Raw genomic sequence first — 141,557 nt, 5'->3', positions numbered from 1 at the left:
GGTGTGTCTCCACCCCATGTCAGCTCCTCCCTCCAGCTTCTTTCCTCAGAGATTCCGCCTTCCCTGGGGTTCCCTCCCCCTCTGCACTCTGGTGCCCCTGCCCCTCAACTCCCTGACCTTCACGGGGAATGGCCATTTTGTTCTTTGCTGAATCCTGGACACCTAGAGCAGCACCTGGCACAGCTGATAAGTGAGTGAATGAATGAGAGAAGCCAGAGCTCAGCGTGGGGCAGGGGGACTGAGAGGGTCCAAACAGGACTGTGTGGGAAAGGCCACTGTGCCCAGAAGAGTGGGCATCCTTTGCCAACAGGGACCCCAGTGAAGCTGGGGAAGTTGGTGATTGAGGGTAAGGATCACAGAGTCAAACAGTGCTGATTCCAACCTTGACCCTGCCTCCTGGGCCTCTGTTTTCTCATCTGTAAAGTGGGTCTAATACCCCCCTGGGAAGGTATTTGTGGGGATTAAGTGAACACAGGACACCACTTGCCTATGTCTGGGGCTTGCTGTAAGGGGCCTGGGTTTAGCTTCTTTTCACCACAAGCCTGGAATTAGTCAAGACTATTGTCCCCATTTTTAAAAAATATTTATTTATTTATTTGAATGGGTCTTAGTTGCCGTGCACCAGCTTTGTTGCCCCACAGAATGTGGGATCTTATTTTTTCTGGTCAGGGATCGAACCCATGTCCCCTGCATTGGAAGGTAGATTCTTAACCACTGAACCACCAGGGAAGTCCCTACTGTCCCCATTTTTCAGATGAGGAAGCCAAGGCTAGACGGGTTAAATGGTTTGCCCAGGGCAGCAAGGCTCAAAGGCAAGGGGCTTCAGATTTGAACCCAACAGTGTGACCCCAGAGCCAATATTCCAAGCAGAGCAAAGCAGCCAAGCACACAGAAGGTGCTCCAGCAACAAGGGGGACCACACAGCATGGGGCTTACTCTCTGGGGTTGCCCAGAGATGGAGGCCCAAGGAGACAGTAAGGAAGCCCATGACACTGAAGGCTTTTAGCTAAAAAGTAAGGATGCGCCAGGCTAGAGGAGAAACAACAGGGAATCATACACTTCAGGTTGGGAGTTGGAATGCGAGCCACAGGGAGCCAGAGCACGTTCTTGAGTGAGGGGAACACTGCAGCAGCAGTAGGCAGGGTGGATTGAAGGCAGTGTGTCCCTAGAGCCGAAGTTTACACTCTAAGACAAAGATCAAGCTTGGCTCATTTGCCACTTGGCCCTCTGTGCCCTGCTTAGTGGCTGGCCCTTAGTAGGCAAACTATGGTATAGAATAGTAGGCAAACTGTTGATAGATGGATGAATGGATGGATGGATGGATGGGTGAATGGATGAATGGATGAATGGATGGATGGGTGGGTGGATGGATGGATGGATGGATGGATGGATGGATGGATGGATGGGTGGGTGAATGGATGAATGGATGGATGGATGGATGAATGGATGGATGCATGCATGGATGGATGGGTGAATGGATGGATGGATGGGTGAACAGATGGATAGATGGATGGGTGAATGGATGGATAGATGGGTGAATGGATGGGTAGATGGGTGAATGGAAGAATGGATGGGTGGATGGATGGGTGATTGGATGGATGGATGAATGGATGGATGGATGGATGGATGGATGGATGGATGCATGGATGGATGGATGAATGGATGGATGGGTGGATGGATAGATGGATGGATGGATGGATGCATGGATGGATGGGTGGATGGATGGATGGATGGGTGAATGGATGGATGGCTGGATGGTTGAAGGGATGGATGGATGGGTGAATGGGTGGATGGATGGGTGGATGGATGAACAAGGTTACTATATTAAGAGAGATTCTACCCTTCAACCCAACAAGTTCTATTCTGGGAATTGTCCTACAGACAAACAACCCGATGATGTATGTATAAGGTTCTTCCACACATCTTTGTTAAAAATAACAAAAGACAGGCCACAATCAAAACATCTGTCACAGGGGTCTGGTTAAATCAACCCAGGCACCTGCACAATGGAATACTAAGCAGCTGGAAAAAGGAGAGGACCCTTCACATCAACATAGAAAGGTCTCCAGGACGTAGCATTAATAAGTGAAAGAGCAAGGTAGAGATCTTGATGCACAGCATTTTGTTTTGTTTTGTTTGTACCTTGTAATCATACCTAAACATACATGTGCATAAAGAAACTCCAGAAGAGTACCCGAGAAGCCGACAGTGGTGGTGCCCTGTGGGGGTGGACGTGATGACTTCACTATTCTGTCTATAAATAACTTTGAACCATGTGAACTGTGATGTGTTATATATGCAGGGATCTCCCTGTCGGTCCAGGGTTAAGACTCCATGCTTCCAGTTCAGGGGCTATGGGTCTGATCCCTGGTTGGGGAACGAAGATTCTGTATGTCTCAAGGTGCAGCCAAAAGAAAAAAAGTAACAAATAGGTATATATTTTGGCCACATTGTAGGGCATGTAGGATCTCAGCTCCCTGACCAGGGATTGAACCTATGCCCCCTGCATTGGAAGAATGGCGTCTTAACCACTGAACCACCAGGGAAGTCCCATGTATTTTAACTAATTAAATTTAAAATATTTTTTTGTGGATTCCAGGGAGAGGCAGGGTCTGGGAGAAGACTAGCTGAGCCCCGAGTCTGGCCCTGGGGAGCCGAAGCCGGGGCCGTGCATTGCTGGATGTACCATGGGTGCCCCTCGGGCCCCTACTGGGGGGTGGCAGGGACCATACCCCTTCCCCGGGCAGAGTCATGGGTGCTCCTGACGTGTAGCTGAGGAAACTGAGGCACAGAGAAAGTGGATCATCTGCTTGCTTGGTTCCTAGCCTGGTAGGAAGTAAAACCGGTAGAGGAGCCTCTGTTCCAAACTCAGGGTTGCTCATCTGCTTCGCTCATTCATTCATCCATTCATTAGATACAGTAAATTCCTTACATGCAAACGAGCTCCATTCTGACAGCATGTTCATAAGTCCAACAAAGTCAGCCTAGGTCCCCAGGTAACACAATAGGCTTTATAGTACTGTACTATAATAGGCCTATAATACTTTTCATACAAATACTACATTAAAAAAATAATAAAGAAAAAAATGTTAATCTTACAGTACGGTACCTTGAAAAGTACAGGGTACAGAACAACAGCTGGCATACAGGGGCTGGCATTGAGTGAACAGGCAAGAGTTACTGCCGACTGGAGCAGGGAGAGGAGGTGGGAGACGGTAGAACTGAAGGATCGTCAGCAGTAGGAGACAGAGGGCCAGCTGCAGTGTCACTCTGTCCATGGGATCCTCCAGGCAAGAATACTGGAGTGGGTTGCTAGGCCCTCCTCCAGGGGATCTTCCCTGGGTCGCAACGGGTAGGACATGACTGAAGCGATTTAGCATGCAGGCACTGACGCAGATGACACAGGTTCTTGTTCCTGGTTGGAACCAGATGCACAGTTGCATCTTTGAAAGTTCACAACTTAAAGGTTCATATGTAGCGGACTTCCTGTATTCCCTGAGTCACTGCTGTCTTGTCAGGCTCTGGACCAGGTGCCAGGGGATTCATATGTCATCAGAGGAGGCCAGGGAAGGACACGATGGGCTGGGACATGAAGGACAAAACGGAATCCACAAACAGAAGGCTAGACAGAAGGACCCGAACAGGTGAAGGCAGGGAGGTGGGAGGGGAGAGGCTGCTGGGAGTGCAACACTTGGCCTCAGCCCCGTTCTCCTCCAGATGCAGCCTCCAAGCAGAGCTGGAGATCTGCCCGGACCAGGGGGCAGGGGGCAGGGACGTGGCAGGAGAAAGGGAAGAGCTGGGCGACAGGAGGTTGGAGCGGGGAGGGGGCAGCAGCTGCCGCCTCTGGCTGGGCGATGGGCAGGCTGATAGCAGCGGTGTCGGGCCAGCCGCGGGGCTCACTGCATCTTCCTCGCGAAGTTCCTTATCGGCAGGATGCGCCGTTGCCAGGGAGCCCGCTTCAGGCCCTGCTCCAGCCGTTGCTGGGAGGATTATCAGCAAGATTTGAGTCTTTTTAATTAAATCTGAGCTGAATGCAATTCTGCTCCCACCTGCCCGGAGAAGCCCATTCAGTATCTTGTTGACGACTCCGATAGCTTTGTCTCGGGAGCTCTGCTATCAGGGTACCTATCTGGTCGCAAGGCACGGGCGCCCCTGTCCCCAGCCTGACAACTGCTGGCACCTGTGGGGATGGCTTTTAAAGCTGAGAGGAGGGTTGGCCCAGGCCTGGTTTTCTGGCATGGCTCTGGTCTCTGCAGAGACTCCCAGGCCAGCACCCACCAGGTTCACGCCCCAGGGGCCTGCACCTTTCACTCGGTGACAGATGTTGTACCTGACTGTGGATTTCTCGGTCTGCAACTATTAAAGGAAGGTTCTAGGATCATTCCCATTTTACAGATGAGAAAACGGAGCCCCAAGGGGAGTTACTTACCCAGGTCCACATAGCTAGGAAGTGGCAGAAGCAGGATTTGAACCTAGATCCTTCTGACTCTCAAATCTCCACTCCTAACTGTTGCATGTAGGAGCCTGAACAGCCAGCCTGTGCTTCCCCAGCCACCCCAGCCTCCCTCCCGCCAAGCCCTCCTGGGCTCCACGCAGAAGCCACCAGGGTTCAGGACGTCGACAATGTTCACAGCCCACACTGGCTGAGTGGTCACTGAGTGCCCAGCACCCTTCCTCACTGTCTCATGGGCGGGGGGTGGGGATGGCAGCTTCAGCTTCTATCCCACTTCTCAATGCAGAAACAGACCATCTGGGCAGAGTGAGTCACTTGCCCGACATCACAAAGCCAGGGGGGTCCTGCCCGCTCTTCCGCATCTCTAGCCGGCTTTCCCGGTTTCGCTCCTCCCCCAAGGAGGCAAGCGTGTGCCTGGCATAGCCTGGGAGCTGCAGGCAAGTCAGGGTCGGGGCTCAGAGGTTTGGAGTTGGTTCATGCTGTGGCCAGAGGATAAAATTAACTCGATAAATAACATGGGCACGCGGGGAGGGGAGTGTTCTTTTTAGAAAACCCAGCAGCTCCCGGCACCCACGTCTGTGTGCTGAGTTTATAGAGCTAAGTTTTAATTGCAGGTCCCACACCCTGGCTGCAGCCGCCCTGCAGAGGAGGATGTGTGTTCTTTTTAATTAAATCTGTCTGTTATCAGGGCAGATTGTGATGAAAGGAGGCCCATTAGTGGTGCATCGGCTGCCGGGAAACCTCTTGCTGCACTGGACTCATGGCCCTGAGAAATCCCCGATGGGGCCAGATTCCCTGACCTTTCCCCCGTCCACACTGTGCCACCAGGGAGAAGCTCTGGACAAGCCGCCTGACACTCAGCCCTACTACCCTCCAGGAGGCAACTGCCATCCAGAGCTCTTGCCAACAAGCCTCAAGCCCCTCACGCCATAAACTGGAAGGACCTGGGCTCTGGGGTCAGAGACACCTGGGCCACTGCTTTGCTGCGTGCCCCTAGGAGGGCAACTTCACCCCTTTGGTCTTGGGGGTGACAGGCAGTTCACATAAGCTAGCCCATCCTAGAGGGGAAACTACGGGCTCTTAGCACAATCCTGGACTTCCCTTTGGCTCAATGGTAAAGAACCCACCTGCCAACGCAAGGGACACAGGTTCGATCCCTGGTCCAGGAAGATTCCAAACGCTGCAGAGCAAGTAAGTTCGCATGCCATGACTACTAGGCCCACGTGCTGCAGCCACTGAAACCCTTACACCCTAGAGCCCACACTCCACGACAAGAGAAGCCCCCGAAATGAGAAGCCCAGGCACTGCATGGAAGAGTAGCCTCCACTTGCCACAACCGGAGAAAAGCCCAAGTGCAACAGCCCAGTACAGCCAAACACAAACAAACTAAGTAATTTTTTTTAACGGGCAGAATCCTATCGACCACACACAGCACCTCAAGAAGTAGTAGTTGTTGTTCAGTCACTCAGTCGTGTTTGACTCTGCGACCCCGTGGGCGGCAGCACACCAGGCCTCCCTATCCCTCACCATCTCCCAGAGTTTGCTCAGACTCATGTCCATTGAGTCGGTGACGCCATCCAACCACCCACCCTTCACTATCCCCTTCTGCTTTCAACCTTTACCGGCATCAGGGTCTTTTCTAATGAGTCGGCTCTTCGCATCAGGTGGCCAAAGTATTGAAGCTTCAGCTTCAGCATCAGTCCTTTCAGTGAATATTTGATTTCCTTTAGGATTGTCTGGTTTAATCTCCTTGCAGTCCAAGGGACACTCAAAAGTCTTCTCCAGCACCACAGTTTGAAAGGATCAGTTCTTCAACACTCAGCCTTCTTTATGGTCCAACTCTCACATCCATTCATGACTACTGGAAAAACCATAGCTTTGGCTATATGGACCTTTGTTGGCAAAGTAATGTCTCTGCTTTTTAGGTTATCATTATTCCTCTCATACAGACTGGGAAACTGAGGCTCAGAAACAACTTACTGAGGGTCACCATGACTGAGCTAGGATTTGGATGGATCACTGAGAGTTTTCCCACCTAGAAAGTGAAGCCAGTGATCCTTAACTAGGAATGAGGGCTTTAGACAGGACAGTGAAGGGCATGAAGTGTTAGTGAATGATGGCTGTTTTTATTTGAACTTTGTATTTTAAGTACCAGAGTGGCTATTAGCTTGATTATCCACATGAGAAAACAGGCTTTGGCCCCCATCACCCATTGTATACCCACCCCAAGATCATTGCACACCTGGACATCCCAATGGCCTCCTTATCAGGGTTCCTGCTCTGATTTCATGCCTTTCAAATCCTGTCCCCTTGGGTACCCAGAGCAATCTCTCATTCTATCATTAGAATAATGTATATTTGATTTTCCTTACTTGAGTATAAAATCAGGATAAACATGTGTTCAAAAGAGTATAAAAAGAAAATTAAAATCCCCTGTAATTCAATACTGTTATCTATTTGGGGTAATTTCTTTCCGACATTTTCCTGTTTGCTTATTCACTCGTTGAGTAAGTATTTGGTGCACTGCTACTCTGTGCCAGGCCCTGTGCACAGTGATGGAGAAACAGACTAACCCGGTCCCTGCCTTCAGTGAGTTCAACATAATGGGAGGAGGCCTATATTAGATAGGGAAACACACCTATGAGAGTGAACCTCAGGTGCAAAATGTGCTGTACCATAATGTTAGAAGGATTATATTCCATGACCAACTGGGATTTATTCCTGGAATGCAAGGATAGTTCAACATATGAAAATTGATCTGTGTAATATATCACATTAACAGAAGCAAGGGGAAAAAAACCCCACGTGATTAAAAAAAGAAAAAGCCATGATCATCTCAGCCAATGCAGAAAAAGCACTTGACAAAATTCAATACTCTGTGATTTTTCAGAAGAAAACGCACACAACAAACTGGGAACAGAAGGTAACCTCCTAAACAAAATAAAAGCCATATATGAAAACCCTACAGAAACGTCATACTTAATGGTGCACGATTAAAAGACTTTTTCTCCAAAATCAGGAAAAAGGCACAGAAGTCTGCTTTTCCACTTCCGTGTAACATAGTCCTGAAAGTCCTAACCAGGGAAATTAGGGAAGAAAGGGAAACTGAAGGCATCCCATTGGAAATAAAGGAGTAAAATTATATCTGCCCACAGACAACATAAGCTTATATGTAGAAAACTCTAAAATTCCACAAAAATCACGGGTAGAACTAACAAATTCAACTAAGTAGGAGGATACAAAGTAAACACACAAAAATTCGTTGCAATTCTGTTCACTAACAACGAACAACCTAAAAGGAAAATTAAGAAAACAGTTCCATGTATAATAGCATCCAAAAACATAAATAACATACCTAGAAAGTAACTTAACCAAGGAGGTGAATGATTTGTACAATAAAAACTATAAAACATTTCTGAAAAGAAATTTAGACAAATAACTGAAGAGACACAGTATGTTCATGGGTTGGAAGAATGAACATTTCTGAGATAGCAATGCTACCCAAGATAATCTATAACACTTAATGCAATCCCTACCAAAATTATTATCTCAGTATTTTTTTTCAAAAGTAAAAATTTAAAAAACCTCATCCCTCAATTTATACAGAATCTCAAGGGACCCCAAATAGCCAAAACAATTCTGACAAAGAGGAACAAAATTCAGGTCACACTTCCTGATTTCAAAAACTTACTATTATACAAAGTTACATGAATAAAAACAGTGTGGTACTGGCATAAATACAGCCATACAGACAAGTACAACAGAATATAGAGTCCAGAAATAAATCTTCACAGGTAGAGTCAAACAATTTTTTATAAGAATGTCAAGACTAATCAATGGAGAAGAGATAATCTTTTCAACAAATGGTTCTGGAAAAATTAGATATCCACATGCAAAAGAATGAAGTTGGACCTTTACCTAAAACCATGTACAAAAATTAACTCAAAATAGATCCATGACCTAAACGTACAGCCTAAAATTATAAAACTCTTAGAAGAAAACACAGGACAAAAGCTTCACAACATCGCCAGTGATATCTTGGATATGACACCGAAGGCAAAGGCAAAAAAAGGAAAAGGACAGACAAGCTGGACTCCAACAAAACTATACATTTTTTATGCATCAAAAGAAACCATAAAGAAAGTAAAAATGCAATGCACTTAATGGGAAGAAATATTTGCAAATCAAATATCCAATAAAGTATTTATACCAGAACACATAGAAAACTCCTAAAACTTAACAATGACAAAATTCAACAACCCAATTCAAAATTGTGCAAAAGACTTAAATAGAAATTTCTCCAAAGAAGATATATACATGGTCAATAAGCACATGAAAAGATGCTCAGCATCATTGATCATTCAGTTCAGTTCAGTCGCTCAGTCGTGTCCGACTCTTTGCGACCCCATGAATCGCAGCACACCAGGCCTCCCTGTCCATCACCATCTCCCGAGTTCACTCAGACTCACGTCCATCGAGTCCGTGATGCCATCCAGCCATCTCATCCTCGGTCGTCCCCTTCTCCTCCTGCCCCCAATTCCTCCCAGCATCAGAGTCTTTTCCAATAAGTCAACTCTTCTCATGAGGTGGCCAAAGTACTGGCGTTTCAGCTTTAGCATCATTCCTTCCAAAGAAATCCCAGGGCTGATCTCCTTCAGAATGGACTGGTTGGATCTCCTTGCAGTCCAAGGGACTCTCAAGAGTCTTCTCCAACACCACGGTTCAAACGCATCAATTCTTCGGCGCTCAGCCTTCTTCACAGTCCAACGCTCACATCCATACATGACCACAGGAAAAACCATAGCCTTGACTAGATGGACATTAGTCGGCAAAGTAATGTCTCTGCTTTTGAATATACTATCTAGGTTGGTCATAACGTTTCTTCCAAGGAGTAAGCGTCTTGTAATTTCATGGCTGCAATCACCATTGATCATTAGGGAAATGCAAATCAAAACTACAGTGAGATATCATTTCGTATCATTAAGATGACTATTATGAAAATAAATAATGGGTGTTGGTGAGTATGTGACTAAATTGGGACCCATATGCACTGTTGCTGGGAACGCAAAACAGTTCAGCCACAGTGGAAAATATTATGGTAGTTCCTCAAAAAATTAAAAGTAGAATTACCAAATGATTCAGCAATTCCACTTTTGGGTAAATACTCAAAGGAGTTTTAAAGCGAGGTGGCTATGGAGGGGAGACAAAGGCTTGATCCTATTTCATACAACGTTTGGATTTTGTTCTATGTGCCTTTCATAACTGAAAAATAGATAACATTCAAGAAATAAATAATATGCCTTTCAAATATTACAGTTTTTAAATTTCTCTTTGGGCTAGAGATTTCTTATCTATTTACCTGGGTTCAAATCCTAACCCCATCACTTCCTGGCTGTGTGACCTTAGCAAGCGAGCTCATCCCTTGGCACCTCGGGCTCCTCATTCACACTGTTCAAAGGAGAGCAACTCTGTGAGACGTGAGAACAACATGTGTCAACGTGCCCAGTGTAGAGTGGGTGCTCAGCTCTTCCCAACAGAGCTCAGCCTGGGTTCCCTGACTCCCCGCCTCACCTTACCGCCTTAACTGCAGCTTTAGCCAGGGTCCTCTCTTCCCCTGGGGTGGCCTGACCAGCTCTGGCCCCAGGCATGGCTGGGAATGGTGGCCTCTGGGGCTCCAGTCCCACAGCCCCTATCCATCTCCTGCCAGCCAGCCGGCGCATCTGAGACCCATGTGTGTGCTCTCCCAGTCAGGGGTTTGGGTTCCTTGTTTATGGCTTCCTAATCCGCACTTGGCAGAAAGGAAGTCGTGGGTTCACCCAGCCGTGCGGAGAGTGGCCAGAGGATCCACACAGGAAAGATTCATGGACCATCAAACGGGTCTTGTGCCTCCCAGGCTGCCCCAGCCCTTCCCATGGAGATAAATCACAGCCAGGAGAGGAAGATAAAAGGTACAGGATAGCAGGGTCCCGTCTGATGAGAAAAAACACGCAGAGGGGGACTATTCCCTGGACTCCTGCAGAGCTGGGCTGGTGACATCTCAGGGGCTCCTGAGACATGTCCCCCATAGGCCTTCCCCAGACCCAAAGGGTTGGGCTTCCTGGGCGTTCAATTTGTGCAGTGACACAGAACCTCGCACTTAGAAGGGCCCTGTACTTGGCTTGCTGATCTGCTTTATCTTGAAATTCTTAATTTTTGTGCAAAGGGTTCTACATTTTCATTTTGCAGTGGGCCATGAAAATGATATAGCTGGTCCTGCCTGTCCAGGAGCAGCTTTGGGCACCGGGTGCCCCACACCCTCTCTGGTGGGTGCTTACCCAGCACAACTTGCACATCTCCAGGGATGGGGGACTCACTTCCTCCTGATGGGATGGCCCACTGAGTCTGCTGAGGGGCAGCTAAAATTCAGAGGTCTTATATCACTGTTGTTGAGGAAAGGCTCCTAGTCTCCAGGTCCTGGAAACCCCTGCCTGTGACCTGGGGCATGTTATTGAGCCTCAGTTTCTTTGTCTGAGAATGAAGTTAATAATAAGACTATAGTTAGAAAAAATGAGAATTCAACGAGATCTTGCATAGTCAGCACCTGGCACAAACTGCTTTTCACACACACATGTATACACATGTGGACACACACACACACGTGGACACACACACACACGTGGACACACACACACACGTGGACACACACACAAAGAGCCAGAGGCTCCCCTCTAAGGTCAAACCGAGTTTCACCTGGGCTCCACCCATCAGGTACCTTGTTCTCTGCTGCCATCTGCTGGCTTGAATAGGGCACTGCATCACAGGTGGGGCCGCTGGACTCCAAGCTTCATTTGATTAATAATTGGAAGATAATCGAATCCTTCCCTCGCTCTTTACTGAAGACCTGCTTTAAATTTTCTGATGAACATAAACGACAAGGACCTTGTCCTCCTGGAACTGATATTCTTGTAGGAGAGATGGATAACAAGCAAGAAAAACAATCATTTGATTTCCACCAGTGAGAATTACAACGAAAAGGAAGAACAAAAACGAGAGGATGCGGAATGGAGCCGGTGCGCTCTCACGGAGCCAGGAGAACAAAGTCTCCATTTGGAGGCAGGGTCAGAAGGGCCGCAGGCTGAAAAACTGTCGGGTCCGTCACGAGGGCTTCCCAGGCCCACTCCCCCCACTTCCTGTATAACTTTGGGCAACTTCCGCCCTTGACCCAGGCCGTAGTTTACCGATCTGGAAAATGGGGAGAATTACAGGCGCACCTCAGAATAGTGCTGTTGTGAGGAGTCAGTGGGATCCTGGAGGGGAAATACAGTTTGAACTGTTTTATTTTGTTTCATTATAATCTTATTGTTAGTTAATATTTGCTCAACATTTTTCCGAGCCCTTTCATAAATTGCCGCTTTGAATCCTTAGAAAAACCCTGCTTGGTAGATACTGTGATTACTCCCCACTTACAGATGAGAAAATCGCGGCCCAGGAGATAAAGTGGCTTGTCCAAAGACAGAGTACGGTGGCAGCTGAGGGGCTTGGATGAGTGAAAGTTTGGGGACCAGCACGTATCAGCAGGAAGGCTAAGGGTCTTGCTCTTTTCCAGACTCACAGCTCCCTCCCACTCCAAGTCACCTCTATCCGTCCTTCCAGTTCTCACCTCCCTGTGGAGAGATGGTAAGAGTCGAGGGAAGGGCTTCTTTCACTACCACGGCCACGGCCGTGGCCAGCAGACCCTGGGCCCCCGACTCCACTGTCCAGGAAAACATTATCTGTTGAGCACAAGTCTCCCATGCCATGCAGACACAGGCGTTCGTATAACCATGGGACTTAGTCGTTCACCCTCAGCAGGTCCTGTCTGCACCCTGTGTGATCCCAGAGATGCTGCCTATTTCTCTCTGGCCTCAGTTTTCTCACCCTTATAGTGGGAAGAATAAGTAGGATCATTGGGAGGTTCATGAAACAACAGAGTGGAAGTGTGTAAACTGTGACGTGCTGTGCACACAGGGCCCCAGCCATCACTGCTCTTCTCCAGGCCCCCATATTCAGCTCTTTTCATGCATTTTTCTCTTTTCATTCCCACGACAACCCTGTAAGTGACCAACTCGTCATCCCGGTTTGCCTGGAATTTTCCAGGCTCGAGCATTGAATGTCCTGCATCCCAAGAAACACTCAGTTTTGAGCAAACCTGTAAGGCAGAGAAAAATTGCCTCTGTTTTCCAGGGGAGGAAACTGAAATTCAGAGTCCTGGGCCCTGGGGCTTCCCTGTAGCTCAGCTGGTAAAGAATCCACCTGCAATGCAAGGGACCCCGGTTCAGTCCCTGGGTCAGGAAGATCCCCTGAAGAAGGGATAGGCTTACCCACTCCAGTATTCTTAGGCTTCCCTTGTGGCTCAGACAGTAAAGAATCTCCTCGTTATGTAGGAGACTTGGGTACGATCCCTGGGTTGGGAAGATCCCTTGGAGGAGGGCTTGGCACAACCCGTTCCAGAATTCTGGCCTGGAGAATCGTCCTGGACAGAGGAGCCTGGTGGGCTTCAGTCCATGGGGTCACAAAGAGTCGGATACGACTAAGCACAGCACAGCAGCCTGGGGTCCCACAACCAGAAAGGGTCCTGGGTCTGTGGGCCCCAGAGCTGTCCTCTGGCTGGTCCTCGTGGACAGTGGGAGCCATGGAAGGTTCAGGGCAGTGGCAGACACATGCTTGCGAGCTCACAGCCCACCCAGACAGGCCTGGGCCATGCAGCCATTGAAATGTCAGCCAGCGATACGCTTCAGAGGAGGACAATCTGAATGAACAGCAAAACACCCTGTTACCCTCCCTTCCATGTTTAGATTTCAACTTTGAAGACACAAATGCCTCAAATAAGTTCAACATGGACTCCAAGCCCAAGAGACTCGGGCCCCAATTGCTTCCAAATGGGCCTGAAGATTCATCTCCCAGAACCCGTTGTCATGCACACATGGTTTCAGACGCCTGAGGATCCCGGGCAGGGCAGAAGGGGCTGCGTGCATTCCTGGAAGGCCAGGCCTTGGAGTGGGAAAGCTTGGGCCCAGGGTTGACAGCCGGGCAAACCCCAGGTCTAAGTTCTATTGTCAGTTGCCGTTTACTGAGCAATTACTGAGTAAGCCTGTAGAAGTCTCTGAACTCTAGCTGTGTTATTATCCCCATTTTACAGATGGACAAGTGAAGGCTGAAAGGGACCATGCCTTGCCCCAGGTCACCCAGTGGGAAGTGCTGGAGCCAGATCACACCCAGGATTCGACAGCCCCCCATGGCCCACAGTTGGCCTGCATGTCCCACCTCCTGTATGCCCCAGGTATCTCTGCCCTCTGTGTCCTGGTTGGCTCACCTGGAAGCTGAGAGTAAGAATCCATACCTCTTAGTGTGTTGAGAAGACTCAGAAAGATTTGGTTTGCAGGGCACTCGGGAAGGACTGAGATCATGGTAGTGAAATGATTGATAGTCGTGGTTATCACTGATCTCCAATGAAGGGGCTCTTTGGGTTCAAATACACAATTTTCTCCTGTGTCCACAACACCTGGAAAGGGGGCTAATCCTTATATCCAACAATCCTGAGATAGGCACGTCCTCCTCCTCGGCTGCTTACAGGTACGGAAACACAGACCAGAGCAAAGGACCTTCAGCTGCTAGGTGCTGGGGCTGGGCTTTGAATCTGCTGGGCTGGGCAGACTGGGTCTACACTCTGAGTTTGATTGCACAGGATGGAGGCTCCCTGAGGTAGCTGGGACCACAGGACAGGGCCAGGGCCAGGGATGCCTGGCTTTGGTGGGGAGCAGGAAGCCGGAGAGCTCTGCTGGGGCCCCTGGGGCACCATGGGCACCCAGGTTGGCCCACTGTTATGTGCCCTCGTTCCAATCTGTCTCCTCTGTAAAATAGGAGGTGAAGCCCCAGAGGAAATGAAATCAGGGTGCAGGGATGGAGTATGGGTGGGTGGGAATGGGGAAGGAACCAGGGAAGATCGAGTCGCCAGGGCAACCTTGCTGAAGAGATGATGCTGGCACAGAGTCCTGGAGGTTGGAACAGGCTAGTCTGGCGAAGGACTTCCGGAGACAGCGCACCTGCTTGCCAAGCCAGCCTCAGTTTCCCCATCTGTAGAGGACGAGGGGTGGAGCTGCTGCTGCCCTTGCAGAAACTAGAGTGAAGCAGAACCCCAGGCAGCTCTGACCCGTGGGATCCAGGCAAAGCTCAGAGGAGGGACTTCCTTGGTGGTCCAGTGGCTAAGACTCCAAGCTCCCAATACAGGGGCCTGGGGTTCGATCCGGTCAGGAAACTAGATCCCGAATGCCAAAACAATGATCGAAGGTCCCCAGTGCAGCCAAATAAATATTAAAAAAAAAAAAAACTCAGAGGAGTGAGGGGACCCTGGGAGCTGGGGAACAGGAAGCTGAAAGGGTTGACCAGAAAGCCTGAGGGGCCCGCCCCACAATACTGAAATTCCCCTTCTGGGGGTGCAGAGATGGGCTGTCAGGATAGGACGGAGGCGGGCTGGGAGTGGGGAGGGACCACAGATGGGAAGGAGGTGGGGGGCGGCGGGTGGGAGGCAAGAGACAGATGAGGCCTGGACAGGGAGGAAGCGGAGAACAAGATGAGAGATAAGATTTCAAAGGCGCGTCAGACAGTGGCAGGGGCGGAATATAAGCAGCAGTGCCTGGACCTGGAGGGCTGGGGTGGGGCGGGTGGGGAGGGCTGAGGGACCCAAGGAGGGGAGCGGAGGACCAGGCTCCTCGGAGCCCTGTCCGCATGGCTGTGTCTCCCAGAACCATCCCCTGTGTCTCCACCACTACCCGCTGTGTCCCGGACTGTCTACGTGACGCACACACTGTTCAGGGGTGAGTTGGTACCCACTGTTGCCAGCATCTCCAGCCACAGTGTGATCCCAACCCCGTCCCTGTCTGAGTCCCTGTGGCTCTGGCCATGCCCTTGCCTGGGGACAGCACCCAAGCTTGAGGTGGGTCCCTGTGTGGTGGGAGGACAAATCCAGGCCCCAGACTCACTGGGCAGCCCATGGTGTGGGGACTCCTGCAGCCCCCACATTTCAGAATCAGATGGACCCCAAAGTGGGGGCTGAAAGAGCACCGGAGAAACCCGTACAGAGCTGTGTCCCTGGAGCATCTAGAAGAACCTGGATGAGCTGAACATATCTCCACCCCCTGCCCCCTCTCCTGCCTCCTGTTTACACCTCGGCCTAGGTGCCCTGCAGGTGGCTCTGGGGACACAGAGGCATGAGATCCTGCAGTAGCCCCTGACCTGCAGACATCAGCCCAAAGTGTCCCCCCAACCACTCTGCACCATGGGTGTTGGCACCAGGCAGCTGGGTCCACACCCAGCTCCACCTGGCCCTGCTGGGGGCCCTTGGCAAACCGTTCGGCTCTCAGGTGTGGATGGGTTAGTGGAGGGACCTCCATCCCACGGTCAGCGTTAGGAGCCAGGGAGGGCGTGGCACACAGTAGGACCTCGTTGCATTGGCATATGATGCCCTGCCATCTCCATGTCTCTAAGGGGGAGTGATGGCGTCTGAAGGACCCAACTGGAGGGTAAGACCTGGAGGCATCCCAGAGGCATTGCCCAGGGGCAGGAGGCAGTGTCGGAACCCAGGGTGGAAGGGGGAGCCAAGAAGATTTCCTGATGGAGTGGATTGGGAGGCGGTGAGAAAGCAAGAGGCAGGAGGGAATCCCCTGTGCAAAGATGGGACTGGGTGGGTGGAGGCTGGCCTTTAGCTTCTTGCACTGAGGGCAGCAGGCAGGTGCAGTGGAGGATGGGCTGTGCGGTGGACAGTGGCTGCAGAAATGAGGGAGGACAGCTCGGGGGTCTCACCGCAGAGGGGCTGTCCCCCCCTCCACTCCTGCACAGGTTGGGGAGAACAGCCCTGCACCGCAGTGGTTGGGATCTGATCGCTGAGAGGGGCAGGAGTGAGAGGTGCAAAGCCAAGGCTGGGCCAGGTGGGCAGAGCCAGCAGGTAGGCGTGGGGGTGGGGAGGAACCAAGGAATGGGTTCCGAGTGCTTCCTTAAAAGTCCTGGGACCCCTCAGGCCAGTGCGGGTGGTCTGTCTGCAGCCTCTGACATCAGGGTACATGGAGCAACACCAGGAACTTGGAATCAAACAGGTCCAAGTTTGAATCCAGCCCCTCAACTTCCCAGTGGACAACCCAGTTGGAGACATCTCTGAGTAAAAATCTCTCAGTGATATTGAATTTGGAGGTTTACAGCCTCCCCTTTCTGTGCATTAGAGCAAAACCAAATTCACGTTTGTAAATAACTTTATCTTGGCTAACGTCTGTCAGGCACATATTCCTCGTCAGCCATTCTGCTAAACACGTTCCATGAATTATCTGGTTTAATTTAATCTCTCTCCTAACCTTAACCTTTGCCAGTTGACTCCTGGGCCAGTGACTGCCAATGGGCCATTTGGCCACTCAGACTCTTCTAGTTTGTGATAATAAAAACATCATCAGAATACACACAAAAACTATACTTCTAACCTCCAGAGCTATGCTGCGCAGCACTAGCCAATCGCCGCGTGTAGCCACTGAGCACTTGACGTCCAGCCAGGACCAATGACCCAAGTGACCAGCATAAAATACACACCAGATTGCAAACACATATATGAATGAAATACATAAACTAGCTCATTAATTTTTATATTGATTGTATGTTGAAATAACATTTTGGATACATCAGATTAAATAATTTCTTGAATATTTGTTTATTTTTTGCTCCATCAGGTCCCCTCTGTGGCACACAGGCTTTGTTGCTGTGGGTGGGCTTCTCTCTCTCTAGTTGTGGTACCCAGGCTCCAGGGCGCATGGGCTCAGAAATTGCAGCACTCAGGTTCAGTTGCCCTATAGCATGTGGGATCTTAGTTCCCCAACCAGGGATCAAACCCGTGTCTCCTGCATTGGAAGGTGGCCTCTTAACTACTGGACCACCAAGGAAGTACCTAAATAATATTTTATTAAAATTAATTTCACCTATTTCTGTTTTAATACAACTCCTAGAAAAGTTTGTTGCATGTATTTTATTTATTTTTACTGGACAGCACTGCTCCAGACCAACCAAAGTATCCACAATTATCAAATCACGAAAGTTCCAAGCCCCGGTTTACATCTCCGGAAGTCTTTTCTAACTTCCCAGGGGGCACTCCTCACTGGCTCTAACTGTGTAGGACCCAGAGTTGGTTCTGTGTAGGCATCAGAAACCAGCTAGGCTTTGAGGCTTGACCCAAGGTCTCCCCAAAGGTCAAGAACACGACCCATAAAAGCGACAACCACACATTCTTTCTGCAAGGTTCCATCACAAGAAACCCAGAGGGTCAGGCTCAAGGCTGATTCATTCTCATCCCGGGCCATAGCCCCAATGTCAGCTCCTTGGAGATGCTGTCTGGACACCCTTGAGCACTTTGGATGCCCAGGGCCAGTAGAACAACACCTCACTGAGGTTGGGCAAACCTCTGCTCACCTGCAGTGGGGTTTCTCTCTGCACACTGCACAGTGGAAATCCACTCAGAGCCCACATATTTGCAACCCAAACATTCAGGAAGAGATAATGCCCGGTGGGGTGAACCAGTAACCAGTGAATGGGGTAAACCTTTGAGCAACAGGGGGCTGGTGTAGTGGACAAGCCTTTCCTCTTCTTGCCACCGGTCCTGCAGGACTGAGCAGACATTCTCCCCAGATGGCAGAGGTCAGCCTGATGACAGACCTTCACACTGGCTCTCCCTCCTCCCTGATTCACTTTGCAACCCTCACCCCTCCCTGGGATCTCACTCCCCGTAAAATATTGGGTTGGCCAAAACTTTGTTTGGGTTTTTCCAAAGGAGCTTAAAACCCCAAAAGAACTTTTTGGCCAACACAGTACTTGCACTGATGACTTTGTCTCAGTCCCAGCTTGCTGGGGAGCCTAGGCTAAGACACAGGCCCTTGCCCCGGCTGCCTGTTCCCAGCCCCCGGTACCCCCAAATCACATCCTTTATGCTCCTGATGATCGTAACCATTTCATTTGCTTGACTTGTGTTTTCCTCTCTGCCCAACTAGACTGCAGGCTCCATGGGGGTTCCATCCCCAACACCTGAAACTGGACCGAGGGCATACTTGGTGCTTAATTGAAAGGAATGGCCCCGACCGAGCCTGACTGTCCTCTTTGAGCTCGTTAGACTGTGAAGCCCAGACTCTGCATGTATCCGATGGGTCAGGCATGTTGAGAACAGACCACCTAGAAAGCTGGTAGGTCCTCGTCCTGGGGACAGATGATGCTGCTCCTCTGAGAAACAGGATCTTACCTTCTGGATCCACCCAGAGGGGCCCTTGCCCTTGAAGGTGATGGCAGTCAACAAAGAAGCACATGTTGAAATCCACCAGTCAGACAGCATTTGGAACAGTTCTGGGGACACATAATCCTCCCCTGGAGACTTGATGGCCTTGAGCTTTTAAGTCACCTGGGATATTAGGAAGTTTCTCCAAGGTCCAGAGAGCAGCCCGGGGGAGCTGATGTCAAGGACTTCCTTTGGCAAAGTGGCAAAGGTCCTGTCTCACTCACCAACCTTGCAGGGAGTGGGGTGGGAAGGGGCTTCCTCAGGGGTTGGGATGGGGAACAAGTGAGGAGCGCCTGACATATGCATTGTCTTCATGTTCTTTATTCTTTCTGCTTATGATACTGAACCCTCGTGGTCAGACCTAAGACACAAGCCCTGTTCCTCTCACACAGACCATGTCCATTCCAAGGAAGTATGTCTAGAGCAGGGGTCCTCTACAAGGGCAATGTGAGCCCCCCAACCCCCAGGGCATGTTTGGCCATGTCCAGAGGCATTCTGGGTGGTCAGAGCTGGAGGGAGGATGCGACTGGCAGCTAGTGGGAAGAAGCCAGGAAGCTTGATCCTCCAGAGCATGGACAGCCCCTCGCATGAAGAATTAATCTGTCCCAAATGTCAGTAGAGCTCAGTTGAGAAACCCTGAGTTGGAGGATGCAAGGTGCGTGTGGAATGTGCCCTGAGCCTCCTGCTGCATGGCACAGTATGGCAACAGGACCCCAGCCGACTAGGTCTGAGGCCTGGATCCTCTCTGAGTGGCTGTGCATCCTCGGGCAAGAACCTCCCCCTCTGAGCCTCAGCCACCTCGACTATGAAGTGGGAAAGTCTATACCCATTGCTTTAAGTTGCAGGAGGGATTAAATGAGATAATATTTAGAAGGGGTCAACTCAGTTCTTTGCAGAAAGAGCTCATGGAATGGGGTCTGTGCTGGGTTGAATAGTCCCCACCTCACCCCCATTCATGTCCAACCAGAATCTCAACCCGTGACTTTATTTGGAAATAAGGGTTCCCAAGTGGCACAGTAGTAAAGAACCTGCCTGCCAATGCAGGAGACTCAAGAGAGTCAGGTTCGATCCCTGAATCAGGAAGATTCCCCTGGAGAAGGAAATGGCAACCCACTCCAGTATTCTAGCCTGGGAAATCCCAAGGACAGAGGAGCCTCTCGGATTATAGTCTGTGGGCTCACAAAGAGTTCCACACGACTGAGCAGTGACTGCAAAGGCTTTTGCAGATGTAATTAGTTAAACTATGATGAGGTCACGCTGAATTAGGGTGGGGCCAGAATCCAATGACTGGTGTCCTTGCAGAAGAACAGAGGACACATTCAGACAGGCGGGCACCAGGGAGACCCCTTCGGGGAGAGACCAGATGGAGACAGAGGCAGAGACCGGAACGATGCAGTTACAAGCCACGGAGCACCAAGAGTCGTGGCCGCCCCTCACTCCAGGAGAGGGCGTGGAGCAGGTCTCCCAGGGGCTGTGGGAGGAACCAGCCCCACTGGCACCTTGACTTCAGACCTCGGGCTTCCTGAAACTGTGAGAGGATAAATTTTGGCTCTCTTAAGCCCCTAAGTGTGTGGCTCTATTTTACAGCAGCTCCAGAAAGCTAATCCGGGGCTGCAGCCATCCTGCGGCTGTGACCGACATTACCTGGAGGGGACAGCTCCAGGGCACACAGACGTCTCACCCCCCTGAGGGCACCGGCATGTGACTGGAAGGCCCAGGCTGAGTCTGGAGTAGGAAGGTTTTCTCCACGGATGGGGAGAGTGTATCTCCAGACATCCAGTCATGTCTGGGAGTCACTGGCGGTCCGCACCGTATACCATCGGTGCCACCTGTGTGCACCAACCTGAGGGGAGGGGAGGGGTAGGTCCAAGGTGGTGATGGCTGGCGCCTGGGGTGATATGTGTATCAACACAGCTCACCACGTGTGTCCAAGGTAAGGCGGACAAATTTGGAGGATGCAGACAGAACCCGTGGCACACTCGTGTGCGCACACGGCGGGAACACCAGGTGCGGCCCACCCGCTGCGTCCCCCGCCCACCGACCCTCTCAAGGACACAGGGCGGGTCTGCGGCACCTGGGCGCATGCGCAGCCCGCCGTGGCTACCCGCGGCCTGGGAGGATGTCTGCCTGCGGAGATGGCTCCGAGAAACTCGGAGTAGCTGTGCCACATGGAAAGCAGAGAAGGAGGAAAATCCATTTGGGGCCAAGAGCTCTGTCTGAACTTTGTCCTTTTCTCAAGCAAAAGAAAATATTATTTCACCCTCTAAAGAACCACACATAATAACAGGCGAAATGTCAAGACCAATGTTGATATAAACCCCCAAGGAAAACAAACATCTCTGTACCTTCTCCGCGGCCTCCCCACCTCACCCTGCTCAGCTAGTTTAAACAGATCTAGCGGTGGGCAGAGGGGAGGTGGGGGAGAGCCTGCCTGGCTGGGAGCTGCGAGGGAAACAGGGTCTCTCCCGGACCAGGAGCCGCCTGGCCTGAGGGGACACACAGACCAGACCAGCCATTAAGAAGTCATCCTGATTCCAAGTCCCGGTATCCCTCGCCGGCTGTGTGATCTTGGGCAAGTAGCCTGACCTCTCTGAACCTGAGGTTCCTCTTTGGCAAATGGAGAGGATGGCATGGGATTGTGCAGTAGGCCACCAAGCTTGGCACTTTATGATCATTACCCTCTAGCAGGCCAGGTGTCCCCTGGGATTGTCACCGGGGAGAACCCCAAGGGGGCATGAAAAACCATGTCCTGACTACCTGCTAGGTGCCAGCACTATGAAGCAGCCCTATGGCAATTACTCACCGAATCCACGCAGTAATCTCCACGTGGAGATGACCATCGAGTTGCAAGAGGCAGAACAGGCAGAACAGGTAAAGGGACTTAACCAAGGTCACACAGCTGGGAAGAGGTATTGAAATTTCAGGCCGAATCCGCTTGGCTCCAAGAACCCAGGCAGGGCTCAACCATGAAGCTGAAAGGCCCAGTTCTAGCCCCAGAGTTTGTGGAACCCTCTGCACCCCAGGATGTATGTTGTGAGGTGTTGGATTATACTGCCCAAGAGACCCTCCCCTGCTAAGTTTGGCTCTGGATTGAAACCTCAATTCACCAGCCTGCACCTATTGGTCCTCCAAGCCCCACCCAGGTGATCTTCTAAACTTCAGTCTAGCTTTTCTTTTTATTTGCTTTTCTGAATTGGAAGCAATCTGACAAATATTCATTGAGCTCCTTCTCTATGCCAGACCCTGGGCTGAGCACTAAGGACCCAGAGTTAAATTCTCCCTGAGCCCAACTCTTGAGAAACTCCCCATCCAGTAGGGGTGGGGTGGGGTGAGGAAGACAGACAGATGTAACAAGGCTATTACAGTATATACTAAGTACTCACTTTCATGGTGACTGTATAACCCTTAATAGGACCGTAGCGAAGGGGCACCTGAGACATCTAGGGGAGTCAAAGGGAAGTGGCATCTGAGAGAAGACTTGAAAAGGAACAGCAGTTTGCCTGGAGGATCAGAGAGGAAGGGTGTTCAAGACAGAGAGAATAGCACATGTAAAATTGTGGGGACAGCAAAGCCTCAAGTGATGGGGATTGGCACGCAGTCTGTGTTGATACCGAGCATGGAGACTGGCAAGAAAGGGTAGCGAGCTGACCCGAGATGCCCCAACAAGAAAGCAGGGTGGAGAGGCTCTCAGGGGCCAGGTCATGGGAAGTTTTATTGAGGTAGGTTTTATTTCAGGAACAGCAGGGAGCCATTGAAGGGACGTAACCAGATCAAATTTGCATTGGAGAAAAATGACTCTGTGTACAGTGGGGAGAGGGCTTCCCTGGTGGCTCAGTGGTAAAGAATCTACCTGCCAATGCAGAACATGCAGGTTCGATCCCTGGGTCAGGAAGATCCCCTAGAGAAGGAAATGGCAACCCACTTTAGTATGCTTGCCTGGGAAATCCCATGGATAGAGGAGCCTGATGGGCTATGGGGTCTCAGAGTCGGACGCAACTCAGTGACTAAACAACAACAGTGGGGAAATGAGTTCGGAGGAGCAGGGCTGGAGATAGGAGAGCAGTGAGGAGGTAAGAAAAGACGGCAACCTGAATGAGGGCGAAGGGCCGGGGGATGTGAGGGAAGAAGGGGAATAGAGGACGTACAGGAGATAGAAATGACAGGACCTGGTACCCGACCCAGAGCAGGAGTGACTAGAAGGGAACACAGAAGGATCCAGAGGATGCCCCGATTTCACACCTGGGTGGAGGTTGACGGTGATGCCCCCTGGTGAAATGGGTAGCCCAGGGGGAAAGCCCACTAGGTGTTCCAGTGGGGATGTGCTGAGTCTGCAGGGCCAGCGGGATGTCCCAGTGAAGACAGCAGGGCACCAGGAGGCAGCTGGCTCTGTGGGTAGGAGCGAAGCCAGAACTAGGGGTGCAGGTTTGGTCTATCTCAGTGGTCCTAGGGGCTGAGGTCCCCCAGTGAGGGTGGGCCATGCCAGGAAAGCTGTGGGTGCACCAACATGCAGGAGAGGGAGCAAAGGGAGAGATGCCAAGAAGCAGCTGGAGAAGAGGCAGTGGTGAACCAGAGGGTAGAGAGGCCAAGGGTGTAAGATGAAGACGAAAACCTGGACGAGTGGACCGAAAGACCCAGGGGTCAGAGGAGGTCGCAGCAAGAGCCATTTCAGGGGAGACGTGGGAGCAGAGTGCCAAGAGCTGAGGGGTGGTTGGGGCTGAAGAGGCGGACATGCAGGAGGCCATACACTGGTCCTGCAAAAGCTTGGCTGGAGATGGAAACTGAGACCAAAGGTGGTCTAGCTAGCAGGAGCCTCCAGGTCAAGGGAAGGTTTTTATTTCAAAATGGGCCAGCTGAAGAGCTGCTGGAGTTTGAGTCACGGGACCTGATGGGTTACTGGAGGCAAGGGGGTCCTGCGGAGAAGACCAGGGTTGAGGTCTGGAGGCCATGGTAGGGGAGAGGGGTCCTGCCTTGAGACTGAGGGACAGAAGTGATGGACTGGAGGGTCAACCTGAAGCAGGCAGAGGGAGAACTCTGGGGGCGCTCATCAAGGGCAGGCCGAGGACTCCAGCAGGGCTGGAGAGGCAGGGGCTTCTGGACGCAGCCTGATCTGGGTTTGCATCCCAGCCCTGTCACCCACCAGCAATGCAACCCCATGGCACCCCCCACCCCCAGCACACACTGCTGCTCCTTCTTCCCTGAGACCCGGGTAGCAGCAGTCCCTGCCCCACGGGAACACATGCACAAAAGGCATTCAGCCACGGGACCCGGAGAGCAGAGGACCTGGATAAGTGTGAGCGAATAAGAATAATAAATAACGCGGAGCCATCGAGGGGTTTTGAAGCCGGGAAGTGACAAGGTCAAATCTGTATTTTAGAAAGACCCCGCTGGAGGAGGAGGTAGCCTTGGAGAGAAACTAAAAGGTCGTGCACTTCTCGAGGTATTTCTCTGAAGTCTGTGGGAAGTTTGTAGTGTCAGGTTAAGGATTTTATTGGTTCCATGTTTGGTTTTTGATTCGGCTGCTTCCTCGGGTCCTCACACGTCGGATGCCGGTCTTACTGGCGGGGCTGCTGAGTTGGGTCTATCTGGGGCTCTGAGGTGTATTTCAGGGATGAAATGAAGGGGCGGGAAAAGAAAATACAGAAAAATAAATAAATAACGGGGAGGATGGGTTTGGGGGACGGGGTGGGATGGCCTGGTGGTTCCCCCTGCCCCACCCCATTCAGAAGATGCTGTGGCAGGGCAAGGTGTACTGGCCGAACCGGGAAGGGGCCGGGGAGGTAACTCCTCATGAAATTCCTGGTTGGCATCCAGGGATGACCTGCCGCCAGGATTCACATGGGTCAGGCACCCTCACACCCCTCACGGCCTCGTCAGGAAAAGCTTCCATTTAGGAACAGCATGGACCCATCTTGTAGGAGACTCCTGGGCCCACGCTGAGCCCCGGGGGGTTAGAACTGGGTGAGACGTAGCAGTAATAATAGCACTCACGGTGGCTGTTGCTGCGTTCTCACTTGTCATGTGGCTGCATGGCTCTCTGATGAGACGGACGCTGTTATCTGTCCCATGACACCGAGGAGACGGGGGCTCGGGGAATGCTGTTTGCCAGAGGCCTGGGCCTGGATTTGAGCCCCTTGGAGGAGACGCCCACCTGCTTTTCCATCCTACTCCAGGGACCCCGGCCTGTGTGGAGCCCTTCGCAGGGCCTCCCCCATGAAGCCCCAGGGAGGCTGTTTTTTCTCTGCCAGTCACTCAGGCACAAAGTAGAGAGGGTCCAGGGGAGCAGGTGGCCTCCCCTTCCAGCACTCTGCTAGCCTGCTGAGTGACCTTGGGCAAGTGCCTTCCCTCTCTGAACCTTGACGGCCTCCTCCTCAGTCCAGTGTGACTCGGCGTCCAGCCTTAGTGGGGGCGTGGGGGGTTGGAGGTCTCACTGGCTCCCGCCTGCCTTGGGCCTAGCACACAGTAGGCGCTCCACAGAGGCCCAAGTCCTCTTCCAGGGCTTCCCTGTCGGGGCCGGTTGTGTCCATGGAATCCGCACTGTGAAAATAAACATGAACCCAAGTGGCCCCGGTCTCCGTGGCAGCCAAGGCGAAGCTCGGTCCCCAGCCTGTGTCTGTTCTGGGCAAGAACAAAAGTTTCCCTGTGAAGTTGCCCCCATCCCCCCGCTTCCCTTCTGGAGCCAGCTGGGATGGGAGGACGGGCGGGGGGAGGGGGCCCGGCCAAGAGCAGCCCAAGAGCCCAGCTGCCTGTCAAAATCCAGTCTCCCTCCCCCGCCCAAGCCCATCCCAACACACACCCCCATCCCCCCGGGGGCTCAGGTAGGTGAAGGGCCCCCAAACTCAGGAGCCCTAGGGGCAGAAAGCTGAGCCTGGTTAAGGATTTGAGGAAGAGAAGTTTCCCGGGGTGGTCCTGGGGACAGAATGTATGACACTATAGAGTCCAGGGATGCAGGTGGGAGAAGCTGCCCGGTTACTCTTGCACCGAGCACCATCTGGTCCATGCCTCTTAAAGCCCCTCACCCCCTACCCCAGCCTCTCAGCTCAGAGCCTCTCCCAACCGGGGGAAATGGCCAGTTCTGGAGGACTTGGCCGAACCAGCACAGAACTTGGCATCAGAGAGAAATGGCAGATTCTGGCTCCATCATAACCTGCAGTGAGACCTTGGGCTGGGAACGTGCTCTCTGAACCACCGTCTCTGCCTCTGCATCACAGAAGGGACTGGAGCTGAGCGGCAGCCGCATGCAAGTTCAGCGACACGCCTCTGCTCAGCAGCTGCTGTGCCCACCGGGGACCAGGCAGCGTCGTGGGGTGGACCTGGAGCTCACCCACTGGGGGTTCAGACGTGTGACATGCAACAGCCTGGGGGAACATGGGAGCGAGGTGCTGGGAGGAGCAGAGGGCCCCGGAGAGAGGGAAAAGAGCCAGACTCAACCCAGGGCCAGAGGAGCAGAGGGCGACTTGGACAGGACATGGCTGCTGTCAGTGTCTGTGTGGCAGTCCTAACACCCACGTGGATACATCTCTCCTAACAATGGGATTGCTCCCTGAGGCGGGGGAAGAGCTTCACTTCACTCACTCTGCTCCTTCCTGGGCCCAGGCAGCGCTGCTGCAGGGGCCCCTAGCCAAACAAAAGCCGGAGGAACAACCTCCCCTTCCCTTCCAAGGTCATCAGGGCGCGAGAAGTCCACAGGGAGCAGCATCTCTGCGTGGTCAGGGGCCATGGGGGTGAACTTTGCTCAGCAGGGCTATGACATAGGTGAGGGAGGGGGAGGAGATGTCAAATGACAAGCAGGACTTGGATGAATTGTATCTCAATAATGCTGTTGAAGAAAACATAATCGTGATTGCTCATTCCTAGTTTATAGAAAGACAAGGGGTTTGGGTTTTTTAAAATATTTATTTATTTATTTTTGACTGCACTGGGTCTTCGTTGCTCCGAGTGGGCTCTCTTTAGCTGCAGTGCATGTCCTTCAGTTGTTGCAGAGCGTGGGCTCAGTAGTCGTAGCTCATGGTCTTAGTTGCCCCTTGGCGTGTGGGATCTTCTGGGACCAGGGATCGAACCCATGTACCCTGCACTGGCAGGTGGATTCTTAACCACTGGCCCCCCAGGGAAATCCTGACTTTTGTGTTTTGATGTAGTATCTTGCAGCCTTACTAAACTCACTTATTAGTTTTAGCAGCATTTTTTGTAGATGACACTGGATTTTTCTACATAGATGATCATGTCATCTGCAAATAACTCAATGCTATGTTTTCTTTTCAAAATAAAATGACAACCGGGACTTACCTGTGGGTGCACTTTCCACACCCCTCACGGTCTCCCTGAAACACCTCGAAGGATAGGGCCCTGCAAGGTGCAAGGTCTCCTGAGTGAAGAGACTGATGCTGACAACTAGCAAGATCCTGGTTAGTGTCATCCTAGGCTGATGAAATCAGTTTCCGAGATCACGGTCTCTGCCCTCTAGGGGTATCATGAGAACTCATGATGTCAGAGCTGTAAAAGTGTCTGATGCAGAGAAGACTGGGAGCCCATAGAACTGGGATCCTTGCCATCTGGAAAAGAAAGTCATGTGTTTGATACCATTACTGTGGGCTCAGTGTTTGTATCCCCACCCACAGTCTATGTTAAAGCCCAATCCCCAACATGATGGTATTTGGAGTTGGGACTTTGTGGGGAGGTGATTAGATCATGAGGATTCCACCCTTCCAAATGGGACTAGTGTCCACAAAAGAGAGGCCCCAGAGAGGTCCTTCACCCCTGCCCCCACGTGAGGACACAGGTGGCTATAAATCAGGAAGAGAATCCCATCCCCAGACACCAAATCCACTGATCTTGGACTTCTCAGCCTCCAGAACGGTAAGAAATAAATTTCTGTTGTTTATAAGACACCCAGACTCTGTTATAGCAGCCCCAAAACATTAAGACATGTTTTAATCAAAAACTAAACATTCCAATAAAAATTACAAGGTAGGTTTTTAAATTTGTAAAACTTTTGATTGTGCGATCTTAGTCTTATAAACTGATTATAAGAAAATTATGAAACGCACAAAAATACAGGTTAATTAATTGACAGATGATGAAAAATGCTATCACAGCATCAATTTCTACAAAAATAACTTGGAGTTAATCTGAATATTCAACAACAATATAGAATGCTATTCAGCTATGCTGCTCAGATATACTTTTGTGATTTCTGAGTGCAATAGGTTACAATACGGTATTAGAGGAAAATCTCATTTTGTTTTATATATGTGCATGCTAAGTCACTTCAATTGTGTCCAACTCTTTGTGACACTATGGACCATAGCCTGCCAGGCTACTTTGTCCACGGGATTCTCCAGGCAGGGAATCTAGAGTGCATAGTCATTCCCTTCTCCAGGGGATCTTCCTGACTCAGGGATCAAACCCGTGTCTCTTCCATCTCCTGCACTGGCAGGCGGATTCTTTACCACTAGTGCCACCAGGGAAGACTTTATATATGTCGCGAAGAGTCAGACACGACTGAACGACCTCACTTCACTTTTCACTTTCACGCATTGGAGAAGGAAATGACAATTCACTCCAGTGTTCTTGCCTGGAGAATCCCAGGGACTGGGGAGCTTGGTGGGCTGCCCTCTATGGGGTCGCACAGAGTCGGACACGACTGACGCAACTTAGCAGCAGCAGCAGCAGCAGTCTCAGTTCAGTCACTGAGTCGTATCCAACTCTTTGCAACCCCATGTACTTTATATATGTATATGCATATACATATATATATATATATATGAAATGTCCAGAAGAAAAATATTTAGCTGATTATTCTTAAGAGATTAAATTAGGAGTAATGGAATATTGTATGGGCTTCCCTGGTGGCGCAGAGGTTAAAGCATCTGCCTCCAACGCGGGAGACCCGGGTTCGATCCCTGGGTCAGGAAGATCCCCTGGAGAAGGAAATCGCAATCCACTCCAGTATTCTTGCCTGGAGAATCCCATGGACGGAGGAGCTTGGTGGGCTACAGTCCACGGGTCGCAAAGAGTTGGACACGACTGAGCGACTTCACTTTCACTTTCACTAATGGAATAATGTACACTTTTTTCTCTCTGATATTTTTTGCTTTTTCTGAATTTTCTTGCTTTTCTACAAAATTATAATGGCAACAATATAAACAACTTCCATTTATTAAGCATGTACTTTGTTCCACACTGCATTGAGGGCTTTCTATATGTTTCCTTACTTAATCCTTACAACAGTTCTGAGAGACAGGTACTAATCTTTACTAGGAAGGGTTCTTTCAACTGAAAGTGACAAAATACCCAACTCAAAAGGGCTTCCCAGGTGGCTCAGTGGGTGAAGAGTCCGCCTGCCCACGCAGGAGACACAGGAGATATGGGTTCAATCCCTGGGTTGGGAAGATCCCCTAGAGCAGGAAATGGCAACCCACTCCAGTATTCCTGCCTGGAAAATCCCATGGACAGAGGAGCCTGGCAAGCTACAGTCCATGGGGTCAAAAAAAGTAGGACACAGCTGAGTAGCTGAGCACATACGCACACGCAGCTCAAACTGGTTTAAGGCAAGAAAGAGAATCAATTCACTTGGAAGTGTCAAGTGTCAATGGAAAAATCATGATTGACTTCAAGTAGGGACTCTAAAGTTTCCCACAACTGGTTTCTCTTGGCTCTGCTCCCCTGAAGCATACTCCCATTTGGGAGCAAGATGGCTTTGTAGCAGGGATCAGTCACACCCTCACAACTGCAAGGCTTTATGGAAAAGTGGTTGACCAAAGCCCTAAGGAACACTCCACTGGAATGGCATGAGTCCACATGACCACCCAGCAACCTATCTCTGTGGCCAGGTGCTGGGTGCACTGAGTGGCTTAAGCCCAGGTCACATGCCCCAGGGAGTGAAATCATAGTTCAGGGGAGAATAGAATTGGTTCTCTCAAAGCAAAAGCACAAACAGAGTAGTAGATGGCAGATGGGAGGGAGAAAACTTTTCCACTGCAACTGTCATCTCCAACTTACTAAAAAAGAAACTGCAGCTCAGAGATGGGAAATAGTTTGTTCAAAATGGTATAGACAGGGGAATTCTCTGGCGGTCCAGTGGTTAGGACTCTACAGTTCCACTGCAGGAGGTTCAGGTCTAGAAACTAAGATACCCCAATCCCACAAGCCACCCACATGGCAAGAAAAAAAAATCTCAAAATGATACAGATGGTAAGTAAGGAGGCAGGGACTCATTGTCTAGTTCTGAAGACTGGAAACTTAGTCACTATGCGATATTGCCTTCCAGGATTACCTTTGTAGTATTTTGGTGAATTTAGAAACAAAAGAAAGTCATAATTCCCCCATCAGTGGGTTTAGGGTGCTTGGCTGCTTAAGGTCAGGGTGGGGTGAGGGCACACCTGAGACACGTGTGCCCAATGCTTCCTTCCAAGATGGCGATCATCCAGTTGCTTCGCATCCTTCCATCAAGACGAGCTGTCAGAGCAACCCTGACACCAGAGAATGGCCAGTGCAGGCTGGGAAAGAAGAGAAGACCCTCCAAACACAAGTTGTAATAATAATATCTGATATTTATTGCTGGCTTATCCGGGGCCAGGCATTGTGCTCTTGTGTCCTCATGACCCCTAGTGGACGCAGGAGCGGGTGCTGCCCTGGGTTACAGATGAGGGAGCTGAAGCACACAGCCGTCTCAGGAGGAGCTGGCTAGGAGGGAGTCTGACTCCAGAGCCCAGCCCCTAATCACACACTCTGATGCCAGCATCACAGCTCCTCACCAGCCAGGAGAGAATTTTAGTGGTACCTGCAGAGATCAGAACTGTAGAGACTGAATGTGCTGATAACATAATGCTGAGCCATATAGGAGCCAAGTAAGGCTGATGTCTCCAGCTGATTTCTCAAGGCAGTTCCCTGGGCCTTTGTGGGGGAGAGGTTGTGCAGTCAAGGCTGAGGCCCGGTACCCTGCTTAGAAACCTGCTTAATAGTCTTTCCATTATGATATCCACCTTAGTCTTGAGTTTATAATTATTTTATGTGGTAAAGGAAATCGTCACTGGCGGAAATAAATCCAACCTCTAAGTAGACCCTTAAGTGTGAAAAGATGTTCAATTAAGAAAATGTTCATGATGCATTGTTAGTGATTTTTTTAATGCAAACTACAGAGCTATTTACATATATAGAAAAGATCCAAATGTTGTTTCTTAAACAAAGATATCCATACATAAAAGAGACCAAAGGAATAAACAGAAAGACTAACTCCAGGGGCTAGTATTATGGATTATTTTTATATTCTCATTTGTGCTTTTCTATAGTTTCTAAATTTTCTATAATTTTCTAATACTAATAAAGTATATTATATCCATAATTTTAAAGTTATTAAAATTTTAACAAAGGTTTCTGAGTATAAGCGACGTAAGACTTCCATAACAACCTCGAGCTTTGTTCTTTCAACCTCCTTTGTTTATTTATTCATTCATTCAACAAACATCACTGGCTTCTGCTGTGTAGGGTTCTCGCTTCGAGTGGAGCAGACAGAGTTCCTTGAGGTGTTCCCTATGCAGTGGGTGGAATGACAGATAGATGCTCAGACATGAATGATGCCCTGGGTGTGAGCCCCATGAGGACAGGAGCCTGCCTAGTCCATCTCTGCATCTCAGTACCTGGGATGGAGTCTGAAACAGACTTGGGAGCTTTGGAAATTCTTACAAACAAACGGGTGAAGTCAGGGAGACAAGAGTTCAAATCCTAGTTCATTAAGTTCCAGTTTCCATTTCTACAAAATAGGGGGATACCAACTACCTCCTGGGATTGTCTGAAGGCTGCACTAACATGCAGGCATCTTTTTATATGAAACTGGAAATAACAGTGGGCCCTCAACAAAGAACAGAAATAACGTATTTCTAGTTGGATGGATTCTGACAGTGTACAAAGTCTGCAAATAGCCGACTCAGTGGAAAAGACCCTGATGCTGCGAAAGACTGAGGGCAGGAGGAGAAGAGGGCAACAAAGGATGAGATGGTCAGATGGCATCACCGATTCAAGGGACCTGAACTTGGGCAAACTCCAGGAGACAGGGAAGAACAGGGAAGCTTAGCATGCTGCAGTTCATGGGGCATTGAAGAGTCAGACACAACTTGGCGACTGAACACCACCACCAACAACACAAAGTCCGGGGTCAGCAAGTATCTGGAACTTGACCAGGAAGAAATTGGGTTTAAAATTTAGAGAAGAGTGTGCAGACTATACCCTTATTTATCTAAGAAAAGAGGAGGCATTGTATTTTTAAATGAAAGGAAAAACTGAAAACTTGAAGCAGCAAAAGTTACCGAACAGGAGAGGAACAGCACAGAGAAGCAGCGACAGAAGGAAGGCCACGTGTAACACTGCATGATTTGTGGACCTGACTTGGAAACCAGGCAAATGTTTTACATAATCATGCGTTAAATGTTTGGAAAAGGAATTCCAAATCACAAAAGCAAAACAAAGAAACAAAAAGCTAACTTATGGCAAGCTGGTGATAAAGCCATGGAGAGGAATTCTTCCAAATGACTAAAACACAGTACTTTGGACTGTCCATCCCTAATAAGATATTCCCTGAAGGCAAAGCAAAAATAAACTGCGAAAGACAAAAACACAGCAATTGCATTGTGGGTGGTACTGGTATTCTCATCTGAGAGTGTCATCTGGAACGCTCACGTGTGCTTGGTTGTGTCTGACTGTTTGTGACCCCATGGTCACAACTGACTGTAGCCCACCAGGCCCCTCTGTCCATAGAACTTGCCAGCAAGAATACTGGAGTGGGCTGTCGTTTCCTACTCCAGGGGATCTTCCTGACCCAGGGATCGAACCTACACTCTCTTGTGTCTCCTGCATTGGCAGGCAGACTCTTTACCACTAGTGCCACCAGGAAAGTCCGTTACATGGACTAGGACTCAGCAAACGAGTGCACCTTTCACTGGGAACTGGGGAGAAAGGACACGCAGCATGGGAAAAAGGATATGCAGATGTAAAATGAATGAGGCTAAGTAAAAACACTGCAGCCCTGCCTTTGAATGAGAAGTGTCAATATGAATTCATATTTTGAAAATAAATTAATGGATATTTTTTAAGCAATTTTAGGTTTACAGAAAAATTGAGCAGAAAGTACAAGAGTTCCCATATACCGCTGCATCTCTCCCTCCTCCCAATGTCCCCCATTATTAACATCTAGCATGAGTGGGGTACACTTGCTACAGCTGATGAGCCAATACTGACACATAACTATGACCCAAGGTCCGTAGTTGATATTAGGGCTCACTCTAGGTGTTGCACATTTTTTTAAAGAATCATGTACTGCTTTTTAATCAGAAATATTTCACTTGTTTATGGCTATGCTGAGTCTCTGTTGCCATGCAGGCTTTTCTCCAGTTGTGGCCCATGGGCTTCCCACTGCGGCAGCTTCTCTTGTGCAGTGCGTGGGCTCAGCAGTTGCAGCATATGGGTTAAGTTGCCCCAAGGCATGTGGGATCTTCCTGGACCAGAGATCAAACCTGAGTCTCCTGCACTGGCAGGTAGATTCTTAACCACTGGACCACCAGGGAAGTCCCTAGGCTCTGTACATATTAAGGATTTTGACAAATGTATAATGACACATATCCATCATTGTAGAATCATTCAGAATAGTTTCAATGCCCTAAAAATGCCCTGTGTTCTCCCTATTCATCCCTCTTCCCACCAGCTCTTAGCAACAACAGATCTAGTTGTCTCCATGGTTTTGCCTTTTCCAAACTATCATATAGTTGGAATCATACAGTGTGTAGCCTTTTCAAATTGACTTCTTTCACCTAGCAATATGCATTTAAGGTTCCTTTATGTCTTTCCATGGCTTGATACCTTTTTTTTTTTTTTTGTAGCACTGAATAGCATTCCATTGTGTGGATGTACTACAGTTTGTTTATCCATTCACCTTCTAAAGGACACCTTTGTTGCTTCCAAGTTTTGGCAGTTATGACTCACAATGTAGTCTACCTTTAAAAAACAAATGTATTTCTTTGCTCTGTCTACTGAAAATGCCCAGAAACACTGACTAGCCCAGTGGTGCTAAGCATTACTTAAACCTTGGCTGTAGTGTCTAAATGCCATTTCCCACTTAAAGAAACCAGGGTTCCTTGGAGAAATGGTTGATTTCCGGTCTGGGCAGAAAATGTCCAAGGCAAATCCAAGAAACTAGGGTATCTTGCTGTTCCAGAAAGCAAGAAAGTATCAGAGTCTACTAAGGTCAAAAGGCTGCAGAAGCAAACCTGAAGAGCTTCACTCTGGTCGAGGGGGAATCATTTGAGTATCTTAAGAATAATCATTGCATTAATCATTGGATTAAAACACACCAAGTAACATTAAATTTCTATGCTGATAATAATTCTAAAAAAAAAACTCCATTAAAAAATAACTTCAAGGATGTCAGGAAGCCAACTTATTATTTGAGCACTTTTAAAGAGTCAAGTACTTTGTACCATCTGCATTATGTGTATGAAGGATATTGTATTGTACCTCGGGGTAACTAAAGCGTTGAAGAAGAAAGTTTCTCTTTTACAAGCCTTCTAGCTAATAAATGAAGAAGGAAGACAGAATTAGAATATCATCCTTTGGCAATCCCTAATGAAAGAATGATCTTGGGCAGTGGACATCCATGAACTGCTAACTTCACAGAAACAGAGATCACAAGATATTATGGGCCACCTGATGAAAGGATGCAATACCTCCTGTGAAGTATTGTGGCCAAAAATCGAACCTGAATCTCATCAAGACTTAGATCTAATTACAGGAAATACAGAGGACAGAGGAACATGTTAAAGGACCCCACAGGAATACAATCCAGATTGAAGGAAAGTCTACAGGACAAACAACCAGGTTCCTTCAACAAATAAATGACAAGGGCAGAGAGGGAGGGAACGGGGATGCTGGGGGGACTACAGATTAAAAGGGACTCGATCAATTGAAGAAAATGGGGAAACCCGCTAGACCATTCAGGTATGACCTAAATCAAATCCCTTATAATTATACAGTGGAAGTGAGAAATAGATTTAAGGGACTAGATCTGATAGATAGAGTGCCTGATGAACTATGGAATGAGGTTCGCGACATTGTACAGGAGACAGGGATCAAGAAGATCCCCATGGAAAAGAAATGCAAAAAAGCAAAATGGCTGTCTGGGGAGGCCTTACAAATAGCTGTGAAAAGAAGAGAGGCGAAAAGCAAAGGAGAAAAGGAAAGATATAAGCATCTGAATGCACAGTTCCAGAGAATAGCAAGAAGAGATAAGAAAGCCTTCTTCAGCGGTCAATGCAAAGAAATAGAGGCAAACAACAGAATGGGAAAGACTAGAGATCTCCTCAAGAAAATTAGAGATACCAAGGGAACATTTCATGCAAAGATGGGCTCGATAAAGGACAGAAATGGTAGGGACCTAACAGAAGCAGAAGATATTAAGAAGAGGTGGCAAGAATACACGGAAGAACTGTACAAAATAGATCTTCATGACCCAGATATTCATGATGACGTGATCACTCACCTAGAGCCAGACATCTTGGAATGTGAAGTCAAGTGGGCCTTAGAAAGCATCACTACAAACAAAGCTAGTGGAGGTGATGGAATTCCAGTTGAGCTGTTTCAAATCCTGAAAGATGATGCTGTGAAAGTGCTGCACTCAATATGCCAGCAAATTTGGAAAACTCGGCAGTGGCCACAGGACTGGAAAAGGTCAGTTTTCATTCCAATCCCAAAGAAAGGCAATGCCAAAGAATGCTCCAACTACCACACAATTGCACTCATCTCACACGCTAGTAAAGTAATGCTCAAAATTCTCCAAGCCAGGCTTCAGCAATACGTGAACCGTGAACTCCCTGATGTTCAAGCTGGTATTAGAAAAGGCAGAGGAACCAGAGATCAAACTGCCAACATCCGCTGGATCATGGAAAAAGCAAGAGAGTTCCAGAAAAACATCTATTTCTGCTTTCTTGACTATGCCAAAGCCTTTGACTGTGTGGATCACAATATACTGTGGAAAATTCTGAAAGAGATGGGAATACCGGACCCCCTAACCTGCCTCTTGAGAAATCTGGACATGGAACAACAGACTGGTTCCAAATAGGAAAAGGAGTACGTCAAGGCTGTATATTGTCACCCTGCTTATTTAACTTATATGCAGAGTACATCATGAGAAACACTGGACTGAAAGAAACACAAGCTGGAATCAAGATTGCCGGTAGAAATATCTATAACCTCAGATATGCAGATGACACCACCCTTATGGCAGAAAGTGAAGAGGAGCTAAAAAGGCTCCTGATGAAAGTGAAAGAGGAGAGTGAAAAAGTTGGCTTAAAGCTCAACACCCAGAAATGGGAAATAGATGGGGAAACAGTGGAAACAGTGTCAGACTTTATTTTTTGGGGCTCCAAAATCACTGCAGATGGTGACTGCCGCCATGAAATTAAAAGACGCTTACTCCTTGGAAGAAAAGTTATGACCAACCTAGATAGTATATTCAAAGGCAGAGACATTACTTTGCCGACTAAGGTCGGTCTAGTCAAGGCTATGGTTTTTCCTGTGGTCATGTATGGATGTGAGAGTTGGACTGTGAAGAAGGCTGAGCGCCGAAGAATTGATGCTTTTGAACTGTCATGTTGGAGAAGACTCTTGAGGGTCCCTGCAAGGAGATCCAACCAGTCCATTCTGAAGGAGATCAACCCTGGGATTTCTTTGGAAGGAATGATGCTAAAGCTGAAGCTCCAGTACTTTGGCCACCTCATGCGAAGAGTTGACTCATTGGAAAAGACTCTGATGCTGGGAGGGATTGGGGGCAGGAGAAGAAAGGGACAACAGAGGATGAAATGGCTGGATGGCATCACGGACTCGATGGACGTGAGTCTGAGTGAACTCCGGGAGATGGTGATGGACAGGGAGGCCTGGTGTGCTGTGATTCATGGAGTCGCAAAGAGTCGGACACAACTGAGTGACTGAACTGATAAGAGACAGATATGGTCTTTTTTACAAGGTGCAAAAAACATTTATGAGACAGTCAAGGAAATGTAAACAATGGCTAGATATGCGTGATGATGATAATTTCTCTAGCTGTGATAGTGGTATTACGGCTGTAATCTCTTTTTTTAAAAAAGATTTTATTTTTAGACATTTTATCTTATGTTGGAGTATAGCTGATTAACAATGTTGTGATAGCTTCAGATGCACAGTAGAGGGCACAACACACGTGTGTTGCACATGCAAGCATACATGTATCCACTCTCCCCCATACTCCCCTCCCATCCAGGCTGCCACATAATGTGGAGCAGAGTTTCCTGTGCTATATAGTAGGTCCTTGTTGGTTATCCATATTTTTAAACTTTTTATTTTGTCATGGGGTATAGCTGATTAGTGGGCTTCCCTGGTGGCTCAATGGTAAAGAACCCACCTGCAGTGCAGGAGATGCAGGAGACCCGGGTTCGATCCTTGGATCGGGAAGATCCCCTGGAGGAGGGCATGGCAACCCACCCCAGTATTCTTGCCAGGAGACTCCCATGGAGAGAGGAGCCTGGTGGGCTACAGTCCACAGGGTCGCAGAGTCAGGCGTGACTAAGCATGCACGCATGCCTGCGCACATAGCCAATTTGTCCACCCATGGCTGATTCATGTCAATGTATGGCAAAAACCACTACAATATTGTAAAGTAATTAGCCTCCAATTAAAATACATAAAAATTAAATTAAATTTTAAAAAATGCTGTGATGTTGTGATAGTTTCAGGTGAACAGCGAAGAGACTCAGCCATACATATACATGTAACCATTCTCCTCCAAACCCCCCTCCCATCCAGGCTGCCACATAATATGGAGCAGAGTTTCCTGTGCTATACAGTAGGTCCATGTGCTATATGGTAGCTCTTTGATGGTTATCATCTTAAATATAGCAGTGTATACATGCCTATCCCAAACTCCCTATCTCTTCCCACCACCCTTCCCCCACATAACAACTACTTCATTCTCTGAGTCTGTGAGTCTGTTTTGTAAATAAGTTCATTTGTGTCATTTCCTTTTTAGATTCTGCATATAAGGGACATCACAGGATATTTCTCCTTCTCTGTCTGACTCATTTCACTCAGTATGACAGTGTTCTAGGTCTATCCATGTTGCGGTAAATGGTATTATTTCATTCTTTTTAAAGGCTGAGTAATGTTCTGTTGTATGTAAGAACAACATCTTCCTTATCCATTCCTCTGTCAAAGAAACTTTTTCTTATCTTTTAGAAGGATATAGCCAAATTGCTATGGTTGCGATGTTAAAGGGTCTGGAAATTGCTTCAAAACAGCCCACTGGGATAGAGGAACTGGGGTAGAATATAGATAAAACAAGGCTGGGCATGAGTTACAATTGTTGAAGCTGGGTGATAGGTATATTATTCTCTCGACTTTTATGTACACTTGAAATTTTCCATAATAAAAAAACAAGCTTACCAAAAATAAAAATATTAGCTCCTTCTAACAAAACAAGAGGTCACCCAGAGTCTCCTGTGCCTCTGATGTTTTTATGTTGTCACCTCTTTGTGTGAAACTGACCTGAATGGTAACTTTCTTCTCTTTTATCTTCCAGGTGTCTGATGGTGAGTTGGTTCTAACCTGCCTGAGCAGAAATGAGGAGGAACCTCTTGTGATGCCCCCTTCCCATATCAGCCTGCACGCTGGGGGTGGACCACCAACCAGCAGGCAGAGGGAACCAAGCCAAGTGTGGGTCCCAGCCCGGCAGCCAACTCTGCATGAGTGAGATAGGAGGATTTTAACCGCCGCCAGTACCTAAAAGGGCTCCTCTCTGGATCACCTACAGTGCTGGGCACTCACAGCCTGGCACAGGATGGATAAAAGCAGAATCATGTAGAGATTAAGAGCTCAGGTTCTGAAAGACACAGGTTCAAATCCCAGCTCTCCCAGCATGTGTCTTCACCTGCCTGAGCCTCGATTTCTCCATCTGTAGATGGGGAACATTATGAGCCTCTTCCTCGCAAGGCTGGTGTGTGGATTCCATATGAGAATGTGTGTGAAGCAATGAACTCAGCGCCAGGCTGGAGTAACAGATGGTGGTTATTTCTGCTGCTACTATTATTGTCAGTATTTTATATTAATTATTCTATAGCTAGAATATAAAGTAAGGCTCCCCACCCCACCCCAATTCCTAATATTTGCCTCTTTCAAAAGCATTGTGTATTATGGGTCATTCTCTCAAACATTTCATTCGACCAACAGTGTGTTGTTTGGGGAAGACACATTGGCCTGAAATGACCTCACTGGGTGCTCATTTTGGATGTTAATCGCAGTAAGCTGACAAATGGGTTAAAAGAGATAAAGTAATTTCGTGTAGCTTTAGAATTTCTCCCGGGAGTGTGGCCTGGCATACATAGGGGTTGGATACTGTTGCAAACAAGCCTTTTGTGATTCACTTTACGATGCAATATAGCAGCTCTGCAGATTATGAATTTGTACCTACAAGGAGAGTAAGTATAACCTAGGGTCATAATATGTGGCCAATCAGTATTTGTGGCTGGCATAATTACTACACCAAGCATGAATTTGTCTGTCAAGCAACTTAGAGAAGTAAAGAGAGGTGCTCTGGAAAGTGATGCTGGACATTTTGAAAGGTGGCTTTGTAATGACAAAGTTCACAGACTCAAAAATGCAGGTGTAGCACAGGCAACAAAAGCAAAAATAGGTAAACTGAGCTTCAAAATGGAAAATTTCTGTGTATCGGAGGACTTGATCAACAGAGTAAAAATGCAACCTACTGGATGTGAGAAATATTTGCAAATCATATATTTGATAAGGGGTTAATATCCAGAATATATTAGGAGGAGAAGGGGGAGACAGAGGACGAGATGGTTGGATGGCATCACTGACTCAATGGACAGCAAGCTCAAGGATATAGTGAGGGACAGAAGAGCGCGGTGTGCTGCAGTCCATGGGGTCACGAAAACTCAGACACAACTGAGCAACTGAACAACCACCACCAAAATCCCTACCAAACACGAAGAAAAGACTTGATAGACATTTCTCCAAAGCAGATATACAAATGACCAATGAGCACATGAAAAAATGCTTAGCTTTACTATTCATTGTTATCACTGTTCAGTCGCACTATTTATTAGACGTAAATCAAAAGTACCATGATACCACCTCACATCCATTAGGGTGCTACTATCAAAAACGGATGACACTGAGAAAGTGGAGCCCTAGTGCACTGCTGGTAGAAATGTAAAATGGTGCAGCCACTGCGAAAACCAGTATGGTGGGTCCTAAAAATAACAATAATAGAATCACCATATACAGCAATTCCAATTCTGGGTCTATACTCAAAAGAATTGAAAGTGGGAATTTGAAGAAATATTTGTATACTCATGTTCATAGCCACATTATTCATCTTAGAGAAGAGGTGGAAGCAACTCAAGACAGATGAGAAACGGATAAACAAAATGTGGCATATATGCATACAACGGAATATCATTCAGTCTTAGGAAGGGATTTCTGACACATACTATAACACAGATGAACCTCAAGGGCATTATGTTAAGTGGAATAAGCCATTCATAAATGGACAAACATGTGTGATTCCACCTAATGAGATACCTGCTGCTGCGGCTGCTGCTGCTGCTAAGTCGCATCAGCGTGTCCGACTCTGTGCGACCCCATAGATGGCAGCCCACCAGGCTCCACCATCCCTGGGATTCTCCAGGCAAGAACACTGGAGTGGGTTGCCATTTCCTTCTCCAATGCATGAAAGTGAAAACTGAAAGTGAAGTCGCTCAGTAGTGTCCGACTCTTAGCGACCCCATGGACTGCAGCCCACCAGGCTCCTCTGTCCATGGGATTTTCCAGGCAAGAGTACTGGAGTGGGGTGCCATCGCCTTCTCCAAATGAGATACCTAGAGGAGTCAAATTCATAAAAGACAGAACATTGGTGGTTACCAAGGGAGTCAGAGAAGGAGAGAAGAAGAAATTATTGTTTGATGGGGACAGAGTTTCAGTTCTGCAATGAAAAGAGTTCTGGGAAAGGGTGATGGCTGCACAACCAATGTGAATATACTTAAGGCCATTGTACACAAAAATAGTTAAGATGGTAAATTTTCACACAACTAAAAATAATAATAAAAAAGGAAGAAAGTCAAGAGTCTGAAATTACACTATCTCACAAACTGTAAGAAAAAGCAATATTTATACTTACTATTGCTTCTTAACCCATTTACTAGGTTACTGCTATAAACATCCAAAATTATAATAAAATTTTTGATTACAATTTTATAGATAATACCCAACTCATAATATTGATATTTTAAGTAGCCATTTGAAAGTTTCATTGTCTTAAGTTCCTATACTTAAATTGGCCAAAAACATTGGAGGAGAATCTTCTCATCAGGCAAATGTGGAAGAAGTGGAAGCAGTGATTAACTTTATTTTCTTGGGCTCCAAAATCACTGCAGATGGTGACTGCAGTCATGAAATTAAAAGATGCTTGCTCCTTGGAAGAAAATCTATGACAAACATAGACAGTATATTAAAAAGAAGAAACATTACTTTGTCAACAAAAGTCCATATAGTCAAAGCTATGATTTTCCCAGTAGTCATGTATGGATGTGAGAGTTGGACCTTAAAGGAGGTTGAGCGCTAAAGAATTGATGCTTTCGAATTGTGGTACTGGAGAAGACTCTTGAGAGTCCCTTGGACTGCAAGGAGATCCAACCAGTCAATCCTAAAGGAAATCAACCCTGAATATTCATTGGAAGGATTGATGCTGAAGCTGAAGTTTCAATACTTCGGCCATCTGAGGCAAAGGGCTGACTCACTAGAAAAGACTCTGATGCTGGGAAAGATTGAAAGCAAGAGGAGACAGGGTGACAGAGGATGAGATGGTTACATAGCACCACCAACTCAATGGACATAAATCTAAGCAAACTCAAGGAGACAGTGAAGGACAGGAAAGCCTGGTGTGCTGCAACCCATGGGGTTGCAGAGTTGGACATGAACGAGCAACTGGACCATAACAAGGGTGCCCTCCGTCCCTCCTCGCGTGTTCAGGGCACAGTGGGGCCATCTCCTGTCACTGCCATTCCCTCAGCCTGGCTCTCCTGGGGCAGCCTGGACTGTTCTGGGCTCCCACATAGACTAGAACCTGGAGCTCAGGGCCCCAAAACTCCCACAAAGCCTTCTGCCTCCCCCGTGGGGAGCTTCCTAAACACAGAAAACATTTATTGTCTAAAATGCTCTTGTTTGTGTTATGCTTCTTAATGTTCCTTTATTAAAAAGAAATGAGTTTCTGAAAGAAATGGTTGAAAACAGATTTTTTTAAATTGCTCTTGTGCCCTAACACCCTGAAAATACAGTTTTCCTTTTGAGGGGGTCCCCTCTGGGCTGTCACCCTCCAATTGCCCCCACAATAAGCTCCTTCCATGGGAATCTGGCCTCTGCTCAGCAGTGGCAGACAAAGGCCTGAGGCCCCAAGGGTGAAATCCTGATGGTCATCACCATGCACTGGGTGCTTATGAAGGGGACCAGGCTCCTGGCTACCTCTTCTTGTCCCCTTGCACTGTGTGAGACACCACCGCATCCTAGGAGTTGCCTAGGATGGTTGCCTAGGACGCGGTGGTTGCCATCAAGAAGCCTTAGGTAGGGACATTCCTCGACGGTTCAGTGGTTAGGACTCCGTGCTTCCACTGCAGGGGTATTGGATTCGATCTAAGGGTGTGGAATGAAGATCCTGCATGCTATTTGGCCAGAGAACAAAAATAAAACCAATATCTAACCTATGCAACCAAAAGGTCTCATTAAACAAACCCCACTTGGAAAAATAAAAATAAGAGTCCCCAGGTATATCAACTATGTGTGCTAAGTTGCTTCAGTCGTGTCCGAGTCTTTGGGACCCCATGGACTGTATAGCCTGTCAGGCTCCTCTGTTCATGGGATTCTCCAGGCAAGAATACTGGAGTGGGTGGCCAAGCCCTCCTTCAGGTAATCTTCCGCATCCAGGGATTGAACCTGTCTCATGTTTCCGGCAGCAGCAGGCGGGTTCTTTACCACTAGCGCCACCTAGGAAACCCGTATCAACTATGAAGTAAAGTGAAGTCGTTCAGTCGTGTCCGACTCTTTGCGACCCCATGGACTGTAGCCCACCAGGCTCCTCCATCCATGGAATTTTCTAGGCAAGAGTACTGGAGTGGGTTGCCATTTCCTTCTCCAGGGGATCTTCCTGACCCAGGGATCGAACCCGGGTCTCCCGCATTGCGGGCAGACGCTTTACCGTCTGAGCCATCAGGGAATCAACTATAGTGAAGTTAAAATAGCTTAGTCGTGTCCAACTCTTTGCGACCCCATGGACTTAGTCCATGGAATTCTCCAGGCCAGAATACTGGAGTGGGTAGCCTTTCCCTTCTCCAGGGGATCTTCCCAACCCAGGAATAGAACCCAGGTCTCCCACATTGCAGGCAGACTCTTTACCAGCTGAGCCACAAGGGAAGCCCAAGAATGCTGGAGCGGACAGCCTGTCCCTTCTCCAGCGGATCTTCTCGACCCAGGAATCGAATCGGGGTCTCCTGCATCACAGATGGATTCTTTACCAACTGAGCTATGAGGGAAGCCCCGTATCAACTATACCTCAATCTTAAAAAATACTTTTTAATTTAAAAAAGGAAAAAACAGAATTCTAGAAAGAGAGAACAGCCTCTCCTTACCTCACCATCTTCCATCCCCCATCCTCCCGCCTTTAAGCTCCTCCCCACCCGCAGCTCTGCTGCCGCAGTTTCCCCAGACCATTCCACCCTCCCCTGGAGTCCAGCAAGCCCAGGTCTCCATTTGTGTGTTTTCCAGCCTGGGCTTGAGTCCAGGTTTTCTTCTCCCACATCCTTAGGGCTCCCCAGCAGAGGGAAGGGCAGTGAAATGGGATAAAATGGGGCAATTATTCAGTGCAATCAGCCTCATCTTATGCCGTGAGAAGTGATTTCTTGCCTTGAGTCCTCAGCTGGTCTATGTGGGAGACATGTATCTTCAACCACTGAGCGAGCACAATATGGTTTTACATCTCAAGAGCCCTTGTCCCCTCCCCATCTTGCAGATCCCCTTCCACCCCCATCCACTGAGGAAGTCCTCCCCATCGCTCCTTCCTGAGACCGCGGGACTGTTGAAGAGTGGGGAAGACAGATAACCCATCGCCCCATGATGACGAAATACACATTGCTGAAAACACATAAGAGGAAGACCTAAGCTAGTCCAATAAGTGAAGGAAGGCTTCTGGGAGGTGGTGATGTTTACACTGAGTCCAAAAGGATGAATAGGAGTAAGCTAAGAAAACGGAATGGAGAAAGTCTGCCAGGCAAAGGGAACAGCCTGTTCAGAGCCTGCAGGCAGGAGAGAGTAGAGCTGTCTGAGAAGCTGAAATAAGGCCAACAGTTTTGGCGAGTAATGCAGAATGGAGGGGAAGGAGGTAGGGCTGAGGCCAGAGGGTGGACACAAGCCAAGAAGCCTTAGAGCCCATTGGGAGGATTCTAGACTTGGAGGCTTTTCCTAGGTTTGGAAAGCCTGAATCGCCAAGCTCGTCCAGGGAGAATAACTTTGCCGGGCAGATTATGTGGGCTGAAGTGGAGGTGGAGGCCAGGGTGCCAGGTTGCAATTCTCTGCCTTTTCTATGCACTGGGAACAGTCACAGGGCTGTCTGGATGCCACAGACTTCAACAACACACCAGCCTGCCACCCTTCTGGGGCGGCCCAGCACCCACAAGTGGCAGTGGCTACTGCGCTGGTTCTACCACTCAGGAACCATGAGCAAGGCATTTCCCTTCTCTGGGCCTCACTTTCCTCATCTGTATAATGGGTATCAGTGCCAGCTATCTCACAGGCTTGTTTTAGGATGTCATGAGATCACAGGGCCTTCCCAGGTGGCGCTAGTGGTAAAGAACCTGCCTGCTAATGCAGGAGACATAGGAGATATGGGTTTGATCCCAGGGTCAGGAAGATCCCCTGAAGGTGGGCGTGGCAACCCATTTCAGTATTCTTGCCTGGAGAATCCCATGGACAGAGGAGCCTGGTGAGCTATGGTGCATAGGGTTGCAAAGAGTTAGACATGACTGAAGCGACTTGGCACGCACTCAGGCACGTACAAGATCACAGATTTTAGAGACTTCACAAAAGCCTAGAATGGTCATCAATACAGGTTAGTTGTTATCATCATTACTATTATTATTATTGGTGTTTGCAGCCTGTCCCAACTCCTAAAACACTGTTTCATCTGTTGGTTGCTGGATGGTTTCAGGGACAGACACCGCCAAGGCCCAGCACTGCAATGCTCTACTTTTTTGCATAAAAGTGCATTTTGCATTCAGAAGAGCCCCTCCTTCCACAGAGGGTCCAGCGGGGTTGCTCGGGGGACACATTCCAGAAAGAATAACTCTGTGTAACATGAAACCCTGAATCTGGAAACACAACCTCTATGGGAAATTAGAGGATAAGGTCTGCTCTGCGGACCGCCCAACATCATTCCATACAAAAGGGATATTGAAACCCAAAGGCCTCGTCACTTGGCCTCCCGCCTATGGTCTCACCCTTCATCACAGCCAGAAAGATCTTCCTAAAAAACAAACTTGACTGTGGCATGATCTTGTTCAAACCCTCCCATGGCTCCCTGCTGCCCTTGGGTTCAAGTCCACACTCCTCGTCGTGACCTAGGATGTCCTGCGGTCAGACTCCTGTCCACACCTGCAGCCACAGCCTTTCTCTGACCCAGCCATTCGGGCGTCCAATGGATCGAGTTATTTCCCACCTCAGCACCTTTGCATATCCAGTGACACTCTTGCCCCCTGCTCCAACAGGCCACCTACAATTCTTCCAGACTCAAAAGCCCATAGGTCTTGTTGAACCTCCAAATAGTAATGAAAAGTGGTAATACTATCCCCATTTCCTAGATGAAGAAACTGAGGTACAATGAACTATCACATGGCTCCTGAAACTAAGCCTCAGACTAAGTCAGGCAAACTCCAGAAACCTTTGTGCACCCAAGAGGATGTACCTGGGTGCACCTCCATCGTAACAGGAGAGCAGAGGGGGACCAGATAAGAGGGTTGAGCCAGTGCGGTGCAAAGGCATACCACTCACACATTTGTAGTTCAAGGCAAGAAATGTGACCTCGTTGAACCTCAGTTTTCTCATCTGTAAAGTGGGATTAAATAACATTACATACCTCATAGGCACCTTGTGAATCTTCAGGAACAACATACAGGAAGCGCCTGGCGTGTGGTGGATACTTAGTGACTGGCACAATGCCGCCCTCCCTGGCTGCATCTGGGAGGCTGCACCCGTCCCGACCAGCCCTTCCCAGACTAGACTTGCATCCCCTGAGGTTAGGCTGCTGGGGCCTGGGAACCATCCCTGCCCTGTTTTCTGTTTTGGGTTTTGTGTTTCCCAGCGTTTCCTTTGGAAAAAGTCCAGCTTCCTCCCTGCTGGAAGGAGGCAGAGGGGGATTGTTCACGCCTGTGCCGGGATGCCCAGGGGAGCCATGTGGGGAGGCGACAAGAGCCTGAGGTTTGGGGTCTGGCCAATCCAGGTTTGAATCCAAGATCTGACACTTAGAATGCTGTGTGACCCCGGGCAAGTGACCTCACCTCTCTGAGGTGCTGATTTCCTCACCTGTTAAAGGGTCTCATGATTTCCACCTTACAAGATACTGGATATGGATGGAGGGACTAGGATTAGACTCTGGATCCACTTCCCCAGTGTACATACAGTACTTCCTTTGGGGGAAGGGGCTGAAGAGCAGGGGAGAAGCCACAGGTTATAGCAGGAGTCACCAATTCATATACTCCCTGACAAACTGAAGGGGATGGGTGTGTAGGGGTTAATTAGGGGTTGGGAGAGGGCACAATTCAGCTCCAGATTATCAACACCCCACTGGAATAAGGATCCAAGATAAGCAGACCTCTGGATTTTCAGGAGAAAAATCCCTATTTTCATGCAAAACCTCATGATTAAAGTATGGTTAAGATGTACATACTCTATGACTGTGCACATATAAAATTCAAAACCAGACAAAACTCATGTATGGTGATAGAAACCAGATAGCAGTTTCCTTCATGAAGTGGGTGGGCAGTGCCTGGGAGTAGGGCTGCAGAGACATTCTGCGTAGCCAGAACATTTCCTCTCTTGATTAGGGTCTTGGGGGCATAAGTGTGTCCCCTTCATAATTTTATGCATTGCGCACTTCTCTGCATGTTTTTGTTGTTGTTGTTTAGTCACTAAGTCGTGTCTGACTCTTTTGAGACCCCGTGGACTGCAGCCCACCAGGCTCCTCTACCCACGGGATTTCCCAGGCAAGAATACTGGAATGGGTTGTCACTTCCTTCTCCAGTGCATCTTCCTGACCCACGGATCAAACCCAAATCTCCTGCTTGGCTGGCGGATTCTTCACCCCTGAGCCATATCGTACTTCAATAAAAATGCTAAAATAATTTGAGAACAAATAAATCAAGACGACAGTGCTGGGAGGAGAGACAGCCAGCATGAACCAAAGCTGGGTGCACCTGCAGGCATCTCAGGCAACCAGGTGGACACCTGAGACAGGGACACAGATGCTTCTGGCTCCTGACCCCCTGACCTGGCTCCTGGCCTTTAGAGAGCTCCCCTGCTTCCCCGGGCCACACAGGAGGAATGCCCATTCTGCGTCCCCCTGGTCACCTTTTCCGGAGAAGGCTGGGGAGCCACATGTCCATTCAACCTGCCTCTCCACCAGATTCCGCTGAGCTCAAATTCCAGAGAAGAAGGTCTACCCTGCCACTTGGATGATAACATGACATGTGCAAAACTCACCCTTATTTTTTATTCATTTTTCTTCACCAAGAATACCCAGAGGACAGTAATCAAAAGGCAGGCAGAGTTCTGTTTCCAAAGAAAGCCTTCAGAATCTGTGCTTCACACAACCCACCTCCTAGCCCAGGGCAGCTCCATGCAGCAAACCCAAAGGCTGCAAAACTTATTTGGTGGCATCCCCGGTTCCTATGAGCCCTTAGCAGAGGGGTGGTGGTCTGCAGGGGGACGGCCTCGGCTCCGCCCCTCTGCCTGGGCCGGATATCTTGGTTTTATTTTTATTTTCACTCTCGTTCTTTTCTGAGGGCCAACAGAAGACGCACACGCCTCCTATATAAAGCGGCACTAGCCAAAACAAATGCACGTCAAATGCATTTATTTGCACAGACACTCATAAAAACTTTACTAGACACCAAATAATTACAGGAAGAGGCAAACCTCCAGCTCTGCCAATCCCCCGCTTTTGAAGTGGATTTAAGATAAAGATCAAATAGGCTGGGCGCTGGCCCCCGAATCACACCCAGCCCCCTTCGCCAGTCTCGGACCCTCAGGGTGGAGACCAATGAACTTTCTTGCTTTTGTGAATTTGTGTCCAATTCATATAAAATGTCTTTCTGCTAGTTATTCTCAAGTGTCTTAATGGGGGTTTTATGGCTCAAAATATGGTCCTGGGCCTTTTCTTTGTTCTGGCTCAGGTCCTCCGTCAGGGAAGCCCCCGGTTCTATAGGAGTCGCTGAAATACCCCAGCCTGTCCATTTGGCAAGAAATGCAAAGATTCTTGAGGAAAGTGCCTTTTAGGAAATAAATATAAATGGTACCTTGGGAGTCCCACACAGACAGCTTGGATGCTTTGGGCTGAAGCCCCTAATTCTGTTGCCGTCTGAAAAACCCCTCAGCCTGGGCTCCACAGCCAAAGCGGGGAGTGAAGGCTGAGACTGTGCTGGGCTGTCTGGGCACTGCCTGGGTGGGGGACGGGGGGTCTCCTGGGCCCGGCCCACAGCTGCCTGGACCTGAGTTTCACCTGCCCTAAAGGAAGATAGATTGTTGAGCTCGGCATGCGTTTGGGAGGGAAGGAGGCAGCTGCAGTCTCTCCTAAGTCCTGGGGACTCTCTTTCCTCCAGACATCTGAGTGGAGACACACTATGTGCCAGGCACTGTGCTGAGCGTTTGTAGTCCATTCTCGCAACAGCCCTGCGGGAATTCAGGCTATTACGCCCACTTTACAGATGAGGAAGCTGCAGTACGGAGCGAGGGGAGGGCCTTCCGGAGGTCCTGAACCAGATCTGCGGGGACTCCCTGAGACCTGCTCTTCACCCCACTTCTAACCCACTGCTTGGCCAGTGAGAGATCTCAGCCCTGGGCCACCTGACTGGGGCACCGTCCTTCTCCAGCCCTGAGGGCTCAAACCAGCCTTTCGATCTGCAATCCTGAGTCAGGATCTCCTGACCCACCAAGGAGAAATCTCATGACTAATGACCCAGACCTTGTGCTGAAAAGTCATGAGTCCGTGGCCAGAGACCCCCACCATCTGGCTGAGGATGGGGGCTGGGCCGCAGAGAGGGCTGAAGGACTTTGCTGGAGCTGGACGGTCCCCACGTTGCACACGGACACACACCCGCACACAGCCTGGAATCACACACATTGTGCCTCACCAGCAAGTTCTGACTAAAGTCTTGTCCCCCGCCACCTCAGTCTAGAAAACCCCAGATGGGAGAGTGAGGCCTGCTCCCAGTCCTGAGTCAGAGGGACGCCCCCCAACTTGGAAACCGCACCTCCCCCCAGTTATTCCTCTGGGCACCTCCACGGGACTCAGGGTCTCTGAGCTCTCCGCAGACATGGGAAGACCACAGACCCTCTTCCCTGGGCTGTGAGAAGGTGACCAGATTACTTATCACACACATGCATCTCTCTGCTAGCTGAGAAGAGACCTGAGCCTTTGACCCCTGTGTCCCGGGGGTCAAGTACAGCCGGTGATCCAAGGAGTCAAAGGTGATCACATCTGGCTCCAGAGGCCGGTACACTCGACCCCTTCAGTGCCTTCCCACTTCACTTCCTGAGCACCCAGGTCTTCAGAGCCCAGGCTAGGTCCTGGGAGGAGCAGCCCCCAGCCTAGGTGTTGGCTGGGGGCCGCAGCTCTGGTCCAGGCTGGCCTCCCCCACATTCCCGCACCCACGCATCTGAGGATCTCAGGGGCCAGTGGCCAGCAAGCAAGGCAGGACGGGGTCTGTGTGCTCTGGCAGCCCTGACTCTACCCCTTGCTGGCAGGGTGGAATCTCCGATCCGCACAGCTCGGCGCCCTCGCCGCGCGGCACCAGGCTGGGCGGCGCCCTGTCCTCCACCCCTGCCCAGGATTCTGGCTTCCAGCTGGGGCTGTAAACTGGGAGGGGACTCACGGATGGCTCTGGTCAGAAGCACGGCAGGGGGAGAACAGACAGGGCTCCACTGCCGGGAGGGTGGGAGTCCTAGGGCCCTGCTTGTGGGCCGCTGGTAGCGCAGGCAGCCGGCGGGAGCACTAAGCCCTAAGGAAAGGAGCAAGGAGGTAGAAAGAAAGGTACAGTGGAAATGAGGTGTCTGTAGAAATGGGGAGCTAAGACTCCCGCCCTATAGCTTCCATCTCAGTTCTTGCTTCTTCCCAAGTGATTCTGCACAGTCAGCTGGGTCTTCCCTTAGGTGGAGAAAACCCGAAGCTGTTTCTGACACCTTAGTGCGAGCCCAAGAGAATCCCGGATTGCCAGAGGGCCTGGGGTCGCCCTGGGGAAGAATCTGCGGCTTCTGTCGGCCGGTCCAAGCAAGACAGCACTCGCCGGCTATCGGTAGTACCCAACTTCGGGCCGAGGCCCCGTTTCTACCGTGCAGTCTGCTAAGTTTTCAGTAGCGGAAGCCCGTCGGGAGACGCAGAAGCCACAACTGGGCTTATAAAGAGACCTGGGGCCTCTGTGCACAGCGCGAAAGAGCCGGGACGCCGCCAATTCAGCTGAGGGAGAGGGGGGCAGAGACAAAAGGCAAGGACAGGACCGACGGGTTGATCCAGAGGGTGGGGAATTAATGCGCAGCAAACCAGGAGGAGGAGGAGATGGGAAACCAGGTTCGTGGCCTAAGGAACCCCGCTCCCAGATCAGAGACAGCAGACTGCGGCCGGGGTCCAAGCCCGAATCTCAGCAGCTGCGGACAGCTCTGGGCACCCGCCTTGGCCCTGGTGGTGTGGGCTGTGAAGCTGGCAGGAGCACAGGGTGATGGGCCAAGATTCTGTACGTCCTGGGTGCCAGGTGAGCCATGTACCCGAAGGTGGGTCGTCATCTCACCCTTCTGCTTGGAGATGCAGCCTGTGAGCCGCCCTGGGAATGCGACCCTGGGCACAGTCCCGACTCAACTCTGTACACCAGCCAGAGAGTCCCAGAAGCTCAGAGGTCTCCATTCCAACAAAGGGGAGAAGAGAGTTGTGGAGAAGAGGCTCAGCACAGGGAAAGTGGGGAATGGGAAACAGGAAGAAGGGGATGACCTGCTGTTCCCGGAATTTGGAGTCTGGGGTGGGTCTGCAGGACCTGTGATGGAAGAGAATTCCTACTGGAGGGAAGAGAATTCCTAAGTGCGCTCTGACGGAGAAGAGGGTCTGGGCCTGGAACAAGGACCTTCTTGCCTACAAGCAGTCGCCCGACAGAGGGTGCAAGAATGCAGCGCTGCCAGCAGAGGGCAGAATGTGCCCGATCGGTCCGCCAGCCCTAAGCCGGGCTCTTGCGCCCCGGGCTCTGCGCGCCCGAGCCTAGTCCGCCCGGCTTCACCCGCCGCTACCTCGCCCCCAGTCCCAGGCACCCGGCGAGGACGGTCTAGGCCCAGTCCCAGGCCCGGCTTCGGGAGCTCAAGGCCTGGGGTTTCCAGGTTGCCCAAGGACAAGGGACCAAGGGCTTGTGGGAGAAACTCCACACCCACTTATCCGCTGGATACAGACACACAAAGACGCCAAGAAATCAAGAAAAACACGGAGACACAAAGACACACAACTCGGAGACTCGCGAGCACACAGAATCGTTCGGAAACTCGGAGGTACACACAGACACACAAAGGTGACGACACCAAGACAGCAACAGAAAAGGATCCCGTACACAATACGGAGGATTAGAGTCATACAAAGACCTAGGGACCCGCATAGCGTGACAGGCGCAAGGGCGCACACAAAGACCTACAAAAACGCTAACGATATGGAGACATAGAAGGCCCAGCAGACTCACATCCAAGCACACACGGGCACGGGGGAATCAGACACAGATTCAGAATCACATACTCGGAGCCCAGACAGTTGCAGGGACGCAGAGAAATCGTATGTGCACAGAGACACGGGTGCGCAGGCATGGCAGAACCTCAGACACGGGAGCATCGAAACGCACAGACACACACACGCAGATACCCACCGACATACACGCAGGTACTGGGATGGGGGGGAGCTTTCTAATCCTCCACAAAGCCGGGCTCCTCCGCGGGGCCCCGCGGCACAGGGGGCCACTTCTTACCAAGCCTCCCGCAGGCTTCAAATCCGATCCGCCCTCTCGCCTCCAGCGGGGTCAGGGGACCCGCCTCCCTTGCCCTCCGCCCCCGCCCCGCTCCGCGCCGCTGCTCCGCTCCGGGAGGGGCCCGGGCTGCCCCCAGCGGCGCGCAGGGTCAACCTGCGCCTGCCCCCGGCCGCCTCGGCCCCTCTGCTCCCGGGCGAGCCGTGCCTCCGTGGGGACCCCGGGAGCCGAAGACACAGCCGGCCCGGGCGCGGTGCGCCGCAGCCGGACGCAGCGGCCTGCGTGCGGAGTGCGGATGCCAGACCCGATGGGAGCCAGGTCGGGCGGGCGCCCGAGTCGGCCGCTCTTTCTCGCCGGCCTTTCCTTTCCCGGTGCCGAGGCCCACTCTGCCCAGACTGGCCAGGGCCCTGTCCCTGCCGGGCATGGCCTACTGACCCCCGGCAGGGTCCCTCAGCCACCCAAGGTAGCTTATATTCCAGCGATCAATCCGGTTTCCTTCGCGCTCTCCAGCGCACGTCCTCCGCGACCCTGGGGCCACCGCCTTCTACCCCTGCCCCTCATTGCCAATCCTGCGAGGCCGGGAATTGTTCCCACCCCTAGGCACGATCGCTTTCTCACCTCCTAACCATCCTCTAAACTCTATGTCGCCTGCAGCCCGGCCTCACCTTTCTGGCCTGCCCCAGTGTTCCCAATCTTCATCCCGGGGGCCCTTCTCAGATCTTCTCTCACCCGTCCACCCACTCTCTGCCACGTCTGAAGCTTTCCCGGACCCCCACCCCCAAATCTGGAGCCAAATCCCACTCCCCCACCCCGGGCCAGGACTTTGGCAAGTCCTGGGCCAGCAGCCCTTCCCTCTTGCCTGCCGGTCCCCGAGCTTCGATCCCCGCAGCCAGCCCTCTCCACAGAGCACACCGGATCCGGGAAGGCGCCCGCACCGGGGCTGGCTGGGGTGGGGGACGGGGGGACGCCAACTCAGCCCGGTGCGACCTACCTCGGCCGAAGGTCGGGGTCTCCCTCGGGCGGCCACTGCGGGTCGGCGCCGTCCCCTGGTGGAGCCGCTGCTCTCCCCGCCGTCCGTGAAGAGTCTGTCCTCGCTCAGGGCCACTCCTCTTAGCGCTGAAGCTTTACAAAATATTAATAATAAAGAAGGCAAGAAGAGGGAAGAAAAAAAAAGAAAGAAAAGCTTTCATTCCCCAACTCCCAAATCAATTTTTCAAGGGGGTGGGGCAGAAGGATTTGTTTCGAAGGCGACCCAAACTTCTGCGAAGGACCCGCGGGGAGCTCGGCCTGGCGGGGGGCGCCCGGGTCCGCACTCGGGGGACCAGCGCAGCGCAGGGAGCTCAAGCCGGGGGGCCGCGGGGAGCCCTCCGGCCGGGGGGCGGGGAGGGTTGGAGAGGTGGGGGGGTGGGCAGCGACGGCACTATTTGACGTGGAGTCGCCGGCTCATCCCGGCGCAGGGATACGAGGCGCACCAATGAGTTCAAATGTCAGGAAGTTTGAGGAGCGGTGAGGCGGCTCCCGGCAGGGGTATCCCTCCGCCGCCGGCCCCACAGCTCTAAACCGAGCGGCTCCTCGGGCGCACCATGGCACTGGGGTAGCGCGGGGAGCGCGCCTGGAAGCCCGCGGCCCGCTGCGCCCCGCCCGGGACCCCGCTGCGCCGCCCGCGCGCCCCCCCCTCAGCCCGCGGGGCCGCCCCTGCACCCCCACCCCCTCCCCCGCCCGCCGCCGCCGCCGCGGCCGCCGCCGCCACCACCACCACCAGCACCGCCGCCGCCGTCTCCTCCTCCCCGCGCGGCTCCGTCCGCCGCCGCCGCTCGCCGCCGCTGCAGCCCGGCCCCGGGGCTGACAGGCAGGTGACTGACAGAGGAGCCGGCGCGCGTGCCCACGAGTGCCCCCGGAGAGAGCGCGGCGCGGGCTGCAGCCGCCCCGGCCCGCCCGCACGACGCCGGGGCCGGGGGCCAGCGAGTGGCCGCTCCGCACTCGCCGGGGGCAGCCGGCGGCCCCAGCCGCAGCTCCAACCCCGCGGGGGCCGGGCCTCCCCGGCTCCCCGGCTCCCCGGCGGCGGCGGCGGCGGCGGCGGCGGCGGGAGGCGAGCAGGCCGGCAGGCGGGCGGGCAAACACCCTGGCCGGCGGGGCCCGCAGCGCGCCCCGCGTCCCATGGATATAGCAACAGGTCCCGAGTCGCTGGAGAGGTGCTTCCCCCGCGGGCAGACGGACTGCGCGAAGATGTTGGACGGCATCAAGATGGAGGAGCACGCCCTGCGCCCCGGGCCCGCCACTCTGGGGGTGCTGCTGGGTGAGTGCGGGGTCGGGACACGCGCCCGAGTGGTCTACTGGCAGGGGACAGGGGCCTTGGCCCCTGGAGGTGTACACGGGGGGTCCAGACCAACGGATAAAGGCAATGGTGTTGCAAAACGTGGGGGTGTTGGGGACACAGAGAGAAAGACTCCTGGAGTGATCACCAAAGGGACGAGAGGCACGCCTAGACAGGCATCCTGAGGGGACAGAGGTACGCAGGGACACCCCCTAGGAGGAGCGAGGACAGGCACAGCTCCAGCCGCCACCTCCTATCCTCACCGGGCCGCAGTTCTAGAGCTGCCACTCGGGAGGCGAGAGGTAGGAGGCGGTGGCAGGGGTGATGGAGAGGGCAAGAAGTCACCTCGGCAAGCTTGGGAGTGGTGCCGGGTCACTTGGGGAAGGGCCGTGTCTAAGAAATGTTCCCCGGGTCACCCAGATTACAGATGTGGGGGGAGATGTGGGAGAGAAGACAGCGAACGCCACCGTGGGGGCGTGCGCCTAAGCCCTCACCTCTTCTGTCTCGGTCCCTGCCGGCTGCCCTGCGCCGTGCTGGTTCCTCCTCTCTGGTATTACCACCGAGCGCTGGATCTCCGGAGCAGGGGAGCGCGCAGCGCCGAGCCGAGACTCCAGGCCCGCGCGGCCTCTCGGCGCCGGAGTCCGCCGACCGGGATGAACTCACTGAGTCTGCCCGGCCCCTGGCGCGGCGGCCGGGGAGGCGCAGGCATGCGGGCGGCGCTCCCGGGCTGCCCTCGCCTTTGGGGCCGGGGGCCGCGGGCCCAGCGCAATCGGGACGCTGGGCCGGGCTGGTAGGCGCTGACGGCCCGGCTCTCGCCCTGTGCGCTGCAGGCTCCGACTGCCCGCATCCCGCCGTGTGCGAGGGCTGCCAGCGGCCCATCTCCGACCGCTTCCTGATGCGAGTCAACGAGTCGTCCTGGCACGAGGAATGTTTGCAGTGCGCGGCGTGTCAGCAAGCCCTCACCACCAGCTGCTACTTCCGGGATCGGAAACTGTACTGCAAACAAGACTACCAACAGTAAGCGCCTCGCGTCCTCCTCCTTCCCCGCCGCCGCCCGACACTCGAGCCCGGCCGCCCCTCTGCCCGGCCGGGGCCCGCGTACCCCCTGCAGCCGGCCCCGCGCGCAGCTGGGCCCGTCAACTCCAGAGAGAACTCCGCGGGTTGCGCGTCTCCCTCCAGGGCAGAACCATCCCGGCCCGGCTAACCCCGGTGGGGTGGCGGGGACCCTCCAGCAGCCCCTAGTTGCCATCTTTTTTGTTCGGGAAACCTGCGCTGGGCTGCTCCGGTTGGAGTGCGCGGGACAAGGCCCTGAGCGGAGCGAGGGATACGATGCTTCGGTCGTGGGACCAAGGCCTGGCTTCACGGAGGCCTGCACTGGGGACCGAGAATTGCTTTTCAAACGAAAGCAGTGCTTTAGGGAACCGGGCCCTGGCGGTGTGCTTCCCCAGCCCCAAGGCAGGGTTTGTGTCGGTTGGGGATTGCTGAAGCAAGGGGGTGGAGTGCCAGGGTGCTGAAGCGCGGGAGCCCTCGGGCATGCCCCCTTTCTGCCAGGCTCCCTGCTGCCTTTTCAGTCCCCGATGGAGAGAAAAGGGTGTGCGCCCTCCCCAGACCGTTCCATGCGGGAATCCTGCACACATAATTATTGTTGGCTGGAGATGCTGTCTAGGAAGAGGACCTTAAGAGGTGGCAAACCACAATCTGGGCTCCCCATGGGGTGAGGAGCTGACCAAGTCAGCCTTCCCCAGCAGGCCCTCTTTCTTGCAATGTGTGTATGTTGAGGAGGGCTGGCCTGCTTTGGCCGCCTGCAACCCAAGCCTCTCATGGTTGGGGCCAGTGACTGAGCTGAGCCCTACCTGCTTGGCTTTTGTTTTTAGCTGAGACTATGGATTTGTCTGGCAGGGGGCGTGGGGTAGATAAGAGTAGATTCAGGTCTTTGTTTTGTTTCTTTTGACCCTCTGGGTTTTGTGCCTGGTTGTGTGATTAAGACGGAGACGGAGGGGAGCAACAGCAGGAAGAGGGGCGTGGGGATGCCCAGGGCAGCGACTAGTGGGTGCCCGTGAGAACTTTGCAGTGATGCCCAGAAAACCATTTCCGATAGGACTGTGGGGTGGGTAGGCTGCTCAGGTGGTGTGGTGCTCAGAAGGGGCTGTGTGTGCCCAAGCCTCTGAGAAAAGACAGGGAGGCCAGTGCTTGGTATCGATAGCAAGGGCAGCCTACCCGCTCTGCTCGGGGACTGTCCTGAAATCCACACCCTGATGGGAAGGGGCGCAGCTTGACTGAGACCTGGAAATAGGTGGGACTGCAGGCCAGAGCCCTGGAGAGGGCATCGGGTTCTACTTCAAAAGACCCCGGCTGAGCCCTCCACTAGCACCTACTCTGTGCTCCCCTGGTCCAGGGACCCAGTAGGAGCTGCTTTTTGTGCCTCGCTCTTCCTGCCAGCTGGGGGGCTCTGCAGGCAGGAACTGGGGCCCTGTCCTGAGCCGGCTCTTTGTGGTCCCCAAAGACTGCCCTTCTCTCTGGAGCACCCTGGGTTAGGCACACTACCATTCATGGGGTTTGTGCTGTGCCCTGGACTGATAGGTTCTAGTTCCAGAAGCTGAGGCCACCAGTCAGCTTAGCCACAGGCAGGCATAGAGCAGTATAAAGAAAAGGAGGAAAGTAGTTGGAGCTAGGTGCAGTCAGAGGCTTTGGGGTGGCCCCAGGGACTGTCCCCTCAGCGGGGCTCACCAGCCTCCAGTCCACATCCTGCTGTCCTGCACCCCTTGCCTGGCTCTGCCTGCCCAAGCTCGGCTCTGGTGGTGCCACTGCCCAGGGCAGCTCAGCCTGGACAACTCAACATGTGGGGGCCGGAGGCCCAGAAAACTGGAAATAGGCCTCCAAATCATTTGTGCAAGTTTTGAGGAAAATTTTTTTTTTTTTTTTACATTTTGTAAAGACTCTTTCCAGCCTCTTGTACCCATCTGCCCATCCTCTCCTCCCCACACCCCAGTCATTCATAGCAATTTTCTTTAAAACAAGGAGAAGGTGCCCCCCTGGTTCTTCAGAGCAGGAAATTGTAAAGTCACACAATTTGAGCTGGATGATCCTTTAAAGCTGAAAGGCCAATTCCCTCATTTTACAAAACAATTAAGCATTAGACAATTATTGCTTTGCTGAAAGTATATTTGTTTAAAATAGAAAAAAAGGTACCTAAGAGCTTTCTCCCTCAGTGCAGTAGGGGTGTGTTTGCAAGTGAATTTGGGGTCAGGGTGAATCTCCAGCACAGAGTCTAGGTCCTGTGGACAGCAGGCAGGCATTATTCATGCCTCTCTTGGTGTCTTCCTCCCCTCGTCCCCTCTTTCTTCCAATAATGCCAATCAGGTATCTGCACTAGGCTGGCCAGTGGAGGAGGGGGAAAAAGGGGGGTTGTTATCAAGACAATTCTGGCGACAAATCCTCCGGTGGATCTTTTCTGTGGGAGAGCAAGGGCAGAGAGGCAAGCAGGGGCTCACTGGGAAGTGATGTTCTTTGCACAATAAAAATGTATTTCACGATTTATTTTTTTCTTTGAGGATCGCAGATGCATATTTATTGCATCTGTGCGTAAATGCTTTTCAGACGAGAATGCAGGCAAGTGGGCGCAGAAATGTGCCTTCTCGATTTTGTCGAGTCTGTGTCAGCGGTATCGGGAAATTAACACCCCCCCGAAAAAAAAAAAACAAAACTTCGGAAAACTGTTTCTTCGCCTTGAGAGGGGCTGCGGGGCTCGATCCTTGGAAAGAGGTTCCTATTTTTATTAAGCGTCTCTTCCTCCACATTTATTTTAAAGATCCGGGACACTCAGAGACACAGCGTTATTTTACGCACCACGGGGGTGATTAATTGACGTTCGGGCGCACTTAATAACGTTTGATAAAAATCCACCCGCACATCCTGATCCTGCAAAGTGGAGAGCGGGCCACGGACATTTGGGCATTTTCATGCATCACTCGAAGTCTTCTTTTTCTCAGTTACGTGTTTTTTGGGGGGAGTCTCCTTCAGGGGAGAAAAAAAGCATCGGATCGTTCAGCTGTGCCCCAGACTTTGGCCCCTCGGCAGCGCAAGCTCCGTTTTGGGTAGAAAATCGGGTTAGAAACCGGGAAGACCCACAACCTCCAAACACAAACACCCTCTCCTTCCTCCACCCAAGAACACATTTTAAAAATGACATTACCCACCTCCTCGTTTTTGTTTTTTGTTTTTTTTTTCTTTTGCCGCTTAGCCAAATAGAATTATGTAACTCTCTTTTCCTGCCGTCTGTCGCTCGTCTGGAAAGGGTTTCTATCTTTCTATCCCGAGGAGATGGCGAATTCCGGGAGGAGGCTCCGGAAGGGGGGAGGGTCGTTGGCAGAGTCCAAAAATCTGTCACAAAATGGAGCCTAATCGCTTGGAAGACAGCTCCCAGATCTGGCCACCCGAGCCTCGTCGGTGTGCGGCCAGCGGGAGCCTGCGTGCGCTGTGCGCCCACCTCGGCATCCAGGGCTGGCGGCGCCTTTCGGCTGCCGGGCCTGCCCGGGCGGCCTCGCCTCTCCTCCGTGGAGCCCGCACGGTGCCCTGGGCCTCGCCTGCCCAGGTAGGATGCCTCCACAGCGGCGAGTGGGGCAGCGAGGCTTTGCTTGAGTTTCACCAAAAAAGCTGTCCGAATCCTGGGGTGATTTTCTTTCTTTCTTTCTTTCTTTTTTTTAATTTACTCCAGCTGACTGTGGCTCCAGTGGCCCAACCCCAGTCTTCCCCAGTGCATTCCTTTCCTGGGAAATGTTTACACCGGGAAAGGCCTTCCTGGGAGATTCACCTCACCTCCCAGCACCGGGTGTGGCGCATGGGGAGAGCGAAGTCAGGCCCCAGCCTTTGCTGGCGGCCGCTTCTCCCTGCTTGGGAGGCCTCCTTTAGGGGGGCGCCAGTTACACCAGCAGCATCCCCTCCACCAGTGGGTACCCCAGCTGGCATCGCTCCCAGCAGACTAGTTTCAAGCTATGACATCCCTGCCCACAGCCTGGGGTAGAGTAGTGGGCCTGTCCTGGAAACGGATTTCCTTAGAAGGAAGAGCCAGCGCTTTGCCTTATTTAAAAGACTTCTCGAGTGCTCTCCCTGGACATGGAAGGGCTGAGGGGATCCCTGTGCCAGTCCAAATCTAGGGGCCCTCTGGCCCCCGGGGGGGGGCACCAGCAACTTGGCTGCAGGCGGAAGGGTAAGCAAGGGCCTTCCTGAGGCTGCAGTCCTCCGCTGCTGAACGGATGCATTATTCACAGCTGACTCCTGGCTCACCCTGTATTCCCCAGGCTCCGGGCTGGTGTAGCCTAATTTGTTTGCTGGGTTTTTCCCGAGTGGGGGAAGCAGGCTGTGAGAATCTCCTCTGGGGTGCGTGAGGCTCCCTCCTGTGTGTCCTTTGGAACCAGGCTTAGGACCCCTGAGCCCCGACACCTACCTGAGCCTCTTCTGTGAAATGGGGGACATACCCACCTGGGAAGGGAGAAGTATTTTTATGAGGATTGGAGATAATGTGCCCCAAAGGACCTGGCATCTTGCCTGGCACATTGTTAATATTCTGGAAATTATTGTTGTTGCTTTATCACCATCAGCATGGCAAGGAATGCCTTGGCTCCGAGGCCACACACCATACCACCCATGGATTCCATGCCAAAGAGAGGGCAGCTGGCGTGCTAGGCTTGCCATAGGAAGGATGAGGGACACCCCTGGGAAAACCATTCCCTTTACCTGAGTGGGACACTGAGACAGACCCAAGTTCACCTCCCGGCCTCAGCACTCAGCAGCTGTGTGATCTTAGCCAAGCGGCTGCCCGTCTCTGAGTCAGAGGTTCTCCATCCACAGAATGGAGGTAACGATATAATTTTTCAGGGACGTTGTGAGGATTACACCCGGTACCCCAGTGGAGGTGGGGAAGCTTCAGTAAATGTTCCATACTTCATGGGATCCAGTATCCTCTCCTGAACCTCCATAGAGGTAGAAAAGCTTCTGATGACATGAGTGGAAACAAATGCCAACTGTGCATTGTCAAGAAGGGCAGCGGGCAGCAGGGTGGGCCTGGCCTATTCCTTCTTGTGAGGGGGGGTGGGGAGCAGCTTGTGGAGGTTGGGCTGAATCAAAGATCTTTCTATTGGAATCTCCAGGGTCTACATATTACTTAGAAAAGCACACTCAATAATATAATTTAGTATTTGGAGAGCTGTTCATGTTCATTTGCTCTTGTGATTCAAATGACAGAAAATAAAGCTCAACCGACATCTCCCAGGCTGCAGGGGGGATTCCGAAGAGAGGGTATGTGTGGGAGAGATCCAGGGATCTGTGCGTTTTTCAGGTGAGAAACACCAGCCCAGGCAGTCAGAAGGCTCTTCCAGCCCAGGGAGGTTTTTGGTCCATAAAGAGCTGGCAGTGCTTCCCCAGGGAACTTCCTCTATCCTGCAGCTGTGAGGTTTTTAAAACAGAAAAGGGAAAACACACACATACACACACAACCACCCAGTCCTACTTTGGCATTAGTTAGGCGGAGGGATGGAAGATACTCTCAGTGACATGAGTTATAACCTCCAATTTGTTGGACACCACAATCAGGCCTCAGCTTTAGGGGAGGGAAGAAGGAGGGATGGTCCACTCATCCAAGGAGTTCCTGTGAGCTGTCAGTCAATGGAGGGTGCTGGAGGACCCAAGGCCCTTGGCTCTCTGGCTGACCCAGCCCTCTCCAACCTCCAGATTCTGTGCTGATGGCAGCAGAGAGCAAAACCAAAATTATATGTATTTATTGCCACTGCAGTCAGAAGTGGGGAGGTGGTGGTACGGAGGGGAGGGCAAGGCTGAAAACCATATTTGAAAAAGTTGATTCACGAAGGCAGAGGAAGCAAAGTGGCAGACGTTTGCCATTTCATCGGCCGGCTGGTGTTCTCCATTCATGTCATAAATGTCTCCTGTCATTTGAGGCCAAAAGCAACATGATTTGGTTCCCCGGTGGCCTATAGGGTTTTTCTCCATTTTCTTTTTTTTGCAGTAAATGTTTATTTGTTAATGATATGCTTTAAACAGCCTAGCCTTGACCTCAAGTCTCCTGAAGCATCCATCTCCTCTCAGAAAAATCTTTCAAAGTTTGTGTAATTTTGAGGGGAAGGTGTAACTGACAGGGCAGTGAAGGGCCTGTGTTTGCTTTAACTACTGCGGTGTTGGGAGTGGAGGGGTATAAGGGGCCACTGTGCTCCGAATGGCAACTTTCTTGAGTTTCAGGCCTGGCTGACAGCACTTCCTCACTGCCCTTTACCTTTGGGTCCTGATCAGTACAAATAAATTTCTGCAGAGGCCCTTCCTTTGTAATTCCCAGGGCAATATTGTATCCATTTCTGTTCAGCTTTTTGATTGGCAGCCGCTGGATCTGCCTGGTGGACCCTGGGGCCCTGAAAAGAGGTAGGGGAGTCTCAGGGTCCAGGGGACGTGTGTGCGCACATTGGGGAGGGGAGGGGGCTTTGTCTCAATTGGAAGCCAGGCCCAGACCAGGACCAAATGTGCCGGCTGATGGCAGAGCACCTGGCTGGCCTGGCACTTGGTGAACTGGGGGCGGTGGTGGAGGGGGGATGGGGACCCGGTTCCTGGAATCAGGTTCCAGGAGAAACAAAGATATTTGCTTCCTGGCCAGCCTTGCTGTCAGAGGTTTCCTCAGGAACTGTGAGGTGGGTACCAGCCGGGGAGGGTGCCCACCGGGGCCGGGGTGAGGAGACCGCTGAGCAGCGCACTAGGTGCAGGAAGATGAGTGGGCATGCTGGAACACCGAGCTGCCAGGGCGCCTCCCCCAATCCCAAATGCCTCTGCTGATGCTGCCCGCCTCTGATGGCAGAGGCGGGCAGCATCACCACCGGTCTGGATGAGCTGGGTGTGACCGCCCTTCCCCTCTCCCACCTCTGGTTTTCAAGGGGGACTCCGTGACTGTTGTCATGTGACTCCTGGATTGCCATAGTTACTGGGCTGCCAGGATGTGGGCACCCGCCCAGGCCTGGAGTTGCCCAAGCCTATGGAGACAGAGAGGACCAGGGTGCTCTGGGACCACCTCCTCCAAAAGGCGGGCCCTCCGAGGGGGACACAGTTTCTCAAAGAGCAAGACGGCAGTTACAGATCCGGGCTCGAGAATGTCTCTGGCTCCCAGTAACGCAGGCCAAGGCCATTTAGGAAAGCTGATGCCTCTTCCGGAGCTTCAGTTTTCTTTCTCTGTGTAATAGGGGTGATCTTTCCAATCTCACTGGGTTGCTCAAAGGAAAAGTGAAACAAACCCAAAGATGCCAGCCTACCTTCGGCATCCAGTCAATGTATATTTCCTGCCTGCCTGCCTGGGATGGAAGCCTGAGGCGCCCTGCCCGGCAGGAATGCATTGTCTGCCCGAGTGGGAGGCCCAAGGAGCGCAGCCTCCTAAACCGACCTCCTAAAACAGCCCTGCCCACCCTCTTACTTCTCACCCGGGTCTGGACTGGTGTTTTGGGGTTTTCCCCTTGCAGAACCCCAAAGCCAGCACAGGGCTGGCCATCAGAAGCTGGTCCTTGGAGGCAGGCAGTCAGCAGCCTGTGGATGGACCCCCATTACTGTGGATGAGGCACATAAGTTCCCAGTTTTTCCCAGCAGACCCTGGAAGTTGCCAGGGTAGGTGTTACTAACTCCTAATAAGGTAGGTTAGCTGTACTAACGCCGGAGCATCAGGCCACAGAAGTGCATCTGGAAGGAAAACGACGGGTGTTTTTTGAGTGTCTGAATGGACACTCACCTTTTTTGCTGCAGCTCTGTGTACTGGTGAGAAAACCCAGGCTGGGAGAGTTAATAACTTCTCCCAAGTCCAGAGTGACTCTGTAGCAGATTCTTCCCCAGATGGGGCTAACTCCCAAAGCAGTAGGGACCCTGCACCCCTTCACTCCTGACCTTCTGGAAGCTCCACGTTACCACCTTGGGCCGTTGTGACTCTCCCTGGAGCACCCAGAGGGAGGTGGGGGAGCAGTGTCAGCGCCCGAGGTTTGGAAGGGATGGAATTGGGTGGATCACTGCTCTCTTCCACCGGAATGCCCCAGTTAGGCCAGAGAAGGAAAAAGGTTAGAATAACTGCCTTTCTCGGGGCGAAAGAGCTGCCTTCAGCGCCCCCCTTCGGCGCTCAGGCGGGGAGGCTCTCAGTGGTCTCCGCCCGCCTTCTCCTCCAGGCCCCCCTCTCGGAGAGTTCCTGCTCCTCGTTCTCCTTTACCCCCGAATGGGGGCAGCGAGGTGCACGAGCTCCTCGGTTCCCCGGCTCCTCGGTTCCCGGGATCCTTGGCCGAGCCACAGGGCGCCAGCGGCGGTTGATGAATTTCGGTGTCACCAGGGGTTTAGCCCGGATTTGGGAACCGCGAGCTCTAATACGCGCACACGGTCCTGCCCTTTCTAAAGCGCAGCCCTTTCACCCAGCCGCTGATTTATGAAGGAACCCGATCCCGGGACGGGCTGGGCTGGAGCCGGGAGCCCGGGGCCCGCGCGGCAGCCTTCGGGCTCCTCGTTGCGGGGGCCCTTGGCGGCTCCAGGCGTTCTCCTGGGCTGGACTCAAAGAGCCCTGCCAGGCGGGGCCTCCCGCGGCCCAGGACTTCCCTCCGAGCCACTTAAACCCCCTGGAATGGAGCGAGGCGGGTGGAGAGAGTTCGCGTTTTCATTCGGAATTGAGCAAAGCCCTCGCTCCTCCCCAAGCCCTGCGATCGACCCCCTCGGGCAGGCCCTAAAGCAGCGAGATCGGGAGGTTTGTTTATCGAGGGAATAGAAAATTGGGGAAAAAAAAAAAAGCGTCCAAGACATTTTTTCCCGCCGCAGAAAGGTGCAGAGTCCCTCAGCTCCTGGAGGCGGCGTGGCACCCCGATAGCCGAGTTCCCCGCGCGCCCACGCGGGGCCGACCCAGCGCCCTCCCTCCTGCGCCCCCGGCCGAAGCACGGCGGGAGAGCGGATTTTTTTTTTCAGATTTGGTTTGCAGGGGGGAAATGGGGTTGTATCAATCCACAAATATTTACTCTTAACAGACTTGTATCTGTGGAGATTTCGAACAAAGACAGTTTAGGGGGATTACAAAAACCCTAAACCCCGTTTTTCTCCCGGACTTGGTGCTTTAAATGCCAATTACAGGCGAGCCATATCCAACAGCAACGGGGGGGAGGCGAGCAGGGTCCGGGGAGGGAGTGGGGGGCGAGTCCAGCCATTAAATGTAACTTTTCATTATGAAAAGGCTTTCGCCGGTTTTATCTTCTAATAAGATTATGTCACGAACACAAGTACCTAGGATGGTGCTGAGTGACAGGGCTCTGTCGTTTAATCAGAGTCTGCGCCGCTCAAACTGCGGGGCCCTTTGTCCGACGGAGTGAACGACGGAAACTTGCCGTCCTAATCCCCTTATTCATGTCAGGCAGAGAAAAGAAGCCGAGCACCTTACAACCGTGTCCCCTCCACCCCTTCCGAGGGCGGAGAGAGGAGGGGGGCTCCAGCCCTGTGCCCCCCACCCCATCCCCAGGCTCCTTTCGTTTCCCGTTGTGCTTGGGTCTCCGGAGCCCGCCAGGCATTCCACCAAAGGTGGGGGAAGGGGATGCTTTTCGGGAGCCTCAATTGTCAGCTTCTGGAAAATGGGGGCAAAGGCCCCAGGACCAGAGGATACAAGTTGGTGGGAATTTTTTTCTTTTTTTTGCCTCCATTGACAGAGGACACAGGCCCTGTCTGTCCCCTTTCTCCAGGAGAAGTGGCATTGGGCAGTGCACCCCCATCATCCCCTGTAAAGCAAGATTGAGAAGCCGGGAGAGGCCGGAGGGAGATAACCAGGCTGGGGCCCTCCGCGGGGCGGATTTCGTTGGATCCCTGGGACTGATGTCGCCAAGCTGGTACCCCTGGGAGTCTCAGGGTTGACCGTTCGCAAACTACTCGCTGGGCCCCTTTCTTCTGAGGGCGAATTCCTTTGTTCAACCCCTGCGGAAACCTGCTTCTCCGCTGGGCCAGTGGCGCCTTTATCCTCGCCACCGCCGCCTCCACCCCTGTCCCACAGTATGCAGATCTTTTCAGCGGCGCTCGGGCCGCCCAGATCCAGCCAGGTCCACCGACCGACCGGACCCTCGACGTCGCCGCCCTGCCTGAGCTCTGGCCACCAACTAGATCTCCAGCCCAACAGCGGGGGCGCGGCTGCGGACTTTAGCCGCTGGCGTTCGCCTCAGGGCGCAGTGGGAAGCCGCGGGCTTCCTAGAAGTCGCGGCGCAAGGCTCCGGGTCGCTGCACAGGCTGAAAACCACCAAAAGCAAAACCAACACCCAGCAAATGAAACCCCCGCACCCCCGGGGCTCCGCTCAGCGCCCCTCCAGGGGACCGGCCAGGCGACCTCCCGCCTGGCTTCTAGAATCTCAGACCCAAAGCCCCAGAGTCAACGGAACTGGTGTGTGTTGGGGGGGTGGGGTGGGGGTACTTCGAAGGAATTTGTCTCTCGTATACCCGGCTCCTTGGCCTCCTTTTAAAGCTCTTAGGCTGTGCTCCGGGGCAGCCTCCCGGGGATCCCATTGCGCCCTGGGAGCGCTCTGGAGACGCCTGACTGCACGCAGTCTCCTCCCTCTCGAGCCCAGGCTCCGGGAGTGGGGAGGATCGGGCTGAGAGCAGGGTGTCACCTCGTAAAAGCGACAGGCAAGGGCTGTTTTATGGGGAGGGAGAAGGGGCAGGAAGTGATGCTTCCATCTCTGGTCACTCTAGGACAGAGAGCCCCAAGGAGGGAGCCCCATCTGAGCAGGGGACAACCAGGGAACCCGGGCAGGGTCAAAAAAACAGCCAGGGCTGCGGCTGTGAAGAAGGGCATGGAGACCGGCCAGAGCTGGGAAGGGGACCAGCGGACCTGGGAATTCGGAGCTCACCTCCCGCCGGTGCTCTGCCGCAGCCCCCTCTGCAGTGCCTGCTGCAGCCAGCAGCCAGCCCCAGCCCTTCTTCCCAGGCCAGGGGTGGGGGAGAGACTTTCTCCCTCGAAACACTTGATACCAACTTTGTTTTTTTGGCAAGAAAAATAAGCCTTGTTTGGAAAGGGGGGTTGGTGGTCGAGCGAGCGGGGGAAGGAGCGAGCCGCCGGCGGCAGAGCAAACTTTGCGGATTAGGTTTCAGCGCCTCCGCCCCACCCCCAGCCCCGCGGCGGTGATTTGTGCGCGGGGGTCTGTGACCCTGCGAGGCATCAAACGGCCCGCGGGAACCGGCCGAGTTCAGAGGGACAGTGGGCAGAGGGGCGGCCTAAGACAACGCAGATGGTTCATATCAGCCCAGCCGGGCCAGCCTTGGGCTCGCAGCGTCTGCCCGCTGGCCTGGGCTCCTGCGGCAGGGGAGAGGCCTGGGGTCTTCCAGGGAGGCCAAGGCCTCAGCTGGTGATAGGTGGCCAGCAACGCAGCAGTCAGTGACCAGCGGGTCACAGCTGAAAGAAGGCGAGACAGGGTTCTTCCACCAGGCAGTCCTGACCACGTCCAGCTAAGGTGGGGCCTGACCTCCAGGGTAGCCTCTGAGAACTGAGCGATGCCCAAAGGAGACCCTCCCACAGCTGCCAGGAGGCTGGGACTTACCCTCCCGTGCCCTATGGCAGCTGGACTCGTCCAGGTCATAGTGCCCCTTCTCCGGGACCACGAGTGGCCTTTTTCCTCTCCAGGAGGTGCCCTGTCCTCAGCCTGCCTGCTGTGATGGGTTCAGAAAGCCCTCTCTGCTCTCTGACATTCATTCACTCACTCATTCATTCATTCTACCACTAAGGTAGACTGCCCTCCCTCTCTCTGCGGACCCTCACCCTAACCCTTCTGCCTGATCTGGGCAAACTTCTTCCTCCCTCCTAGCTCTTAGGGAAACCTAAGACAGAGGCTGGCTCTCAGGTTAGCCCAGAAACTAGCTTTGGGGGCGGGGCCTTGGGTGGTCAGGGGTGAGAGAGGTCCTTACCCACACCAACCTTGGCTCTGAGCCTGCTGCACCCCCCACCCCAGAACTAGAGTCCTGCGGTAGGCAGTGGCATGCCCAGGCCTCCCTGCCCTGGTCTCCAGGACCTGGCTTTCTCCTTGGCCTCCAAGGACCTCAGAGGACAGACCACACCTGCTAGTGGGACCTTGGGCTGGTTTAGAGTATCCCAGCTGAGGGCCTCTTTAAGATCCTTGTAGAAATGGGAAAATGAGGCCCAGGTGTAGCCAGGTATAGCCCAGCATCTCAGTGGTAGCAAAACAGAGTCAGGAACCTCATTCCACTGCCCAGTTAGGGGTCTGTATGCCAACTCCACAGTTCTTTCTAGAACCCTCTTCTAGGCTCTGGCTTTATCAGTGACCTTGTCTGTTCCCCTGGGCTGAGGCCACTGAGGTAGGGGGAGGGGGGTTGACCTCAGACCACTGAGAAAAGGCCCTACAATTCCAGTTCCTAGAGGTGGGTAACGCCTCTGTGATGAAATGATTTTGCAAGCTTTCTGGATAGCATGGAGTTGTGTGGGTTTGGGAATTTTATCTTCTAAATTGGGACACCAAAGGACAAGAGCCAGGTGGCACCGTGCCACATCCTATTATCTCTCTGTCCCCCAAGTGTCAGACTCCAAGACCCCCTGGGCTTGGCCCTTCCTCTCTACAGCAGGTCACAGGGAGGCCAGCCGCGTGACAGGGCCACAGAGGGCCACTGGGCTGCCAGGACCTCTCGGGGCTCTGTCTCCCAAGGTCCCTGCCTCGGGGGAGCAGCCGGCTGGGTCATCTGTGCACAGAAGACACATCTGTCTTCCACATGTTGGAGGCCTAGCAGAGGACATGTGGTTTGGGACGTGTTATCTTAATCATATTTATTAACCAATCCTGAAATGTTAAAATGTTTGATATTGTTACGATTCGGAAAAGATCCCCGAATCTACATGGCAACAGATCAGGGGAACCCGCCAGCGTCAGCCAGGTTTCTTTCAGCTGGGCTCAGGACATGGCTTTGGAAGTTCTCTGAGTTGTTCTAGTGTGGTGGGATCTCTGTGCTGTGAAGTAACACTTCCCGCTTTCATTTTCCCAAGCAAAGATCTGAAGCAAAATTAATTACCTGCCTTGACTGATAGTTGTTCTGTTGGAGTATGGTTCTAATCCTTATTAACATTCTCTAAAGTCAGGCATGAAATATGACTTTTGCACCACACTCTTTGGCATATGTTTTTCTTTTCCAGGATATTTTTCAGGCTATCTCTGAGCCTCGCTGCTGTTCATTATTTCTGCCATAGGTCTAAAGTTGCCAGTCCCGCACTGAGCCCAGCCAAGGGGGTGGGGAGTGGGAATGACGTATCTCCACTCACAACGCAAATTGCTTCTGATTATTGAGCTTTGAATGTTTTCCTCCGTCATGTTTTTATTAAAAACTCCAGCATATTTACGCTCAATGGTGTCTTCAATTAGGACTTTTTTTTAAAGCCGGGGGTTCCCCTTTCTATAGCAGTATGTAAAGAAAATAGTTGTTATGACCGCAAAATTACCATCCAAACCTGGTTTTAGTAAATCTGGCCCTGCTTTGACAAGCCCAGTGGGCTTGGAGCTTTTTTCCCCTGAGTGTTCCAGCTGCTGGGGAAACAGGGAGGAAGCCCACAGAAGCCTCTGTTCTGCAGGGTACTCGTTGCACCTCTCAGGGGCTAACACTTCCCAAGTTTGGGAGCTGCAGAAGCGGGTGTGGCTGCAGGGGGCTGGCTGATGGGCAGACCCAGGCCAGCAGCACACAACCTCAGCAGCAACAGTACTAACCATAGCCGATGCTTGTTGAGGGGCTAGGGGAGGAAATGGCAGCCCACTCCAGTATTCCTGCCTGGAATCCCATGGACAAGCCCATGGACAGAGGAGCCTGGGGGGCTACAGTCCACGGGGCCACAAAGAGTTGGACACCTGAGCGAATGAGTGTGAACGCATGCTCTAAGGGGTGCTCTTCTTATTTTCACTTTCAGATAAGGCAAGAGGCACCGAGGAGTTGAGTGACTTACCCAAGATCACACAGATAGTAAGTGGAACTGGGATTGGAGCCCAGGCATTCTGTCAGGAGAAAACTTTCAGCGATCCCATAGGAGGCAAATTCCAGCCCCTTGGGTTCAGTACCCTAGTGGTGGCCTGGCTCCAAACTTCACATTATTTGTTGAATGAACACTTTGTAATTAAAGGCCAGTGTTCACCGTGTGCTGCCTTTGGTAAGGGTTTCATGGGGATTAGCTCATCGAATCTTCTCACCACCCTGGGGCAGGTATTGTCATCTCCCGTTTTGCAACTTTGACCTGAGAGGTGCAGTGATTTTCCCATGCAGCTTCAGGTGGCAGTGATAAGAGCTACTATGTATTCTGGGCATCTGTTATGTCCAGGCTCAGGGCTAAGCCCTCGGCACCCCACATCTTAGCAAGAGTTCTGAAAAGCTCAGTTGTTGACCCAGATTTCCAGGTGACAGCACTGGGGCTCAGAGAGGTGAAGACACATCCCCAGAGGCACACAGCCAGCACAGAGCTGTACCAGCATCTGTAGGTGCTGCTCCTCAGCCTCGAGGAGCCCAGGGTTGGGGGAGCACTGGGACCAGCCTTCATGGTGGGTCTCACTTGGGATGAATAACTGTCCTGGCAGGAGGCAGGACATATTTTGGAATTGACGGGAGGAGCATGTTTGTGTCCAGCCTGTGCCGAGTGGTCACGGCATCATCCCATCCTAGCCTGCCCTTGCAGATGGGGAAGGCAGGGCACAGAGAAGTTAAGTGACTCGCCCTGGGTCACACAGCTAGTGAGCAGCTAATGAGATCCCTGTTCGAGTGTTCTGGCTTTGGAGCGGTGTTTCTCGGAGAGACATTCTGACTCATCATTACTCTCATTGACATCATGCGTAACCATCCCTGAGTGCCTTCTGAGTGCTTCGCAAATACACAGTGACAGCAGGGTGGTTCCCAGAGGGAGGGTGCTTTTCCCAGGGTCACCCTGCAAGAGACAGCCGGCCAGGGTGTGCCCGCCTACTCTGGGCCCGGGGACCGGGGCCAGCCGCTCCCTGGGGGATGAGAGAGGCGGATGGGAGCCCTGCCAGCTCTCCCAGGGCCGCCTCGACTCCTGCCCTGCCTTCCGGCTCCGGCTGCCGGTGCGGCAGCTCCGGGCAGGCTCTGTCTGCCCTTTGAAGGGGGACAGCCTCCTGAGCCTGTCACTTTGAACTGCAGAGGGGCCTGCGGTGAGGGCCCGGCCCCCTCCCACATGCCCCCACCCGCCCACCCCTCCAGGTCTGGTTCCAGTCGGCAGGCCTGGAGCCGGAGGGGCGGGCAGGGCGACGGCCCCCCTGTGGGATGTCAGCCTGATAAGTGAGTAGCGGCAGACCCCTGGAGGAAGATGGAGCAGGCCGCCCACTGATCCAACCGTCCCACGTGGTGAGAGTTCAAGCCGGTCACCGAGGTGGCATCCTCCACAGGCAGGCCCTGGTGACTGCAGAGAAACATCTCCCCAAACATCAAAGATTTAAATTAAAATAACAGTAATGATCATAATAATAATGATAACTTATAAAAGGAAACCTCTCACCCTGGGGCACAGGGAGTATCATGGAATCAGCCACGTGCTCTGTTTGGAGACTGCTCGGCAGCAGGAAGTCAGGAGGGCTGGTAGGTACGAGACGCGTGCACCTGGGCAGCTTGTTAACAGGAATGCAACTGGGGGCCTTTTAGTTGTTCAGCCAGGTCCTGGCTAAACTGGGCCAGAATGGGGCAGAACCACCTCAGAGTTCCTGGGTAAATTGGTATGGTAGGGGTGGGACAGAGTTCAGCGGAAACCATGCTAGCACAGTCCTTGTGCCTGGGAATGCTGCCCCAGAACGGATTCCTCGGGAGGCTGAGAACTTCTCCAGATTCTTAGGTAGAGAGAGGAAAGATGCCAGTGCTTTGGAGCTGCAGGGTTCGGAGTTTGACTTGGGCTTTGCCACTTTCTGGCTTTGTGACCTTGGGTTAAGTGCTTTACCTGTCTGTGCCTCGGTTCCCCCAGGGCTTCCCAGGTGGCACTAGTGGTAAAGAATTTGTCTGCTCATGCAGGAGACCTGGGTTCGATCCTTGGGTTGGGAAGATTCCCCTGGAGGAGGAAATGGCAACCCACTCCAGTATTCTTGCCTGGAGACTTCTATGGACAGAGGAGCCTGGAGGGCTACAGTCCACAGGGTTGCAAAGATTCAGACATGACTGAAGTGACTTAGCATGCAGGCACGCATGCTTCAGTTCCCTCAAGGTCTATTGAGACCCAAACACCCGCCTCAGGGTAATGATGAAATTCAAAGGCAAAAGCGGGTGAAAGGGTCAAGGTTATGTGTATGGCTTTTGCTGATATTGTTACTGATGCTCCCATAATCCTTTGCGTTGGGTCTGAACAGGCACCTGGCTCTGGTTATATGTGTCAGGCAGGCTCTTTGCCAGACTTCTTTGTGTGTATCGTGCCTCGGCTAGAACAGGGCATGGTGCATATCGTAGGTGTCCAGTTAGTACTGAAAGAATGTGTGAAGAGATAGTTTATGGCTAGGCTGATTCACCTGGATTCCAGGCTCAGCCTCTTTCTAGCTGTGTGACCTTTGGTGAGTTCCTCAGCTACTCTGAGCCTCTCTTCCCTTGTTGCTAAAACAGGGATAATAAAAAAGCCTAGTTTCTCAGGTTGTTGTGTTAAATGAGATGACGCATGCAGAGAATTGTATTGGTAGATGTGAGCTCTTTTTGTTGTTGAGAATGGGCCATGAGCAGGGGTCTGGTTAATCACTCAAGACAGAGTCTGTGTGCAGGGTTATCCTGGAAGGTTTGTAGAGGGCACTCCAGGTAGGGGCACTAACAGCAGGAACAGTAGGGGTTAAAGTGGTGGGCTGAGAAGAGTGGGCTGAGACAGTGAGTCTGGCTGGAGGGACTGCCTGGGGACTCTGGGACATGGGGCTGCAGAGGGAGGTGGGGGCCAGTAGCTATGCAACGGGGTGTGGATTTATCCTGTGGGAAGGAGGGAGCCATTGAAGGTTATTGGATGGGGGAGTGACAGGGCTGGAGAGGCACTTTATGAAGATGACATTGGCGGCGTGTGCACAGGATTGGAGACTGGAGACAGGTAGGAGGAGGCGAGGGCAGTGGCAGGGACTAGAGACGGGACAGGTTCATGCCAACTTGAGGCAGCGCTGAGGGCCCAGGGGAGGGGGTGGGGCAAAGGGAGACTCAAGGGGGCCTGGGGCTTAGAGCTGAGGTGACTGGAAACCCCAGATTCCGAGCACTCTGGGCTGGACACAGCAAGAATGAGCCCCTTGGCTGGGTGCTGGCCAGATCCAGCTTCATGGGCAGGTTGACTGTTCAGTCACACTGGGCCCTCCCCTTAGAAGAGCTCTTGTACTCAGTTTAATGCTCTGCCATCACCCTTTTGAAATTCTTAATGTGTTTTGAGCACGTGTCCTGTATTTGCATTTTGTGCTGGGCCCTGCAGAATTATGTAGCTAATCCCAGTCCCTGAGTCTCAGGCTCTGGGCTCTTGGAATGGAGGCCTGGGAGAGCTCAAGCTGGAACCAGGCCTGCAGGAATTAAAGAGACCTCCCTCTCTACCACAGAGCCGAGGCTTGTCCTCAGGTGGCTTCTTCCTCCTGGCTTGGCCTTCAGAGCCTTCCTAGGTCAGTTTAATGCTCTGCCGTCACCCTACCTCTTCTTGTATCCTCTGAGCTCAGCCACCAGCTCACCTGCTGTTCCCCACACAGACCCTTGTCCACATCCAGGTCTTACTCAGTCTGTCCTGCGGCTGCAGGCTCTGTCCCCTGGCTTCTATCGTTCTGTCTTCTCCAGGGAAAGTCCTCTGAAGGCCTGGCATAGGAGTCATCGGTGCCACATCATGTCCCTGGCTCTCCACCCCTCCCTCCTCCCTACTGAGGCTTGGGTCAGTCTTGCAGTGCTTCATAAACATGCAGATTCCTGCTCTAACCCTCAGGGTGAAGCCTGTGAATCTGCATTCCCAGCTGGTCCCCAGGGCTGCCTGTACACACTGGGGTGAGAACCTCTGCCCCAGGTATCCCCAAGCCCGGCACAGGGCCTGGTCCTGGCTAGGTGCTCTGTGTACTGAGTGAATGAGCTGTGGTTGTCTTGTCCTCTTGATGTACGCAGCCTCCCTGGGGCCTGCGTGGGTATCTCTAGGTGGTGGTGGGATGGAGCAAGTGTGGGTCTGAGGAGGGTTGAGAGAACACATGACCCATCCTGGGGACTGTGGCTGGGCCAGGGTTCTTCCCCTCTCCCTGAAGCCTTCCGGGTGTCAGGTATGCCCTCTAGGAGACAGAAGGTAGGCAGGACCCTTCCCCTCGCCTTCCTCCTAGAGGGCTGTCTGTTCCCGGTGTGGTTCCCTCTGTGCATAATCACTTTGTTTCTTTATACTGCACAGGCACTGAGTTAAGGACTCATGCTATTTCATTAAACCCATACAAGTGCATGAAGCAGGGTCTGTTATTATTCCCATTTCAGAGATGTGGAGACTGAGGCACAGAAAGGGAACGTCAGCTGTTCAAGGCCATACAGCTTAGCTCAGCCTTTCCACCATTTGGCCTCTGAGACATCTGATCTCCCTGTGGCTCCTGTGTGTGATGTCCCAGGAAAGCAAGTGTTCAGTGAGTATTTGGGGAAGGGAGGGAGAGTAGAAGGAAGCCCCGCCTAGCCTCCCTGCCCCTATCTAACTGGAAGGACTCCTGCTCCAGGCAGGGCTAGAACCCAGGGTGAGCTGAAGTGTCGCAGCCTGGTGCGTCTAGGGACGGAGAGCACGATGCACTCAGAGGAGAAGCAGCTGGCGGGCAGGACAGGCTGTACAGGTGCATTCAGAAAGCTCTGTGCCCGGGAACCAAGGCCAGGCAAGCCTCCTTGCCCAGTGGTGCCAGGGCTCTGCCAAGAGGCCCTGGTGAGTCCTGGGCAAAGATGGCATTCTATGGATAAAGAAGATGCGGTACCTATATACCTTGGACTACTGCTCAGCCATTAGAGGGGAATGAAATGCCATTTGCCACAACATGGATGGACCGAGAGAGTGTCATACGGAGTGAAGTAAGTCAGACAGAGAAGGAGGAATATCGTATGACATCCATTATATATGGAATCTACAAAGAAATGATACAAATGAACTTGCTTACAAAGCAGAAGCAGTCTCACAGACTTAGAGAACGAACTTACGGGTTGCCGGCGGAAGGACAGTCTGAAGAGATAGGGAGTTCAGGATGGATGTGTATACACTGCTGTATTTAAAATGGATCAATGGAGAGGTGGCAGAAAATAAAGCTTTCAAGTCCCTGCTTCCGTTGAGTTCATATTCTGATAGAAAATGCAAATAAATGTGTTAAAAGGAAAAACCAAGGAGAGTAATGGGACAGGAGTCCCCCTTAGTCCCCCAGCAAGGACCTGCTGTGTAGCACATGGAATTTTGCTCAATGTTATGTAGCAGCCTGGATGGGAGGGGAATTTGGGGGAGAATGGATATATGTATACACATGACTGAGTCCCTTTGCTTTCTGCTTAAAACTATCACAACATTGTTAATCAGCTATACCCCAATACGAAAGCAAAAGTTTGGGAAAAAAAAAAATGGCATCCCAGAATCTTGAATGGAGGCCCATTGATGCCAGGACCATGTAGGGTTGGGAAGGTCTGAGGAGCAAGACAGATGTAAGTCTTGCCCTTGGGGGGTGGCGTTCATGATCCAGGAGGCAGACAGCATGAAGGAGACCCAGCTAGACAGGCCCTGAGGAACTAAGTTGGGTGGGTTCCAGCCAAGGGAAGACAGGTGCCAGGAGCAGGTCTGGCGCATAGTAGGTGCTCAGGGACCTTCCCCATGGCATTTCTCAGTTGTCCACCTACTGCAACAGCCCCCTTAATCAGTACCCCAGAGGGCCAGGCTCCAGGCCCTCCCTAAAGACATGACTATGAGCTGCTGTCTTGAATGAGTCCTTTGATCTTTCTGAACCTCAGTTTCCTTAACTGTAAAATGGGTACAACTATTCTTCTTCTCCAGGTCATTGGAAAGATTAACCATAGGAGGATGTGAAACTCTTAGCACAAAGCTCATCACTCAAAAATAGAGGGACTTCCCTGGTGGTCCAGTGGCTAAGATTTTGAGCTCCCCGTGCAGGGGGCCCAGGTTTAATTCCTGATCAGGGAACTAGATCCTACAAGCCACAACTAAGAGTTCACATGCTGCAACTAAAGATCCTGCTGCCGCAGCAGAGATCGAAGGCCCCAGGTGCCACAGCTAAGACCCGGCACGGCCAAATAAGTTAAAAAAAAAAAAAGACCAAGGTATAAATGTTAAAAAAATAGAACAAAGAAATGTTTCTTTTACAACTATTGTGGTCATTGTTATTTTTGTTATTAATAAGAATTCTAATAAAATAAACCACAGGAAGGCCAGTCCACCCCCTCTGAACCCTCCAGGGACTGACTTAGCTCCCTTTCTCCCCTCCCTCACACCTCCTCAGGGACAGCCCCGCCCCCCATTTCTGCCTCCACCTCTCCCCTGCCCTGCACAGGGAGCAGAGGCCACTCAGCAGGCCCCTGCCTTGCTGGTGCTCCAGCCTCTCTGGAACAGTGCGTGGGGGTGGGGGGGGATGGTGGGAGGGGGTGCTGTGATGAGGGAGGGTCCTTAGGGAAAAGGCATCTGGAGGAAGGGGTGGGGAATGCTGCCTGGGGAGGTGGGAAGCTTTACTAAGCGGGGAACGTTTGGACAGAACTGGGAGAGGCAGGAGGGGGTGCTTTCCAGGCTCAGGGAATGGTGAGAGCCAAGGTCTGGATATGTGGAAGACTGTGGCCTGTTAGGAGAAGCAGTGTCCCCTCCTTCCGCTTCCCTTCCCGCTCTGTCCCTGGCTGTGCTTCCCTTAGATCAGTGTGGTCTGGCAGATTCGATTCAAGGTCTAGCACCCACTACATGCCAGGCTCTGGCTGAGCTTGTCACATACACCTGTGAAGCCCTCTGACACACCTGACAGGTTGGTGTGATTATCATGCCCATTTTACAGATAAAGAGACTGAGGCCCCGATGTGGTAGGCAACTTGCCCAAGACCACACAGCTGCATCACAACCAGATCTGACTGCAGCCGCTGCCCCTCCCTCACCCCTCCCACTCCCCTTTTAGTGAACAGCTTGTCATCCACTTGCTCATTGCCCACACCCTCGTGTCACCTGGGGCTCACACACAGAAGGTATGGACTCTAGGGACTGGGGAGATTGGGAGCAGGTATGGCGGAAGTCGACACACAGGAAGTGTGTGTCTGAAAACCCACTTGCAGGCAGAAGAGATGCTGGAGTAAGGGCGCTCCAGGGTGAGGGGACTACTTGGGCAGAGGCAGAGGTCGGCAAGCCCCGGCCATACCAATAATTCTGTGCATGTGGCTGATGACACGACCCAAGCGCCCTGACCTTGGAGGTTCAAAGGAGTGAATGTGTTTCAGAGCCTGGTGCTCCCTATCTTGGTCTCATCCCTTTCTGCCATTTAACTCAAGTTCTTTCGCCTATGAATGGGGCAATCTAAAACCCCAAATCAGGATTTTCAGCAAATGAAGAAATGGTAGCTGCTATTTTTAAAGTAGTAATAATAACAGTAATAACAGTAATGATAATAATAGTAATGAAAGTCTCAGAACATTACAGCTGAGGAAATTGGAGCTCAGAGAGGTTAAGTAGCTGCTCTGAGGTCACCCAGCTAAGGAAGTGGGTGGTTTGGACTCAGGTCTGAGGGCTGTACCTCTTGATGCTGTGGGCTGCTGCTTCCCTAGGGAAGGGAGGGGAGGTGAGCCCAAGGCCTGATTTGAACCCAGGCAGTCTCAGCCAGTACCTGCCCTGTGGGCTGTCTCGGTGGTGGACAAAGGGAGGCATTTCACTCCTATGGCCCAGGAACATGTGCAGGAGGTGAGGAGTTTGGAAAAGACTCTGATGGAAGAAGCGTGGGACATTGTGGACCCTGGGGAAAGGGCTTCTCTCCCAGACTAGGGGGCATGGAGGAGGACTTCCTGGAGGAAGAGCTGTCCACACTGAGAGCTGAGGGATTATCAAGCTAAAGAGAGGAGGGGAGCAGCTTCGGGGCAGCTGGAGGTGGGCAATCGTGGGGGTGCCAGGAAAGGTCAGATCACACAGGGTTTTGAAGGCCATGCTGGGGGTCTGGCCTTTACTCTGGGGGCCACTGGAAGCCTTGGAAGGAGTCAAGGCAGGGCGGTGTCCTGGTCATATTTGAGTGATGAAATTCACTCTGATACTGTGGATTGCAGGGGGAGCAGAGGGAGGGCAGAGAGGAAGTTGTACACATGGAGAGGGGCCCCTGCAAGGCACTGTTCACGTGTGCACACCTGAATGCACATGGCTGTAAGCACAGGTGGGTGCTGGCATCAACGTCCATGTCACGGGACTTGAGCTCCATGAGGGCCTGGCCCATGGTGGGGACTCAGTGAGTACGTCAGTAGGAACCGGACCCATCCACATGTGTGTGCATGTACCTGGCATCCATCTGTGTGAGTCCATCAGTGACGGTGGTGTGTCCCTGTGTGTTTCCAAGGGTGTTTGTGTGTGTGCACACATGGCAGGCTGTGAGGTGGCAGCTCTGTCCAACCATGCTGTCCTGGAGAGGCCCATCCAGCCTTGGGTCGGTCCAGCCTACGGGGATACCACCCAGTCTCGACACCCTGGCCGGAGGCTATCAGCCCCTCCTCCGCTGAGCTTTAGTGCCTTGTCATCTGAGGGGGGTTATCGCTGCTGTAAATCGTCCCCCCAACAGTTTAATCACCACTGAAGTACCTGCCTGGCTCCCTGCAGCTGAGCTGATGGCAGGCGGGTGGTGGGTGGTGGGTGGTGGGCGCAGCACTCTGGAAGAGACAGCATCTGGAGAGACAAGCCCTGAGCCTCCTTGGGGACCCTGGTTGATTCTCCCACATCTGAATGCCAGTGCATGTGAAGGGCGGGCAGCAGGGAGGGACAGTGTCTGTGTTGGCGTGTGTGCACGTGTGTGTCCCTGCATGGGCCACTGTGTGCCTGGGCATGTCGCGCTGCAGGTGTGTGTGCGCCTGACATCAATCCTCTGTGCCCGCAACCGAGCCTGCCTGTCACCGTGTCAGTGAGCGCGGGTGTCAGGATGCACATGCACGTTTGCACCTGTCTGCCTGTGTCTGTGTGTGTCAGCGTGGGAGGGTGTGCTGCTGCGAGTGTGTGTGGACACGAGTACTCCCATGACGGAAGGGTGTGTGCACATGTCGCGTGGGGGGAGGTCGTGTGTGGGTGTGAGTGTTGGCCCCTGTAGGCTGATACAGCAGGGCGTGGGGAGGGTGGACACACATGTCAGTGAGGGCACTGGCGTGTGCACGCCTGTGTGCACGTGTGTCTGGACATAGGGAATGGGTGTGATGGGTGGAGAAGCAGATGGCCCCTCCTGGTCTGTGACGTCCATGGCTGCAGCTCAGAGAGCCCAGCCCAGGTGTGGGCAAGCATTTCCTCTCATCTTCATCATGGTCAGGAGGGTGGAGGGCGGGGTGTGATGAAGGATGAGACTCTGGGGCCGTGGACAGGCAAGCGCCCTCCGACTCCCTTCCCAGGTGGGAACAGTCAGCAGCTCCTCCCCTTCCTCCTCCCCTGCCCCCTCCTCCTCTCATCTCCCTCCTCTCTCTTCTCAGGTGCTGAGCCCAGGCTTAGCTCCAGGCCAAAAGGTGTGGGTACCGGGAGAGGTCAGACCCAGACCCTCCCATGGCCCTGACTAGGGGTCTGCTTTGGGCCTGTGGTCAAGGACTTTCACCAGGGTGCCCAGGCTGGCGCCGCAGGGCCTGGAAGCACAGAGAAGGGGTCACACGGCCCGTGCCCAGGCAGGGGGTAGGCAGGCCTCTGCCGGTGTCCCTGGCAGGCGGGGCACGGCAGGTGTGCACCAGCGGATGTGTCCTGGTGGGTGTGTCCTCACAGGTGTGTCCCTGCCCGTGGTTCCCCAACAGGTGTGCCCTGACAGGTGTGCCCTGCCCCCGGTTTCCCTGGGAGGAGCCAGGGGAGCCGGCTGCTGGGCCTGCAAGGGTGAGTGGCTGAGCCTCCAGCGCTCCCGGTATCACCCCCTCCCTACCCACTCCGGCGGGGAGGCCAGGACCCTCCCGCGGCTGCTGCCCCCCGCCCCTGGCCCCAGGCGGCCCGGCCACCCCAGGGAGCTGACCCCGACCCCACCCGGCCCCCCACATCCCAGCTCGGGGGCTCACAAAGGGAGAGAAGAGAAGAGAAAAATCGCAGAGATTTGTCTTGTCTGGGGCTGACAGCGGAGCGAGTGATTGCCAGGCCCGCTTGGCAGTTTTTAATCATTTTATCTCTGTTCTCGGCTCTCCGGGGAGACAGCCAGTGCTTAGCAGTCTGCTCAGAAAGACCTCGGGGCGCGTGGCGCAGCGGCGGCTCCGAGCTCCCATTATTAGCTGTGCTCTTCGGAGCGCGCTCCGATCTCTCCCGGGGGAGCCGGTGAAAAATTAACACGGGCCGGCGGCGCGGGCGCCCGATGTAACTGTAATTACTCCATTGATATTCCTCACACAATAGCGCTGTCATCAGTCATTTACATAAACTTTCTCTCCGCGAAGACGGGCAGAGGTGCCTAATCCTATTGGGTGCTTCCACTGCATGCATTATACATGGCAGGGGGCCCCTAGGTGCCGAGGGGAGGGGAGAGAGAGGAGGGGAGGGTCGTCGGAGAGGAGAGGAAGGGACTGGGAGGGGCCGGGAGGAAAGGAGGGGAAGGGCGAGAGCCTTGGGAAAGAAGTGGAAGGCAGGGAACTAGCCGGAGAGCCAGGGACCGGCTGGGCGGGGGCCAGAGCCACAAGCCACACCCTGCAGAGGGCGGGGTCCCGGTGGGCTGGAGCCCAGTGGGGCTGGGGTCCCGCTTTGCCTGATGAGGGTCCCACTGAATCCGGAGCCCTTCCGCCAGAGTCCAGCAGGCGAGGCTCCTCTGTTGTGTCGGGATAGGGGGAGGGGGGAAAGGTGGACCGGATCCCCCCCAGAGATGCCCAACAAAGCGTGTCCTCCTATTCGGGGACCATTCCCCACTTCCTTACCCAACCGGAGAGCCAAGCCCTAAACCCCGCTGGGCATCTGGGCTCAAGCTGGAGGCTCTTCAGCTTCGAAGGAGTTAAAAACCTCCCTGGAAATTACCCCTGTAATGACCTAATTAAAGACTTCAGGGCCACCTACTCCAGGGTGAAAGCTAATAACACCCTCCCAACAATAATAATCCTGGTGGAGCCCCCTCCCCCCACCCCGTTATTGCTGTAGCCTCAGCCCCCCTTTCTACCACCCCCACCTGATTGCCCCCCTCCTCTGGTCCTGCCTGCTGCAAGCTGGTGGTGTCTGGGGGCGGGCCAGGGGCTGAGCCCCCAGCTGGGCAGGGAAGGGCTCAGGATGGGACCAAGGGGAGAGGCCTGGGATAGTCAGATTTCCATTGCTGAATATTTAATGAAGCCCAGCGCTTTATTTGGTTGGCCTGTCGATTTTTATTCTTCTGTCAATAGCTTCTCATATGTGGGGCTGTAATGATCTTTAGCAGGGCCTCTCCAGGGACGGCTGCCACTAAATGCAATTATGGATTTTATACCTCAATGTGTTTGATATTTCCACTGATCTAATTTGCAGCCTGGTAGTTTATTGTTTGGCATTTTAATGGCGTTCAAATGCTATGGGAAATTTGATTTCTTTTTATAATTCCTCCTTAACGCAGTTAATGCGGGTGGCGGGTTGGCCCAGATTTTTACAACCCAATGTATAGAAAGAAGAGAGAAAAAAAGATCACACCCTGTATACACTTAAGGATATGTCCATTGAAGGATGTGCTCCCTTTGAGCAGTAAGGCCCAGGTGCCTACCTGCCTTGGGGCAGGGACCTCTGTTGGCTGGTGTAGGGAGCTGGGACTGAGATACGGGGAAGCTGGTGTGACTCCTTGCTCCAGCACGCAGTTCCTTGCTCCCTCTGTCCTGAGCCCCATGGTCTGCTGGCCTTGTCCCGAGACCTCTCCAAGTGGCTTTCAGGTCCTTGCCCTGCTCAGTTCTGAGCAGCTGCAGAGTCAGATAGGCCAGCCCTCCCACTGCCACCAGTTTTTGTGGCCTGCATCTGAGGGCAGGGGCTACACCCAGTCCTGGGCCTTTGAGACCAGGGGTGATTTTGTGACCTGCCTGTCATCGGTGTGACACATCCTCATGGGGCCTCAATCACATTCACCAAATGTGTCCACTTCCAAGTTCCGGGTCAAGGAGGTCCCCACTTCTGCCCCCCATGCACCTCTCCTTCCTGGCCTGCTCGGGAAGGCCAAGTGTAGGGATGTGGCCAGGAGGGTCCCTGGCTGCTCTTTGTCCCGCACCTGTGTTCCTAGAGGCTGTGCTGGTTCTTTCCTAGGCTGGACTGGAACAGAGAGGAAGCCAAGGTCCACAGAGCTGGGTGGAGGACCCCCACCTCCTTGGGGCAGCCTCCTTGAGCGGAGCCACTTTATTTCCTGACAGTGAGTCCATCGGCCAGGCTCTGGCCACGAGGGACCTTCTGCCCTTGATTAGCGGGGTACGCCCGTGGAGGACACTGGGTCACTGTGGCCCTGCCCATGGAGGACAGCTCAGGCCAGTCTACCAGCAATTGCTCTTGATTTTCTAAAACATCTTCTGGGGAAAAGGGTCCAGAAAGGCTCAGGAATTTCTTCCAAGTGGCCTGCCTGGAAGTGAGCGAGGAAATGGTCCACGGCAGGTGAACTGAGTTCCTGTGTCGCGAGCAGCCTGGCCTGGGGAGCAGTGAGGGAACTCAGCCTCAGGCCTTCCAGGAGGATCTGTCTGGTATTCCTGCAGCCTGCAGACCCCATGTTCTGGTTTGGAAGATGCCCTTTCCTGGCACAAGTGGGCCTGGAGTCCAGTTGCCTTTTACCAGACACCCACTGTGTGCCAAGCAGAGTGCTGAGCACTTAGCATACATCGTCTTGTCACAGCCCCAGGAAATGCAGGTACCATTGTTATCCCCATTTCACAGAGACATAGACTGAGGCTCTAGGAGTTTCACAACACCTGCCTGAGGCCATAGTAATGGCAGGGCCAGAACAGAAACCCAAATGTGAGTAGCTTCAGAGGTGCTGCTCTTGACCACATGTCTGATAGTACAGCGGTCCCCAATCATTTGGGCACCAGGGACCAATTTCATGGGAGACAATTTTTTCCATGGACCAGGAGTGGTGGGGGGAGATGATTAGGGATGATTCAAGATCATAATGGGCTTTCCCGGTGGCTTAGCAGTAAAGAATCCTCTTGCAATGCAGGAAACACAGGAGATGCAGATTCAATCCATGGCTCAGAAAGATCCCCTGGAGAAGAGCATGGCAACCCACTCCAGTATTCTTGCCTGGGAAGTCCCAGGGACAGAGGAGCCTGGTGGGCTACAGTCCATAGGCAGGGTCACAAAGAGACACGAGTAAAGCAACTAAGCACACATGTGCACATAAGAGCATCACATTTATTGTGCTGTTTTATTTCTAATCGAACACCACTGCTGATCTGACATGTACCGGTCTGCGCCCAGAGGTTGGGGACCCCTGTAATACATTCTTCCCAGGGCCGGGCTGAGCATGCCTGCATAGGGAGAGATGTCACTCCCTAGCTGGGGTCCAGCTCTTCCTCACCTCCTCCTGCTCGTCCTCCTCAGCAGAGCTGACCCTAGTTTCTGTCCCTGGGCCAGGCTACCCCCATAACCCACAGGGCTGCTGGCTCAGGCACAGTGGGTAGGTTCTGTCTTCGGAAGTTTCGTACCTTCCGGAAAGGAATGGCTGTCCTGCTCTCCTGGGGGATTCTGAGCCCCTGCCTCCCCCAGGTTTCTGCTGTGTCCAGTCCATCTTCTGCACAGCTGCTATTCGCAGTACTAGCCCCGCCAGCCTCTTGGCCTCTTAAATGTAAGCCATCGCAGTAAGAGCTCACACTCATGAACCCCTACTCCGGACCAGGCCCTGCGTGAGCACTTCTCACACATTCTCGCACAACTCCATGAGGCAGGGACCATGGTTATTTCCATTTTACAGATGAGGAAGCTGAGGATTAGAGAGGACACATTCCTGCTAGGGGACTAGTATAACTCAAAGCTTCCCTCCCCAACACCCCCCACAATTAGAACAATTAATTACATTACCCCATTGCTTTCTTGTGTGTCTCATGCCACCTAATGCCATGGCAATTTGTGTTCATGTGGCATCAGTGGTAAAGAACCCCCCTGCCAGTGTAGGAGACAGAAGAGACACGGGTTTAACCCCTAAGTCTGGACAGTCCCCTGGAGGAGGGCATGGCAGCCCACTCCAGTATTCTTGCCTGGGAAATCCCATGGACAGAGGAACCTGGTGGGCTTGGTCTGTGGGGTCTCAAAGAGTTGGACACAACCAAAGTGCCTTAGCATGCATGTGTCTCCAGCCAGCCTAGGAGGCCCAACAGGCCGGGGCAAGGTCAGTCCTATTCATAGGCTGTCTGTTGCTATAACAGGGCCTGGCAGCCCCCAGATACCAGAAAGCTTGTTAAACAGATGGATGAGCGAACAGGTAAAGGCCCAGAGCCCACACTCCTGACCTCCCCTTACAGGCTAAGATCTCCTGGCACCTTCAGGAGAGATTCCAGTCTGGGTTCCAGGTGCCACGGCTTCCCTACCCCTTAGATCCCACTGCCAGCCCCTCAGCCCCACTCCGGTTGCCCAGTTTTCACCTCCAAGCCTCACTTTCCCCAGACACTCATCTCTCCATTGTGCCTCCGTGCCTGGGTCCACACTGTCCTCTCCATCAAAGAGCTTCCCCCCCTTCACCAGGCAGACCACTCATCCTCATCCTGCACCACCCAGCTCCGGGGTCAGCACCCTGCCCCCCACCTGGCGGTCTCTGCAGTGCCCTGCAAGGCTGCCCCGCCTGTGCCCTGCTGCCCCAGCCCTCATCACATGGCTCTGCCACTGTCCCCTGCTGCCCTCGCATTGCTTGGAGAGAGAGTCTCCCATGACTGCACAGGCACGGGGGAGGGTCTGTTGAATGAATGAATAAAAACAGGGAAAACAAGGAGAAGGAGCGCTTCTTCTGTGGGTCATCTCAGGCAACTCCCCTGCCCAGGCTGGAGGCTGACAACACATTGGCCCCCAGCTTGCCCAAAAACTCACACCCTGGGATGGAAGGGAAAATGGATTGAAACTCTGTTGGCCTCAAGTGTGGACAGGGCACCATCAGTCAGTGATGGATAAGCAGCCCCGCTTAGGCCTCACCCTGTCCTTAGAGCTGAGTGTTAAGTGGGCTCCCCCCTTCCCAGCCCCAATCAGTAGTGAAATCAGACCTGCATAATCTGATGTTCCACTTAGGAAAGAAAACAGGATTTCCCAGGTGGGGAGGAGGCTGAGGCCTGGTGGGCAGTGGAGGACAGCCTGCTAGCATCAGCATCAGCCATCAGGGGCCTGATAAGATCTTCACAGCTTGTTATCCTGGGTCAGGCTGCCCTGTGTGCTTGGCTGGGGGGAGCTCTCCAGGTAGCTGGATCTGCTCTCTATACATAACCCACCTGAGGAGGGCTGCAGGGGCTGTGTGTACATGTGGAGACAGCTGCAAGAGAAACTGGGTCCCAAGGCTTCTGTCTGCCCCTAGAAGCACCAGCTTTTGATCCTTTTGAGGCTTCAACTACATCTCCTAACAGAGCCCAGGAGAAGGGGTGAATGCCTGCAGTGCGATTCGGTGGGGTCAGTGTGAGCCTAGCTCAGTCACTCACCAGCAGTATGCCCTTGGGAAAATCACATACCCTTTCTGAACTGCAGTTGCTACTCTGTAACTGGGGAGTACAATTCCTACTCCTGGGTTGTGGGCCAGACTTAGTGACATCTTGTTTAACCCTGACACAGCTAAACGAATCAAAACATAGGTGATCAAGCCACTCACTGGCCAAATCAGGCCACTTTCAGAGTGAAAGGGGAGGTTATTAATAACTGTGTTGGAACCACAGGTATACACCAGGACCCTCCCAGGCATCCCGGGATATATGGTCACCTGTCAGTAAAATGGGCTTTCCTGGTAGCTCAGCTGGTAAAGAATCCACCTGCAATGCAGGAGACCCCAGTTCAATTCCTGGGTTGGAAAGGTCCCCTGGAGAAGGGATAGGCTACCCACTCCAGTATTCTTGCGCTTCCCTCGTAGCTCAGATGGTAAAGAATCCACCTGCAATGCAGGAGATCTGGGTTCGATCCCTGGGTTGGGGATGTCCTCTGGAGGAGGCCATGACAACCCACTCCAGTATTCTTGCCTGGAAAATCCCCATGGACCAAGAAGCCTGGCAACCTGCATACAGTCCCTGGGGTCACCAAGAGTCGGACACAACTGAGCGACTAAGCACGACACAGTACAGCGTCAGTAAAGCGCTTTTCAGGGATCAGGGCCATGGTATCTCAAAGTATGCCATTAGGCTCCCTTATCATTCCCTAGTGCTTGTTGGCAAAGGGCTCCTGGGATTAGCTAAAAACAATACTCTGTAACAATAATGGAGCACTTAATGCCTGCCAGTCACCATGCTTTCTCACAACAACCTGATGAGCTCAGTACCACTTTTATGCCCACTTTACAGATGAGGAAACTGAGGCTCAGAGGGGTCAAGTGACTTGCCAAGGTCTCACGGCCAGAAAGGAGCAAGACCAGGGCCCGCAAGGAGGTCTGGTTGACTCCCAAGGTGAAAATGTGACCAGTGGACTGCACTGCCCAAGGTGAAAATGTGACCAGTGGACTGCACTGCCCGTGATCCCACCAGGTCCGCCTGAGCAGCCGAGGGGAGAGGAGGTGGGGCTGATAAAGGGCCATCTGGAGGCCAGGTGGGAGCCATCTCGCCCTGCCAGGTAACTGAGCTGCCAGCTCTTGGGCCTGCACGGGCCTCCCCAGGCCCTCGGTGTCCTGCCAGCAGGGCATCTGCAGAGCTGGTTTCCCGGCTGGAGGGTCTCCCCTGGCAGCTCAGCAGCTGTCAGGATTAAAGAATGAGATGGGGAGGGAAATCTATAAACTGCAGTTTTGAAAAACCTGTTTGTTGGGCGAGCTATTGATTGACTGGAAGGAAGCCTCCTCCCAAGTCACCATTTAAACTTAACGGGCGACAGAGGATGGTGGGTCAACTGGGTCAGGCGCAGAGAGCGGGGAGGGAGATGGTAATTTCCCCCTGCCCCAGCCTAGTCCCCTCCCCAGAATAACTTGCTTGGGTTCCCTGAGGTAGGGATGCCTCTGCAGCCTTAGGACAGCTATCTTTGGGGATCAGTTGTTCCCTACACAGGAGGCTCCCTGCTTCCACTGCCTACATCACGGGACGGCACTTGACCTGGGCAGGGTAGGGCCCTTGCTGAGACAGGGCAGGAGAGAGAGTGGCTTTGCCCTCCAGCTAAACTGAGTGAGAATCCTACCGTGCCCTTCCCCAGGCCTCCGATTCCCTTTCTGTAAAACGGGACCACGACCCGCCATGCAGGGCGCTGGTGACTTAGATGCGTGCTCAGCTGGGCTCAATGCAGAGGGCGGTTCCAGGCACATCTTCCTGAGTCAGGTGGAGAACGGGTGGGGAGTTTCACTTGGGATTCTCTGGAGCAAGAGAGGCCCTTTCGGCAGTTGAGTTCCTCGGAATCCCTGCCAAGAGCTGACAAGGATGGGGGCCGGAGGCTTCTCCTGCCCCCTCCAGCCCACCTGCTGTCAGTCACCCCCCAAAAGAGGCACTCTGCCCCCCTCTCCCACCTGCTGCCAGCGGCGGCAGGCATCCACCCGCATTGCATTCTTCCGACTCGCTCCTGATTTGTCTTCATGTGGTTGGGTCACCCCCCACCCCGCTGGAGGTCCTGCTGAAAAGCCTTCCTCAGACCAGGGAGCCCACCTGTCAAACAGACCTCCCCCTGCCACAACCAGCGGGCACCTTTCTCCAGAACTAAGCACCTGACCCTGGGCAGACCCCTCCCTGGCACTGCCTCTGGGCCCCGTTGGCCTTGTGGAGGAACACAGGGAGGACCTTGGACCTGGATGCTGTCCTAGGGGATCCCTTGTCTGACTGGGGAGAGAGATGGACACTGGTGACACCAAACCCAGGGTGGTCCTTGCTGCACTTGAGGGGTGTCCTGAAGCCCTGCAGGGAGCAGAACCCCTTCTAACCCAGCCCTCCCACACAGGTATACGCAGACTGAATTTCAACCCACTCACCCCTCTGAGGAGCATCTTGTTCAGTGAACAACCTACACAAGCGTACAGAGCAGCCTGGGCGATCCAGGGAGGCAAAGTCCATGGGCAAGGCCATTACATAGACTCTTTGAGTCAGAGACGGCACTCCCAAGGCTGAAAGGTGGAAGAGTAGCCAGGGCCCTTGAGCCCGCAGAGGGGAAGGCAGGGGATGGTGTTGGTGGAGAATGGCTCCAAGGGGACCTGGAGAGGAAGTGGGCTTGTCCTTGGAATCCTCAGATTTCTGTGGTGAAGCACTGGATTTGGCTCTAGAGTCCAGAGGGGTTTTGAGCAAGGGAGCAGTAGTGCCCAGCTGCTTCAGGGAGGGTGTGCTGATGAGGGAGGAGGGTTAGGGAAACACTAGTCCTGGGATGGGAGTCCCATGAGGGCAGGGTTTGCCCTGGTTTGTTCTGCACATAATACTGTCCTTGAAGCCCAATAGGTACTTGATAAGTATTTCCTGAGAGAATTTTTGACCCAGAAGAGAGCGTTAGAATCTTGGCTCAGTTCTTGTCATTTGAGGCCAAAGACTCCTAGCTTCTTGGAAGTGCTACCAGGGCAAACCATGGGGCTGAATTCTCGTCTCTTCTTGAATAGAAGAAGAGCCCCTCAGTTTGCTCCCCTGTGATGTGGGGTGAGGCCCCAGAGTCAAATGTGGGTGTCGAGAGGAATGTCTGAGTGCCTAGAAAAGCAGAAAGGTATACTGACCCCTCATCTCACTTGTCCATCCTCCCACCCACTCACCCACCTGTCCATCTAACCATCTACCCATCTGCTCATCCATCCATTTATTTATCTATCCATCTGTTCTTCCATCCATCCAATCACTCAACCACCTACCTATCCATCTACCCATCTGTCCATCCGTTTGTCCTCTGTCCATCCTTCCATCCATGCAGCCACTCACCTATCCATCCATATATTATTTACTGAGGGTCCACTCTATACCAGATTCCATGTTAGACAAATAAAGACATGGGAGTGAAATCTACATCCATAGTCTGCCCTCGTGGACTCATAGTCCAGTGGGGGACACAGACAAGTCGTCAGGTGACTAGGTGCAGCAGTCTCATCCCATGAGGCCAGGGCCAGTGTGGACGTCTGTTAGGACAAGTCTCTTGGCTGCTGGGTTCCATTTCTGGGAGATGAGCAGAGTCCAGCCCTTAGAGCTGGCATCCCCAGAATCAAACTCTTGGTCTAGTCCACACATAATTCTTGAGCTCCTCCCCTGTGCCAGACCTTGCCCTAGTGCCAGGACCCTGCAGGCAAGTCCCTGCCTTTGGAGCAGGGGTGGGCGGGGCGCATGCTCACACCTTGTGCTGGTTCTGCAGTTGCTGAGCTGAGCTGAACAAAGTCACGGGCTACGGGGGGACACAGCCAGACTCTCCAAATCAAGGTATGGGGTTTGCGAAGAGGACGAGCACGTTTTACTTTGCTGGATCAGAGAGGGTCTAGGTAAGAGGGAACAAATGAACTTACTCTTTTGAACAAATATCCTTTTAGCTTTATTATTATCATCATCATCAAAGTATTATTATCATTACCAAAGTGATACATGTTAGGAAAAAGTCAAATGTAGAATGTCTAAACAAAGAAGTGTAAGCTCTCTCCCCACCCTCTGCCCCCTCCCCTTGGAGATCACCTCCTTTAGAGGTGGGACCAATTCCTCTGGACACTGCTCCACAGTTACGTTCAGTTCTGCCTGCAAGGCTGGGACAGGGTGGAATCGTGCTACACATACTCTTTGACAACTTGCGTTTGTCACTGGGCGGTTCCTTTCCTGTCAGTGCCCCTCGTCACTGTTCGCTGGCCCAGAGTCCCTTTGCGTGCATTCATGCTTAGTCACTCAGTCGTGTCTGACTCTTGTGACCCCATGGACTGTAGCCCGCCAGGCTCCACTGTCATGGGATTTTTCAGGCAAGAATACTGGAGTGGGTTGCCGTTTCCTCTGGGGGTGGGGATCTTCCTGACTCGGGGATCAAACCTACGTCTCCTGTGTCTCCTGCATTCCAGGTAGATTCTTTACCCACTTAGCCATTGGGAAAGCTCCCAGAGTTTCTTTAACCAGCCCCTAATGATTAACAAGCAGTTTGCATCCAGTTTTCACTATTACAAACACTGCCACAGTGAACATCCCTGCACAACAGCTTTGCACAGTTGCATGAGTGAATTTGGCCATCAGTTGGGAGAGTAGGGGACCACCAGGTGGACTGGAGGGGAAAGGCAAACACCCATAGGTGTGGAGAGGCTTCTGCCTGGTCCAAGGACCGGTCAGTGTCTCCGGGGGATGCCAGGTAGGGGAAGGATCCCTGATCTGACTGATCCACTCAGGAAGCTGCGTTGGGAGGAGGCTCAGAACTTGGGGCACCTGCTCGGGACTCCAGCCTCTGCCCCTGCATGGGGATGCCAGGTTCTCGGGGAAGTCCAGAGATCTCATGCAACCTCAGGCCTAGCCTCTCAAGCCCATGCTCTGTCCTTCAGAGCGGCCAGTCCAGGGCAGTCTTGGGAATAGACTAGCTGAGTTCCTGGGGACACAGACTTCTCTCCCCAGAGAGCCAGTAGCTACCTCCCCCTCCATCCTGCTATCCCCAGGGAGCTGTCATCCCCATCCTCCCCTGCCTGCTCTCCTGACCCTGACAGCTCCTTGGGTGATGGGAAAGGCAGCTTTCCAGCACGTGGCCCTGACGCGATGCTGTATGCATTTCTATTTTTTCAGCATGTTGTGAAATTCATAACACCCGGTAATGACTTCCTCACTGTACTGGGTAAAGAGAAGGAAAGCGGCGGGGGGGGCGGGGAGAAAAAGGCCCCTGAAGAAAAATGAACCGTGGCAGGCATGGACTCCATTTGTAACAATATGGAAATTGATTGTTGAGTCAGAGGAATATTTTGTAGTTTGCTTAGCTGTGCTCAGCACTAATAGCCAGGAACATTAGCGAACCCAGGGAATGAGTTATGGGCACATTAAGGAGGCCTGGAGGCTCCCATGCCTCCCTCAAAGGCAGGTCCCAGCCCCCCTCAGTTCTGCCCACCAGCATGGGCACTAGCTCCTTTCTCCCCTGGGAGGACCGGACAGGTCTGCGACTCCCTCTTGAGGAGGAACGCAGGTGCCATCTGGAGGGGGGGCGGCTGGGCGTGAGTTCAGATCTGAGCGCCTCTCGCTTGTTTGCTGTGTTACCTTGGGCCACTGACTTGACCTCTCTCAGTCTTAGTTTCTTCTCATCTGTAAAATGATCATGCCCATCATCCCTCACTTAGGGAGTGTGGGGAAAATAATGAATTTGAAGCCGGGAGCTCAGGGACGGGCAGGGCGGTGGCTCAGCCAGCCAGGGGCTCAGATGCGGAAGGGGATGACTGTCCAGCTAGAGATGATGCTAGACTCACTCAGTGGAGAGATGCTGAGTGGCCAGTGGAGGCCCTGGGAGGGAGCCACCAGGCTGCATGGGACCATGGGGAGGCCGCGGCCATAGTGATGGGGAGTAATCGGGTGGAGGGGGGCCGTGGCTTCCAGCCCCCTCTACACGTCAGAAACTTCCCGATCTGGAGCTCCCTGCCAAGACAGAGTGTCAGACTTCTTGACTTCCTCACATGAGGGTCTGCAGGGCCCTGAGACACCACTGACCGTGAAGTCGTGGTCCCCGCCCCAACCCATCGACCCCTCTTTACCGCCTCGGCGAGAGGCATCCGTCGTCCTGGTGCTCAGGTCAGGCTCTTTGACACCTCCTTCTCCCTCACCTCCTACATCCTGGCCGTCTGCCCTCCTGACTGTCACTCAGACCTCTGCCCTTCTCCCTGTCCCCTTGGCCACCCCCGGCCCAGGCTTTCCTTCTTTCTTCCCACCCCAGACAGCTGCCTCAGCCCCCTGCCTGCCAGCTGCTCCCTCCGCCCTGAAGCACGCTTTTTATAATGTCATCTGACTTTATCACTCCCTCGCTTAAAACCCAAGACCCTTCCAGGGACTCGAGACCTTCTGGGAACCCCCTACAGGCATTCACCTGCTATACCTCCCTGCGTCCCCCCACCCCCAACTTCCCTCCTGTGTATACTCTGGCACCAGGGTTCTCAAACCAGAGCAGGTGTCAGAACCACCCCTCTACCCCCCACCACCCTGCCCAGGACTTGTTAAAATAACCGCAAACCGTAGTTTGTACAAACTACCAACAAGCTAGTGTGTTAAAACACTTCCCCAGGGTTTCTGATCCAATACATCGGGGGTGGGGCCTGAGGATTTTGCATTTCTAATAAGGTTCCGGGCCTCCAGGCTGTGGTCACTGTTCTGGAAGCTTCACCCCGAGAACCACTGTTCTAGGCACTCTTTTTTTTTTCAGTTGTTCTCAAACATCAGGCTCATTCTTGACTCCAAAGCTCTGCCCCTGCCATGTCTGCCAATGAGACTGTTCTTTCTTCCTCTTCTCAGCCTGGTGAGCCCCAGTCCATCCTCTCTTCGTGTCCCCAGACAGAGGTCCACCAGGAGCCCCTCTTTCACAGCGGCCTTTATCCCTGTTGGTCCGCACAGCGGGATCTCTTGTCTGACTACCTCTGAGTCTCCGGGAGGGCCAGGCCTCAGATAATGGGCTTTCTGCCATGCTCAAGCGTCAGAGCAGCTTGTGCTAGCAGGTCGAGCACAGAACCTGGCTTCCAGAGGGATAGGCTGTGTGTGGGGGACATGGACCCTGGTTAGCCCTTCTGGAACCCAGAGGGCTCAGAGGCCTCTGGGAAGACAAGGCCAGAGCCGCAACGCAGACCGGTCAGCTGAGAGGCAGGCAGGGCTCCGGGGGACAGCCTGGTGTTTTGTTTTAATCACGAATGAGATGCTGACGTGCGCCTCCCCGGGGGACAGTGAGGGGGAGACCAGCCCCGCCAGCCGTGGAGGCGCTTCTGCAAACAGTGAGGAAAACCCAAGTCAGCATCGGCGGGGGAGAGAGGGCCAGCGGTCCTGGAAAGAGAACATTCCTTACGCCAGGAAGGCAGTGGGAAAGCCCCAACACAGCCCTGTGGCGCAGCCTCCTGGCTGACTGCTCGGCTGCCCAGCACTCGGGCCTGGCCTGGCGTGCCTGGGGGGTCCCCAGAACAGTGTGGCCGCCAGCCTCTTGCGGGGCCCCCGTTGGGAGCCACCATGCAGTTGGAAGTTGTGGCTGCAGCAAAACTTCCAGCACATCCTTTTCCGTGGGTGCCCTGGGCGGCCCTCCGCGGGCGGGGAAACTGCTCACCATACCTATTTTAAACACCAGTGTGATGGTTTATGGCCCATCGAGGGATAATTACGGAGTGCAGAACCCGGCTTTTATGGCCCCTCCTCCCCGGGGCGCACTTAGAGAACAGTATGTGTCATGTAGCCAATTTAGATAATGATTCTGATAAAGATAAACGGAATTGTTTATTATAAGTAATTGGGTCTGCTAAGGCCCAGATGAGGCGGGGGTGGGGAGGATGTGGGGACAGGGGCCCGGATAGGGCTCCAGGGCGGAGACAGGCCTGTTCCCCTCTCCGTGTATCTGTGCGTGTCTCTCTGTCTCCCCTTCTCTGCTCTCCTTTCTCTGTCTCCTCCGGGGCCTGAATGGATGGATCCTCCTCCATCTGTATCCTGGGCAGAGGCTGCTCCTGGGTAGAAATAAATCATGGGGTTTTCTGTCGAGTCAGCTGAGTGGGGAGGCACCTGGAGGGAGGGCTGGGAGGATCAGGAGGCTTCGGATCCGCCCTGGGCTCCAGGGCAGCCCCAGCCTGTTGGCCATAGACCCCATGCAGGTCCCTGGACCTCCAAGGGCTACTGTCCTGCCGGCAGCTGGCAGGTGTGAGGAGAGGGTGCAGGGAACTGGGGGCAACCCAGAGCTGAGTGGCAGAGCTGTCTCAAGGGGGACAGTGGCTCCCTGGTGGGGGTCTTTGTGAAAGATAAACAAAACGAAGGCCCTTCCAGCCCAGCCCCGCCCTGCAACACACACACACCTGAGACCTCTAATTATGCCGCAGCCCCAGGCAGGCCGTGGGAACGCTGCCCCTTTAACCTGCCTGCCTGACCCCTCTCCCCCAGGCCCATCCTGGGTCTCAGTGCCTGGCTGTGTGGGGCCGGGCAGGGCGGGAGTGGGGGACGGGATCCTGAAGACCTAGCTTCTGAAAGATGAAGACTCAGAGATTAGAGCCTCAGAGAACAGGACTGAGTTCCCCAGGTCTCTGAGATGAGGACCCACAAAGCCAGGCCCTGAGCTGAGGGTTTTACAAGCCCAGATGCGCACCCACAGGTCTGCCAGACCAGCCTCCTTAGGGGTGGGACAGGTACCTACAAGCCAGGGTCTTAGATGGATCCCACAATGTAGTTTGAAAAGAAAACTGCAGAAGCCAAGGCATGAGCTTAGGGGACCCCACAAAATAGGAGAATCCTATAAACCAGGGCCCTTGAGACAAAAAAACAAAAAACACAAAGCCGCAAGCCAGGGTGCCTGAAGCTTGGGGGTCCCCGAGAGCCAGGACCCTTGAGGCAGGATCCTCACCACAGAGGCCACCCCCCCTAGTGGCCCATCAGACCCAGGTGTAAGGGGCCCCAGCTAGGCTGCCCGAGGCTGCAGCTCCCCCAATTGAAACCCAAACCGGAGGAGCAGCCTGTCACCTGCCTGTGATCCTCGCATGATTGAGAGGGGGGGCAGGGGCTGCAGGCCCGCAGGCAGCTCCTCTGTGGGAGCAGCGGCGCAGCAGGAGTCTGAGGAAAGAGCAGGGGGTTTTCTCTTTCTTCCTCTTGCGCTTATCTGATCACAGCCCAGGGGAGGGCTCCGGTTCAAAGGCAGTGTCCTTATCAGCTGGGATTTGTTTGGGGCGTGATAACTGCACCTGGCAGGGAAGCCGTCCTGCAGGTGGGAGGGGGGTGGGCAGACAGCCTGGGAGGGTCTGGGCTCCAGGGTTGCGCGGGTCCCCATTGCTCCTCCGTGAGTGTGCATGCATCTTTCCGCACCAACTGTCTCTGTGTGCGCAGGTCGGCGTACCTGTGCGTCTCCCTGTCTCTGTGCGCGCGCGCAAGGCTGTGCTGGGTTCTGTGCACATCTCCTGCCTGTGCGTGACTTTGTGCACACAGGAGGGCACGGTGCGGACCTGCTCTGCACAGACCACAAAAGGAAGGGGCTCAAGTCTGTGCCTGGAACCGGGCTTCCCCGCTGATGCTGGTCCTCACCCGTCCGCACCCTCCCATGGGAACCAGGGGGTGGGTAGGTAAGTGGTGTCCCAGGTCACCCGGGTACAACGAGGACCGGGGGAGTGAGGTGCGCGATGCTGAGGTGTGGCCCTGGACACGTTTATGGAGAAGAAAGAACCCCAGCGAGAGGCCATATCAGGTGAGGGAGACTGTCCAGCCCAGGGCCAGGGATGCCAAAGGCAAGGACAGAGCAGGGGGCCCAAGGGTGTCACGGGGCCTGGGTCCTTTTGTGTTAGGAGTTGAGTTAGTTTGAGACCCATCCCCCATCCCAAGCTCCTGATCCCCTAATTTTGGTTTTATTTTTTTAAGTAGATATTTTTAAATTAATTTTTTATTTTGAGATAATCATAGAATCACAGGCAGTTGTAAGAAATAACATAGCGCTATCCCTTGTACCCGTTACTCAGTTTCTCCCAGTGGTGACGTCGTGCACAACTGACGTACAACCTCTCGACTTAGAGATGGACACCACTTACCATTCTGATTTCCCCGGTGTTACCTGCATTCGAGTGAGTTCACTGCAGTCTGATCACTAGTGTGGATTCCGAATCCACCACCTCAGATGAAGTACAGACCGATTCTGTCACAAGGATGCCTCCCACTGTCCTTCTGTAGCCAAATCGGTCTCCCTCCTACCCCCACCCCTAACCCCCAGGGTTCATTGTTTTGTCTTAAAAAAATGCCCCCTCTGTCCACAAGGCTCCCGCACTTAAAAATCAGTGTGTTATCTTGGTACCCCTCATCTCCACTCCTCATCCTGTGCATCCAGTCATCAAAGCCTGGACATTCACCTGACCCCAGTCGTTTCTAGAACTCTCTCTCCCAGGTAGCTCCAATGGTAAAGAATCTGCCTGCAGTGCGGGAGACCTGGGTCCGTTCCCTGGGTCGGGACGATCCCCTGGAGGAGGGCACGGTAACCCACTCCTGTATTCTTGCCTGGAGAATCCCATGGGCAGAGGAGCCCTGTGGGCTACAGTCCATGGGGTCTCAAGGAGTCAGGCACGACTAAGCGATTGACATACACACCGCTTCTCTCCAACCTCCCATCGCTCTCCCATCACTGCCTCATCTCTCCATGGTACCTGGGCTCTCCTGCTCCAGGCTGGGCCCTGCCTACCCACCCCCCCACAGTGGCAGCTGTAACTGGGCCCTCCTTCTCCACCACAGTGTCAGCTCCATCACCACGTACCCCAGAGGTCCTGTAGCTCCACTGTTAGGATGGCTCTGCCCTGCCCACCTCCCGGCTACCACTCTCTTGCATGCTATGTTCATTCTGAGCTACTCGCTGGGCCCCCGAAATGCCACCCTCCCAAACCCTCCCCTCTGCTGGGACCCTGTGCCCACTGCTGCCTCCTTCTCTTGGGTAACCCCGCCCCTCCTGCAGGTTTTGGCTGGAGGGCCACATCCAGGAGGCCTTCCCCAGCACTCTGCCTGGGTTTGCTGCCCCTCGGCTGGGGTCCTGCAGCCCCCGTCCTTCGTATTATCACAGTCTGTTTACTCACTGGTCTTCCCCAGAGACAGCAAATAACTTGAAGGCAGAGCTGGTGTGTATTGGTGCTGAGAGCCTGGTGTCTGCATGGCTGGGAGCAGGCCCCCAAATAGAGCTTGTGTGAATGATCAGTGGACAGGTGGGTGGGTGGTCATAGGTGCCCAGGTGGGGACAGACAGCCGAGGATGGCAGCCAGTGGAGGGAGAGAGTTGCTCTTGCCAAACTGTAGCCACATGTCCCAGAAGCGGGCCTTCCCCCTGTGACCACTCTCACCTGGGACCTGAGTGCCAAGGCCTGAGCAGCTGTCTCTGGAGAAGGAAATAAAGATTAATAAATTATTAAGTGCCTTCCGGATGCAGAGCAGGAAGCATGCCCCAGGAAACAAAGCAGGCCAGTGGAAGAGTATGGTCAGTTGTGACACACAGTCCTGGGTCTGCTTTTGCCTGCTGGGTGACCATGGACGAGTCCCTTCACCCTGTGAAATGGGTTGCAATACCTTGTGAGCAGGGCCCAGGAGGAGCCAGGGAAGCAGTGGGCACGAATGGGATAAAGCTGTGCTTTTGTAGTGGAATAGTTAACTTTTGGGGGGTTCCCAAAGATACCCTGGCCTGGAGTCAGAGCCAGGAGGGTGTCCCCAGCTCAGCCCTGAGGACCTTGCCAGACCTGCCCTCTAGCGCTCGCATGTGGCCCCCATTGATGGGAAGGTCTGGGAGCCCTCCCTGCCCCAGACACCCAGCTGGTTCTCTTGAAGAACAGAATGGAGCACTGATGGGTGGGGCTGAGGGGGCTTCCCAGGGCGCCAGACGTTGTGGGTCCCCTTCCCAGTGCAAGGGAATTCCATCCCAGGAGAGAAGACAGGCAGATGGAAGGGGGGTTCCAGGCAGGGATGACTGGCATCCCAGACAGCAATCCTGGCTTTGCCTCGGACTAGCTGAGAAGCTCTGCGCAGCAGAAGCAGCACAGAAAGAGGGGTTTTGCTATGTGGTGTTTTTTAAAATTATTTGTTTGGGGGGGAAAGATTGAAAGCAGAAGGAGAAGGGGACAGCAGACGATGAGATGGTTGGATGGCATCACCGACTCAATGGACGTGAGTTTGAGCAAACTGGGAGATGGCGACACACGGGGTAGCTGGGCGCGCTGCAGTGGGTTGCAAAGAGTCGGACATGACTTAGAGGCTGAACAACAGCAACAGACATTCATTCATTCATTTCTGGCTGTGCTGAGTCTTCGTTGCTGCGCTGGCGTCTCCCCTAGTTGTGGTGAGTGGGGTGTTTCTCCGGTGGTGGTACGCAGACTTCTCACTGCGGTGGCTTCTCTTGTTGGGGAGCGCGGGCTCTGGGTGAGCATGCGTCAGTAGTTGCAGTACATGGGCTCCCGAACTTGGGCTTAGTGGTCGTGGCGCACGGCCTTAGCTGCCCCGGCAGCATGTGGGATCTTCCTGGACCAGGGATCAAACCTGTGTCTCCTGCATTTGCAGGCAGACGCTTTACCGCTGAGCCACCACGAAAGCCTGGGTTTTGCTGGTTTGTTGAATGACTGAATCAACCTTTGGGCAAATCATGTCACTTCTCTAAGCCTCAGTGGGAAATGGCTTTGCTGCTGTTTTGTCTGACAGATAATTCACATCACATAAAATCCACCATTTCAAAGCATGTGATCCACGGGTTTTTAGCAGAGTCGGAAGATCGGATGCTGCCATTCCAGTCACTGAATGTGATACCAAGGCTAGCGATCCCTAGAGTGACTGGCTTGGCTGCTCAGGGACAGGGCTGTGTGTCTTTGTTTATGATGCTTACGTGCTATTTCCTCAAAGGCGTCCAGCTTCTTAAAAGCAGTGGCTCGGCTCCCTGGAGAATGCAAGGGAAGTCAGTTAAGCACCCAAGCTGATACTTTCCCTAGAAGAGAATTCCACTGAGCTCTGAGCATCCTGGCAGCTGAGACAGAAGGGGAAACAGGATGGAGTAGAGAATCCCTGAGGTCTGACCACAAGAGGCTGATAAGTTCATCGGGAGAGATTTTTTTTCCTCTTCCTGTTAACAAACTCGATTTTTGCAGGTATCTTGTATGAGGAATGAAAAATGGGCAGGTTACAAGCCCTCAGCCCTTGCCTGGTGCCTGTGCATCAGAGGCCCCTTTTGATGAAGTGAAATACTGACCAAGACCTCCAGAGGAAGCTGCCTACCCCGCATCACATAGTGTCAAACAGACAAGGACAAACGGCAAGGAAACTGCTTGGAGAAGGCCTTTCTGAGGGTCATATGCCAGGGAAGAAAGGGACGTGACGCTTCAGGGAACTCGAGGGACCTGGGGCAGTTAGGGCTTCAGTGCCCAATAGGAGGGTGGAGGCCTCCATGCCCTCGGCTGGTCAGGCCACCAGGCTGGGCACTGTTGTTCTGTTTTGCGGGGGATGGTCCTGGAAGTTCAGCAGCATCCTGGCCTCTACCCATGAGATGCCAATATCACCACTCCGCAGCCATGACAATCCAAGACACCTCCAGACATTGCTGAAGTCCCCTGGGGAGGCAAAATCACCCCTGGCTGATGAGGTGGACCACTGAGATGGAGGAACGCCAGACTTTCTGACCTTCCCCTGTGGTGTGGCCACATTTGGAGATGCGGTGTGCTGGTACCCAAAACTGCCCTCCATCCTTGATCCAACTCTTGCCCATCACCTGATGAAGAAGGAGTCACACTCCTGTGAATTGGCATTGGCCACTTCCCAGCCACTCACCTGGCCCCATTGCCAGCTTTTAATCAACTTGTATGCATTTTGGAGGGACTACTTTATTACACTTTGTTCTGAGCTTTCAAAAAAAAAAAAGTGTAAAACAAGCGCTTCCCTGACACCTCAGTGGTAAAGAATCCGCCTGTCAATGCAGGAGACATGGGTTCGATCCCTGATCCGGGAAGATCCCACATGCCGCAGAGCAGCTGAGCCCTTGCCCTACAGCTACTGAGCCCATGCTCCAGAGCGCGTGCTCTGCAACCAGAGAGGCCGCTGCAGTGAGAAGCCCACACACGGCAAGTAGAGAGCAGCCCCCTCACCACAGCTGGAGAAAAGCCCAAAAGCCTGCACAGCAGCGAAGACTCAGCACAGCCAGAAGATAAATAAATAAATACAAAGTAAAACAAGTGGTCAGGATAAAAGCACTACCACTAGCAAGCAGGAACCTTCTTCTCATGAAGGCAGACATGACTAGTGTGACAAAGTGGACCAAAAACTGTCCGATTGTGGGAAGTCCCTGGCAGTCTGGTGGTTAGGACTTGGTGCATTCACTGCCTGGGGCCGAGGTTCAATCCTAGGTCAGCGGTGATCCCTCAAGCCATGTGGTGCAGCCAAAAAAGAGACTGTCTGATTGTGAAGGAAAATAATGATGTTAAAGAACACAGACGCGGTGGGTAGTGCCGAAGAAACACTGGAGGGCATTTTTAAAAGACTGGGCAGGTATTTGATGACACACGAAAGGCCCAGAAGAGGCAAAGCATGCTTGGAAACCTGACCATACTTTCAGTTCTCTGCAAACAGAACTCTGCTCATCTGTGCTGCCTAGCCAGGACCTGTTGCCAGGGGCTGCCTACCTGCAGTGGGCAGGGTTGGGGGCATGGGAGAGGGAGCGAGCCGTGGGCTTTGGATCCCAGAAGCCTCTCGAGGGAGAGCAGCAGGGTGTCCCCCTTGTGGAGCCCTTGTCACTTCACAGGGGCGTGGACACCCTGCAGCCCTGGAGCCAGAACTCTGGAAGTGGGAGGATCTTAATGCATCCATCCATTCAGCAAGCAATCAGTGAGGACACGCTGTGTGCCAGCCTCTGTGTTAGGCATGGAACACACAGAGACGTAAGACAACCCAGGGAGCCCCTGAGGCTGTTTTGTGAGTGCTGTGAGAGCACCCAGGGCTGCTTATGAACTGTTAGTACAGGCTGTTTTCGCTGCAAGGGGGTGAGTAGGAGACGGAAACGTATCTCACACTTTTTCACCTGGTTCAGGTCCAGAAGAAGGGGTGCCACTTTCATTTAGTGTCAAGGTCCAGCGTGGGCCAGCAGTCCAGAGGAGGGATGGACAAGGGGCCTTGGAGCTTCCCTTGGGGGAAGGAACGGTGGGATAGAAGAAGCCTTCTCAGAAGAGGGGGCTACAGGACCTGATATGGACATGATAGCCTTCTTGCAGAGTCCTAGGTGCAGAGGGCACAGAGGGAAAGCTCCCATGAGTGCAAAGGTCAGGGAGGCCCAAATAAGGAGACTGTCTCTATGGAGAGGGTGGCGGGGTTGTAGGAGTTGGGGGAGGGGTGAGGTGAGGCCAATGGGGCAGGAGGCTTGACCCTGCAAAGGGCACCACCTGCCAGGTTTGGAGTCTGGGGAGAGTGGGGAAGGGTCTACAGCCAGGGCGGGACTTGTCAACTCAAGATCCTTTGGGCCAGGGCATGGGTCGGGGTGGGGTGGGGAGAAGGGGATCTGGAAGCAAGCCAGCCTCCAGTTTGGCCTGCCCCCCTCCCACGGGCAGCCAGGCCTCCAGGGGCCTGAGGGCACCCTGCCTGTTGACCCTCTGCCCTCTCTGCCGCCCACCAGCACCCTCCCCCTGGTCCAAGTTCCCACCTCCTGATTAGATTTGGGAAGGACTAATTAGATATAATTCATTATCCCCAGAAATGAGATCAGAAATCAGGAGCTCTCCTCAGAAGAAGGTGGCCTCGCCCCTCATCCATCATGCCTCTAAGTAACCAATTTAAAGCCAGGCGGACGCACGCGGCAGCGTTATTACCTTGTCATAAATAGTTAGGGGGAGGCCCCCCGAACCAGGCAGCTTTATAAATGGTTTTTATCACATTAGTTTGCAGTTATTTGTCATCCACTTTGCTTAAGATAAATGCCGAACAAATAATCAAATTATCAAGCCAAAACCTTGGAAAGTCATTTGCATTAATTTGCAGCAGGAAAGGCCAGGCATCCCAATCCAGAGAGCACCCCTGCCCCTCTCCAGCCTTGTTTGGAGAATAGGGAGCAAGCGCTTCCTGGCGGGGGTGGGAAGCCTCTACTGGGGCTGGAGAAACCTAGAGGTGTGTCGCCATGGACAGGGCAGCCCAACCTGGGGCTAGCAGGAGCCTTTCAGGGGGCCAAGGGGCTGTGCTTCCTGGGGCTGGAGCCAGGGTGTTAGGGCGGGTCTGTTGGGGCCTCCTCTCCCTTATACTCGCAGAACTCACACAAATGTACACAGATATACACACAGATGAGTGCAAACACATGCTGTCTCTCTCACACACACACACACACACATGCTCCTCCCTCTCTGTTGCTGGGAGCTGGTTGGTGCCTTTTGTCTGGTCCCAGAAGGGCCTTGTCACAGGCCTGAATGGACCCCCTGCCCCCGCAGAGCATGACAGCTTCAGGCGACTCGTGCCCCAGGCCTGTCTGGTTCCTGTCCTGGCCACCAGTGCTGGGCAGGTGGTGAGGAGGGACCTGGGCCCGGACGGAACATGTCCAGGGGCGCCGACTGACCCCCTCCCAGCTGGGCCCGGAAGGCTCCCTCCAGCAGCAGCCCCTCAGTGACGAATGGTAATTTCACGCCACCCCCCAACCCCCGGAGGCCCTCCTGCGCCCCAGCTGGGCCAGGGACCGGCCAGGCCTGCAGGCGCCCACCCCTCCTCCCCGCCCAAGCAGGGCGGGCCCTGGCCCATCCAGCCTCCTCCACGTTCAGGTCAGTGCAGGGGCCTGCTCAGTCATCTGGCTGCAGATACTGGCCTGATTTCAGAGATGGTCCAGTGGGTGGGTGTCTACACTGGCCGCAGAGGTCGTCTTATGTGGAGTGGTCTATACTGGCCTCAGAGGCTGTCCTCTCTGTGAACATCTCCACTAACCTTAGAGGTTGTCTTGGTGTGGCCAAGGCAATATGAACTTTCTCTGGTTGGTGTATACCTTCTTGGAGCTGCCCAGGAAGGACTTTCTGAGACCAGTATAATAATAAAGCAATTAGCATGGACTCTGGAGCCACGTAGCCTGGGTCAAACCCAGCTTGACCACTGTGAGACTTTGGCAAGTTACTTAACCTCTCTGTGGCTCAGTTTTCTCATCTACAGTAGCAGTGTTAGTCGCTCAGTCATGTCTGACTCTTTGCGACCCTATGGACTGTAGCCCTCCAGGCTCCTCTGTCCATGGGACTCTCCAGGCAAGAATACTGGAGTGGGTTGCCATGCTCTTCTCCAGAGGATCTTCCCGACCCAGGGATTGAACCCAAGTCTCCTGCATTGCAGGCAGATTCTTTACTGTCTGAGCCATCAGGGAAGCCCTTGACTTCTTATCTATAATCAAGTCTATAATCAAGGTAGTAGCAAGACCCAGCTCCACAAGGCACTATGAGGGTTAACTGGGTTCGTAATTTGTAAAGCGCATGTACCAAAGTCTAGAACACAGTCAGCACCGTAGCAGGGCTTGAAGTCCTAGAGGTCACAGTGATCTCCTGGCTGTGTGAGCATTCAGGTGATCCATCTACCTGTCCCTTCCTTCCTTCATCTAACGCTCATCTTCTCTGAGCATCCCACGTGGGCCGAGGCTGCAACTGTAACCAAGCCAGCCAGCTGTGGTCAGTGCCCGCTGTGGTTCTCAGGTTGGGATAGGGACACAAGCAATGAAACAGGCAGTATCAGGGCCTTCAGTGTGTGTCATCACAAGGGACGCACAGGCAGGTGCTGTGGGGTCAAAGCAGGAATGCTGAACCAGTCAAGGGACCCCACCGATGTCCCTGAAAACCCAAGATCTAAGGTCTAGCCTCGGAAGGAGATAGCCCCGGGAATCAAGAGTGAAAAACTTCTCCATGCAGGACAATCTCTGAGGCCAGTATAGACACCCTGACCCAAAGTGGCTTCTGCAACCAGTGTGGACACCCCACCCAAAGTGAGTTCTGAGGCCAGTGTGGACACCCCAAGCAGGCTGACCTCTGGGGGTGTGGATACCCCAAGCAGGGTGACCTTTGCAGTTCCATTGGCTTCTCGCCAGGAGCTCTTGCAGCATCAGGGCAGGTTCTGAGCAAGGCAGCCCAGGGATGCGGCAGTCGGTCATCTCCTGGGCAGCGGCTCCAGCCAGTGGGCAGAGGGCTGGCGGGTGGGAGGCGCTGAAGCTGAGCCGTAGCACATGGTTGCTGTCTGTTTATTGGGCAACGGAGCAGGTTTAATGGGCCTGCCTGCAGGCTACGGAGAGGCGGCCCTATGACGCCCATCCCTCCGCCCCACCTGCCCCAATTCAGCTGGGCTGCCAGAGCCTGGGGCTCTGTTGGGGTCCCTGCCCACTCCTCCCCGCCCACCAGCCTGCGGTGGGGCTGTGGCCCGGCCCTGAGCAGGTACCTGGAAAAGCCAGGCCCCAGTAAGAGGGGCTGGCCTATCCCTCCTAGTGTCCTAGGAGGGATCCTGCAAGGTGTGGCCGTCCCAGCCGGGAGGACACCTGGCCAGGTGTGACCTTTGCCCTCACCCAGGCAGGCCTGCAGCGCCCCCCAGCCCGGTGGCCCCGCAGACCCCAGCCGCCTCAATCACTCATCTCCCCACCCTCCGAACAGCTGGTGCTTCCAGGGAAATTACCTAATGAATCAACAATGCGGGGATTGTGGAGGCAGAAGGGCTGGAAACAGGCCTCTCCCCACACTAGGCCCACTGGGCGCGGAGGGTACCTGTGGGCTCCCTGCACCCCTCCCCCACCTCCCCCCAGCACCTTGTGGGTTAAAGAAGTCTGGAGTCAGGCAGACCTGGGTACCACCACCGCCAGTCTGTCACTTGCCTGCTGTATGGCCTTACGAGAGTCACTTTATCTCTCTCAGTTTGTGTTTTGGTGAATGGCGTTCATTTAGTATCTTGTGTTGGGAGACTGTGATGGTTGAGAGATATGGCTTAGCGGGGGCCTGGCATGAGTGACTGCTCAGGGCATGGGAGCCTAATAATAATAATTACTCTACCTGGGTTGGGAAGATCTCTGGAAGAGGAAATGGCAACCCACTCCAGTATCCTTGCCCCATGGACAGAGAAGCCTGGAGGGCTACAGTCCATGGGGGTCACAAAGACACAACTGAGCTGCTAAACAGCAACATACCTGCCCAGGAAATGTGCATTTATTTATAGTTACCAGTGACCTCACCAGAGAATTCCCTTCAGCCTCACTTTCCCCAGCTGCAAAGTGGGGCCAGGAGCCTCTTGGCTTGAGCATCGTGGCAGGGACTAAAATGTCCCAGCCTGCACATGGCGTCTGGCCTGGTTCCTGTCCCTGGAGACCTCCTGGCTCCCAGCCTGGGAGCACGGGGCTGGGAATTCTGTAGAACCAGTTCCCTGGTCTCGCTGCCGTGAGACTCCCACGCCCTGCCCTCAGGGGGAAGGGTGCCTGCTCCCAGGGTGGGCACCATGGGGGCCTGGGGAGGTACTGCGGAAGTGTGTGGGGCTGGGCTGGGAGCCGGGGGGCGGCCTGTTAGAGCAGGCCCTGCGCTGGGCACAGAGGGCCCATTGTTGCTAGGCCCAGCCAGGCCAGGCCCTCGAGAGTTTCGAGAAGTGTCTAGACGGGGGCAGCCCCAGGTCCTGGCCTGGCCTGCCTCTGGGCGGGGCTGTGTCACAGGGGACAGGCAGCGAGGCTGGCATCCTCAGCTCAGAGACACGGATGGAGGAGGCTGGGGTGCGGGCAGGGCTGCCCCATGGGAAGAACAAACAGGCACAGTTCACACACTGCTGGCAAAGAGGACGGTGCTGGCTGTGGTGACCCACTTGGGACCTGAAGAAGATTCCTGGACCTGGGAGTCAGAAAGCCCTGGGTCCTAATCCTGGCTTTGCAGCTGTGTGACCTGGGGCCGGTGAATGCCCCTCTCTGAGACGCAGTGACTCAAGGGAACAACCTAAGGTTTAACAGCTCTGAAGTCAGAGAGACCTGGGTTCGAATCCCAGCTTTGTCACTTCCCACAGCTGTGTGCCTTTGGCAAGGGAGCTTTGTGAGACTCAGTTTCCTCATCTGTCCAGTGGGGATAATTTTTTCCTCATTCCTAGAATGGGCTGAAACACATGAGATGTGAGAAGGGTGCCTGGCAGATAATGAGCGTGGAGTAAGCAGCGACGACCGCAGTGTTGCTACCCTCGTCACCCCGGTTTGTTTTGGAAGAAGGCAGGCCTGCAGATCACTTGCCAGGCAGTGCCTGGCTCAGAGCCAGGCCTCACCATTGAGAGAGCCTTCTCTGAGACCACGTGCTAGGGCCCTGATCCTCGCCTTGGCCTCGGTTGTCCTGCCTATAAAATGGGCTCATCCCTGACCAGGCCACCCACATCGCAGGGGCAGCGGGCCAGGCCATCTGTGGGGAATTCCCTTCCCAGCCTCTCCGCCTCCCAGCGTGGGCCTATTTTTAGCCTGGTGGGTAGAAGTTGCTGCTCTTATCTCTCCTGGTATTTTTGGCACGTCCTGACCAACGGGGCTCCTCCGCCCACCTGTGCCAGCAGCGCCCGCAGAACCTGGTCTGAATCCTGTGCCAGGGTCTTGCCTCCCACCCAGCCCAGGAGACACCAGGTGGAAGAGACACCTGTCCAGCCACCTCTCACTGGCCTCCAGCGGCCTCCAGGCCACCCACAGCTGGCCCCAGGTCTGCGGCTGTGGGGGTCTTCCAGCGCCAGGCTCCCCTCCCCCCAACGCTCTGTGTGGTTTCCACGGCAATGAACACAAATCCCCTAGCCCTGCACAGAGGAGCCTTGTTTGTTTTGCCCGCATAACTCTGGAGACCATGTCACAGGCCCCAGCCCCCCCAAGTCCCCCACTCAGCCTAGCATGCTCCTGGACCCAACCAGACGGACCAGCTCGGAGTGGGGGCTAGCACATTGTTCCTCCTGTGGATCGGGAGCTGGGCTGCATCACTTCCCAGTCCCTTCCCCACTTGGAGGCTCAGTTCCCTCGTCTGTAGAATGGGGATGTGTCACAAGAGAGAACATGTGACGTGGCCTATGGTGTTAGCTGCTCAGTCGTGTCCAACTCTCTGTGACCCCATGGACTGTATCCCGCCAGGCTTCTCTGTCCATGGAATTTTCCAGGCAAGACTAGTAGAATGGGTTGCCATTCCCTTCTCCAGGAGATCTATACTAGGTGCTTAATAAATGCACAAGTTGTCCAGAATTGTTCTGGTCCTTGACCAAAGTAATTTGGCTCTCTGAGCCTCAATTTCTCCACCTGTGCAATGGGGATAAAGATCTCTATCTTATTAGGGGGGTGAAGCATAAAATAAAATGCTGCCTCTTCAGTGCTTAGCGTGGTGCTTGTCACCGAGCAAGGGCCCGCTCTGTGAGGATGCTTTCTTGCAGCCGGTGTTGCTCCTATGCCATTATTGTTATCATCCCCAGGTTGGGGGCAGGGCAGGGGGTGTTCCCACCAGGCCCTTCGGCCTCTGGCTTCCTCCAGCTCAGGGGCTGCCTGAGCCCAGCCCACCTACCCACCTACTCACATCCACCACCACCGCCCACCCCCCCCAACCCCCGTCGCCCCTCCCCCCTAACTGATGGGGGAGGGGCAGCACAGCCTGGCACAGCCCATTGTTCAGTGTCCCCCTCAACCTGGGTCGGGGCAGGGCGGGGGGGTTGGCGGGGGCGGGGCTGCCAGCTGTGTGGTGACATTCCGCAGCCCTCCTAACCGCTGCTCCTGACTCTGGTGGCTAAATTGAGTCTCGGTTTCCTTAAAATGTCTATTTATTGCTTTAATGCAGTATTGAGTATTTACTGAGTGTTGGCAAAAAAAGGGCTCACCCAGCTTGGGGCAGTGCGGCAGCCAGCAGTGGGGCTGCTCCAGGAGGGCTGTCTGGAGAAGGGAGGCGGCCCCTCTTTTCCAGGGAAACAAAGGCCCCTTCGGTGCACCCCCCCCCCACCGGACCCCCCCCCACCCCGTGCTGGGCTGCAGGGGAGGGGTCGCCAAATCTCTGATCCCCACCACCCCCTCCCCAGGTGGTGTGTGTTCAGCAGGAGTGGGCCTACCCGACACCCCCCACCACCCATCAGCAGCGTGGAGAATCGCTGGCCTTTGAACAGATCAGGCACCAGCTGCCCCCTACCCGCCCCTGGGCAGCCCGCCTCCTCTTGGGGCCAGCTCATGCCAGCCTGGGGCATCTCAGCTGTGTGCCCGCACAGAGACCCCCACATGCCCAATGAGAGGGACGTGGGCCCTCCCTGAGGGCAGCACCATTGTCTCTAGGGTTAATGCAAGCGTTGACCAAAACCCAGAGGGAGCCGTGCATTGAGAGGCAGCAGTGTGCTGGTGAAACAGAGATGGGAGGAGAGGCAGTGTTTGCATCCGAGCTCACAAACCCTCCTGACAACCTGTGAGGTAGCTACTAGAGTTGTCCTGTTTTACAGATGGGGAAACTGAGGTTTGCGAGACTAGATCTGAACCCATGTCGGGTTGCTCGGCTCCCCACCTCCCAGGGGCCCAGGGTGTTATGACAGCCCACAGGAGGATGCCAGGGACATGGGTGGGCTCCCTAGAGGAAGTGCCCACTGAATAGTCCTGAAGGACAGAAAGCATTCAACTGACAGTCCTGGAGGGGCCCCGGGCAGGCCAAGAGGAGAAATGTGGGGAATACAGGCGGGAGTGAGGTGGACTGGCGGGGATTTCAGAGCATGGAGTAACTGTGAGAGTGAAGCCGATCAAGTGAGCGGGGCCAGATCAGGGAGAGCTTGCCTTTGTGCAGCTGGAGCCTCAGATCCGCTTCGAGAAAGAGAGGAGAGGGAGAGAGAGGGCAGAAGGCTGAGGGCAAAGGAAGAAAGGACAAAAGGACAATTGGAAGTGGGAAAGAGAAGTCGCTGAAGTGGCCGCAATCATGAGGACCTTAGCTCAGGTGTCTGGCCTTTTCTCTGAGCTGGCGCCACTCTGGGTGCTTCACGCATTAAAAACAAGAGCAGCGACTTTCCTGGTGGTGCAGTGGCTAGGACTGTGCAGGCGGTAGGCCTGGCTTTGATCTCCTGTCGGGGAACTAGATCCCACATGCTGCAACGAAAAATCGAGCATGCCACAACTAAGACCCAATGCAGCCAAATGAATAAATAAATATTAAAAAGAAAAACATGGATGGAGAGCTTGGGCTGGCCAAGGAGGACGTCAGCAGCACACTCAAGCTGCGGGCTTCTGAGCATCATGACACCCTTTGACTTTCATTCCCAAAGAGCCAAGAGGAGGCAGAGAGGACCAGGAGGCCAGTGTAAGGCCCGGCAGGGAGGGTATATGGGGACAAGGGCCCCCAGCGGTGCCACAGGGCCAAAATAGGAAGAGGAGTGGACCAAGGGCCTGTGGTTCTGGACCTCAGCCCTGGGAATACAGTAGTCACCTCCAGGAGAGCTGGTCAGATGAACTGAGCTTTGGGGGAAAGACAAATGGAGTTGGGGCATTTCTTTTTCTTTTTTATATTATAAAAGTTTGTCTTGCTTGATCAATAAATCCCAGCCAAGCAGAGGTAAGCCAAGCAAAGTGGGATGGTCCTCACCCCTTCCCCTCCTTCTCAGAGGAGGTCAGTGACCGATGGGAAACACGCCAGACCTTTCCTACACGTGCGTGAGCGTGTCCTGTGCACACGTGGCTGGCTTTCCTTTTCACGGGATCCATATTTTCTCCGCCCTGCTCCGCACTTTGGCGGCTCCACTCGGCAACCCGCTGAGGACATCTGCCCGTGTCGGTGCGTATGGATTTACCCCGTTTTGTAACCACGACTTAACAGTCCAGGGAATGGGCGCGCTTTGATTTATTAACCCATTTCCCCCCCGACAGCCCCTTGGGCTGCAGCCAGTGCTTTGCTGTCACACACGCAATACATCAGCAAACATCCTGGCTCATAGATCTTCGTGCACATGTGCCACGTGACGGGCACCGGGGTGTAAACACATTGGGCAGTGCTGCCCTGGGGCACCCACTCGGAGCAGCCCAGGAAGCAGGTGGATGAAGGGGTCTGGAGCCCAGGGGAGGAGGAGGGGGGCCTGAAGGAGGGGTCAGTGCTACAGAACTGGAGGTGGTGGCTTGAGGGTATTTGGCATCAGTGACAATCGAAGTCAGAAAGGGACAGAGCCCCGGGGCTCCTGGCGTTAGAAAGCAGGTGGAGAACCAGAAACCTGCAGATGTGGGGGTGGGGTGGGGGTGGGGACCAAGACCATGCACCATCATGCTGCTGCTGCTGCTGCTAAGTCGCTTCAGTCATGTCTGACTCTGTGCGACCCCATAGATGGCAACCCACCAGGCTCCCCCATCCCTGGGATTCTCTAGGCGAGAATACTGGAGTGGGCTGCATAGTTACCAGGAAAAAGGGATGGCTAAGCGTAAAAGGCAGAGGAGGGTGTCAAGCTCCTTGCATAGTCCTGGCACATAGAAGCTGCTCACGAAACACTGGCTGGTTAAAGGAATGAATGAATGAGTGAGGCCCTTTAGTCTAGAAGGTGTTGTGTTTTTATCTGAGTGGTAGTTTGGCACAAGTGGAGAAAGCTGAAACCAGGCTATGTGGGGAAAGATGCACTGGGTGTGGACAGTCTCCTTGGAGCCTGGGATGGGGGGAGGTGGGCAGGTTGAGGAGGTGGCAGAGGGGTGTGGCTGAGTGTCCTGGCAGGTTAGGATGGGGAAGGAGAGGAAGAGAGGCTGAGGAAGTTTGGGGCTCAGGGACAAGGCTCTTCTTGGGGCCAGGGACCCACAGGAACCTCAGTATTAGGGGTGCTTGGGTCTTGGACTGGGTGTGGTAGTCCCTTCCTGAGCACTGTGCTGGACTCTCAGCACTCACACTCTCCTTATATCTTCACCAGAACCCTGCAAAGGCAGGTTACAACCTCCCATTCTACAGAGGAGGAAACTGAGTCTCTGAAGGTGAAGTCATGAACCCAGGGTCACAAAGCTAAGATGAATCCACAACCCACAGACTCTGAAGAAGCCCCCACCTCTGTTCCTCCAACTCTCTGGGCTCTGGCCCTCCTGGAGTGATGCTTAGCAAGGAGTGATGCTCCAGTGGGGAGCAAGGAGCCATTGGGGGGCCAGTTCCCTGTACCCACAGAGCGAGTTTGCATTTTTCTCCCTTTCTTAAACCACCATGGATGCTTTGTTGGATAAAAAACCGAGATGTAGTTGGTCTTGTTTGCCATTTAGAAATAGAGTCAGAGATGGTGACAGGCCTGGGGTCCAGTCCAGCCAAGGGGCTCTCTAGACACCTCAAGCACTGGGCAGCCCTGGCCCCGCAGGCTGAGGGCAAGGATGGGGAGGAAGAGTATGGCCCGCGCACAGCAGAGAAGATGGGAGCAGACGGGCAGGAGTGAAGGATGGAGAGATGACCGCGTGTGCAAGGAGCAGCAGAAAAGCACAGCAGCGTCCCTGTGAGGTCTGGGACCTCCTGTGCCTGAGATGGGGCTGGGCAAAGGGGCGACGGATGGAGGGCAGGGAGGCCTAAACAGTGCTGGACCAAGAGGGCAGAAATGGGGATGAGGGCAGAAATTGCAAGGGTGTGAGGATAGGGGAGGTTAGAACCCTGCGCAGAGAGGAGGCAGTCAGCAAGCTGGGGCACTGGCTTGTGGGCCGGCCACGCCCCTCTCTGTCGGGACCCCGTCCCACCCAGCATTAACCCTGTAGCCACTTTCAGGAGAGCCAAAGCTTCCTAGACATTTTCTCCTGAACAAGAGCTTCACTTGGGCCTACAGTGTGTATCTATGTGTGTGTGCGTGTGTGTGTATACCAGTATGTCTAGGTGTGCCGCTGGGCACCTGTGTGGGCCGGTGTGGCTGTTTCATGTGTCTGTTCGTGTCCTTGCTTGTCCAGCATCCCTTGTATTCTTGTGTGTTGGTGTGTGCCTGGGTTTTTGTGTCTCTGTGTGTGTGTCTGTGCGTACTCTGTGTCTTCAGACGCCTGTGCATGCCTTTGTATGTTCATGCAGGGTTCCCTGTGCAAGTAGATGGCATTGCAGTCACCTTAGGTGTGACTATGTGTCCACATGGGTGTATCTGTAGGTATGTATGTGGGTCATGAGTGTGTCTCTCTGTGTGTGTGTCTATGTACTTGTGAAGCCATGTGGCACTGGAGCTGGGGCTCACCTATATGTAGGGCAGGGCAGAAAGGGAGCCCAGAGTCCCTTGGAAACTGCGTAGCCCACTTTCCTGCCCCCAGAATGACCGCCCCCAACCTCCCCAGGGCCTCCTAGACGTTGGCAGAGGTGAGGGAGGCCAGTGGGGGGGGAGGGTGCCAGCAGAGGAGGCTGAGGGCCAGACTCCCGGGCACAAGACTGCTGGTGGCAGCACACAGGACCCGCCCGACTGACCGGGACCCCAGCCTGCGGCTCTGCCTGGCACTGGCCACTGGGAGGCCTCTCAGATCTGAATTCCCAAGAGCACCTCTGGCTTGTGCCTCAGCCTCCCGGAACAGAGGCCAGCAGAACTGGCCCTCGATCTGATGACAGCCTGCTAAGGACAGGCTCCTGGAACAGCCCCTACCGCCTCCCGCAGCTAGACACGCCTACACGATGTCTCCCCCCGGTGGGAATGTACGTGCATCTGCGTCTGTACACAAGAATGGAATGTGTGAACATGCTCAGAGACCAGCCTGTAGATGTAGTGGTGTGCAGGCCCAAAAGGAGGCACGGGTTAGTGTGCATGTGAATTTGTGTGGACAGTATGTGTGTGCACAGGGGTGCAGACACTCACGTGTATGTGTGAAGTCGTGTGTGAAGGGCAGAGTGGGGCGGATACAGATGTTCCTGTGGCTGTGAGTGGCTGTGTGTGCACGTGTACGGATATGTGCCCATGTGGTCCATGTTGTCAGGCTCAGGGAGGTGGATATGGCTGGGCGCTGTGTACATCCTGGGCCCATGTCCCCGCCCAGCTCACCCTCGAATTGGCAGGATTCAGCCCCACCCTGGTAAACCCAGCCCTGCTCCACCACCGCCGCCAAGCCATGAGCTGGGGGAGGGGGCCACGCGCGGAAACCGACCATAAATTTCTCGAGATGCTTTAATTTTTTAAAAGCCCCACGTAGATGCTTTGCATTGCGAAAACCCACAAATATTGGCTAAATGAGGTGCGCCAGCGGAAGGCCTGGCCAGGCCCGCCGCCCTCCCCTCCCAGCAGCTGGGCTGGGGCTCAGCTGGGGCCCCTGGCCAGGCCAGTGGGGCCGAGGGGCCCATCTTTGTTCCGAGCAGGGCTCAGACTGCAGAGTGGCTGGGTAAATAGTCGCCGCAGTAATCGCAGGCTGATTCCAACTAATTAAATCCTGCGCCAAGAGCCCACTCCAGTCAGTATCCCGAGAGGCCACGAAAACACAGACACCCCAGACGGGGCTTTGCTCCAGGTCGGGTCTGCTCCTCTAATCCCGTATCTTTTGAAAGATAGGCGCGTCCCGGGATGAGGGGTCAGCGGGCCTGCCCTGCGCTGAGCGGTGGAATTTTTCAATAACCAGCAGCTGGGTCACCAGGCACACAAAGGCAGTGTAATATCCTGTGGGCTTACGCAAGGAGAGAGCTCAGGCCGCTCAGCGCCAGCTCCCTCCAGGCCCGGGGCAGTGGCCCCCCACAGCCGAAGCCCCCAGCGGGCCAGGCCTCCACTGCCTTCCCACCAGAAGGGCAGCGAGAGCCTCGGTCGCAGCCTCTGCTGCCCCCGCCTTCCAAACCCAGGCTTCCAAGAAAATTCATCTTCCTTATTAAAAACCAGCCTTGATGCTCTCAGGCCCCAGCTGTAGGCTGCAAGGGGACCTGCCCGGGGCAGGGCTGTGGGGACCAGGCCCCTTGCAAGACGGCAGCGGATGCTCTTGGCCTTAGGGGGATGCCACGCTAAGCAGGGCAAAGGTCTCCAGCTCTGGAGTCAGAAGGGTGGCGGTTCAAATCCTAGGGGGGCCTGTTGGCCTGAGGGGGGCCTGGCTCATCCGTGCGCCGGCTGGTGACCTTGAGCGAACTGGCCCCTGGTCCCCTCTGTGAGTGCTGGCCAGGGCCCAGTGGATCTCTGTTGCCTCCCCCAGCCTCAGTCTCTTCCACCGTATAATGGGGATCAGGGCCCTTCCTTCCCAGACTCTGGGAAGAAGCAGGGTTTGTGCCCCCAAGGGGCTCCCACACTGTAGAGGGCTGTCCTCGGCGGGAACACATGTGAGAGTCGTTAGAGCTGCAGAGACCCAGTTGATTTTATTTTATTTTTTTCCTTAGAGAAACAATAGTTGCCCCCTCTCCCGAGTCTGGAATGCTTTACGCCCAGGTCTGGGACCCCTCATTTAAATTGGCTGCGAAGGGACAGGCGCTGTGAGCCCCGGGAGGAGGTTGTTAGAGATGGAAGCCGGGGCCCAGGAATTTACAATCCGTTACTTGAGAGGTGTCCTGCCTTCCCCCCTCACCCCATCCAGGCCTCCGCAGGCCCGGCATGTGCCGTAAAGATGTCACATTGGGTGGGGGTGCCGAGGAGGGATCCGGGGCCTGGCCTCTGGGGCTGGGGTAGGGGGTACACAGCCTAGGACAGAGTCCCCGCGGCACCGTGTTGGGCAAGATGAGCCGGGACAAGAGCGTCCTCTCTGAGCTCTCAGTCAAGCAGGACGCAGAACACACAGCGTAAGCGGGAGTGTGTGCTTTTATCGATCGCCCCTTCACCCCAGTAATGCCAGCTGTGTGTCAAGTGATGACCTGATATGATGAGATCCACAGACCCCTCTCCCAGGGGCACCTCGCAACAGGGACTTGTCAGAGTTGGGCACTTCTTACTGCCCGCCTGTGCCAGGCACAGTGCCAGGAGCTCTGCTCACTTACCAAGCCAGCGGCTTTTCTTGTCCTTTGCCAAGTCACACACAGACCTTCTCTCTTGTTTGGGGCTCTGCAACTTTGTAGTTGTGAGGCTTGCCACAAGGCACATCGCCTCTCTGGGCCTCAGTCTTCTCATCTGTGAAATGGGTCGTCATTTCCCCTGCCTTACAAGATTGAGGGGAAGTGAGAGAATGTGTGGACACGGCCCAGGGCCAGGCATGCACACAGGTGCTTAGCACACAGTACTCTTGGTGCTGAGGCAGGGGGAGAGCCTGGTCCTGCGGGGGCACCTCCCAAGAGAAAGGGCATTTGAGGGGTTCTGAGGGAGTGAGCAGGGCCACCAGCAGAGTAAGGGGAGGGCGTAGCATGCTGGTGGCCAGGCCCCCTGGGGACCTGCGACAGCAAGTCCACTAAACAACTCACCCCCCCCCATCAGGAGAGTTAGCTCAAAAGCCATACGGAGCCTGATGATGACTCAGAAGTGGTGACAGGTGTGAGGGGCGAGCCAGGACCCAGGGGTCGCCGAGGCGGAGGGGCAGGCTGGCTGGGGGCGGCCTCCATGAGCTGGAGATGTCCGTCTGGAGGCCAGTTAGAGAGGTCAGCTTCTCTTGAGACCTCTCAGGAGTCAGGATTGGGACGCTGGGCTGGGACTGCCTGGGAGCTGTGAGGAGCAGGGCGGAGGGTGGGCTGGTGTGGGGCCTGGACGCCTGGAGAGCCCGCCCTGCGGAGCCCACCCCAGGCAGATGTGTCCCCAGGTAGGTGATCTGAGGAGGCGATTCCCCGGACACACCAGCTTCTCCAAGTCTCCGGATCCTGAGAAACACTCTGGGCCAGAAAGTAGGCATTGGGCATCATCGCCAGGAGCCTCCTGGACAGAGAGTGGGTGCCCGGGACTGAGTTCTGTGGGGCCTCGGGTGTCTGTGGGGCCTCGGGCTACCATTTCAGCCACCAACTCCTGGAGCCCCTCCACCCAGATCAAGAGCATCCTTTCCTCCTGGTCAGTTGCATTTAGGAATCTTCTGCAGGGTGGTGGGAGGGGCAGGGGTGGAGGGCTGTCTGTGTGTGTGTGTGTGTGTGTGTGTGTGTGTGTGTGTGAGTGTGACTGTGTTGGGGGAGGGAAGCAGAGTAAACAGCCATTGCCCTGCCCTCTCTGCGACTGTGGCCAGGTACACAGGCCTGTTTGGACAGCTGCCTTGTCTGTCCGTCTGTTTGGGAGATGCTGGCTGATAGATGGGGGTGGGCCGACTGTTAACCCCTAGCTGTCTGCAGTGCTCACTGCCTCCTTCAGTGGGGTTCAAGCGGGGCAGGGGGTGGCTCTGTCTGGGAGCTCCCAGCTCCTCTGGGAGCACGTCTTCTGAGTCATGGAAAAGCTTAGCGGGCTCCAGGACATGGAGTCGACCCCCTCACTCCCACCTGGGAGCCCCAGGCAGAGGAAAAGGGTGTTCCCCCTCCCCAGTGGTGACCAGGGGCAGAAACTATCCAGAACCCTCCACCTCACCCCACACCCATGCTCTAGGGGCCAGCTGCCGGGGTTCTCAGGGCCCTGCCTCTACAAACACAACCTTAGCCTGGTGCAGAACAAGGGGGGTTCGGGGCCAGCAGCAGCAACAGGCCTGTCTAAAGTGAGAGCAGGCAGATGTGGGATACGAGGCTGGCTGCAGGGGTCTCAAAGCCGGCCGTGGAGGGAGATCCCAGTCCCCATGATGAATCAGACACGCTGGCTGTTCCTACTGCGAGACCAGGGTGCCTTCAGACCTGGTGTCTTCATGCTATCCCCCAACCACCACTATGTGTCCCCAACCCCATCTCTTGCATCCACCATCTGGCAGGATCAGGGCAAGGAGGCCACCCCAGGCCCCTCCCACCCAGCCCAGAGCCCAGTCAGTTTCCTGCCCTACATCACTTTCTCAGAATAACCCACTTCCTTCTCACACTCCTGCACCCTCTGGCCGGGACCCCCTGCGCCTCTCACTGGCAGGGAACCCACAGTGATCCTCTTAGCTGGTCTCCCTGCTCCCGCTCCTATGCTCCCCCTGACTCTGGGTCCCTGCTCAGGGGCCAAAATGATCTTTTAAAAATGTAAATCACTCCAGCCACTCCCCACTTAGCACATTTCAATGGCTTCCCGTGGCTCTTGAGATTAAGACAAAAATCCTTTAAATGGCCCACAAGGCCATCAACGGGGCATGGGTTAAATAAATCAGGGTTTGCTCGTACAATAGAGTATCCAGCAGCTGTAAAAGGAGGTACTTCGGGCCAAGACTTGGATGTTCTCTCCAGCAGGTGGGGCGGGGGGGGGGGGTGTGGATATCAGGAGTACAGTGTGTAGTGTTTGCGTAAAAAATATAAACTTGAACCAAACTCCCAACCAGTCCTCCTTTTAAAAAAAAGTGGAGGGAGAGGAATGATGGACCCTACAGGGGCTTGTATATTCCTTGTGTGGGACGTCTTGGGAAGGGAGCTTGACTAGAAGACTGGGCTGGTTGCTGGGGAGGGGACCTACACTGCTAGGGACTAGGGACAGGGGCGGAGACTGCAGTGAACACTTTTTACATTTGAACGTGAAACAGGTGATGCACTACCTATTCAAAAATACATCCAACTATTGAAAAACACCTCCAATTTTAAAAGTCGATGGGCTTCAAGACCCTGCACACTGGTCCTGCTACTCTGCAGCCTCCCGCCCTGTCTCCATCTCCGCAACGTTTATTTCTGGTTGATGCTGGCCTGGCTCTGGGCCCTTGCAGCACTGTTTCCTCTGCTGCCAGGATTGTTCATCACTTCCCATCCTCACCTGGCCGAGTCTCCTTCCTCCCTGGCCCACACCTCTGTCTTCCAGAGAGTGGCCTTCTCTGACGCGCCCCCAGCCTGGGCTGGCTCTTGGACCATCGTGCAGTCTTCCTATTTGCTTGCCTGCCTTCTCGGCTTGTAGGTCCGTATGGGGCAGAACCCACTTCTGGCTTGTCCACAGCTGTCCGCAGCACCCACCACGGCGTCTTGCACACAGTAGGCACCACATCGGTATTTGGGGAAGGGGTGAAATAGCATGGGGAGACGGTGTTCTCAGAATTCCAAGGAGGTAGGTGGATGGGTGGATGAGAGGGAGATTAAGACGGAGAGGATATGTGCATGGGTATAGCTGATTTGGGCTTCCCTGATAGCTCAGACAGTAAAGAATCTGCCTGAAGTGCGGGAGACGCAGGTTCGATCCCTGGATCAGGAAGACCCCCTGAAGGGAGACCCAGTTCAATCCCTGAGCTGGGAAGATTCCCTGGAGAAGGGAATGGCCACCCACTCCAGTGTTCTTGCCTGGAGAATCCCATGGACAGAGGAGCCCTGGCCGTCCGTGGGGTCGCCAAGAGTCGGGCGCGACTGAGCAACTAACACGTAGCTATTTCCTTCCTTGCACAGCGGAAACTAACACAGTATTGCGAAGCAAGCGTACGCCAACAAAAAAATTGCCAAAGCGAGGCCTGTTGCCATGGAGTTGGTAGGTGCCCCACCTGGGCCTGAAAGCAGGAGGATTTCCGCCCAACTGACAAGGTGCCCGTGCACCAAGCAGAGGGCATTCATTGCCGGGCGCAAAGCCCAGACAGCCGAGTTTCTCTCTCCCGCACCCGATTTGCCAGTCCCCAGGCTGAGCAGTGTGTGTTGGCCCAGATAACCTGCCCTCTCTGCGCCTCAGTTTACTAGCCCTTAGCTACATACAGACGTGGGCGGGGGTCCGTCTGCAGTTCTAAGGGCGAGGCCCGCGGACCCCCAAGGGGAAGGCGTGCACACAGTCGGCGCTCGATAAATGCCGAGGGAAAGGCTGAGGGCGCAGGGAAAGGGTTAAAGCCCGGTGCTTTTTAATTGTCAAATGACTGCGGGCGATTAGCGCTGGCAGCTTCCTCAATAATCGCTCTTCTCTGTACCTGCTGGGAGCTTAATTAAAAAACAAAGAGGCTCAATTTAAAGGCGATTACTATGCTAATGCGGCCGGGCGGGCGGTGATTAAGCGGCTGGGGCGGGCGGCGCGCGGCCGGGGCGGGGCGCGGGGCGATCAGTTACCTGCTAAACGGGCGGCCGGGCGGCGGGGACGGAGCGCGGTGCGCGGTGCGCGGCGGAGACCCGGGCCCTGACCAGCCCGCGGCGCCCGATCGAGCGCGGAGCCCCGGGAGCGGAGGCGGCCTCCCGGAGCCTCTTCTTCCTCCCTAGCGAGGGGCCCGGGCTGAGCGGAGGGGATGAACGCCTCTCCTCCGACCTCCCCTCGATGCCCCTTCCCCGGTCCGCTCCTTCCACCCACTTCTCAGGCCGCTCAAGCCCTTCAGCCCCGGACCCGTTCTAACCACGCCCTGTGGCCATGTCCCTGCAGAGTCCAGCCGGGCCGCTGGCTGAGAGCAGGTCTCCGGCTCCCAAACGGTGGGGCCTTAGCTCCCAGGAGGGCAGGGGTGGTTGCTACCAGGCTCACCTGGCATGGAGCCCTGCCTCTACCCAACCAGCTGGATCAACCTAAGGGAGGGACTCCCGCCCCGAGGGGAGTCCAGAGGCACTGGGAGGCCCCTGTGCGAGCAGCTCTGAGCACAGGGTGCCCTGGTTCCTGAAAGTGACGGTGGGAACAGATGCCAGGGTGTGGTTCGGAAAGGACAGCAGGAGCCCACAGGTGTGTGTGTGAGACAGAGAGGAGTAGGAGGGGACTCGGTCCAGACCTCATGAGACTGGGCAGTGAGGCTGTCCGTGATTGGACCAACAGTGTTCTCTCCAGCTGCATCCAGAGGAGTATAGGGTAGGGAAAAAGGGAGGAGATGGCTCTTCTTGCCCCTGGATGCCTGTGCTGAGTAGTGGGCTCCTGGGTACCAGCTTGATTAAGGGCTGTTTTGATAAACTCAGACTTATGTCCAGAGTATAGGGAGACAGCCATCAGAGCCTGGGAGTTTCAGTGGGAGAGGGAGGTGCCAGGGGAGGGGTCATGGTCTTTGAGAGAGAAAGAGAACACTTAGTCTGTGGGATCCCAGCTGAAGCTGGACATTCGAAGCCCCTCCTATGACACCACAAGGCTGTCTTGACCCATGGTTTTGACCCTGAGCGTGTTTTCATTGGCTGCCTGGTAAAATCTGTGGTCATAAACTTTGTAAATTTTGTTGCTAACATTAAAAACCATCCTACCTGAGCCTGGGGGGAAATTTAACTTGGTAAATTAAGGAGTACAAAATACAACTGACAGCAGTGAAACAACCCTGGTAAAAATATGTCACTGGCTACAAATTAACCAAAGACTCAAACCCTGATAATCAGTAGGATATAATACAAGCACAAAGCTGACAATGGAGCAAACCATTATTGAAATTTTTTCATGGGAAATAATTTATCTCAATGAAAATAATTTTAGTAAAATAAAAATGGAAATGGAAAAAGTTGTAAATTATTTAACTGCACTAGAAAGAAAATTGTTCAAAAAATTAAATTGCCTTAATGGAGTTTGTTCCGGAAAACACTTGCTCAAAGGAAGTTTATCAATGTTGTTATAACTCTAATTAAAATGCTGTGGTCTGTGTATAGAGAGTCCAAATCCTTGGGGTCCAAACGATGGGGCCAGACTGTCAGCATGGCTAGCTGTGAGGCTCTCCACTGGTATCCAGGATTTCTCCTTCCGAGACCTCCTTTCCCCTGGAATACCCTGTCCTCCATTACACCAGGAGCTCACTGAGAGGAAGTGAAATCCCCATGGATTTCTCATCCCCTAGCATGGTGCTTGGTCGTGGTGGGTATTTGGTAAATGCTTACAGAATCAACTGGCTTCCCTTGTGGCTCAGCTGGTAAAGAATCTGCCTGCAATGTGGGAGACCTGGGTTCAATCCCTGGGTTGGGAAGATCCCCTGGAGAAGGGAACAGCTACCCACTCCAGTATTCTGGCCTGGAGAATTCCATGGACTATATAGTACATGGGGTTGCAAAGAGTCAGACACAATTGAGCGACTGTCACTACAGAATCAACAAGTCTTACAGTAAAGCCTTAAAAGGCAGTTTCTGCTTTCAAGGGGAGGAATCGTGACATAGGATTTGGCACAGAGTGAGTGCCTGAGTACGTGTGGGTAGATGGATGTGTGTGTATGGTTGGATGGATGGGAGATGGGCGGATAGCCCAGCAGGTGGATGGATGCTTGCATGTACGCATGGGTGCGTGGATGTGTGTGGGTGGACAGACGGATGGGTGGATGGATGGATGGATGGATGGATGGCTGAGAGGGTAGATGGGTGGAGGGGTGGGTGGATAGATGGATAACTGGCTGAGAGGCTATGCGAGTGGGTGGGTGGATGGCTAGATAGAAGGATGAGTAGATGGAAACAAAAGAAACCTGACCTCTCTCTTCTTTAGCCCAACATTTGGGGCCTCTGGTTTGAGCCTTCTCCTTTCTCACCTACGCTGCAACCTTTCTGATGCACTGTCTCCCTAACCCTGAAAATGGTCTCTGTTTTCTTCTTGCCTTTGCTTATATTCAACTGCTCCATCTCGGAATGGCCTCTCTGCTCCTCTGCCACTGCCTACACAGAGCCCAGACTCTGGAATTAGACACAGTCCTGTTGCCATCCCAGCCTGCACTTGCCCCATTCAGTCTTTTGCACTCTTTGTAATCCCCTTCTGACCCAGGAAGACAGCCCTCCTAGTCCTGCCCCCCACCCCGCTGACCTTACACCTCCTCAGGCTCTGTCCTGGATCACTCAGCCCTTCCCAGGCACGCAGCCTTGAGCCTGGCCTGTTCTGGCCACACGGGACCCTGGAGAGAAATCCAAAAGGCCTCTCCATCCCATGGGGTGGGATTTCTCATCTTGCCCCTGTGTTGTCAGCCCCTCACCTCTGGACCTTCGGCTCCCCCAGGCCCAGCCCAGGTCATGGGCCTACAGCTCTGAGCTGATGGAGCAAGTGCAGTGGCGGGCAGGGAGGATGAGGCTGAGGCAAGAGACTGCCTTGAGCACAAGGAGGTCCAGGGAGGTCCAGGCATCAAGCAGGGAGCCCATTGTCCCAGCTTTGAACCCAGTTCTGCCAGTTCTGAGAGGTGATGGTACCCTCTCCAAGCACCACTTTCCTCTCTTGTGAAGAGAGTGCCAGAGCCTGTGTCTAAGGGGTCTTATATGGGAGGAGTCTGCATGCAAATAAGGCGCAGGGCCTAGGACATAGGAAAACATTTAATAAATCTTAGCAAGAAATAATAACAATAATAAGGGCTGCTGGGTTCGACAGCCAGGAGCTGGTGACTCAGTGAGAATGGGGGAAGGCAACATGGGATCAGCTCAGAGGGGTTGATGAGCAGGTGGAGGGTAAGGCACTTGGCCTGGCTCATAGTAGGTGCTCAGTGAATGTTAGGTGGATGAGTAAATAAATGAGCCATCAGATGAATGGGACTTGCCAGTGAAGGGCAGACAAGGGAGGAAAGAGCATCAAGCCAAAGGCCTGGCCTGGAGTGCACAGACCGCTGGTGCACTAGGCGCTGGCTGGAGGGCAAGCACGTGGGGGTGGGGGGGCCGTGGTCAGAAGGACTTGATGCTTCACCTTCCACCTGCCCTGCACCACTGACTGTCTCTCCCTGATGTCACCAAGACAGATCTGGTCCCTAGAGAAGCCCCAGTGTCCCCAAATGGAAAAAAATTCCTGGGGCTTACCCCTAGTCCCCCAGGGGTCAGAGCCCCAGAAGTGAGAAACTAGTTATCAGGTGCTGAGAGAGAGAGAGAGTGTATGTGTGTGTGTGTGTATGTGTGTGTGTGTGTGTGTATGTGTCTATACTGGGAGCTCCCATATGGCATCTCCAGCCTGAATCTCTGTCTGAGCTCTAGAGTTACACCGGCCGCTGCCCTCTGGACACGTCCACATGGCGATCAGAAGGCAGCTCAGGGTTAACAGGTACAGAACCACACTCCTGATGCTGCCCTCCCCGACCCTGCCTCAGTCTCCATTTCATTTAGTGGCAACTCCATCCTTCTGGTTGCTCAGGCCCCCTGATCTTGGACTCACCCACACCTCTATCCTTTCTCTCACGTCCTCTGATGTCCCTGTCTCCCTTCAAAATGCATCCCAGCAAGGGCGACTTCTCAGCACCTTCCCTGAGATGTCTCAGCCGACACCATCTTTTGCCTGGATTATTGCGATGAACTCCCAAAGCATCTCTGGGCCCCCACACAGCTGTCTGAGGAACCTGGTTAAAATGCAAATCAGATCACAACCCCTCTCTGTTCAAGACCCTCTCTCCAAAACACCAGGTGACTTGCCCTTCCTCACTGCCCCCCCCACCATCCTGCCAATGCTTCTGCACCTCCTAGTCCTTGCCCTGTTGATCACCTGTCCAGCCACATCATCTCCTTGCCTTCTCTCCAACACCTCAGGTACACTCTGGCCTCAGGACCTTTGTACTTGCTGTTCCCTCTGCTGGGAACTCTTTCCCCCAGATATGTCAGTAAGGCCTGAGACTGTTCTTGCTAACCCCCCTGGCCGCTGCCCTCGCTTTTCTTTGCTTCATCGTGATTCATTATTGTCACTATTTGTTACACTCTGCTAGAGATGTACCTCCTGTCTGTCCCCTTACTCTTTAAATTGGAAGCTGGGGGCAGGGTGAGGGGGGTGGGTAGTTGGGAGAGACCATCCCTTTCACTCACTGGGCTACCGAAGCCTCCAGACAGTGCCTGGCACATAGTAGGTGCCAAATAAATGTGTGTGTAGTCACCTAATGTGTGCCTGCCCGGCCGGGCTAGCCCCCGGATGGTACCCCGGGCTCCCAGCTAGACCCATCCCTCCCTGCCCCTGGCCCCTGACCTCCAGCCCCGGGCTGCGGGCTCCCAACAGCGCCCCGGGCCGGGATCAAAGGGCCGTGGAGCCGGCGGCCCCGCACAGCTGGGTCTGTGCGCCCGCAGGAAGCGCTGGGGCAGCCCTCGCTGCAGGCCCGGCCCCGGCTCGGCGAGGCTGCGGAGAGACCCGCGCGCCGCCGCCGCCGCGGGTCCCAGCGCCCGGCCCCGCCAAGCATTCCAGCCGCGTGATTGACGCGCGCACCGGGGCCCCCGCCTGCGGCTCCCGCCGCCGCCCGCCTGGCCCGCCGCCGCCGCCGCCGCATCAAAGCAGATGTTTGCAGCTGGTTTGAGTTGGATCCCCATCAACAGGCCCCTTTTTGTCTCAAAATAAAAAACAGCTACGCCCGGAATGATAAGGACGCAGCAGGCACGTGGGGGAGATGTCAACAAGTCGGGGAGGGAGGCGGCCAGGCAACTCCTGCCTGCTCTCAGCCCATCAGCCCCTCTGAGGGCCAGGCAGCCTCCGAGTGTCCAGGGTCTTGTCCCCTCTGCTCGTATGAACACCAGCTCACCCCTGACGGACACCACAGTCCCAGGAGCCATTCTGACAGGAATCACCTACTGAGCTCTCAGCACCTGGGGCCTGTCCTGGTGCTCTGTGGCAGGTCCACCCTGGGGTCCTACACCAGCCTGTAGAGGTGTGGCACAGAGGGGTCAACACGGGGTCATGATCTCCTGTGAGGTAGGGGCTGTGATCCCAGTTTTCAAACTGGAAAACAGGTTGAGACAGGAGAGGTGGCGAGCGCCAAGGTCAGGCAGAGCTGGGACTGAGACTCTTCAGACCGTTCCTTCTGCCTCTAGGACTGGGTTCTTTTAATTGTCATGTCACCTTCTCCAGGAAGTCCCCAGCTCTCCTCCAGATTGGCTAGCATGCCTTTCTATGCCCTGCTCCCAGCCTGCTGAGTGTACCCCATCAAAGCACATGTCACATTCTGCCAGCTCCCACCGGTAGAGATTTGGTCTGACTCTGTTCCCCAAGCGTCTTGCACAAGCCTGGCACAGTCAGCCTGCTTGGGTGTGTGCTGGGTGAATCCGTGAAGGTGGGGACAGAGGGGCTTCAGTTCCAAGCACCAACCTCGTGGTCCCCGGGGAGGGACTGCTTCCAGGGTCTGTAGGCCTTGGGCCTGGAGAGGCCCTAAGGCAGTGGTCCCTGACCTTTTTGGCACCAGGAACCGGTTTCATGGAAGACAGTTCTTCCGCAGATTGAGGCAGGGGTTGGCGGGGGGAGGTTTCAGGATGATTAAAGTGCTTTACATGTATGGTGCCCTTTATTTGTACTAATACTACATCAGCTCCACCTGAGATCATCAGGCATTAGATCCCGGAGGTTGGGGACCCCTGCTCTAGGGGGAACCAGGTTCAAAAGCTGCCTGCTCCCCAGTGTGACCCTGGGTGAGGGTCTCATAGAAGCACATACCTCAGGGAGAACTCAGACCCAGCCATGTGATGGGGGCTTCAGACTGAAGTTGAAGGGCAGAAGAGATTCCAGAGCAGCCTTGGGCACCACATGAGACGTAGACTGGGGAGAGAGAGGGGGCATACACCTCCTGAGACACCCTCTGGGCTTAGCCTTCTCACATCACCAGGTGATGGAGGGATTAACACCCCCATTTTACAGAAGAGGAAACTGAGGCTCAAAGAAGGAATGTAAATGACTCAAGCCCACATAACTGGTGTTGGAGTCATGGAAATGCACACCTCTGAGGACAAGGCTGGGGATTGGGGGTGAGGGGTTAAAAGGACCCTTGAATGAGCAGGAGAAGGATGAGACACAGGACAGAGGGTCCAGTTGGCCCACCTTGAGTCAGGTGTCCAGGCCTGGCCCACTCACTTGAAGGTCAGAGAAGTCATTTTATACTAATAGGGCTTTCCCTGTGTACCACGGATGCAGGTGCCATACAGGGTAGGAGGTGTTACTGCAAGGCTCCAGCCTAAGGCGAGGCATGTAGAGAACTTTGTTAATAAAACATTGGGACACTGGACTCCACAGTGTGTGGTTGGGAAGAGGGCACACGAGGGCAAGTTCACCTTCTCTCGTTAGCTGGTAGTGTTCTCAGACTCCCCCAAAAGCAGAATGCCCAATATTCTCTTGTCCTTCTCTTAGTCCCTTGAAATGACTGCCTATTTCATTTCTCCCAGGGTTATTCATTCACTCGACAAATAGTCACTAACCACCAACTCAATGCCAGAGCAAAGAGTAGGGGATCGAATTAATTCCCTCTTTCTAAGACAGTGGAGAGTTCAGACACACAAATGTCTGGATCTGGAGGCATCAGGGAAGGCTTCAGAGAGAAGGTGACACTTTGAATCGTGTCTTGAAGGCTGAAGATAAGTTCAACAAGGAAAAAAAGGAAGAGTTTGAGAAAACAAGTTATAGAGTCAGATGGAATTTTAGGTGCTAAGGAGGCCAGAAGGGACTCGTTGTGTTCAGGGAGCAATGAGAAGCATGGCAGCTAGAGCAGAGTGCCGAGGGCCAGGTGTGGCAGGGTAGAGTGGGGCCTTGAGCCATGATTAGATCTATGCGCGTCTCCTAAAACGAGCATTGGGAGCTCCTGGACTGAGAACCCAGCGAGGAGCTACATAAACTGTAAAGTGCAGTGACGGGAGTCCGGGAATGGATGTATAGTGAGGAGGCAGAGGACCTTCTCAGCAAGGAGAGTGAACTGGTGCTGGAAAGCCCTGGGTAGATGATGCCAGTGATCGTGATCTGCGCTTATCAAGCCTTTCTCATGTGCCCAGCTGTGACCCCACTGGACAGATGGGGTCACTGAGGCTCAGAGAGGAGAAGGGACTTGTGTGGGATTCCATTGTGAGGAAATGACAGAACCAGCATTCCAAGCCTAGTGCATGCTGTGTGGACTCCAAGATCAGAGGATGAAGACCCAGGAGGAGAGGCCGGAGAGACCCTGGGCCATTAGGAAACCAGTTTGATGAGAGGTACAAGAATCACCTGCCTTGCATGCATGTCTGCAGGTATCAATGGTTTGAAAGTGTTAGTCGCTCAGTTGTGTCTGACTCTTTGTGACTCTAGGGACCATAGCCAGCCAGGCTCCTCTGTCCATGAGATTCTCTAGGCAAGAATGTTGAAGTGGGTTGCCATTCCCTTCTCCAGGGGATCTTCCTGATCCAGGAAGCAAACCCCATTCTCCTGCATTGCAGGCAGATTCTTTACCATCTGAGCCATCAGGAAAGTCCATCAATGGTTTAAGAGAAATGAACCAATCCGATTTGTAACCCATGTTCACACGCTCCTGAAAAAAATGGTTTTTTGAGTTTTGTTTATTAGCTTTATGACTTTACTACATTGAGCATTAAACAAATAAACCAAAGAGAGCTCCGAGGAGATGGAGATGTGTTGTCCTAGCCTGGAACACTTTAAGGGAAGGACATCCTGAAAAGGGGAATTTCTTACTCTGTGATTACAGATGATCCTGGGGGAAGGGGATGTGTTTGCTGCAGGGGGAGATATTCAGTTTGGTTTAAGGAAAACCCACCCAGCCACCTTGCCTGGAGAATCCCATGGACAGAGGAGCCTGGAGGGCTACAGTCTATAGGGTAGCACAGAGTCAGATACAACTGAAGCGACTTAGCATACACACATGCACACACCCAGCCACACCTACTAGGTGCTGGGCTTACGTCAAGTGATAAAAACTCGGAGTGTTCAGAGCCTTGAGGGCAGACAGACGTGGGGGTGGCAAAGGGCCAGGGTAGTTGATGAACGGAAGCATTTGGATACACAGAGCAAAGAGGAAGTATATAGTGACGTTGCCATGTGACTTTGAACCTGCCCTCTGCACCTTCCTGTGCTCATCTGTGAAACAGAGATGGAAACAGGGTCTTCCTTTCAGGGTTCTGTGAGGACTTAATGGGGAGATGCAGCTAGATGTTAATTGAGATCAATGATACTAATGAGACAGCCAGAGAATTGAGCCAGGAGTGCTCTGTCCAGCCTCCAGACAGAAGCTGGAAGGATGGATTCAGAACCCAGGATGGAGATGAGAGGGAACAGGGTTAGCGTCTGTGTCAGGAAGCCTGCTTCCAGGGTAATCCAGGAAAGCATGTTGGACTCACACAGAGCAGGAAAAAGGCAGACACCAGCTGTTGTGAAATGCCTTTTAGTGCCAGCAGAGGGCTGAGAACTTTACATGGGTTTTGCCCTCCCAGCAACCTCATGGGTGGGTACCATCATTCCTATTTTACAGATGAAGAAACTGAGGCTCAGAGAGGTTAAAATGTCTTGACTAACGTCACACAGGGAAAAGTTATGGAGACAGAAGGGAATACCAAGCTGCCCGGTTCAGCTCCCCCACCTCCCCACACAGCTCCCTTCCCAGGGGGCCCTGTCTCCCCAGGGCAGGTGGGTGGGGCTCCCACAGACCAGCTTGCCCTTCCTCACAGGCTAAACGGCACTCTATTGGCTGGTTCAGCAGTCATTCAGCAAACATTCACTGCTTACCTTTAGTGTGTGCGGGAACTTGGGCTCAGTGCTTAAGACACAGAGGTGGCCCTGGGGAAGGTGTACCTGGAAATACATGAAGTGTGTCTGTGACTGGAAGGGAGGAGGGGACTTTGGGAGGAAGGGATGCCTAAGCTAAATCCTCCCAAATTAGCAGGTGTTTGCCAGCCAAAGGTTGGGAGTGGGGGGAATGGCTTTCTAGGTTGTGGGGACAGCGTGTGGAAAGGGTAGGTGGTTTACATGGAAAATGGGGAAGAGGGTTGCATGGGTTGGCAGCAAGTGATGTGGCCACAAGTCTTTCACGAGTCTTTGTCTAGCTTTGGAGCTTCTGGATTGGGGGAGGGGCCAGGGCAGGCAGATTGGCACCAAGAGGGCACGACCGTTAGAGGGAAAGCCACAGATAACTCTGCCTTGGCCAGAGCTTCGGAGCCGCCCTACACGCCCTCCATCCCTGACCCCAGCACCTGCTGCATCCAGGCTTCCCAGCCCCAGTGTGGGAAGGGGAAGCGGAAGCGCGCCCATCTGGAGTCCCTGCCCAGTGCTCTTACAGAGGGGGGAAGTGAGCGAGGTTCAGACTCACCCAAGGTCCCAGAGCTGGGAGGGGGGGAGAGCGGCTCCAGGGGTCCAAACCCAGGGCCCTTGTTGCTTTCCGGCCCCCTCATGCGGGCTTTGGGGCGGGAGGGGAAGAGAGGCGGGGAGGCGCGGAGCTTTTCAGCCCTAGCCATTCTGCGTCTCCGGTCAATATTTGCAGCTTCCAGGCAATGTTCACAGAGAGGCTTCCCCAGCCCCCCCTTCACTCCCTTTGTGCTCACAGCTTTAACCTGACAACTCAGTGCATTTTCACACTGAGAAACCGGCAGCGTTGTTGAGCCCATTGTACAGATAAGCGAGCTTAGAGGGAAAAAATTACTTACAAGCCAGCAAGCGGCAGAAACAGGCATTGAACCTGAGTCCATCTGATTCCATTGCCACCCGCCTCTGCTTGGGGCTGCTTCTCAATGGCTGGTTCCACCGATCTTGTGTGGTGAGAGGGATTTAGGGAGGGAATAGGGGCTCACAGAAAGGAGGGGCTCTCGCTGGCGCCCGAGCCCCTCCCACACACGCTGTTTGTAGCTCTCACCCTGGCGTGGTAGACAAAGGCAGCCCCATAATTGGGAGCAAGTATTTCATGCATCCCCCCCGATGTTTTATTGGGTGGAAAGATGCTTGGAGACCAAACGGATGGCCCATTCCGTTTATAAAGTGTTCACGGTTTGTTTTATTTCCTGAGTTTTTGCAATCTAGATAACAGATGATGCCCCGAGTGGCTGGCGCTGCCTCCGTAATGGCGGCACCGAGCCTTTGGAGAAGTATTAATAATAGATTGTGTTGATGAGTTTGGAGAAAGTAGCAATCGACCCCCTGCTGCCAAGGCATTAGCGCGGCTGTTCTGAGTGAAGCCTGCATGGTGGCAGCGCCTGCAAATGCAGGTCACCCCCCACCGCTGCCGCCACCCCCTCCCCTAGACTCAGAGGGCTTCTTCTCTGGGAACCACCCAAGGTGTGCCAACCTGGCCTGGGGCCCCAGCCCTGCCAGGTGGACCCAGAGATGCCCCAGCACTTATCTGCCCATGGGCCACAGGGACCAGGCTGCAGCCCTTCATGGGGCCACTAGGTCAGGAGGTAGAGCGTGGGGAGGAGGACAGACAGGCAGTGAGAGGGGCAAGGCAGAAGTGACCCCCATGTCAGAGCAGCAGGTTCTGCGAACCTGGCTTCTTCCCTAGCCCCTTGGCAGAACTGGAGGGCCAGCCCGGTTCCTAGAGGCCTCTGCTTAGGGTGCCATGGACAGTTGGGTGGGTTGCACCCTGAACAAAGGTCTCCAGCCAGAGGGCCAAATTGGAGCTGACTTTGGCTCATACTCCCCTGGTGAAACCATGTGCTGTGTGGGCCAGTTGAGGTCCTGCCTGCCTGAGCCAAGCCTTACAGGCTTTGCAGACACTGAGGCCTCCTGGTGGATCAGGTGGGCCTCCGTGGAACTGGGAGCTAACAGGGCCATGTGCCATCACTCTGATGTGGGACTCATTCATTGACTTAAATGATCAGTCCCATTGAGTCCTGACAACAGCAGCCTTTGAGGAAAGTCCTGTTGACATCCCTGTTTCACAGTAGAGGAAACTAAGGCCTGAGGTGAGCATAGAGGAGGCCACCTCCCCCAAACTGGGGCATCAAAGAAGGCTTCCCAGAGGAGGTGGCGTTGGAGCTGGGCATTGCAGGATGAGCAGGAGCCTGCTGGGTAGACTAGAGGTGGCTGGCAGGGGTTGCTGGGATGTCCCCAGTTTGAGTGCCTCAGCTGGTGCCAGGGCAGCAGGCAGGGCTGGGATTGGCCCTGCCCACTGTGCCCCACCCGCTCACTGTGGGTGGTGTGGATGGCAGCCCCGGGAAGGGAGGCAGGCCGAGAGCCTCGCGTTTATGGCCGTTTCTGTTCCAGAACAGATTAGTTGAGAATTGCAGCTGTAATCTGTGCCTGTGATGGCGGGCCATAAAGAGGGATGGGATGCGCGCAGTGCTCCCAAGGTGGCGCCCGCAGACGTGGCCCGGGGACGCAGGGAATGAAAAATGGTTTTAATTCCCTCCCAGCAGCAATAATTTGATTCTTCATAAATTTTTCCATCAAAGTGTTGTTGAGGCTGAGTTCCCACAGAGCAGGGCACGTGACAGGGATGGGGAGCCAGGAGAAGCGGTCAGTAGGTGCAGGCCGGGGCGGGGCCCTGTTCAGACCCTTGTGCTCACTCGCCAGAGTCGCGAAGACCTGCCCCACCCCCACCCCCACCCCCAGCTTTGTCTCCCTAGATGAAAGATGGATCCTCTTTGTCACGGAGGGGCAGGATCAGGCCCCAGACGTTTACTACCCACGTGACCCTGAGCACGTGCCTGCCTCCCAGCACCTCAGTTTTCTTATCTCTAAAATAGGATTAATATTTCCTGCCTCATAGGGTTGTTGCAAGGATGAAATGCACTTCTGTACACAGAGCGCTTAGACGAGCGGCTGATACTGCACACGTGTTCTGTGACTATGTGTTCACGGGGGAGATTCCTAGGCTGAAATGAGAAATAAACAGGTGTGGCTGAGGCAAGGGCCAGAGGAAGAGCATGCCAGAGGGCCATGGTGATGATGCCCTGGAGGTCTTCAGGCTGTTCTGTGGGGCAGCAGCCTCTGGAAGTAGAGGGGTAAGAGGGGAGGCGGGACTGTGAAAGGCCTGAAGGCCAAACTCAGAAACTTGGAGGTACTCCTGAGGGCACGAGGGAGCCGTGGATGAGTCTGGGGCAGGGAGACAGCGTGATCACATGTGTGCTTTGGACAGACCCCTCTGTTTCTCATCCTGGAGGGTGAGTCAAAGGGTTGGAGAGGTGGTGAACCAGCGAGGACACTGGGGCAAGCCCCTCAGGCAGGAGGGGAGGGAGCCAGGCTGAGTAATGGGTTGGGCAAGGCTGGGGATCACTTGGATGTGGGGGAGAGGCAGGGCCAGGGAGGACGAGCAGGATGCTGGAGGGCAGGCAGGACCTGTAGGCTGCCAGTCCTTTTGCTCAGGGTAGGGCCCACTGGGCTCTCAGGGAAGGTGGAGGCTGGCCCTGCACTCTGCCCTCTAGTGGCCTCTGTGCCTCCCAGCAGGCAGACTCTTGAGCTGACATCTCTGGGCAGGATGCCCAGTGCCCATCTTAGGGTCATCAGGGGCCCTGCCAGCCAAGGGGTAGGGCTCCCACTGTCTGGCTCTGTGCCCAGGGAAGGCCTCTCCCATTTGGGTTGGGGTTCCGGGTGGCAGGAGAAAGAGGTGCTCTGTGGGCAGTGCCTCTGGGAGGGACCCCCGAGCCCAGCCAATATGCCCCCTTCTTTCCCCCCCAGGCTCTTCGCAGCCAAGTGCAGTGGCTGCATGGAGAAGATCGCCCCCACCGAGTTCGTGATGCGGGCGCTGGAGTGCGTGTACCACCTGGGCTGCTTCTGCTGCTGCGTGTGTGAGCGGCAGCTACGCAAAGGTGACGAGTTTGTGCTCAAGGAGGGCCAGCTGCTGTGCAAGGGTGACTATGAGAAGGAGAAGGATCTGCTCAGCTCCGTGAGCCCCGATGAGTCTGACTCTGGTGAGCTGGGGCTGGAGCCGGGGTGGAGGGCGGATGGGGGGCTTGGCACACACGCCGCGGAGGGTCACCCTGCAGGAGAAACCCGCTCCTGACCCTGGGACCCGTACCCCACACAGACACTGCACCCACGCCCACAGCCAGTGCACACATGCACGGAGGTGTTCACATGTGGGGTGCACACAGACACGTGTGCACGGCCCCACAGGCCTGCAGACGCACCTGGACACGATTACACACAGGTATAGGTGCATGTGATCATACATGCACACACACAAGCATATAAGATGTGTGTGTGGATACCTCTGCCCAGGAATGTAAAAACACGGACACATGTCCGCGTGTAGACATGTACTTACATGCCCAAGCATGCCAAAGCCCACACCCATGTAAACACACACGTGTGCACATGCCCTAGCACATTCGTGCAGTAAGCATCTGGCTACACATTTATCCGTGTGCTCATATGTACTGTAGTTTGCGCACACACAAACGCATGCCCCCTGCTCTCTGGCCCAGCAGCGCCCCCTTTCCCTTGCTGTGACCCACCACAGCCCCACCTCACAGGGGTCTCTCCCAGCACCGAGTCTGCAGGCATCTGATCCGATGCATCCTGTCTCCATCATGCCCCCCGGGTCTTCAGCAGTGAGGGGACTGGGGTCCTCAGTAGTGGAGGGAAAGCCTCCATTTCCTGGGGTGAAGGCTCCTCTCCACCCTGCTCCAGCCCCTCAAAGACTGCCAGTTTGGAGCTCTCCTGGCAGGAGGGGCAGGGCCAACCAGGGACAAGTTATTAAGGAGGAAAAAGTCAGGAAGCAGGCTGGCACCTGGTCATTCCTGGGGGTGGCTAAGACAGACTGGAGCAGGGGCCGTGAGGAGGAAGTGTCCTGGTCTGCCACGCCCTTGTGGGGAACCTGGAGCCCATGGTCAGAGGACCTGCCCGCTCAAAGGAGCCGTGTCCCTGCCAGAGCCCTTGGAGGGGGGCACGAGCTGCCCGTGCCTCTGTCCTGCTGCCCACCCCTGGGCAGGGCACCGTGGTGGCCAGGCTGCGTGGGCTCCTGAGGGAGAGCGGGGGCCAGCCAGGTGCCATTGGCACATTCCTGCCAGGCCTACGAAGAGGTTCTTGGAGGGAGGCCCCCCTCCGCAGGGACTCATGCTTGGAGGAAGATGGGCTGGGGGCAGCAGGAGGCATGGGGGGTGGGGGAGGCTCTGCTGTCTGTCTGGGGCCGGCATCTCTGAGACCCATAACTTGGGCATGCAAGTGGGTGTGGGGTCGCTGGGTGAAGATGCATGCTTCTGCATGCAGGTGTGTGTGTGTCCAGACGTGTGCATGCCTGTACGTCCCTGCTTCAGAGCATGCACCTGTGTGTATATGGGAGTGCATGCGCACGTCACAGTCACGAACATACCCGAGTGAGAACGTCCAGAGTGTGTGTCTTTGCTTGTCAGTCCTTAGTCCCTGTAAGCTCCTTAGAGCCTCCTCTCTGGGCCCCGAGGCCTGGCCGGTGCTGGGTTAGTGCCATGGGAACTGGTTTTCCTGAAGGCCAGCATGCTGGGCTGGGGTCCCCCAGGGCCCAGAGGCCACAGGCCGAGACGGGGCCCAGGCAGGTTGGGTCAGGGGAAGCCCAGGGCCAGACTGAGCCCAGCTGCCAGCTCCTCTCGTCAGGAGGGCCACGGCCTGATGGCAGATCGGCCGCCTGTGAGCATCAGCGTAGCTGTGCTCCCTTCTGTGTGTCAGCCACACGTGTGCACGCCATACGTGTGCACCAGCGTATTTCTGCAGTGCCCGAACCTGTTCCCGTGTGGGCCTGTCTCTCTGCCCTTCTGAACGCGTGTACATCTGAGTGTGCAGCGTGTGTCTGTACCTGCTCACCAGGGTGCCCTCCTTTGCCTTTCTGGTCAGCAGGGCAGGTCTGGTGGCTTTGGTTCAGGTCTCCCCAGAGGGCTGAGATAAGGACGCAAGGACCGTTTGCTGAGGAAGGGAACACACTGGGCTGGGTGGGGCAGTGGGTGGACAGGAGATGAGAGATGAGATGAAGCGGGGCCTGTGGGCCGAGGGAAGGGGGCGGTCTTTACCCTGAAGGCCCCGGGGGAGTCGTGCCAGGTGTTGGCAGGAGGTGACAGGACCCCAGCACGCAGCGGGTTCCTGAGGATACGGCTGACCCGCTGCATCGTGTCCCCTACAGTGAAGAGCGAGGATGAGGATGGGGACATGAAGCCGGCCAAGGGACAGGGCAGCCAGAGCAAGGGCAGTGGGGACGACGGGAAGGACCCGCGGAGGCCCAAGCGGCCCCGGACCATCCTCACAACGCAGCAGCGAAGAGCTTTCAAGGCCTCCTTCGAGGTCTCCTCCAAGCCCTGCCGGAAGGTGAGGGGCGGCCGGGGTGGGGCGGGGGCTGACACCCCCACACCCGCTGCCTTTCCAGACTCCTGCAGGGACCTGGGCGTCCCTGCACCTCCCCGCCCAACCCCCCGGACCTGCCACCTCCCGGTGCCTGCCCACCCCCAGGCCTGACCCGTCCCCCCTTCTCTGGGCAGGTCCGGGAGACGCTGGCGGCGGAGACGGGCCTCAGCGTGCGCGTGGTCCAGGTCTGGTTCCAGAACCAAAGAGCAAAGGTGAGGACCGGCCACCGGCCACCCTGCTGGGCGAGGGGGAGGGCGGGCCGGCAGGGGGCCGGGGCCTGATGAGGGTGGGGCGGGAGTGTGCGGGGGGCCGAGGCGAGGCTGGCATGCACCGTGTCTCCTGCAGATGAAGAAGTTGGCACGGCGGCATCAGCAGCAGCAGGAGCAGCAGAACTCCCAGCGGCTGGGCCAAGGTGAGCCAAGGGCCCAGTGGGCTCAGGCTGTCGCAAGACTCCCAGGAAATTTCTCCCGCCCCAGGGGTCAGATCTCAGGGAGCCGGTGCCTGGGAAGCTGCTGAGATCAGCAGACAGGCAGTGGGGACCACGGGACACGGGAGGAGGAGAAATGGCGGGGGAGGCGGCCCGGGGCGAGGACAGAATTTCCACGCTCACCCTCTCTGTGTGCCAGGCTTGGTCCTCACCATTCAGCAGCTTCCGTCTCACTTAACTCACAGATCCCTGAGAGGAGGGGCATTGTTATCGCCCATCTCACAGATGAGGAGACTGAGGCTCAGGAGACAGGGACTCGCGGGGATCACTCAGCTAGTAAGGGGCAAAGCTAGGCTTTGGCCCTGAGCGTAGGGCTCCTGAGTACGTGCTCAGTTGCTCAGTCGTGCCTGACTTGGCAAGTGCGTGGACTGTAGCCCTCCAGGCTCCTCTGTCCATGGGATTCTCCAGGCAAGACTACTTGAGTGGGTTGCCATGCCCTCCTCCAGGGGATCTTCCCAACCCAGGGATCGAACCTGAGTCTCTTATTGTCTCCTGCATTGGCAGGCAGGTTCTTTACCACTGGACCCCAGGGAAGTTCCTGTCGGGCTCCTAAACCTGTGCTTTTAACACAACCACATACCCTCCTGCCCACGTAGAATTCAGCAGAAGTCTCCAGAGAAATCTCCAGAGAAAGTCTGCAGGGTGTTGAGGAGTCCAGGGTGGACTGAGCTTGGCCCAAATGCTGTTTCCACATCTTGGACTGGAGCTGGCCTCCGGGACCCCAGTGGGACCCCATTGGAGCCTTCTAGGCCTTGGAGGGGGTCCCAGGTGTTCCCCAAGACTGCTGGACTGGGGTGGGGGCCACCGCTGTCCGCTCCCACTAGAGATGAGTCCCCTGAGGCAGATGCCAAGGCGCTGATGGGCAGTTCAGGACTCTGAGGCCAGTGTCCCAGGCTGGACCCGGGGCTTCAGGGCCGTGCGTGGCCTCAGAGCCCAGCTCTCCCTGCCCTGTCCCTGCCCCCTCTCCTGAGACAGCCCAGCCTTCGGGGGCTGCCGCCATGGCCACGGGCATCTCAGCCTGCCCCTACGCTCTGTCTCGCTCTCCGGTGTTCCCAGCTGCCCCCTGGACGCAGTCTCCCCAAGAACATTCCAGGTCCCCTCGAGCTCATCACAGCCCACACTGCACTTCATGCCATCGTTCCCGGGCCATGCGCACACAACACCCACTGCTGCTCCCCACCCCCGCCCCCCGCCCACCCGGTACCCACACCAGAAACCCGGGCATCACCTCTGACCTGTCCTGTCCCACGAGAATGGCATCTGCTCAGTCACCCATCAGGCGGTGATTTCTCCTCCCAGGTCCCTCGTGCCCCTCTCGGACTTTCCTGCATCTACCTTAATAGGGACCCAAGCCCCTCGCCCCACCTGTCTCCTCTTGATGGGCCCTGCCTCTGTCCTCCACCCTCCCAGCTTTTCTCCACGCTCCCTCCACAGCCAAGACCCTCCACTGGCTTCCTACGGCCTCGGGGGACACTCCGACCCCCACTCAGCTCGGGTCCCCAGGGAACCGTCTCTCTCCCCAGGCATGACCTTCTCCTGCCCTCATGCCCAGCCCTGTGGACTGGGCTCCCTGCTCCCACCAGGCAGTTTCTCCCTTCTCTGCCTTTGCTGCCCTTCAGCCTGGCATTCTGCCCCTGGCTAGGCTGGTCGAACCCTCTGCTGTTTCTTGAAGTTACATGGAGGTGGAAGGCCCCTTCCTCCAGGAAGCCCTCCTTCCCTGAGCCTTGTTGGCCCAAGCGCAGGCTCCCCCTTGCTGCTGCAGGTGCAGGGCACTCAGTGCACCCACGCGTCATGAGTCATTACTGGCTGTTACCGGAAGCCTCTGACTTTGGATAAACTAGTTCCTCTAGAGGCGCTGAAGTGTGTGTGTGTCTCGGGCAGGTTGGTGGGGGCGGGTCAAATATGGAGGCTCAGTTACCCTGGAAGGTCACGGGCAACCTCAGCACGGGGAGGGCCTGGGAAGGAGGAGGTCAAAGGGATGGCAGCGGGCAGCCTGGACCGGGTAGCGGGGTGGGGGTCGTGTGGGATGGGAAGCCATGGGGGACTCCTGGGGTACATCTGTGAGGTGCCCCTAGGCCAGGACAGCCCCGGGCGGTTAGTGAGGGCGTGGTCTCTCCCCAGAGGTCCTGTCCAGCCGCATGGAGGGCATGATGGCCTCCTACACGCCGCTGGCCCCGCCGCAGCAGCAGATCGTGGCCATGGAGCAGAGCCCCTACGGCAGCAGCGACCCCTTCCAGCAGGGCCTCACGCCGCCCCAAATGCCAGGTGACCACATGAACCCCTATGGTAAGCTGCCCCACCCCTCATGACCCAGCACCGCCCCTGCCCCCCCAGCCTGTCCTGGCAGGCCCAACACAGCCCACCTGCCTCCTCCTGTCAGGAAGGGGGCACCCTGGAGACCCCCACCTGCAGCCCCCCAAACCCCCGCCAGCCGGCAGTCATCCTGTCCCTCCCTCCCCTCCAGCCACACGGCCTGTAGGGCCAGCGGCCCCCAGAAGCCCCCCACCTGGACCCCCGGTGCTGACGCCCACTCCCTCTGCCTGCCGCCCCCCCATCTCCAGGCAACGACTCCATCTTCCACGACATCGACAGCGATACCTCCTTAACCAGCCTCAGCGACTGCTTCCTCGGCTCCTCGGACGTGGGCTCCCTGCAGGCCCGCGTGGGGAACCCCATCGACAGGCTCTACTCCATGCAGAGTTCCTACTTCGCCTCCTGAGAGCCAGCCTGGCGGCACGGACGCTTGGGCAAGGGTCCTGGAGGGGGGACCGCTGGCCGCAGACGCTGCCTCACCACCCCCAGCCCCACCGCCCGCACAGACTCTGCAGACAGCCATACGGTGCCCTCCCCTCGGCCAACCGGGCCTGGCTAACATGCCCACCAGGCACAGCCAGACAGGCAGATGGGCGCAGCCTGGGCAGGGACTGTGTCCTGCCCCCAGAGACCGTGTCACCCCCAGGGACCCAGAACTCTCGGACAGCCACTCGCCTCCCAGCCCCACCTGGGCCTCCATCGCCTCCCTCCCCTCCCCCTCTCTTTTATGGGAAGCTTAAATTCTCTCTATTTTTTTAAACCTCCCCTCTGTGTCCAGGCCACCTCCATGGTGCAGGCCTAGGTCGAGGCAGGGCCCCCCCATGCATGCCCCAGACGATGGCGTGTGAAGCCTGTGTACCCTGTGCCCACCTCCCCCCACCTCTGGGGGCAGGCCCACCAGCCTAGGATCACCCCTTCTACCTGGGGCGGGAGGGGGGTGAGCCTGGCAGGTGGGCCAAGCCCACCACAGCTCTCACCTGGGGAAGGGGGCGTCACGGGGGCACCAGGGGCGGGGAGGTTGAGCCCAGGCCGACTCAAAGGGATGGAGACATACAGGCACACGCACCCACTTCAAGGCACACCCATACGGATGTGCACACAGGTCCCCAGACACGCTGAGAGACAGAGAGGCCCCTGCGGGTCAGCCCTGCCATGCCAGGAAGGGGAAGGAAGCCAGACGGGGGCAGGGAGCCCCTCGGACAGCAATAGGAGGGGCGGGAGGAAGGGCAGAGGAGGCGAGTTCAGAGCACAGAGGACATGGATGCAGATATAGCTTTAGCCCTTATGGGGGCTGCCTGGGCAGTCAGAGGCCCCAGAACCAGGCAGAATCAGGCCACATGGCAGAGCCTCCAGGTGGGAAGGTGTCTCAGAAGCACCCCCTTGGCGCTCCATCTGATGCTGGGCTCTCACCCAAACTGCTGCTGCCTCTTCTTGCACACCTCCAGTGACGAGGAGCTCACTACTTCATCGGGCCCCAAGTTCAGCTGCCTTTTCTGCTGATCTCACCTCTGTCCCTTTCAGCCTTTGTCCTCGCTTTTCAAATCCAGGCTTTTCCAGCTTCCTTTTAAAAGCCTTTCCTTTTCCAGCTCTTCCTTTTAAAATTGTACTTCCCCCACCCCCATCCCCACTCCCCCAGCCTGGCTCCAGCTTTCCCTCTAAACGTGTAGAACAGATATAACCCAGTCTCCCCACTGTCATCAGCCAGGCTGGTCCTTCCGGGCTCCTCTTCTTCCACAAACTTCCACAGGGTCTCAATCGATGCCCCGCGTCCTTCTGCAGCCTCAGCCAGCCCAGGTTCTGTGCCATCTCTGGGTCCTGGGTCTCCGCTGGTCCCTTAAAGCAGCCACTCTGTCCTTTTGAAGGTTGGTCCCATTTCTCCTCTTGGGCCCACATAGTCAAATCATGCTGGGGCATTTGGAGCAGGTCTGGGGTAGATGCTCCCTGCCCAGTAGACCTGGCCCGTCTCTCCCAGACTCTATGCTGAAGGAAACCTCAGGAAGGGATCAACTAGTTTGCCCGTTATTCCGCAGCTGGAAAACTGGGCCAGGAGAGGGGAGGGACAGGCCTCTCAGCCAGTCAGGAATAGAGCCAGAGCGGAGAGCAGGGGCGCCACGCCAGCTCCTTGTCCTCTGTGCCTGGTGAACGGCCTCCAGGTTGCGGGACATGACTCCTCTCAGTAGCCTTGCCCCCCCTGGGTCGCATAAACCCCAAGTCCAACCTGGACTCTGCCTCTGCCGTGACACTGCCCCCTGCCAGGAGCTGGTACAGAACACACATCCTGATGACCTGCAGGTTGTCCAGGCCAGAGGGTCCTCAGCTCCCTGTGCCAGAGACACCCCATCAGCCAGTGTAGGTTAACTCCTTCACGCTACTACAGCTTCCCCCAGGCTCTGATGACTGCTCTGCCCGACCCTGGGCTGGGTGTCGGGACACAGATGAGCAAGATGTAGGGCCCCTTTTGAGGACCTCTCTCCTGGGAGGAGAGACATACACATTCTGTCCCAAGCCTTTCCAGACATTGTTGGGGACCCATTTCTCAGATGAGGAACCTGAGGCTCAGAGAAGGCTACCCAGCAGAAGCACACAGGACCAGTCAGGCTTGCTGGGGTTGGGGTTGAGATGACTGGGTTCTGTCCACTTCATGTAGGAAAGCACATCCTTGACCTGGGGTAGGGGGGGTGGGGTGAGTGGCCAGGACCACCCCCACGCCTGCTGTGATGTGGGACCACCATCACGTGGTGCCTGGGTGGGAAGCCAGGGGAAGGGGGACGTGACAGACTGTTCTCTGGAGGAAGAGGAAGAAAGTGAGGGGTGAGGGGAAGAGTGTCAGAGGAAAGCAGAGTTCTGCTTCCCTTTGGGGAAGCTGAGGCTCAGAGGGAGGAAGGGATCTGTCCCTGGTAACACAGGGAGTGTGTTACCGCCGTGGAGTCCTCCAGGGAGGCCACACTGAGGGACACTGGTTCTAAGGATCAGACCATGGGCCCAGTAGAGCCTTTAGAGAAGGGGCCAGTGCCAGTGGGCATCTCGGGAGGCTTCCTGGAGGAGAGGAAGGACATGGTGGGGGGTCCACCATGTCCAGATGAGCAGGCCCTAGCAGTGAGGCTTGGGGGAAGGAGAATTGGCTGACCTCTGCCTGGCCCCAGCCTGAGCTCTGGGCACCACCTGGGGTGAGACTCTCACTTCCCGTCTGGGAGTACCTGCAGCTCTGGGGCTCACTCTGCCTTGCAGGGAAGGGTGAGGGCCACACTCACAGACGTGCACACAGACACACACACACACACACAGCCAGACACGCACGAAGGCTCATAGACCCACATTCACAGACACGCCGCCTGGGGGCTGGGGAAGCAGAAGGGACCCTCGAACCTTTGGCCCTTGGATGGCGCCATTGCCAGTGGGCCTCTCTGCCGTGGCCACCCCACCAGGGTCCCACGAGAGCCCAGCCCAGCCAGGTGTGGGGCCCGGGCCGCCGGCCATTCCTGTTCTCCTTGTACAGACTCTCACTGTCCACCCGCCATCCCCAGACACATTTTATTTAATAACTTGTCATTGTTAAATTATTTATTAGCGTTTACCACATCACCACCCCCACCCTGCCCTCCACTCTCACCTTCTGCCTCTTTCCACGAACGCAGAAAATGGAAACAACAGAAAAAGATGAGACATCAGTATATTTGTAAATAAACCAACCTGTACACGCCTGTGGTGCCTCTCCTTGGAGGGAGGGGCTGTGCGGGGCCCGGGCCAGTCCTGCCTGAGACACCAGCAGATTTCTCAGTGGGCGCCAGGATCAGCAGGTCAGGAAGGGAGAGCCTGGGGTCCCTGGTCTTGCCCAACACATTCCCTTGTTCCATCCTATAATCGTCACTTCCACATCCTTGTCTTGTCCCAACCCCAACCCATCACCATCCTTGAAACAAATGCCTCCCTCCCATTTCAATCATCCCTTTCCCCAACACACTCAACCAACCACTACAGGGGCCCCTTAAGTGCCAGCCACTAGGCTGAGAACTGGGATTGGTCCCTGCCTCATGGAAGCAGACAATGTGATGTGAGCTCAGCCTTGTTACAGGGGTACCCAACCTCATCTGGAACGATGGAGCATCATGGAAGGCTTCCTGGAAGAATCTGCATATTAAGCTGAGATGGGAAGTTAGCTGGTGTAGGGGGACTGGGTGAGGAGGAGGAGGAGTGTCTGCAAGTTCTTCAAGCTTATGCAAACACCTCAGGTGCAGGCAGAATCTTGTGACTCTCCTAAACTGCAAGAATAGCTAAGTTTGGGGCTGGGGGAGAAGCAATGAGGCCAGAGGCAAAGCCAGAACATCCAGGGTCTTGCTGCTGAGTGGAGAATGGATCCAAGTAGGTCAGGTGGACTGGACAAAGATGGGAGTCAATGAGTCACCTAGGCGACAGATGATGACGACTCTGACTAGGGGGGTAACAGGAGAAAGAAGGAAGCAGATCCTGGAGATTCTGTGAGAGAGGGAAGCGAAGGCAACATCGAGGTTACTGGATCGCTGGGACGAGGGTCCCTGAAGCACTCTGATCTGGGGCACGGGGAGCTGATGGTGTCTGGGGTATCCATGAGATGTCAGGGGCAGGGCTGAGCCTCAAAGGGGCCAGATCTGAGCATCCAGGTGTTCAGCAACCAGATAGCTGGTCACTGAGGCACAGGGTGGGTGAGATCACTCGGGAGACTACGACAGGAATAATGAAGCTGAGGCCAAATCCTGAAGAATCACAAGGGCTCGGGGCTGGATTGAGGGGAGATGGTGGCCCTGGGATCCAGGGGAGATGGTGGTTAGGGTGTGGAGATGGCAGAGACTCAAGGAATTTGGTTCTCAAAGTATATTCCTTGAGGTCTCGAGGTTCCCTAGAGTACCTTGGGAAATACCAGTGTGTGTGCGTGTGTCAGCACGTGTTGATGATGGCTCCATGGGCCAGTTTGCCGGGGTAGGTTGTGCAGGAAGCTGGGTGTCTGCAAGTGATCAGTGTCTGGTGTGCAGCTGGCTGTCTAGATCTGCCTATGGAGTCGGGAGTCTCAGACTT

General features: G+C 54.3%; 1 protein-coding gene and 1 long non-coding RNA gene across 3 annotated transcripts; one reads left to right on the top strand and one right to left on the bottom strand.

The window, feature by feature from the left end:
- Nucleotides 1–24,232: 24,232 nt before the first annotated feature.
- On the bottom strand, nt 24,233–25,267 carry LOC138438025 (uncharacterized). The gene is made up of 2 exons (XR_011256249.1): nt 24,753–25,267; nt 24,233–24,354 (listed from the first exon to the last, which is right to left on the bottom strand). It is a non-coding gene; the product is annotated as an uncharacterized lncRNA (long non-coding RNA).
- A 28,941-nt stretch (nt 25,268–54,208) lies between these two features.
- Nucleotides 54,209–140,209, top strand: LMX1B (LIM homeobox transcription factor 1 beta). 2 transcript variants are annotated; one of them, XM_069580128.1, is made up of 8 exons: nt 54,209–54,386; nt 55,235–55,421; nt 131,078–131,310; nt 133,491–133,672; nt 133,843–133,920; nt 134,054–134,120; nt 136,317–136,460; nt 136,757–140,209. In XM_069580128.1, the coding sequence occupies exons 1-8, from the start codon at nt 54,248–54,250 to the stop codon at nt 136,912–136,914; spliced, it is 1,188 nt and encodes a 395-aa protein (XP_069436229.1). In that variant the 5' UTR covers nt 54,209–54,247; the 3' UTR covers nt 136,915–140,209. The 2 variants fall into 2 exon arrangements, with proteins under 2 accessions (XP_069436229.1, XP_069436228.1); XM_069580127.1 differs by having other exon boundaries at nt 136,317–136,481; nt 136,757–140,208.
- The last annotated feature ends 1,348 nt before the right edge of the window (nt 140,210–141,557 follow it).

Source organism: Ovis canadensis, chromosome 3 (genome assembly GCF_042477335.2).
Source record: "Ovis canadensis isolate MfBH-ARS-UI-01 breed Bighorn chromosome 3, ARS-UI_OviCan_v2, whole genome shotgun sequence".
In the NCBI taxonomy this organism is placed as follows: Eukaryota; Metazoa; Chordata; class Mammalia; order Artiodactyla; family Bovidae; genus Ovis; species Ovis canadensis.
The sequence above is the reverse complement of the archived record's forward strand: the minus strand, read 5'-3'. Positions and strand labels throughout refer to the sequence as shown.

Coding starts and splice junctions, on each gene's coding strand:
- LMX1B (XM_069580127.1), top strand. CDS start 54,248: ATGGATATAGCAACAGGTCCCGAGTCGCTGGAGAGGTGCTTCCCCCGC. Junction 131,311..133,490: donor CCCCGATGAGTCTGACTCTG/GTGAGCTGGGGC, acceptor TGTCCCCTACAG/TGAAGAGCGAGGATGAGGAT. Junction 133,673..133,842: donor CCTCCAAGCCCTGCCGGAAG/GTGAGGGGCGGC, acceptor TTCTCTGGGCAG/GTCCGGGAGACGCTGGCGGC.